The sequence below is a fragment of the Gorilla gorilla genome, chromosome 10 (genome assembly GCF_029281585.2).
Source record: "Gorilla gorilla gorilla isolate KB3781 chromosome 10, NHGRI_mGorGor1-v2.1_pri, whole genome shotgun sequence".
NCBI classification, from domain to species: domain Eukaryota; kingdom Metazoa; phylum Chordata; class Mammalia; order Primates; family Hominidae; genus Gorilla; species Gorilla gorilla.
This window is the reverse complement of record NC_073234.2, coordinates 51,167,145-51,306,580: the sequence shown is the minus strand read 5'-3', so window position 1 is coordinate 51,306,580 and position 139,436 is coordinate 51,167,145. Positions and strand designations below refer to the sequence as shown.

General features: G+C 49.3%; 5 protein-coding genes across 22 annotated transcripts; 4 read left to right on the top strand and 1 right to left on the bottom strand.

Moving 5' to 3' along the window:
- Positions 1–21,555: 21,555 nt before the first annotated feature.
- On the top strand, positions 21,556–47,610 carry ASIC1 (acid sensing ion channel subunit 1). 4 transcript variants are annotated; one of them, XM_055357263.2, is made up of 13 exons: positions 21,558–21,877; positions 22,716–23,093; positions 23,716–23,911; positions 40,967–41,059; positions 41,212–41,362; positions 41,998–42,125; positions 42,419–42,575; positions 42,922–42,978; positions 43,900–44,053; positions 44,496–44,587; positions 45,100–45,179; positions 45,258–45,362; positions 45,544–47,610. In XM_055357263.2, exons 2-13 carry the CDS (start codon positions 22,732–22,734, stop codon positions 45,646–45,648), a joined length of 1,680 nt encoding a protein of 559 aa, XP_055213238.1. In that variant the 5' UTR covers positions 21,558–21,877; positions 22,716–22,731; the 3' UTR covers positions 45,649–47,610. The 4 variants fall into 4 exon arrangements, with proteins under 4 accessions (XP_030856921.1, XP_055213237.1, XP_055213238.1 ...); XM_031001061.3 differs by lacking the exon at positions 40,967–41,059 and having other exon boundaries at positions 21,556–21,877; XM_055357262.2 differs by lacking the exon at positions 40,967–41,059 and having other exon boundaries at positions 21,556–21,877; positions 44,496–44,725.
- A 1,568-nt stretch (positions 47,611–49,178) lies between these two features.
- SMARCD1 (SWI/SNF related BAF chromatin remodeling complex subunit D1) lies at positions 49,179–64,631 on the top strand. Of its 7 annotated transcripts, XM_063694008.1 has the most exons (14): positions 49,188–49,541; positions 50,156–50,343; positions 50,619–50,661; positions 50,754–50,876; positions 51,361–51,483; positions 52,521–52,637; positions 53,885–53,986; positions 54,244–54,405; positions 54,496–54,593; positions 58,455–58,590; positions 60,860–60,982; positions 62,704–62,805; positions 62,937–63,556; positions 64,043–64,631. In XM_063694008.1, exons 1-13 carry the CDS (start codon positions 49,365–49,367, stop codon positions 62,988–62,990), a joined length of 1,548 nt encoding a protein of 515 aa, XP_063550078.1. In that variant the 5' UTR covers positions 49,188–49,364; the 3' UTR covers positions 62,991–63,556; positions 64,043–64,631. The 7 variants fall into 7 exon arrangements, with proteins under 7 accessions (XP_030856938.3, XP_063550078.1, XP_030856939.3 ...); XM_031001078.3 differs by having other exon boundaries at positions 49,179–49,541; positions 62,937–64,631; XM_063694009.1 differs by lacking the exon at positions 51,361–51,483 and having other exon boundaries at positions 49,231–49,541.
- A 3,036-nt stretch (positions 64,632–67,667) lies between these two features.
- On the top strand, positions 67,668–75,262 carry GPD1 (glycerol-3-phosphate dehydrogenase 1). Its single transcript, XM_004053106.5, has 8 exons — positions 67,668–68,007; positions 68,491–68,668; positions 69,465–69,605; positions 70,207–70,345; positions 70,724–70,836; positions 71,485–71,718; positions 71,942–72,048; positions 73,347–75,262. Exons 1-8 carry the CDS (start codon positions 67,967–67,969, stop codon positions 73,441–73,443), a joined length of 1,050 nt encoding a protein of 349 aa, XP_004053154.2. The 5' UTR covers positions 67,668–67,966; the 3' UTR covers positions 73,444–75,262.
- A 669-nt stretch (positions 75,263–75,931) lies between these two features.
- COX14 (cytochrome c oxidase assembly factor COX14) lies at positions 75,932–96,332 on the top strand. Of its 5 annotated transcripts, none has more exons than XR_010129335.1 (3): positions 75,932–76,211; positions 86,629–92,253; positions 96,143–96,332. XR_010129335.1 is itself a non-coding variant. In XM_055357260.2 (3 exons), the coding sequence occupies exon 3, from the start codon at positions 86,637–86,639 to the stop codon at positions 86,808–86,810; it is 174 nt and encodes a 57-aa protein (XP_055213235.1). In that variant the 5' UTR covers positions 76,039–76,211; positions 82,608–83,050; positions 86,629–86,636; the 3' UTR covers positions 86,811–87,056. The 5 variants fall into 5 exon arrangements, 4 of the variants coding, with proteins under 4 accessions (XP_055213235.1, XP_063550083.1, XP_063550082.1 ...); XM_055357260.2 differs by lacking the exon at positions 96,143–96,332 and adding an exon at positions 82,608–83,050 and having other exon boundaries at positions 76,039–76,211; positions 86,629–87,056; XM_063694013.1 differs by lacking the exon at positions 96,143–96,332 and adding an exon at positions 76,872–76,918 and having other exon boundaries at positions 76,039–76,211; positions 86,629–87,056.
- An 81-nt stretch (positions 96,333–96,413) lies between these two features.
- CERS5 (ceramide synthase 5) lies at positions 96,414–133,431 on the bottom strand. Of its 5 annotated transcripts, XM_055357258.2 has the most exons (12): positions 133,061–133,152; positions 111,297–111,497; positions 110,480–110,585; positions 109,599–109,729; positions 108,570–108,627; positions 105,087–105,137; positions 104,248–104,340; positions 102,458–102,586; positions 102,249–102,355; positions 101,159–101,315; positions 99,566–99,668; positions 96,414–97,313 (listed from the first exon to the last, which is right to left on the bottom strand). In XM_055357258.2, the coding sequence occupies exons 2-12, from the start codon at positions 111,317–111,319 to the stop codon at positions 97,300–97,302; spliced, it is 972 nt and encodes a 323-aa protein (XP_055213233.1). In that variant the 5' UTR covers positions 111,320–111,497; positions 133,061–133,152; the 3' UTR covers positions 96,414–97,299. The 5 variants fall into 5 exon arrangements, with proteins under 5 accessions (XP_055213233.1, XP_030856931.1, XP_055213232.1 ...); XM_031001071.3 differs by lacking the exon at positions 111,297–111,497 and having other exon boundaries at positions 133,061–133,425; XM_055357257.2 differs by lacking the exon at positions 99,566–99,668.
- Between the last annotated feature and the right edge of the window lie 6,005 nt (positions 133,432–139,436).

Here is a 139,436-nt window from a genome sequence, read left to right as displayed (position 1 = left end):
TTTCATTTCGAATGCATTCCTAGATGATGCTGATGTTGCAGATCTGGGAACCACATTTGGAACCACCGCTCTATAACAACATGTTGAATGGCTGTATCTGAGACGGTAAAGTAGCCTCACCGTCCCCTTCCCAAGCTCAGCTGGTCATCAGCATTGAAAATACAGGTCCAAAGCTGAGAATCATGAGGTGTAGGACTCAGAGATTTTCCAAAAATCATCTTCCCAGGTGATTCTTATGTGCAAATAGGTTTGGTATTCTACTGCCACGCACAGTCCTGTACTCTGCCCGCCTCAGCTAACTCCTGCCTCAAGCAAAGCCCACTGCCTGTCTGCACTTTATTCAGGGCACACCTTGCTGCTCTGGGTTCAAGATGCCTGGAACTATAGAGGAATGGGCTGCCAAGAGTAAGAGGAAAGTAGCTGGTTCTAAAAAGCAGACCAGAGATTTACGTAAATTGTAACAAGTGCCACTTCTACTAACTGTTAACTCTGAAAGACAAGCCAGGAGCTAGTTCTCCCTAGTCTGACCTGGAGTCAAATTCAGCTCTCTTCCTCCCTATTAAACTTCCCTCCGTTTCTGTTACACTCTGCTTCTTTTACCTCCAGTGTGAAATGAGAATAACATAACCTACTTCACAGGGTTGAGCTGAAGATTAAATAAGAGGTTATGGGGCCAGGCACAGTGGCTCACGCCTATAATCCCAGCACTTTGGGAGGCTGAGGCAGGCGGATCACCTGAGGTCGGGGGTTTGAGACCAGCCTGACCAACATGGAGAAATCCTGTCTCTACTAAAAATACAAAATTAGCCAGGCATGGTAGCGCATGCCTGTAATCCCAGCTACTCAGGAGGCTGAGGCAGGAGAATCGCTTGAACCCAGGAGGCAGAGGTTGCAGTGAGCTGAGATCACAGCACTGCACTCAGGAGAATTGCTTGAGCCCGGGAGGCAGAGGTTGCAGTGAGCTGAGATTGGGTGACAGAGCGAGACTCCATCTCAAAAATAAATAAATAAATAAATAAATAAATAAATAAATAAATAAATAAATAAATAAAAAATAGCAAAGTGACTGGGGAAAGGAACTTGGCATCCATAACCTTTTTTTTCTTTTCTTTTCTTTTTTTGAGACAGAGTCTCACTCTGTCGCCCAGGCTGGAGTGCGATCTCAGCTCACTGCAACCTCTGCCTCCTGGGTTCAAGCGATTCTCCTGCCTCAGCCTACCAAGTAGCTGGGATTACAGGCATGTACCACCATGCCCAGCTAATTTTTGTATTTTAGTAGAGACGGGGTTTCACCATGTTGGCCAGGCTGGTCTCAAACTCTTGACCTCGTGATTCACCTGCCTCGGCCTCCCAAAGTGCTAGGATTACAGGCGTGAAGCCACCACACCCAGCCATCGCTTTGCTATTTACCAAAACTTCCATACATATTTAATTGGGTTTTCACAACAGTCATGAGGAGTAAGAAAGACATTATGGTTCACTCTCATTTTACCATTGAGAAAGCTGAGTCTCAGAGAGGTTAAGTGACTTGCCTAGACAGGTGGGTCACCTGAGGTCCAGAGTTTGAGACCAGCCTGACCAACACGGTGAAACTCCGTCTCTATTAAAAATACAAAATTATCTGGGCATGAGGGCAGGTGCCTGTAATCCCAGCTACTCGGGAGGCTGAGGCAAGGGAATCGCTTGAACCTGGGAGGCGGAGGTTGCAGTGAGTCAAGGTCCTGCCACTGCACTCCAGACTGGGCAACAGAGCAAGACTCCGTCTCAAAGAAAAAAAAAAAAAGAGTCATTTAATCTCTAGGCAAGTAATTTTTTTTCTTTTTTTTTCTTTTTTTTTTTTGAGACAGAGTCTCACTCTGTCGCCCAGGCTGGAGTCCAGTGGCACAATCTCAGCTCACTGCAATCTCCGCCTCTTGGGTTCAAGCGATTCTCCTGCCTCAGCCTCCCGAGTAGCTGGGATTACAGGCGCCTGCCCTCATGCCCAGATAATTTTGTATTTTTAGTAGAGACGGGGTTTCACCATGTTGGCCAGGCTTGTCTCGAGCTCCTAACCTTATGATTCGCCCGCCTCGGCCTCCCAAAGTGCTGGGATTGCAGGTGTGAGCCACTGCCCCTAGCCGAGGTTAAATGACTCTTAACCTAGAGGTTAAAATGACCTGCACAGTCTGGGTATATAGGGGAAGGGGCTTTAAGCAGAGCTGGTTGCTCCTCTCCCCTCATCCCTGTATTTGTTCTTTTGACATCTCCTTCCCATAGGTCATTCTTTATGGGCATATCTTACCTGAATCTGAATGGTAAGGAAATAAGGTGGGGGTTCCCTGCCCCTGCTGGAGACAGCCCTGTTCTGCTGCCCCCTCCTCCGAGCCCCGTCTGCACCTTCCTCCCTATTTGAGCCCCTGTGGTCCCTTTGACAAGCATCTATCTTGAATTCAAATTCTGGCACAATTTCTCTAGCTGTGTGAATTTTATCAAGTTCCTTCCCCTTTCTAGGCGTCATCTGTTACATAAGAAGAATATAGATCTGTGGTTCCCAAACTGTAGAAACCTTGGAGTGATCATGAGAGACTCAGCCCCTGGCCTCCATAAAGACTGAGTAGCCCATCTGTGTGTAACTGACTGTGTAACTGTGTGATTGCTGGGAGACGAGATCCAAATGAGCTTTAATGATGCGATCCAGAACTCAATCATTATGTATCTTCTCAGTCAAAAGATAACAAAAGTACAGCTATTGCCATATGGTCATGGTCAGGGAAATTTTTTTGGAAATAGAAAGGTTATGCTGGGTTCTATAAGTTACCTAGAAGAGTTAAAAATAAAAAATAAATAAAAAATTTAAAAGGTTGGGCCAGGAATGGTGGCTCACGCCTGTAATCCCAATGCTTTCAGAGGCTGAGGCAGGAGGATCGCGTGAGGCCAGGTATTCCATCGCAGCATAGTGAGATCCCATCACTGCAAAAAAAATTTAACTATTATTATTGAGACAGAGTCTTGCTCTGTCGCCCAGGCTGGAGTGCAATGGCGGGATCTCGGCTCACTGCAACCCCTGCCTTCCGGGTTCAAGCGGTTCTCCTGCCTCAGCCTCTGCGTAGCTGGGATTACAGGCGAGTGCTATCATGCCCGGCGAATTTTGTGTTTTTAGTAGAGATGGGTTTCACCATGTTGGCCAGGCTGGTCTGGAACTCCTCAGCTCAAGCGATCCGCCCACCTCAGCCTCCCAAAGTGCTGGGATTACTGGGTGGGGTGAGTCACCGCTCCTGGTTTAAGTTAAAAAAATAAAAGAATAAAAAGGTTGGAAGCCCCTGGTGTAGATATCCTCTAAAGGCCTTATCAGCTGCCATCCTCCGCAGCCACCTGGGAGAAAGGACTTTGGGCCACCAGGGGGCGCTGCAGCCCTTGTGCAACGTGGAAGCTGAGGCCCATGGTGAACAGCCTCTAAACAGAGAGAGGGGTGAGGTCAAGCTTCTGGCCCAGGCTCTATAGACCACAGTTGAGACCTGTTAGACCTAAGTACTCTGTAAGGGAGATGTCTCTCCAGAGCTGGGGGAGGTAAGGGGCCCAGGATGGGGTGACCTGTCCCAGGTCCGCAGCACTGGACTCACACCTGCATGGGGGCTCCTGTGGCAGCCAGTAGTCATTCCTGTCTGGTTGGACCTTGGAGGCATAGAAACAGAGAATTTCTCAAATTCCACCTCAGCTATCCTCAGACAAGAGGGACTGAGAGGAGGAAATGTTCCTACAAGGCAGAATGGCTATCCCAAGTGAGTGGCTTCCCATGGACCTCGCAAGTGCAGGGAATGGATGGAGACCTATGGAGTCAGGGAAGCCATTCTGAAAGTGGGGCTGGGGACAATCAGAGGAGAGAAGGAAGATCATGCCAGGCAGGGGGGTCTGTCTAGAAAGGTAACAATTCTGAGATCTTTGCTGACATGCAGGGCCTGCCTTGCGCAGCAGTAGAAGGCAGCAGCTCACTGCCAGAAGGGAGGACTGGGAGGCCAGAACCCTCCTTCCACTCCCTTCCCTCCCCTGCTGAATCCTGGGCAGAGCTCCACCCAGCTCAGACACTCCAGCCAGGACTTTCTCCCTGGGAAGGGCCAGAGAGCCTCAAAGGGACAAGGCAGCTCACACCCGCCCCTACCCACCGCCAGAGGCTGAGGCCCTCTCCACTCATAAACCATCAGGACCCAGAAAACTTTCTGGCCCAACCCGAAGATACACTCAGACAAAGGGACGCCCACCATCATGGGGCACAGGGACTCTACCCTACCTTGGGAGAGACAGACAGACAGACAGACACACACACACACACACACACACACATGCACGCACACATGCTCAGGGCTGATTTTAGCAGAACAAATGAAGTAGAATCCAGGGCCTCTGGCCTCCCAGCTTCTCGGGCGGAGCACTGGACTCTGCCTGCCTCACTCGTGCTCTGGAGGTGCCACCCTTCCCCTTCCCAGCCAAGCCCCACTCATCTGCTCTTCCCTTCTCATGGACCCCAGCTGGCTCTGAGCTTCTAATTCTTTCCCACAACCCCTCTGCCCTATCTGCCCCTCCACCCCTTGCCTGGGCTCTGGGCACCATCCCTGTTCCCCAGGCCAAGTGCCTCCCAGGACTCTTCCTCCCACCCTCCCACACCTCTGATTCTCCCACAATGCCTGTCTGAGGTTTCCCAAGTGAGTGCTTCCCAGCAGAAAAGGCCAGAAGGAGAGGCAGGCAAAAGAGCAGGGCCATTCATGTTGGCAAGGCTTCCCTGGATGGCAGAGGACAGCGGGACAGGCAGGCAGGCCAGCCACTCTGGAGAGGGTGCACACGCACAACCTACCCCTCTTCTCAACAGGATAGTCTCCCAAGCTTGGAATTTTGGCTCCAGCATCCACCCCCACACACCCACACACACCCAGCCTGGTCTGTTTCTCTGGGGCCCCAGGGCCTGCTTCCTTACTGCCTACCAAGCTTTTCCCATCTGCTTTCCCAGGGAAACCCTCGGGGAACGCAGAGGAACTGACTTCCTCCAAATTCGAAGTATCTTCCAGCCTTCTAGAGACGAGGCCATATGAAACCTGGAATCGTTGTGGCTGCCCCATTTACAGCCCAACCCCTGTTCCTCCCTCCCATCTCATTCCTCCTGTTCCTCCGTGCCTCCCTCCTGCCTCTGTGAAGCCTTCAAGCCTGGGAGGGAGGTCAGAATGGAGCCCATCCTGGCAAAATGAGAAAAGATTAGAGCAATACATTTGCTGTCAATGGCAGTAAGCCTGCCTGAGCAGGGGAGGAGGAATATTTGATTTCAGACTCTCCGGGGGTCTTGATGGAAGAGCACTGGCAGCCTGCAGCCCCAGGCCTGACAGAGTGAGGAGGGCTGGTCCCAGGCCCTGCCACCTGGGGACCCTGGTGTCCCAACCCTCCCATCTCTATATCAACCCCATCCTCCGCAGTCACCAGCAGAGCCCAAGCTCCTTCCTCCTCCCCTCCCCTCCTTTCTCCCTCTCAACTGCCAAACTTGTTTCCCCGCAGCAGTTTTTCTACCCAGTGCAGGGTGATGGAACAGAAAGAACACTGCTCTGGGGGCTGGAGAGGAGGCCTGGGTTCTAACCCCGCTACCGCTTCCAAGTGCAGGGATTTCGTGCAAGTCACTGAGCCTCTCTAAGCCTTGGGGCAGTGTGGGTGAGGGAGAGAACAACGGCATTCGGCATCCCTAGACCCTAGCGGAGGCTCAGCCACTCGCTGCTTCACTGGTCTTGGGCAACATCATTTAACCTCTCTGAGCTCCGGTTTATTCATCTATAAAATGCGGGTGACACAAATATAAGGCCTGCGTCCTAAGGTGATAGTGAGTATCAACAAAGCCGGAGATATGAAAGTTGTAAACAATTGTGCCAATAGCATTGTCCTGTTACAAGACAATGGGATTCCTGGTGCGTTCCCTGACTGAAGGCTGGGCCTGGACATGGCTCCACAGGGTTCCTTCTTGTCTTAGGATCCCAGTTCTGGTCCCTGCCCTCCCGAAGTGGGGTGATGGCACAGTCTGTCTGGGAAAGGAGATAAGGCAGTTTCTTGGACAAACAATCCTGAACTGAGAGGAGTAGCTGTCAACTCTCCTCAGACCAATCCGGAAAGACATTCTGAAGAGGGAGGTTTGAGAGGCAGTTGGTCAATAGTGTCTCCTTCCTAACTCCTCCTACCCTTATGTCCTCCTGTGAATGGTGCGCCCCGGAGTGGGGCAGGGTGGCAGGCTTGCCTGAATACAGAACGAGACAACTTCCCCCCAGCCTCCAGTGAGTGGACAAGGTGATGGAGAGGAGACGGTGGAGGGAGGCTAGGGGATGGAGTTAATATTTATTACCAGGCTGCCACGTGCCAAGCACCATGCAGATATAGGAAGTGTTTTTCATATATCTGGCCCATACTACAGCCTGAGAGGTAGGTATAGTGGATGTGGCCGTTGAATAATTGCCCGTTGTTACCAGCTGGAAGGAACCGAGACTCAGGTTGGATGGATCTCATCACTCCACACTGCCTCCCATTGGAGCAGAGGGTTGGAGGCCTCAGCCCCAGGCCTGTCTCCCCATGCCTGAGCTAAAAACTGGACAGATCTGTAAATTGCTCTAAACCATAGTTTTCTCATCTGTTAAAGAGGATGGCACAGAGAATGCTCTGGGAAGTATAGAGTCATGCACAAACTTACAATGCATTATACCTTCATGTGCTTCTTTTCTGGTTCCAACCTCATCTCTCACTGCTCTCCTGCTTGGCCTTCCTTCTGGTTAGATCTCCTCACTTCATTTTTCACATGAACCATCAGGCTGACTCATGTCTTCCCCTTCCTCCTCTGCCTATCCAGATCTCTTTGATCCCCTGGATTTGAGGTCCCCTCCTCCATGAAGCCTTCCCTCCCACTCTGACCCACAGTGGCAATAAGCATAGGCTTTCTTGACTTACCATTCACTTTTTTTTTTTTTTTTTTTTGAGGAGGACTCTCGCTCTGTTGCCCAGGCTGGACTGCAGTGGCGTGATCTCGGCTCACTGCAGCCTCTGCCTCCCGGGTTCAAGCGATTTTCCTGTCTCAGCCTTCCAAGTAGCTGGGATTACAGGCACCTGCCACCATGCCTGGCTAATTGTTTTGTATTTTTAGTAGAGACGGGGTTTCATCACGTTGTCCAGGCTGGTCTCAAACTCCTGACCTTAAGTGATCTGCCTGCCTTTGCCTCCCAAAGTGCTGGGATCATAGGCATGAGCCACTTTTTATGAATGTGTTCTAATCTCTTAACTAGAGTCCCCAGCTGATTCTCTGAGGGCACAGACTATGTCTTTTGCCCCTTCATAACCTTAGGGCTTACATAAGGTCTGGGACATATTGGATACTAGGATGAATTTTGCAGCTACTGGTGATGATTATGGTCATGATGCTCATGATAGAATCCACATTTGAGTATAAAGTAGTGGTGGTGATGGCTATGATGGCAGTTTTGGTGGTGAGTTTGAGAGCATGGTAGTGTTGGGAGTGGTAATGGTGATACTGATGATGTGAATTTGAAGATGACTGTGGCGATGGTGGCTGTATTAGTTACCTATTGCTGCATAACAAATTACCCCCAAAACTTAGGAGCTCAAAACAGCATACATTTATTACCTCACAGTTTACACAGATTAGAAATTGGAGCATGGCTTAGGGCTGGGTGCCTCTGGCTCAGGGGCTCTCACAAAGCTGCTACCAAGGTGTCAGCAGGGGCTGCAGCCTCATCTGTTGTGTCGACTGGAAGCAACCTTCTTCCAAGTTCACACACATGATTGTTGGCAGGATTCATTTCGTTTTAGGCTCTTGGACCTTGATGAGTGTTGGCCTGGGGTCTTCCTCAGTTCCTTGCCATGTGGGCTTCTTCGTGGGGTAGCTGACAGCATGGCAGCTGGCTTTCCTCAGTGCAAGTGAGAGAGTAACCAAGACAGAAGCCACAGTGTTTTTGTAGCCTAATCGTGAAGTGACATCCCGTCACCTCTGCTGAAGTCTATTCACTAGAAGTGAGTCATTAAATAAAACCCACACTCAAAGGGATAGGATTGCATGAATGCCATGCAATGAAGGGCATGAATGCCAGGAGGCAGGGGTCACTGAGAGCCATCTTAGAGGCTGCCTACCACAATGGCGATGGTGGTGATGACGACAGTAGAGAAGTTGGAGAGTGGTGATTAGATCAGGGATGCTAGGGTATTTGAGAGTGAAAGCACTGGTGGCCTATTAGAATTGAAAAGTGGTTCCTTCACACTGGATCTGAGCAGGGGCATTCAGTTGGCCCGAGCCAGATATATGAGGCCCACTCTTCCCCACAATGTTCCAGCCCCATTCCAGGTCCAGGCCCACATCCATTCCCCTAGAGTCCTCGCTACTCATTGCTTTCTCTGCCAACCACTCTCACTCCAGGCTGCTCTTCCTCTTTAGACAATTAATGAGCTAAGTAATGGCCAAATGGAGAGCAATTACCTCCAGCAGTCCAAGGGGGATGGGGAAAGAGTGGTCAGAGGCCCAGGGGGGATGGAGAGGTGCTGCCAGTTTGGGGGCTGGACTGTGGATCCTTCAACTTGGATAAAGCCATCTACCCTATCCTATACTGAACCCCATGTCCTTGGTCTACCACACCGCTGTAGACACCGCCCACCCCACCATCACTTTATCTTCCCTCTCTCAGTCCTTCACATAGGGTTTAGATCAGAGCTTCACTGAGCCCATGGGAGCCCATCCACTCCAGCCCCGGCCTCCATCTCCTACCTCTAATCGCTCCCTACTTCTGATGATCTTCTATTTCTTGAAATTCCCCAACACCACTCCTGGTTTTTGTTGTTGTTGTTTGTTTGTTTTTTGAGACAGAGTCTCACTGTGTTGCCCAGGCTGGGGCTGGAGTGCAGCGGTGTGATCTTGGCTCACTGCAACCTTCGCCTCCTGGATTCAAGCAATTCTCCTGCCTCAGCCTCCCGAGTAGCTGGGATTACAAGTACCCACCACCATGCCCAGCTAATTTTTGTATTTTTGGTAGAGACAGGGTTTCACCATGTTGGCCAAGCTGGTCTCAAACTCCTGACCTCAAGCAATCTGCCCGCCTCAGTCTCCCAAAGTGCTGGGATTACAGGCATGAGCCATTGGGCCTGGCCCACCCCTGTTTTTGATAAGCACAGAAAGCGGTCATATTTTCTTTTCTTGTCCTTTTTTTTTTTTTTTTAAATGGAGTTTTGCTCTTCTTGCCCAGGCTGGAGTGCAGTGTTGCAATCTTGGCTTTCTGCAACCTCTGCCCCCAGGGTTCTAGCGATTCTCCTACCTCAGCCTCCTGAGTAGCTGGGATTACAGGCACCTGCCACCACGCCCGGCTACTTTTTTTGTATTTTTACTAGAGATAGGGTTTCGCCACATTGGCCAGGCTGGTCTCCAACTCCTGACCTCAGGTGATCTGCCCGCCTCGGCCTCCCAAAGTGCTGGGATTACAGGCATGAGCCACCACGCCCGGCCAGGACTCATCTTTTCTGAAGGTTTATCCCTGCGATGATCACCATGAGCCCCCTAATAAGACCCCAGTGCCAGGGCTTTTAGGCCTGGCAAGCCATAATAAGGACTAATTATATAGAAAAATCTCTTCAGGCAGCCAGGTGATAATGGGTAATGTGGGGGCCAAGTTCTCTTGCAGTAGGGTAACCAGGGGGAAAAGATATTAGACAAGGAGTCAAGATACCAGGATTCTAATCCCAGTTTTGTCACTAATCATGCCTGTGATGCTCTCTGGCCTCAGTGTCCTTGTCTGTTAAATGATAAACGTGAAAGATGGATTAGGCCATTTCTTTTTTTTTTTTTTTTGAGATGGAGTCTCGCTCTGTCAGCCAGGCTGGAGTGCAGTGGCGCGATCTCGGCTCACTGCAAGCTCCGCCTCCCAGGTTGATGCCATTCTCCTGCCTCAGCCTCCTGAGTAGCTGGGACTACAGGTGCCTGCCACCACTCCCGGCTAATTTTTTGTATTTTTAGTAGAGATGGGGTTTCATCATGTTAGCCAGGATGGTCTTGATCTCCTGACCTCGCGATCCGCCCACCTTGGCCTCCCAAAGTGCTGGGATTACAGGCGTGAACCACCGCGCCCGGCCTGGATTAGATCATTTCTAAAGACCCTGCCAGTTCCATAAACACATGCCTGTAATCCCAGCTACTCAGGAGGCTGAGGTGAGAGGATCCCTTGAGCCCAGGAGTTCAAGTCCAGCCTGGGCAACATAGAGAGACCCTGTCTCAAATACATGCATAAATAAGGGGAGGAAGGGAAAAAAGGTTAATACTTACATAGATAACCTTGCAATTTATACCAATTTTTTTTGTTTGTTTTGTTTTTGAGATGGAGTCTTGCTCTGTTGCCCAGGCTGGAGTGCCATACTGCGATCTTGACTCACTGCAACCTCCACCCCCCAGGTTCAAGTGACTCTCCTGCCTCAGCCTCCTGAGTAGCAGGAATTTACAGGCATGCACCACCACGCCCGGCTAATTTTTGTATTTTTAATAGAGATGGGGTTTCCCCATGTTGGTCAGGCTGGTCTCAAACTCCTGACCTCAAGTGATCCTCCTCCCTCGGCCTCCCAAAATGCTGGGATTACAGGCATGAGCCACTGCACCTGGTCAAAAATTTTAAGGTAAATATTATACTAGAAAAAAAATAGGTTGGGCATGACGGCTTACGCCTATAATCCCAACACTTTGTGAAGCCAAGGCAGGCAGATCACTTGAGCTCAGGAGTTCAAGACCAGCCTAGACAACATGGTGAAAGCCCATCTCTACAAAAAATACAAAAATTAACCGGGTGTGGTGGCATGTGCTTGTAGTTCCAGCTACTCAGGAGGCTGAGGTGGAAGGATCACCTGAGCCTGGCAGGTTGAGTCTGCAGTGAACCGTGATTGTGCTTCTGCACTCCAGCCTGTGTGTCAGTGTGAGATTCTATCTCACAAGAAAAAAAAAAAAAGGAAGAAAGAAAGAAAAAGAAAAAAAGAAACTTCTATAATTCTGCTTCCCAGGAAAAGGGTGGAGGTTGAGCAGAAGGTGCTAGCTGCACTAGAAAGCTGAGGGCCACATGGTTAAGACAGTAGTTTCTGTTTCCAAAGGAGAGTCAAGCCTAGTCACAATAGGGTACCTTTTTTCTGTGCATTGTAGGAACCTAGGGCCACCCCAACCCTCCTTTTCTGCACCTGGCCTGGCCCCAAGTACACGAACTTACAATTGCCAGCTTCCCCTCACACTCATCAGTGCGTCCAGTCAGCCACCATCTGCAATTCCCCCTAAGATATCCCTTTGTTTCATCAACCACTAAGACCTACAGTCCAGGTGTGTCCCAGGAGACATCCTAACACACCCAGATGGTTCCCACCTAGTTCAGGCCTTCACCACCTCCCTCCTGGGCCTCTGTAACACACTCCTGGGCCTCTGTAACTATTCCCTTGCCTCCCACCCTCTCAGCCTAAGGGACATTCCTCCTCTCCTGTTCTTCTCCCATGTCTTTGGCCAATCTTTCTCAGGTCCCTTTGTCTTTCAGCCTCTTATCTGCGTCCGCTTTCTGTTTACCCCTTAAATTTTGATGAAACCCCGAAGGTTTCCTCCTTGACCGCTTGTAATAGTAACATAACAAAAGCCAAAACAACTAGGACTTAATGGTGCTTATAAGGTACAAAGGACTTCACGTGTTTTCATTTGATTCTATGAGGTAAGCTATTATCCCCCATTTAATAGAAGTCAATTTTGCCTTCATGGAGTGTCTGAAAACTGTCATTTCCTTTTTATTTCCATTGCCACTGCCCTAATTCAAGCTCTTAATACCACGTCTTAGACCCTTGCTTCAGCACCCTAGCTGACAATATTGTAGGTCTTAGTGGTTGATGAGAAGGAAGGGATGTAGTTCCAGTTAACCAATTGACCAAGGGCTTTCGACTTAAGTGAACCAGACCAGGCTCCACTGAGAACAGTGGTTACGTGGTGGGCTGTGCTGTAAAGATAAGGTACTCAAAACTAGAATTATTTGGAGAAAAGATTAGGGTCACACGCACACAAAACTAGAACCTATGATTGGTCTGAGCATAAAGAGGACAATTTCTGATGAAATAGGTGAAGAGCTGCATAATGAACTCCCCGAAAATCTCCTTGGAAGCCCCACCCTGCCAGGATTTGTGTGCCCGGTCCCAAACCATCTCCAATCAACTCCTTCTGCAGCCTCAGCCTGTTGGAGAAGGTAAATCTCTACTCCCTAGTTTAAGTCACAAAAAATCCTATCTCTGAAAAGAAAAAAGAATAAAAATAAAGAACATAATATTAGAAATATTAAACAGAGAAATTTAAATTCATAATGGGTGGGTGGATTTTTTTTGCAATAATTGTATGTTTCGTCTGCTTTTAAAGGTGTTTAAACCTTATAAGCAAAACTGAGGCAGGAGGATTGAGGCCAGGATTTCGGGCAATATAGAAATACCTGTATTGCCTGATTGACCTGTACTGACTGACCTGTATTGGGCAATACAGCAAGACCAACTTGGGCAATACAGCAAGATCTGGTCTCTACAAAACATACAAAAATTAGGCAGGGCGCGGTGGCTCATGCCTGTAATCCCAGCACTTTGGGAGGCCAAGGCGGGCAGATCACAAGGTCAGGAGTTCGAGACCAGCCTGACCAACATGGTGAAGGTCCATCTCTACTAAAAATACAGAAATTAGCCAGGCGTAGTGGTGCACGCCTGTAATCCCAGCTACTCAGGAGGCCGAGGCAGGAGAATCGCATGAACCTGGGAGGCGTAAGTTGCAGTGAGCGGAGATTGCGCCACTGCACTCCAGCCTGGGTGACAGAGCTAGACTCCATCTCAAAAAAACAAAAACAAAAATTAGCCAAGAGTTGTGGCACATGTCTGTAATGCTAGCTACTTGGAAGGTTGAGGAGGGAGGATTGCTTGAGCCCAGGAGTTTGAGGCTGCAGTGAACTATGATTGTGCCACTGCACTCCAGACAGGGCAACAGAGTAAGGTACTGTCTCTGAAAAAAAAAAAAAAAGAAAGAAAAGAAAAACAGATTTATGAAGAGTTTGATATTTGATTTCATTTGCAATCAATGTTTAAATATTTGAGGAAACATAACCTGCTAAATTTCTGAGTTTTGATTTATTGGTTGTATAAATAGTATGGGAGTATTTGGGGAATATTACTTGAATAGAGATTAATAAATTGGACATCAAAGTACAAAAAATAACAAACATTTTTTTCCATACCCAAAAGCACCTGGGGTGTTAAAGAATTTATCCTAAGCTTCCTGTCTCTGATTTCTGGGTCTTCAATTGATCCTCATTCTATTGCTTGCATCTCTGTGACTCTATTTCCTCATCTATAAAATGGGATGATACTGCCTAAGAAGGTTGTGAGGATTTAATAACTCCTTTTGAAGCACTTACTACAATGCCCAGCACATACTTGCTAAATAAATGTTGGCTGTCTTTATCTTATCCCAGTACTACCTTGATTATGCCACCTCCTGCTCAAAACCATTTAATTGCTCTCCAGTAACCCCAGGGCAAATCCAATTTCCTTTATACTTATGTCCTCACCTCTTCCTACTTCTCAGCCTTGGCCCTCACTATTTATTCCCTGCCACCTCCAGCCAACCAGACAGATTAAATTCCTCCCTATGCTTCACCCTGGTCCCCCATCATCAACATTTCTTTCATATTATCCCTCCACCTGAAATGCCTTGCCTCCCTCCCATGCTATTATGGCCATTGCAAACTCCTATCATCCTTCAAAACCCATCTCAAATACCACTTCTTCCAATATGCTTTCATGGTCATCTCCAACTCTCTCCTGCCTCTGAACTCTTTAATAGTACCTCTTTCTTGGCAAGCATCGCATTCTTTCTTGCATCAGAGCCAAACACCTATGTGTCTGGTCATCCCTGCTGACCCATAAGCTCCTTGAAGGCAGGACCCACTTCTGATTGATCTTGGGAAACACAGGGCTGCCCAGCCCAAGGCCTGGCATGTAATAGGTGCTCAGCTAACAGACGGTGGATTCTACTAGCTCTGGGTAGTTGTGTCATCTAAGCAGAAGCAGCAGGAACCTGCAGGTTTCCCAGGCCACCCTCACTGACCTGTGTAGACCATGAGGGTACAGAAAACCAACGAAGCCAGCAGTCTGTACATGCAGGGTCCACCGAGCAGATGGCAAGAAGACGGCAGAGCCAGATTCCAGGAGCATGTGGAGCTGTGTGTGCTCAGCTCATCAACATTCTCTCAGACATTTAGCCCCTCAGTCAGTCAACATTTTTTTTTTTTTTTTTTGTCTATTCTGTGCCAGGCACTGCGTGAGGTGCAGCGGACACCAGCGTGGTGTCCGTTCCCAAAGAGTATGCCTATGTGCCCGGAGCTCCTGTGTGTGCACATACATGTGCCCACGTGCAAGCCCCACACGGCCTCGAATTCCAGCTCCCGACAAGCTGAGCCTCCTGTGAGCCGAGGCTGAGAGGGCCGCCTATTACCCTGTTTCCAAACAACTCCCCTTTCTGCGCCAGCGCCGCTGCCTCTCCCGTCTGTTTGCCCCTCGCCGCCTCCTCCCTCTGTTGGGGCTGCCGCTGATGATGAAATTTGGCTTGCAACAACCTCTTCCTCCCCTTCCTGCAGGCCTGGGAGAGGATTAAGCCGCTGGAGTCTGAAATCGGAAAGATCCCAGCTTCTGCTCCCCAGCACCTCCCCTCGCCCCCTCCCCCTCCCCGCCCATGCAAAACCAGAAAATTAATCTCCCCTTCTGCCTGTGATATGGCGGGCTGCATTACAAGCTGGGCGTCGAGATAAAGCGGGGAGCCGCGGGACGGCGGCCCAGCGCCGGGGCCCCGGGTGGGGCCGGCCAGGGAGATAAGGGCCTCCCAGCCCCATGAATTATTCACCCGCACTGCCTCCTCTGGCTGGGCGGCCGCCCTGGGCGCTGAGATTGCGTCTTCCAGAGGGGCCTGGGTAGGGTGGGACGGGGGTCGGTGGGGAAGGGCAGCAGGCTGTAGAGGGGTCTTCCTATGGGGGATGGGGAGAGGGGAGGACTGTACTTAGCTGGGGGACAGCTCAGAGACACAAGCGCCTTGAAAAGCCAACTGATGTAGGGGAAGAAGGTGTCCCCAGGCCCTGGGAAGCCCAGACCCAGCCAGAACCCCCGCAGGGGTGCTCCTTATTATACAACTCATTAAACGCTATTGAGAGGCTACATTTGCCAGACTCAGGCCAGGTCCCAGCACCCCAGAGCTAGAGAGCCAGTCCCGCCTGAGGGCGCCCTCAATACAATGCACCTACCGAATGCGGGCTGTGTTTGGACCTGGGCGCATTCCTCTCACCAGGCCTGTCTCAGCCACATTTCTCCCCCTCCGTCACCTCCTCTGGTAGTCAAGACAGCCGCTGCTCGCTCTGGGGGAGCACCCTGACTTGAGGGGGTGCAAGAGGAGGAGACAGGACAGATCTGCTCTCAGGCCAGCCAGAGGCCCCAAAACAGAGAAACCAGGGCAGGTGGTGTAGGGGGGAAGTGGGGGTCAGTGCTACCGTAGGGAGATAACCAGGGAAGTTTCCTGCGAGGGGAAATAACCCCAGGCACTATGTGAACCTTTTGTTTCTCTCCTTTCTTGCTTGTTCTCAAAGACCCAGAATTTGAAAGCAGGGAAGGACCTTAACAGTCTCTTCCCTATCTTGAAGTCTCTATCTTTCCATCTCTCCCTACCTTCTCTCTTCTCTTTCCTCTCCATCTGTCTCCACTCCTCCCTCTCACTCCATATTGTGTGTCCATCTGCCCTTTGAAGTTCTGCCTTGGCCCCGATTTCTCCACCTCTCTCTCTCTCTGTATATTCTCTCTCTCTCTCTCTCTCTCTTCGAGATGGAGCGTGGCTCTGTCTCCCAGGCTGGAGTGCAGTGGCACAATCTTGGCCCACTGCAAACCCTGCTTCCCGGGTTCAAGCAGTTCTCCCTGCCTCGGCCTCCTGAGTAGCTGGGATTACAGGCACCTACCACCATGCCCAGCTAATTTTTGTATTTTTAGTAGAGATGGGGTTTCGCCATGTTGGCCAACTCCTGCCCTCAAGTGATCCACCTGCCTCGGCCTCCCAAAGTGCTTTGGATGACAGGTGTGAGCCACCATGCCCAGCCTATTGTCTCTTTAATGATCCCTCCCTTCTGAAGTCTTGACTCCCACAAATGGCATGTTGACACACAAATTGTAATGTGCCATAGAAGGAAGGTGGCCATCTGCTGTCCCCCAACCCCCTAATTGGGGAGAAAAAAGAAGGGTTCAACATGGTCCTGGATGTGCAGACAAACTGCTGAGACCCAGACAGAGGCAGCAGTATGGGGAGAGAGACCCCCAGAGATGCACTGGCACAAGAAAGAGAGCCTGAGACACCGAGAGAGCCAGGAATGAGAGGTGCTGGGGAACGGTGAGGACCAGAGGTCACTCCTTCAGGATTGCAGAGGCAGACACCTGCCTGACAGGCAACCTGGAACCCATGGACTCCTGTAGCAGATACAGAGCCCCATGTTCATGAACCAGTGGACAGGCACATTTGTTGAGACCCATATTCAAGTTGGAGAGGGAAAGGTGATGAATAGGAGAGGGAGAAGAGATGGGGAGTGAAGAGGGGGCTAGATTAGAAGGAGGAAGTGGGGAGGAGGAAAGGGTGAGTCCTAGAAGGATGGAGAAGACAGAGACTTGAGTGGGAAAAGGGAGAAAAGCTGAGTGGAGGAGGAGAGAGGAGATTAGAGAGAGGAATGAGAGAAAAGAGACAGGATAGCATAAGGTGGGGGAGAAAGGGTGAGGATAGCAGATAAGTGTGGGAGTAGGGTAAGAGGAGTGTTTGGACTAGTAAAAAGAGAAAGCAGTGGAAAAGATGAGGGTTATGGGTTGGTAGGCGGTGGGGGGGGCAACGTTAAGTATGGAGGGTGGGGGAGGCTGTGTTGCTGGGTCCCATCAGCCTTAGGTCCCCAGCCCCTTCCCAATGTGTGCTAATTAACTCCTTAATTGTCTCTGCATTTGCTGAGCCGGCAGATGAAGTGGATGCAGACAGATTGGGGAGCGTGTGATTTCACGCACGGGGGAGCGGAGAAGAGCTGCCTGGAAATCCCAGGGGGTCTTGTCCCCCTCTTTACCCTCCCTCTTCACCCATCTCTGAGAGGCTGGAGGGTGCTTCTGCACCTAAAGCAGATGGGGCCATCTGCAAGGGAAGCATCCATGGGGAATTTGCCCCCATCAGCCTTTCAGGGATGATCATAATGCTTGCCACTATTGATGGAACACCCCCTACTGTTTGCTAGACACACATTGTTTCAACAGCATGGGCATTAGCTGGGTTTTATGGTTTCTGGAGAAAAGTGAGATTCAGGCTAGGTTACTTGCCCAGGGCCACACAGCACTGGTGTGACAGAGCTGAGATTTGAACCTAGGTGAGCACAAGGCCAAAGTCCTAAGTGGGCCCTGGCTAGATGCCTCCTGCCAGCAGAAGGAGAAATATCTTCAGGCCTGTTTCCCTCTCAGTCCGTGGTGGGGATAAAGGGTACTGAGGTCTAAGGACTGCAGGGGCCAGAGAAAACGAAGCATGGAGAAGAAGCTGGGAGGATGCTGAAGGAGCCAGTATCCTCTGTCCGACTTGGACAAGGGGTGGGTGGGCCAGAGAAGCAGAAAGAAGTAATGAGACACTAATCACAGCTCTTGGATCCCTCAAGTGTTATCTTACTAAGGCCCTGCCAACACCAACTTCCTCTTTTCCTCATCCTTGTCCCACAAACCCCTGTCAGAGTGACTGCCCCCCTGCCTCTCTCTGCTGGCAGCCCTGGCTCAGCCTTCTATTTCACTCCTGGCCCTTGCACTAGAGTCACAAGTCAACATGTTTGTCTCTCTTTCCACACTGGGATATTTTGAGGACAAGGACTCCGCCAATCCTCACCATGTCCACAGGGCCAATCTTGGGGCTTGATCCAGGAAAACCCTCGGTGAAGGTTTGCTGCGATGTACAGGGTAGGGATGAGGGGATGTGTGTGTGCAAGGACCCATCACTTCTCAAAGAAGAAACAACAGCATGAGGGATTTAGGTTGTATATAAGAAAGAACTTCCTAAGACTGGGGCCTGTGACACTATGAAACCATAATTCAGACCCATAGGTTCTGAAGAGCAAGGTTGCTCAAGATTGGCTATATGTTAAAGGCCTCAAAAAGTTGGGCGATTGTCTGGGCACAGTGGCTCATGCCTGTAATCCCAGCACTTTGGGAGGCCAAGGTGGGTGGATCACCTGAGGTCAGGAGTTCAAGCCTACATGGTGAAACCCCCAGCTCTACAAAAGATACAAAAATTTAGCCGGGCATCGTGGTGTGCGCCTGTAATCCCAGCTACTCGGGAGGCTGAGGCGGAAGAACCTCTTGAACCGGGGAGGCGGAGGTTGCAGTGAGCCGAGATTGTGCCATTGCACTCCAGCCTGGGCGACAGGGTGAGACCCCAACTTAAAAAAAAAAAAAAAGGCCGGGTGTGGTGGCTCACGCCTGTAATCCCAGCACTTTGGGAGGCTGAGACGGGTGGATCACAAGGTCAGGAGATTGAGACCATCCTGGCTCACACGGTGAAACCCCGTCTCTACTAAAAATACAAAAAACTTTGCCAGGCGTAGTGGCGGGTGCCTGTAGTCCCAGCTACTTGGGAGGCTGAGGCAGGAGAATGGCGTGAACCCAGGAGACTGAGCTTGCAGTGAGCCAAGATTGCGCCACAGCCCCAGAGATTCTGATTTAACTGGTCTAAAGTGGAGCCATGGCATTGCAGTTTTTTTTTTTTTTTCTGAGACAGAGTCTCGCTCTGTTGCCCAGGCTAGAGTGCAGTGGCACGATCTCCGATCACTGCAACCTCTGTCTCCCGGGTTCAAGCACCTCTGCCTCAGCCTCCTGAGTAGCTGGGATTACAGGTGCATGCTACCACGCCTGGCTAATTTTTGTATGTTCTGTGGAGGCTGGGTTTCACCATGTTGGCCAGGTTGGTCTCCTGACCTCAGGTGATCCACTCACCTCGGCCTCCCAAAGTGCTGGGATTGCAGGCGTGAGCCACCACGCCTGGCTGGCATTGCAGTTTTATCTTATTATTTTTATTTTTTGAAATGGAGTTTTGCTCTTGTCGCCCCGGCTAGAGTGCAATAGCACAATCTCGGCTCACTGCAACCTCCGCCTCCTGGGTTCAAATGATTCTCCTGCCTCAGCCTCTCGAGTAGCTGGGATTACAGGTGCCCGCCACCACGCCCAGCTACTTTTTGTATTTTTAGTAGAGATGGGTTTCACCATGTTGGCCGGGTTGGTCTCAAACTCCTGACCTCAGGTAATCCACCCTCCTCAGCCTCCCAAAGTGCTGGGATTACAGGAGTGAGCCACTGCGCCCAGCTGGCATTGCAGTTTTAAAAGCTCCCCAGGTGATTCGAATGTGCGGCCTGGGTTAAGAACCAGTGTCTTAGATTCTGCCCTGGTTTGGCTGCACTGGTGGTTTTACCACTAGATCCAAATGCTAATACTAATAATAGTTATTTACTTATTGGGATTTACTAGGTACATGCCAATGTACTAAGCACTTTCCATGCATTAGCTCACGTAATCCTCGAAAAATCCTGTGAAATAAATATTATCTCTGCCTTACAGATGAGGAAACAGAGGCCCAGAGAGGTCAAGGGGCCTGCCTATGCTAATGAATGGCAGGGCCAGGTCTGGAAACTGATTCTCCTGATTCATACCTTCTGTCTTCCCCCAGACTCCTCCTGAGGCTGCTCCTTGGCCTCAATCAGTCCTCGCCTGCCTCCACCTCACCTCATCACCTTCCCTCCACCCCCGCTGCTCCCTCAGTAACATCCCAGGTGACTGAAGCAATTGCAGCCATTTGAAGAGGCTCCACGTGTCAGTCAGCCTGCGAGCCGCGGGGAGGTGGGGAAATTACAGATGATCCAAGATAGTGTTCCCCTCCCCCTGAGGATATTTGGAATTCAGGAATCAGACTCTGCCTGATGCTTCCTCAGGTCTCTGGGACCCTCCCAGGTGATTTCCCACTCTCAAATGCCCCCCACGAGTTGATTCTAAGTATCTGGGAGAGGGCTGCCACCCAGTGGCTACCCGGGGGCATAGCAACCCTCCAGCACTGCCTGGTACCGCTGAACAGCTCCCCAACCCAAGACCTGAATGGAAGATCCTCCCTTCCTTTTGGCAGCTCCGTGTCCAGTCCCCTTGTAAATGGATCTCGACCTCCCTCCTCCACAGTCTTAAGTCCACTCTCCCACTAGGGACCTCCAGACCCCTTCTCTGGTTTCCTACATGTCCACTACTCCCAACTGCTCATCCAACTTCTTTCCAATGTGCCATCCCCTTCTCGTTACAGGTTTTCTTCTAACTTAAAGCCCGGCACCATGTCCTCGGAATACACCTCTCACCATCCTTCTCCCCGAGCCGCACCAGCCTGCAAGTAGAGCGAAGGAGCCACTAGAGACAGAATTCTGGTCCCCCGCACCCTCCTCCTCATCATCTGACACCATCAGACCTCAACAGCCTCTGTGCTAAGAGCCCCTAATGAGCATCAGCAAATTAACAACTTCCCCTTGATTGCTCCTTCTCTGTTAATTGGATAGGGAGGGCCCCCCTCCCCAAGGCCTCTCAGAGAAGAGGAGGGAGGCAGGGAAGGAGAAAGGTGAGAGCCACAGGAGCAGCCCCCAGGCCTGGGTTCTGTGCTGAGACTTCTGCTCCATCCCTGAGCATAGCTCCCCGTTCCAACCCTTCCTCACCCTGTCCCCTTCAATCCCTTTGCCCCCTTCCTTCTGTCCAAATTCCCTTGATCTCTGGCTATTTTTCCTTCCTTTTCTCTGCTCCTTCTTTGGAGATTTGGCAGTAAGGGGTTGCGACCATGCGCCCCACAAGCCCAAAGCTACAAGGATGGGATCTGAGTGGTCAAGGCTGCGTGTTGGCTCACATATGTGCACGTGTATATGTGTCACATGTAGGTGGGAGCAGGGATAAGAGCAGGTGAGTGCTTGCCATGTGGGTCAGGCCCCCGGGATACGTGGACATCTGTTGGGGGGTGGGGGTGTGGTTGTGAATGGTGTGGTGTGACTCTGGTCGGTATGTGTGTCTGTCTCCATATGGGCTAAGTGCTTGAATTAGTCAAGTGTGACTCGGAGCGTGTGTGTACGCGCGTGTGTGCCACCAGAGGAAGCAGCAGCAAGAGGCAGGAGCATCGATCCGAAGGAGACAGCGCGGGGAGGGGGACGCTAGGGGCAGACACCCTCCCTCCTGCGCGCACACACGCGCGCGCGCACACACACCACACACAGAGTCACACACACAAGCTATAGGGCCTCGCAGGCAGGGAGACGGCTCCGGGACTGGAGAGAGGCAGCGCCGCCGAAAGCGGCCGCGAGGAGGGGCGAGGAGGCGCGGGGAGCCCTGGGTCCCGCTCCCGGGTCCGGGGCCCCGCGCGCACACCGGCCCAGAGACAGCCTCGCAGACACTCGTAGGCGCGCACGCGCACCCTCTCCCCTCCCCCTCCCCTCCCCCTCCCCTCCCGCCGCCTCCCGGCCGGACGATGGATCCCTGCAGATCCCAGGGCTGAGAGCACCGCGCACCGCGCCGAGCCCGGGCAGACCGAGCCGAGGCGAGCGAGCCAGCGAGCCAGCGCGCGCGGGCGGGCGGACAGATCGGAGCCGAGCGGGGCCGGGCGGGCCGCTCCCTGCAGGGCTCTGCGCGGCGTGCCGCGGCGGCCGCGGGCTCCGGCCCCGGGCCATGAGCCCCTCCGCGACTCGGCGCTGAGCCCGCGACCGGTCCAGCGCCCCAGGACCCGCCGTCGGCTGCCGGCTTGCCGAAGCCCCCTCAGGTGGGTTTCCGATACCCCTGCCTTTGGCCGCGAGGCTCCTCGGTACCCCGAAGCCGGGACTCTCCTCCCTCTGGATTTCCCTTGCTGCTGGGGCGGCTCGGTGGCTGGGGAGGGGGGCGGGGGCCGAGCTGGGGATCTGACTGCGACGAGAAGCTGGACTGGGGGGGGGGGGCTGCGTCCGGGGCGGGGACAGCTCGCTGTCATAGGGAACCGCGCCCCCCCTCCATACATCCACCTCGGGCAGCCCGCCACCCCCCACTCCCAACATACACACAGCCTGCGCTTATATGAGAACTGGAGACACCCGCAGGTGAGGACTCAGGCTGGGCCCCTCCCTAGATGTAGCCGCCTCCCTGGGGGTTTTCTGGCCCCAGTTTAGCCCTTAGGACCACAGCCCCGTCCAGGGAATACCCATGACCAGGACAGGAGCTCCTTACTCCGGGGTCAGCCCATCTGGGTGAGTTTTCATCTCCAGGATGGGGTGGATATTCTTGTCCCAGAGTGACCCCACATCTGGAGGGAACTCCTGCGCCTGCCTATGGGTGCATCAGGACTTCCCCCTCAACCTCGGATGACTATATCTGGGGTCTCCCCGGGCCTGGGAAGCTTCTCTGGGGAGCATTCTCTTGGCCTGACCTGACCCCCTGTGCCTCTGTATTTGGAGGAACCCTGGATGTGTCCCTTGGTCAGCCACCTCTGGGCTTGCAAAGCAGGGAAGTCTTCTGCCCGAGGAGTGGTGACCTCTGGAGATGAGGATTCTGGATGGGCACATGTGGAGGGGCTCCATGTGTACTTTCATCCCAGGACAATGATAGACTGTCCCTCCCTCCTCCCCCAGGATCCCCTTGACAAGGATGGAACTGAAGGCCGAGGAGGAGGAGGTGGGTGGCGTCCAGCCGGTGAGCATCCAGGCCTTCGCCAGCAGCTCCACGCTGCACGGCCTGGCCCACATCTTCTCCTACGAGCGGCTGTCTCTGAAGCGGGCACTGTGGGCCCTGTGCTTCCTGGGCTCGCTGGCTGTGCTGCTGTGTGTGTGCACGGAGCGTGTGCAGTACTACTTCCACTACCACCATGTCACCAAGCTCGACGAGGTGGCTGCCTCTCAGCTTACCTTCCCTGCTGTCACGCTGTGCAACCTCAACGAGTTCCGCTTTAGCCAAGTCTCCAAGAATGACCTGTATCATGCTGGGGAGCTGCTGGCCCTGCTCAACAACAGGTGGGTGGCTCCCACCCTCCCTCAGCCCTGCTCCTGTTGCTTGAGTTCCAGTCAGGATGTCTGCCTCCCTGACCCACCATAGAGCCCAGCCAACCCTGCCCTTTAACCCACCCCCACCCCCAAACCTGCCACTCACAGCAGAGGAGTTAGGGTGCTGCTGAGCACCCAGTTAAGGGCACCCAGCCTCCGATCCCAGCATAGTCCAGAACAGCTCTACCCCCACCCAGCCTGAGGTATGAGACATTGTCACTCTCTCTGGAGTGAGCTTTACCCTCATTCTGGCCACTCTGTCTTGACCTTCTCATCAGTTGGGGGATGGGGACAGAACATCTTTAAAGGGTAGAAACTACAGTATAAAAGCCACAGCCCCTGCCTTGTCTCTCTGCCCACCTTATCCATGCTTCCTCTCACCCGTGTGCTGGGATGCCCTGCCCCTGGGCAGCCACTACAGTTCCTCCTGTCATTTCAGACCCATGTGGTAGAGCCTCTGCATGCCCAGCTCTCCTTCCTTGCCTACACCTGGGACTGATCCCCAGGGCTGGAGGCTGCCCCCGTCACCCAAGTTGGGTGCGGGACACTGATGGCTGTACTGACCCGTGTGTCACTCACCCCCGGACCCCAGGTATGAGATACCAGACACACAGATGGCAGATGAAAAGCAGCTGGAGATACTGCAGGACAAAGCCAACTTCCGCAGCTTCAAACCCAAACCCTTCAACATGCGTGAGTTCTACGACCGAGCTGGGCACGACATTCGAGACATGCTGCTCTCCTGCCACTTCCGGGGGGAGGTCTGCAGCGCTGAAGACTTCAAGGTGGTGAGTCCCCTCGTGTGGGGTGTGAGTCAGCCTGGCCCACAGAGGAGGAGGAGGAGACAAGGAGCAGGCTGGGCCTCTCCGGGTGCTTGCTACTCTGGGAGAGGAAGTTGTATGTCCTGGGGTTTGCTTCTAGTAGAAGGGGAGTTTGTTCAGCATAGGGGCACATTTGCACTCACTGCATGAGCACCTGAGCCTCAGCCTTGCAGCCATGATGGCAGGAAAGAGAGCCTACAGTGCACAACACACACATATATGCACACACGCGCGTGGTCTGGCATAGCCACAAACCCACCAAGCTTACCTTCTAGGCCACAGGTGTCAGAGCTGAGCAGACAGGTGGGTAAGCTACAGCCTTGTTACTTGTAGTGAGGTCCAGGACCATCAATTGGGAGCTTGAAAGAAATGCAGGACTTTGCCACCCCACTACCCAAACCTGCTGAACCAGAATCTCCATCTAATAAGATCCTCAGGTGACTGGAGTATACACTAAAGTTTGAGAAGCACCGTGAAGCACAAGTAAGGGAAACCTCTTAAATAGCCAGACAGTAACTCCCTGTGTGCCATCCGCACCCCATACATAGACACATACACTGTTTGGTTAGGTTCCCTGCTTGCCGGCAAGAGCCACAGAGCCAGGGTCTGAGGAAAGGAAGGCCATCGGGACACCCAGTCATGGCTGCCCTGGAGGCTTCCTTTGCATCTTAAAATGGAGATGCCCCACAGATGTGGCTGCCTCAGGCCAGCACCTCAGGGAGGGCATAGGGAAACTGATTTTGGCATCTGATGTGCTGGGCAACCCTGGGCAAGTCACACAGATTCCTGAGGGTTAAGACCTGGACCCGGATGGCAAAGAGACCAGAGGCTCCGGAGCCATGCAGGAACAATAACACCAAATGAATGGACAATGCTTGTAACTCTTTCAAATGCTTTCTAGGCTCCCCTCAATCCCCTTGATACATAATCACATTACCTCTATTTTACAAATGCACGAAACTGAGACACAGGCAGAATGATTTACCCAAGCTCACACAGTTAGTGACAGGTGACAGGTTCAGGATTAGAACTCATGTCTTGTTAAGCTGAAAATGTCCTTTACTCTTTTAATTAATATTGTGGACCCTGGGGTTATTGTGTCCACTTCAAATTCTTGCCAGTCTTTTCCAGGACCCTTTGCTCTCCATGCCTACTCAGCTCTTGGATTCTCTCCCTTCTTCCTGCCTATTTTCTCCCCGCTTGCTTGCTTCCTCCTGCAGTATGGGAATATGAACTGTATTTGTGCAGAAAGGATGGCGCCATAGTCATGCTTAGTGTTTCTTGCTGTGCAAGACTTCCCAATCTCCTTAAGCCTTGCTCTGCAGACCAGTTTCATTGGCCTTTGTCAATCCTGCTGGACAAAGTTCATATGACTGCACTCTTTGCTGAGCCAAGCTGATGGGGAGCTTAGCCGAGATGCAAGAACCACTTCCTTCCCTCTCTTACTGCTTCATAACAGGAGAGTCCTGGATTCCCCAGAGCTTGAGACCAGAGGGTTTGCAGTCTCACAAGTGATGCTCCCAAGAGTAATAGGACTGTAGGTGAAGGTGGAAGCAAAAGCCAGAGCCCCCTCCCTCCAACACACCCAACACACAAGCAGGAGGGACCCGTGAGAAAGATGGAGAAAACGTATTTGTTTGAGTGGTTTGTAGTGTTGGATGAGGGAGGGAAGTGCTTGGCTCAATCTGAGGAGGTGCTAAGATATAAATTTGGGCACAGTTAGTCCATAGAAAGTATTCAGTTGAGGCTCCATCTGTCCATCATGTCCAGAAAGATTCCAAGTGGTGATGCTAAGATAACATTTGGTTGATGGTAATGGAGACGCTGAGATGTGATTGGTCCATGCTGTCTGAGGGGACCATTCTAAGTAGTCAGATGGAGATGTGATTGGCTCACAAAGTTCTGGAGCAGTCTGAATTATTCCTCTTACTCAGGGGTAGAGACACACAGGCTAGCACCCTGCAGCCCCAGCTGTGCCCCTTCTTGCTTCTGGGTTGTCAGGGAAGACCAGGTTTTTGCTGTTTTGCAGCCCATGTCAAAGACCTGACCCTGAATTTTGCTGGACTCAAACCTCTCACTCCTCCCTCTGCTCTCTTCAGTTGATTTCATTGCCAGCCCCTCTCCATGTCAAGAGCTCTACCCATAGGGATGTTCCCACACAGATGGGCGTCTGGCTGGAGTCCATGTCTGACACCTCCCCGGTGGAGAAGGGCCTGGCAGGCTCTCTCCTCCAGCTCCCCAGTCCTAAGGGCTCCCACACTCCTTGCCTGATGCTCCATGCTCTCCCTTCTCTCCTCAGTCTCGTGATTAACATCCTTGCCATTCTCTGCTAGGCCCAGAGGTGTGTTGGGAGTGTGTCTCTAGCCCTGGGCAGATGTAGCACTGACAGGAAACACCTGTCTATAGGGTCGATCTAAGGGAGACCATCTTGGCATCTTCTGCAGCCTTCAGAGCAGAGGTTCTTCACTGAGGAAAGAAGGTAGTCAGGGAAGAGAGGCTTTGTGGTTAGGGCTTTGGTTGCTCTTTCAGTAGCTCAGGAAGAAGCTGCTGGGCCCCATCCAACAGGATTGCTGTGGGATACCACCCCCCACTGTCCAAGACCTTGCTCAATGCTTTTGCAAAGTATAGTGTGCGGGGGCACGTGTGGACTCTTCTGTAGATTTCTAGGGGCAACCCTCATCTCAACAATAAGAACCCTGTTTCTCAAGGCTGGTTGGGGGAGGCATAAGAAGACAATTCAGGGAGGCTACTCTGGTCACTCAAAGACCCCAGCTCCCCTGATGAGGATCTGCAGTAACAGGCATTTCTCCAGATGTGCTCCTGGATCTAGCTCAACCCCAGGGAATAGTTGGTGGTCACAAAGCATTTGGCCAGGGTCCATCCCCCAGGTGTGGCTGAGTCAGCTTGGGAGGGTGGGGGTGAATATGGGGAGCCTGAGCTGAATCTGGGAGAGACTGGTTTGGAAATCCTTCGGGACTGAAGAGGGAGAAGGGCAGGGCGGGGAGTATCCCCACAGCAACCTGGCTGGGAAGGTCTCAATAGCTGCCTCCTGAGCAACCACAGTGACCCAACCACAAGGCCCCCTCTTCCCGGCCACCTCCTTTTCTTCCTGGTAGGGTGTGTTGTTGCCAAGACAACAGGGTCCGTGGCTCCTCTCTCCTGTTCCACCTTGAGGCCAGCCAGGCCAAGGCAGGGCAGGGGTTCCATGGAGGGGGGCTGGAGTGCAGCTGTCTGCTGGGTCTGGGTGGGGGCCAGAGAAGTGAGCACAGTCGCAGCTGGTGCCAGCCTCCAGCTGTACCTTATCTGTCCCTGGCAGTGGGAGCAGCTGATGTGGCCAGAATGCTGAGCAGCAGCAAGGGGAGGGGGCTGGCAGATGGTCACCCAGTCTGCCCTATGCCACCCCCTCCTCTGCTGAGACCTAGACCCTTTGCCTAGCGGAGAGAGAAGCAGGAATTCATTTCTGGGGCCTGGAAGAGAAGGAAGAGGAGGGCAGAGTGGAAATGCTGGGGTGGGCATGTGGTGTGACTCATAATCTCTCTCAGGAGGGTGAAATTGGGGGACAGGAATCCCTGGGAGGGGTCCACAGGAGTCCTTCTCAGGACCCTGGATTGGAGACCAGAATCTCCCAGGGAAGAGGTGGAGTGAATGGGGATGAGCACAGAAGCCTCCCCTGCAATCCACTGCTAGGTTCTGAAGGGGCCCGGGCATCCCCTGGAGCACCTAGGGAAGTAAGATGCTGCAATGAGAGGTGGCTATGGGCGCCTGATCCTGGGACCCAAAGTGGGGAGAGAGAAGTCATCTTAAAGCAGGAGAGCCAGGGATGGCAGTGCCCAGCAAGAGCCAGGACTAGCATGGAGTTTATTCATCCCTAGGGCTCACCCCTCATCCCCACACCCCATGCTGCCCCATAGAAGCTCAGACCAGAAGTCGCTTGGGAGGGCCTGACCTTACTACTGGGGTCTGCACCCTCCAGCTAGGCAGGGAGTGGAGGGGCTGCTGAAGGGAAAGGCTGCCCAGACTGCCATGCAGAGAGGGGAAGGGGAATCTTGGGCAGCCCCACCCAGAGGCCTGGTGGTCTTCAGGGGTGGGAAGGGGGAACATGCACAGATTGCAGAGGGATAGAAGAGGCCGACCTGGAGACAGTAACTTTAGAGGAGGGGTTCATGGGGTTCATGAACTTTGGGGGGAAGGGTTCCTGCCCTAGGGGTTCATGGCTACCACCTCCTGCCTTATCCTTCTCATCTGTCCCTCTCTCCCAGGAAGTGCCTAAACTGAACACAGGTGGGTGGAGAGAGGAGACGGGAGCAGAGCCCATTGCAGTTGCAGGAATCCAGTGGGTGGTCCCTGGGTTGGGGTCTCAGATGTCTCCTTTTGCCTCTCTCTCAGACACAGATACACACAAACATCCTTCAGGTAGCCCAATTTCCTCTCTCACCTCTTCCCCTTCTCCCCAGACCCCAGCCATTTCTGACTCCATCCCTCTCTCAGACAGCTATCAGCTAAGAACTACTCTAAGCTAACTGACCTGGGGGCTGTTGGCTAAAGTAATAGGGAATTCAGTAACTAAGTGCCTCTGGGGGCCAAGCCTGGAAGTGGCGGGCTGGGGAGGAGCACCTCTAAGTCTTGGGACTTTGTCACTGCCCAGCTGGTGGAGAACTCCTGGATATGGCCACTGCATGCCCAGTGTGTCCTGGAGGCAGAAGGGTAGGCCCACAGAGAGGCTTGGAATGTTCTGCTGTGGATGGAGGTTGCTTCTGAGTGTGTTTCAGTTTTGTGGAAAGTAATTTCAATTCTCTGGGGATAGCGAGGGAGACAGAATATTCAGAATGAGAAGCTGGGATTAGGGGAGCGTTAAGCTCCACTGGATTCATTCCCATAGCAGACAGTGCCACTTCCATGTGCCAGGTCCTGCGCTGGGGCAGTTAAGTGCAGCACGGAAGGTTCAGGGCTGAGAGCCATGGGGGTGGTACTAAAGGGGGCCCAGTGGGGTGGGCTTCAGAACAAGGGGGAACATGCTGGGGATGAGCAGACTCTCAACATCCAGGGGGAGTCCTCCCAATCTCCCCAGCCAAACTCAGCCTCTCGGAAAATGCCAGGTTCATAGAATATGTTGGTGTCTCCCCAGCTAACTAAATCAACCAGCCAATTCTCTCTGGCCATTCTTCCGCCTTGGCCAACCCCTGCCCACCCCCACCCCCAAGCTCTCCCTCACTTGTATGTTTGGGGTGGCCAATGCAGAAGCCTCTACCTTCTGACCTATAACGTCCCAGTCAGGACCCTTAGGTGTGCATTCTGGGAGGCAAAGCTGGAAGGAGACAGCGAGAATGAGAAGGGGTGCCTAGCTGGGTGGAGGATAGGACTGGGCATTAGGGCTCCTGGTCTCTATTTTGGGCAAAGTTCCACCTGGCCCCACTTCTTAGCTTCTAAGCCCAATCTCCTGTAAGGAGGTTGTAAAATTATTCTTTATTGAGGGGCAGCCCTTCCTCTGGGACTCTTTGGCCAAGCCCATGCTGCCCCATGTGTAATGGATGTGCAGCGCCAACCTACCTGGACACAGGAATTGGACATCTTCCTCATAGAATATTTAAAAATGATCATGAAGCTGCTGTGTATTCACCTTAAAGGGAAGTTCCCTTAAGGAACTGTAAGGACAGACACTGCCACCCCAGGCTCTCCAAGGCCACTCTCCAGGGAGAGGGAGGGTCAATTGTGATCTTTCTGAGATCCCATGAGTTCTTGGATAGAAAATGCTTTCCCACCCTTCTGCATGCCCTCTGTGTGGCTGACAGTTCTGGGGGCCCAGGAGGTTGGGCTGTGCAGCTTAGTGCCATGTGTCTCTAGTTGGTGTCACACCAGCATGCCAGGCTGAGAACATCCCTGGGGGTGAGACTGCGGCAGTGGCCTTGGCCATGGACAGCAGCCATCTCAGACTTCCTCACAACACCCTCATCACATATGCGCCCCGAGCATGCAAGCACACATGTGCACCTCTGTGTGTGTCTGCGGGGGAGTGTGAATGTAGAGTGTGAAGTGGAAGCATGTGGAGGTGTATGGGGGCCCATGCAGCTTGGCGTGTGTGGCTGTGGGAGAAAGCTTCTGTGTAGGCAAACCTCTGGTTGCATGCAGAGCACATACTAGCAAAATTAATCATCTCTTTCAGTTGTGCTTTGCAATTTACAAATTCCCTTTACTTTAGCTCACGTGATCTTCATAATTCTTGTAGGAATGAAATTATTAACATCTTCATTGGAAAGATGGGAAAACTGAGGCTCAGAGGAGTTGTGTGACTTGCCTGAGGTCACACAGCTGGGAAATGACAGAGTGGGACCCTGACTTCAGATCTTCTAAGTCCGGATTCTTTGTGTGTGGCTGTAGGAGTGTGTATGGAGGAGGGTGCTCTGTTGAGAAGCAGTGTGGAGAGGCAGGAAGGGCAAGAAAGGGTATAGAGAAGAGACCCTAGGAATCCCGTTCCCAAGTTGAGTAGGCCTAGTTTTTTGATGCTTTTGTCTTTTCATTGCATCATCAGGCCAAGTGCCAATCTTAGGTGAACCCACCACTGGCTTTCCCCAGGGTCACACCAGGGCAGTCAGGACCTCCCTGAGGAAGTCACATACCAGGGCAGCTTAGTATCACATTGTGTTCATGCTCAACATCCTTAAATGGGCGTGCAGTGCTGCCTGGCAACCCCACTGTGTTTTCCTGGTCAACTTGCTCTCTCTGATGACTACTTCGAACTTCTCCACTCTTCTCAGTCACCCTTCCTAGCTCCTCTCTCACCCTCAGCGGATGACCTTGGCTACCACTTACTTCACTGAGAAAATAGAAGCCTCAGACAAGATCTTGTCCTTCTTCTGGGTACCAAGCCCTAGAAGGGAACATTCATCTTATCTAGGATAAAGTCTCAACCTAGAATTTTCATCTTATTCCCTCTGCCTTTTTAAGATCTTTCTCCTGCTAATTCTGTCTCTCCCTGCTCTACAGTTGGTCGCTCTTTCTCAAGTGAAACCCCATTGACAATGAAACATGCTGAAGATGCTCTTGTCTTAAAATACATAGCTGTAACGACAGCTAACATATATTGAGAACTTGCTATGTATCGGTCTTTGTGCTAAGATAAAAACTAAAACATATGTGTCTCTCAACTCCACAGCACCTGCCAGCTCCTATAGTATCTCTCTGCTTCCCTTTACAAAGTTCCTAAAAGTGATATGTTTATTTCACTGTTTCTATTTTCTCATCTCTAACTCACTTTCTGATCCACTCCAGGCTGCCTTCTTCCCCCATCATCACCATTCCTCCTAAATGGTTCTAGCTAAGGCCAGTGGTCACCTTCATGTTGCCGAATCCAGCAAATATTTTTTTTATTATTCTTGATCTCTCAATAGCATTTAAAATAGTTGCCCACCAACTCTTCTGTTGTTGTTTTTTTTTTTTTTTTTTTTTTTTGAGACGGAGTTTTGCTCTTGTTGCTCAGGCTGGAGTGCAGTGGCACCATCTCAGCTCACTGCAACCTCCGCCTCCTGGGTTCAAGCAATTCTCCTGCCTCAGCCTCCTGAGTAGCTGGATTACAGATGCGTGCCACCATGCGCAGCTATTTTTTTTTTTTTTTTTTTTTGTATTTTTCGTAGAGACGGGTTTTCTCCATGTTGGTCAGGCTGGTCTCGAGCTCCCGACCTCAGGTGATCCGCCTGTCTCAGCCTCCCAGAGTGCTGGGATTACAGGCGTGAGCCACTGCGCCCAGCCCCCACCACCTCTTTTTTGAACTATTCGCTTTCCTGACAATCATACTCTCTTTGTTTTCCTCCTATGTCTACCCACTCCTCTGTCTCTTTGCCAGTTCATTTTCTTCTACTTGGCCATTTAGTGTCATCACTACTCAAGGCTCAGTCTCAAGCTTTAATCTTCTTTTAACTCATAAGAGTACAATGCACCAGCTTGAAAAATTTTTACACTGGTATGTCTTACAGTGTAGTATTTTGCATATTACATTGGTATAAAACATTTCCAGTATCCCAGAAAGTTCCTTCAGGCTGTTTCCTAGTCAATGCTACCCCATAAGAGTTAACCACTATTCTATCAGTATAGATCAATTTCCCTCATTCTTGAACTTCTTGGAGTATATGTATCCTCCATACAGTGTATACTCTTTTGTGTCTGTTTGTTTTGTTTTGTTTTGCTTGTGATTATGTCTGTGAGATTTAGCCATGTTGTTGTGTGTGGGAGTGGTTAGTTCTTTTTTGATGCTGTGTAGTATCTCATTATATGAATATGCCACAATTGATCCATTCTACTGATGCTAGACATTTGGGTTGTTACTAGTTTTTGGCTCTTATCTATAAAGCTACTATGAACATTTTTGTTCATGTTTTTTGGTTGATATATGCACCCATTTCTCCTGGGCACATGACTAGCTATGGAGCTATGGTTAAGTCATAGGGTATGATTCTGTTTAGCTTTAGTGGATACTGCCAAATCAGACCTTTTTTTCTATCTTTTTTTTAAACTTTATATTCTATTCTTGGGCAGTCTCATCTTCACTCATCACTTCAATTACCATCTACACACTGACAACTGCCAAATTTATGTCTCAGCCCAGCTCTCTCCTCTTAGCATCAGCTCCAGTCGCCAATTTTCCCACTTAACGTCTCTACTTGGATGTCCCTAAGACTCCTCAAAACCTGCATGTGCAAAACCAAAGTCATCATCTTACCTCCCAAACTAGTTCTTTACCTGTGTGCCTGATCTAGTGAGCCACCCACTGTTCACCCCGTCATGCAAACCAGAAATCATCCCTGACACTCCATCTCCCTCACCTGCCTTGACAGGATCTGCCAATTTTGCCTCATAAACATCTCCACTCTACCCCCTGTTCCGGGCCATCCCACCACTGCATGTCTCTTTGGGCCATGGCAATGGCTCCTCGACAGGCCTTCCAGCAGCCCTTCTATATCCTTCACTCTGCAGCCAGAGTGGTCTTTTCAAATCAAAGCTCTGATCACTTGAACGCCTTCCATGGGGAGTCTTTCATTGTCCCTCAGCCAGAATCCTCACCGTGGCCTTTAAGGCCCTGAGTGACCTGGGTCCTCCCTGCCTTTACCCACCTCTCCAGCCACACTTGCCCCTTCTCATCTCTCTCCTTCCAGGCCTTTGCATACACTCTGTTCTCTCTCTGGAATATCCTCCCTCCTCCACAGGGGTAAGCGCTAGTGCACACGTGCACACACACAAATATATACACACACACACACCATTACCTAATTACTCCTCTTTATTTATTTTTTGTTTTATTTATTTATTTATTATTTTATTTATTTTTTTGAGACAGATTCTCATTCTATTGCTTGGGCTGGAGTGCAGTGGTGCAATCTTAGCTCACTGCAACTTCCACATCCTTGGTTCAAGCAAGTCTCATGCCTCAGCCTCCCAAGTAGCTGAGATTACAGTCATGTGTCACCATGCCTGGCTAATTTTTGTATTTTTAGTAGATAAGGGGTTTCACCATGGTGGCCAGGCTGGTCTTGAACTCCTGGCCTCAAGTGATCCGCCCACCTCAGCCTCCCAAAGTGCTGGGATTACAGGCATAAGCCACCGCGCCCAGCCTCCTCTTTATTCTTTAGACTGTAATTCAAACATCATTTCCTCAGAGAAAGCTTCCTTAATTCCCCAGTCTGGGGCAAGTCCCTCTGTCATTCACTCTGATAGAGCCATATTTTTTTTTCATAGCACTTATGGTTTGCAATTAGATATTTGTTTTTTTCATTTTTGAATTGAGGTCTGTCTTCCCTGTTCGACAGTAAGCTCCATGAGGGCAGGTCCATGATGTGTTCTCCACTGTGCCAATGAGTAAATGAAAGAATGAAGAAGCAAGGGATTTGGAGACAGATGACCTCATTCCAGGCTCCAGCCCACTTCTTGCTCTCCCTAAGACTTGAATAGGCTGGTGTGGCTCAGTTTTCTCACTTGTCAGATGGGAATGAAGTTACTCAAACCTGCTTATTTCACTGGGTTGTGTGAGGATCCCATGAGATAACAATTGAAAACCATGAAGCATTACACAGACATGAGGGGTGGCTGGAATGAAGAAAGGAATATAGAAAAAGTCAGAAACCACTCAGCACACACTGCTAAAGAGAAGGTCTGGGTAGGGGGTGCTGTATGCTTGGACAGAGGGTTCAGGACTGAGTGCAGCTCTGTGTGTGTGTGTGCTTGGGCACCTCTCCAGGGGCCCTCTGTGTATGCCCTTTGACACTTTCCTCATCCCCCAATTACTTGAACAAGATGAAGATGGGAAAGAATGTTAGAAGAATAAGCATTTGTTTGAACAAGCATACAGGCGATGGAGGAGAGAGGACGTGCAGTTGGGTGTGTGTGTGTGTGTGTGTGTTGGGGTGTGTGCGTGTTGGGGTGTGTGTGTGTTGGGGTGTGTGTGTGTGTGTTGGGGTGTGTGTGTCGCCCCACACCAGGGCTGCGTGTCTGTGTGGTAGTGTGCAAGTGTGCAGTGTGGTCTTGGTTGCTGTGGGGGAAGAGGTATTCAGTTGCACCCAACTTACTGTCCTTTGGCACTGTCAGTGCGTGCACACCCTTGCCTTTGCTGGGGCTCCCAAGCTGGAAGCTCCCGCTGCTTTAGCTGCTTCCTTCTGGAAATCAATCTACTTCCCCTTCCAAAACATCTGAAGGAGGGGGACAGTGCCCTCTAGTGGGAACGCATGGGCAGCTGCAGCTTCCTCTGCCCAAGCCTCAGCCCCACTCCACCCAAGTCTGGAAGTCCTCTCTGAAGCACTTCCTGGGGAATGCAAAGGAGGAGGCCCCTACCCTCTGAGAGCTCAAGATCTGGCAGGCAGGAAAAAGATACACACAGGACAGGACACACGGGTTCATTCAGGAGAAGCCTGAGGATAGCAGCTGAAGGTGGGGGAGTCTCTCCTCATTTCTGCAATGACTTATCTCTGGTTGCCCTGGGTGTTCCTGGCCTTCCTTGCTTCCTGTTCCTGCACATGATCTCTTGGTCCTGCTCTTTTGCTCTCGGTCATTACTCATAGCTGTAGGGCCTTGAGCAGAACTGGACCCTTTAGTCTATTCCCTGGGTGGGCACTAACAGCGCCCTGTGGAGTCGGGAGGATTCTTGGAGGAGGTAACATGTGAGTAGGGTCTTGAAAAATGAGTAGGAATTCTCCAGATGGAGTCCAGGGAAGGCACAGGACTGTGGATGAGCCTCGTGTGTCTGGGGACGGGTGGTGGTGGCTGGATGCTGGCCTGAGGTGGAGGGTACATTGCTTTCAGCTTTTTTTTTTTTTTTTTTTTTTTTGAGACGGAGTCTTGCTCTGTCCCCCAGGCTGGAGTGCAGTGGCTCAGTCTCAGCTCACTGCAAGCTCCGCCTCCTGGGTTCACACCATTCTCCTGCCTCAGCCTCCCGAGTAGCTGGGACCACAGGCACCTGCCACCACGCCCGGCTAAATTTTTTTGGGTTTTTTTTTTTTGTATTTTTAGTAGAGACAGGGTTTCACTGTGTTAGCCAGGATGGTCTCGATCTCCTGACCTCTTGATCTGCCCACCTCGACCTCCCAAAGTGCTGGGATTACAGGCGTGAGCCACCGCGCCCGGCTGATTTCAGCTTTGTGGGGCTACAAGAGAGGACTAAATTTTGCCAGGAGGCAGTGGGGAGTGAGAGAAGGTCTTTACTTTTTTGAGATGGAGCCTTGTTCTGTCGCCCAGGCTGGAGTGCAGTGGTGTGATCTCGGCTCACTGCAACCTCCACCTCCCGGGTTCAAGCGATTCTTCTGCCTCAACCTCCCAAGCAGCTGGAACTACAGGCGCGTGCCACCATGCCTGGCTAGAGAAGGTCTTTAAGCAGAAGAATGGTCAGAGTCACACAACTCGAACTAAAGGTGGGGAGAAACTGCAGGGAGGCAGGGAGACCAGTTGAGAGGCTGTTGTTTAGGCAAAAGAGGAGGGCAGTGGCAGAAAGAGGAGGACAGTGGCTGTTGTTTAGGCCAGTCTGAGGGCAGTGGCAGAAGGATGGAGAGGGGCGAGAGCTCAAGACTCTGCTTCTGAGGGCTCTTTGTCCCTGGCAGCAAAGCTGAGGCCAAAGGTTCCACATCACTCAGTTCTGCTAGAACCTGACACCCTGCCTCACATCCCCAACACACTCTAGGGTCTCTGCAAATGGAGAAGGGAAGATGGTGGGAGCAGGGAGGGAGAAGAGAGGAGGAGGAAGGGGAACATGGCCTGGGGCTAGGGGATGCTTAAGGAATGGGGAGGCCCAAGCAGACCCACCTAGCCCCGGTCTAGCCCCACTGCTCCTCCTCTGGCCCTGCAGAGAAAGCGTTAATCTGCTATACCTCCCTCCCCGCTTCCCCTCCTCCCCTCAGGTCACCTTCTTGGCCCTGGAGACTTGGCTGGTGGCTCAAGTTCCTCAACCAGTGGCCCTGAGTAATCAGAACACACAGAGGGGCCAGGGGCCTGGGGGCAGGGAATGGTAAATTAGCGGTAGGGGAGCCTCAGAGACTGAGGCCGGGAGTCTGCAAGGCTGAGGGTTTTGGTGGGAACCCCAAGTTGGTTCCCAATACTCTCTACCTGACCCACGTCCCCCTGCCCCACCCCCAGCACTGATCTCAATTTCTTCCACCCACCAGAGAATTCCTCGAACAAACTAAACTGTTCGGGGGGCGGGGGGCAAGCCAAAAGGGGTAGTGGTGATCTGCCAGGAAGCTTTCCCACTGCAGGAGACAGGGTCCCTCCCCCTAGTGCCGGGAACTGGTCAGAAATGAGTCTGTGGTCAGTGAGAGACTGCTGCTAATGGAACCTGGGCTGGCCCACAAGCCACAGGAGGGGTAGGGGAGAGGAAAGGAACCAAAATACATCTCAGCATAGGGGGGTAGGACGAGGGCTGGTAATGCTGTCCTGAAATAGAGCTGGGGCCAGGGAGGGAGGGGAAGAGAAACAGGGTCGGGGACTGGAATTGGAGGTCTGAGAGAGTACCTGGTGGTGGGGCACAGAGGGGCTCAGGTATCCCAGAGGAATAACTGGACGAGGGAGAATAAGGGAGAGGACCCAGAATTGGGATGGGGACACTCAGGGATATGCTGAGGAACAGATTGGAGGATGACAGAGAGCATGAGTGTGTGTTGTGTGTGTCCTGGGCGGGGTGGGGACTGTGGTCACTGTGATCATCATGGCAGTGGGCGCAAAGGATGGTGCTAGGTCCCGTCTCACCTGGGAGGGGTGGGTTCCAGGAATCCCAGCCCTAGGCTTTTCCAGGGTTTCCACTCTGTCCTAAACCCTCTCTGTGCTGCCGGAGCTGGTGACAGGAAAGGGGCTCCAGCCCCCTGTTCTCCATCAGCCTCCCTTTCCCACTGCCATCAATTATTCATCAGCCCAGACACCCGCCCTTCCTGGCAGGGCAGGCTGGTCCTCCTCCCATGCCCCGCCCCAGCCACACTGCCACAGAGGCCCTGGTGAGGAAGGACGGCCAGCCGTGCTGAGATACCTGGCTGACGGGCTGGGTGGCTGGCTCTGCCGGACTCTGCCTGGAGTCACATCGCCTTCCCCTCTGGCACTTTCCCCCTTCCTCCTGCAAACCCCTGGCACCAGGAAGCCCCTGGAGAAAATGCCCATCCAGATCTTCTGCTCCATGTCATTCTCCTCTGGAGAGGAAGCCCCAGGGCCCTTGGGAGATATTTGGGGTCCCCACCACCATCAGCAGCAGCAGGACATCTCAGAATCGGAAGAGGAGGAAGAAGAGAAGGAAAAGGAGGCAGTGAGGAAGGAGGCCAGTGAGGGGCATTCGCCCATGGACTTGGTGGCCTTTGCCAACAGCTGCACCCTCCATGGCACCAACCACATTTTTGTGGAGGGGGGTCCAGGGCCAAGGCAGGTGCTGTGGGCGGTGGCCTTTGTCCTGGCACTGGGTGCCTTCCTGTGCCAGGTAGGGGACCGCGTTGCTTATTACCTCAGCTACCCACACGTGACCCTTCTAAACGAAGTGGCCACCACGGAGCTGGCCTTCCCGGCAGTCACCCTCTGCAACACTAATGCTGTGCGGCTGTCCCAGCTCAGCTACCCTGACTTGCTTTATTTGGCCCCCATGCTGGGACTGGATGAAAGTGATGACCCCGGGGTGCCCCTCGCTCCACCGGGCCCTGAGGCCTTCTCTGGGGAGCCCTTTAACCTGCACCGCTTCTACAATCGCTCCTGCCACCGGCTGGAGGACATGCTGCTCTATTGCTCCTACCAAGGGGGACCCTGCGGCCCTCACAACTTCTCAGTGGTGAGTGGAGCCCCATGCCTGCCACAGTACCCCAAGAGTGTCTGCCATGGCTCTCCCTGACTGTCACCTCCTGGGGTTGGGGCTGGGGCTGGGGCTGATGACTGTGCTGCCCCTTACCTCATCTGGCTGACACAGGCCAGAGCTCACCCAGGAGTCCGGGGCCTGGAGCTGGGTTGGTATTCCCAGGTCCACACCAGTGCTGCTTTTCCTGTTAGAATCTTGAAACACGTCTGTCTTAGTTGGTATTTTGCTGCTGCCTCCCAACACGTCCTCCAACTTTACCTGCCCTTCTCAAGACTTCCTCATGGTCCAGCAGGGCCCGGGACCTTGCTCCATCTGTGAGGTCAACCTTTGATCTGTTGGTGGACGCCAGTGCCTGGCCAGTTGTTCACTGTTTTGACTAGCACCCATGGACTGAAGCTGGGGTGGGTGCTGCCTGGTCTCTGGTGGTACAAGAGAAGGGAGTGAAAGGGAGACAGTAGAGGGGTGGGGATATCCCCCAACCCCACCCCACCATGGCCCTTGTCAGCATCTCCTGCAGCAGGGACTTCAGTGCATCTTCACTTGGTCTTCCTGTGCCCTCCTATGGACGCCCCACCCCCACCAGCTCTGTGTGTGTGTGTGTGTGTGTGTGTGTGTGTGTGTGTGTGTGTGTGTGTGTGTGTGTGTGTCTGAGGGTAAATAACAGGTCTCTAAATCATATCCCTCTCCCCAGCTTTAAGTGGCCAGGGACCCTCTTCCTAGGGGAAGCTCTCACTGGGAACTGTCCTTCTGCTTGGCCCCCCACCCAGGGGTCCAGGGCTTTCCCTGCTGGGGGGCCACCTGGTACCCCACTGTCTCTCCTAAGTTCATCTTCCAGGTCTGTCTGGCCTGACTGCTCTCCTGCCCCACCAGCTCCCAGATGCCAGGCCTTCCCTGCCCCACACACCCATCCCTCAGTCCTCCACCCCCTCCCTAGCGTAGGGGCAGGGGGTGTCATCATACCCGTGCATCATGGGATGACTGCAGGCATACAGGGGCCTGGGGGTTTGGGCCACTGGGCCTCAGAGAGGCCAGGAGCCATAGGAATGTGTCTACCTCTGGGCCTGAGAGTAGAGCAGACAGTTCTCACCCAGGCCCACCAGGTGGCAGCAGCAATCCACTGTACAGCAGCCCAGTCCTCTGAACCGGCACAAGACAGGGCTGCTAGCCGGCCTCAGACACCTCTAATCCCATACAACTCCGGATGGAGTGTAGGCATGGGCATATGTCCGGCCTGGAGCCTGTGGCTGGGTGCCGCAAGACCTGGTCATGGGGCTGGGGACTAGGAGCCCTTGGAGTTCTCTCTTTGCCTCATCTCTGGACCTCACCCACAAAGTGGGGAGAGCAGTATGTCTCCTTTTCTGGAGGTCAATGGAGGAGGCTGTTCTACGAAGGGAGAAGGGGGCAAAGACCGTATTCCCTAGTAACCTACTGCCATTGCTGCTCCAGTCTGGCCTGAAACTCTTTTGTCTCTCACCTGCTCTGGGCTGTATTGACTCACCTTATGACCTGTTTTGTGGACTTTGTCACCATCCAGCAGTAGTAAAAGCACAGCCACCCCAACTTGGGGACATTCAAGGAGGCTGTGGGGAAAAGGCCAAGAATAACTGGTTTACTTTTCTCTTTGCAGCTTTTTAATTAGCACTGTGACCAGGGCTGCACGGGGGCATGGAGTGGGGAGAAGACTGGGGAGACAGCCCCTGGGGCTGAGATATCTTCTGAGGCCCTCCTAGTTTTGCAAAAGCATTAACGCACACACCATGCCCTGGGGGCTCAGTCCCAAGTGCTGGAAGAAGAGGTGCTGGTGCTTGGTTGAGTGTGGTCCTTGGCATGGCAACTGGGTCTACTTTCAGGTTCTGCTGATAATGGGATAATGGAATAATGATGGACCCAAGGGGCTAGGGGCTGAATGAAACCAAAAAACTGAGTTTGGCTGGGCACGGTGGCTCATGCCTGTAATCCCAACACTTTGGGAGGCTGAGGCAGGCGGATCACCTGAGGTCAGGAGTTTGAGACCAGCCTGGCCAACAGGGTGAAACCCTGTCTCTACTAAAAATACAAAAATTAGCCGGGTGTGATGTTGTGCACTTGTAATCCCAGCTACTTGGGAGGCTGAGGCAGGAGAATCACTTGAACCCAGGAGGCGGAAGTTGCGGTGAGCTGAGATCGCACCACTGCACTCCAGCCTGGGCAACAGTGCAAGACTCCATCTCAAAAAAAAAAACCAAACAGAAAAAAAAAAAAAACTGAGTTTGGGTCTTGGGGAAAGCAGAATTTCAGATTCCCAGAGTGAAATCTAGGAGAAGAGAATATATGTCTTGGAGGGCCTCACGAGCTTGGGCCTGAGGAAAGTGTCCCAAGGAGGGGCCGTGTTAGGATCCTGGTGATGAAAATGTATATGTCAGGGTCCTGGCGGGAAAAAGACAGCTACTTGATGATTTAATTGAAGACTTCAACAAAGGGACTGCTGACAGAGCTGGGGGCAGGGTTAAGGAAACCAATAAGGGGGACTGAGGCAGCGAGCAGTACTAGGAAATCGTTATCACTTCTAGGCTGAAGAAGCACAAAAGAAGACAGTGCTCTGTAGGGAGCCCTGGCAGGATCTGTAATCATGGAGGGCCTAAGCCACTACTAGAGCTACAGAGGGGCGAGGGCTGGGGAAGGATTCATACCCCAATCTTTCCTCCTGCCTTCTGAGCCATTACCAATACCTCCCAACTGTCAACCCCAACTAGAAGCCCATGCAGGTGGCAAAGGAGCTCAGGCGATGCACCCTACCAGGAACAGTTTTCCAGGGCACACAGAGGGCAAGAAAGGGCGAGAAACAGGTGGGAGAGGGGAGCAAATGGAGAATGGGCTGCACGGGAGGAACCATTCCCAAAGGGTGTTGAGATTCCAACAGCTGGGGTGGCTAGGAACAGCCCTTGGTGAGTAGAGGGTGCTGGCAGGACTCTTAGGCTCTCCACTCTGCCCTCGCCAGGTCTTCACACGCTATGGAAAGTGCTACACGTTCAACTCGGGCCGAGATGGGCGGCCGCGGCTGAAGACCATGAAGGGTGGGACGGGCAATGGGCTGGAAATCATGCTGGACATCCAGCAGGACGAGTACCTGCCTGTGTGGGGGGAGACTGGTACGTCACCCACTTCAGGGGCCCCTCTGCATGGCTCTAGGCCCCAGCCTCTGCCAGGGGATTCCTGGGCTTCACTGTGACACCTGGGCAGGGTCCGGGCTTTCCCCTCTCCCCCAGCATCTCACCATCTCTATCACTGACTCTACCTGACTTCCACACTCACATCTCTCTGGCTCCCACTTCCTGGTTCAGTTACTCTCCAAGGTAACCAGCCATCCTCTTCCATCAGCGCCGCCGCCACTCTATAAATAACTCCCTCTCTTCTCGGGCTGCCTGCCTGTCTGGTCTCGGGGGGCCTTGGGGCAGAGAGAGATGGGGGAAAAGGGAAAAAGGGAGTGGGAGAAATGGAGAGCATCTGAAACAGTGACACTCTGGGAGAAAGTATTTGAAACATCAAGATGCAGAGCAGAAGCCAGGTAAGAAAAGAAGTGTGTAGGATGCAGGGGTCATCGGAGCAGCTCAGAGCTGGTAAACCCAGAAGGAGGCTAGGGGGTGGGCTAGGACCCTATAGACTTCCCCCACCCCAGCCCCAATGCACCCTATGCTTATTTCCAGGAGAGGTAGGATGCCCCCAGGTCTAAGGGGTGTTAGGGAGTCAGGAGCCCTCTCAACCCACACACTCCTCATTCCCCTAGACGAGACGTCCTTCGAAGCAGGCATCAAAGTGCAGATCCATAGTCAGGATGAACCTCCTTTCATCGACCAGCTGGGCTTTGGCGTGGCCCCAGGCTTCCAGACCTTTGTGGCCTGCCAGGAGCAGCGGGTGAGAGGGCCATGGGAGGCTGGTCCTGGGGTGGGGTATTGAGGGGTCCAGATGGAGTGGTGGGCAATCAGTAATGGGAAGGACAGGTGAGCAAGGACCTGGGTGGTAATCTGGCTAGTCAGAAGCATGAGTGATCGAATGAACAAGAATGCTCTGTAAACTCTGAGACCTTTGGAGGCTGCAGAGGGAGAGGGGAGCAGAACTCCAGAGATCTGAATCTTGTCAGAGGAGTCCATCAGGCTGATTTGGGGAGAAGTCCCCGCACTCCCCCAGCTCCCCGGCTCTCCCAGCAGCTCATCTACCTGCCCCCGCCCTGGGGCACCTGCAAAGCTGTTACCATGGACTCGGATTTGGATTTCTTCGACTCCTACAGCATCACTGCCTGCCGCATCGACTGTGAGACGCGCTACCTGGTGGAGAACTGCAACTGCCGCATGGTGCACATGCCAGGTCAGGCCTGGGGCTCCGAGCATACTCCTGGGGTCCCTGGGCCTTTGCTGCCCTTCACTAGCTCCCCATCCATATCAATCTCCCAACCCCAGTTCCAGCCCACCCCATCCCACACCCACCTGGCTCATGTCTCTCTGACCTCAGTTCCCGCCTGCACCCCCAGGGATGGGTGGGAAGGGTCTAGAAGGTATGGACCTGGAGTGGGTCACTTCTGGGGCAGCATGGGGGCCTGCCAGTCCTCCCTTCCCATCTTCTCCCAGCTTACACCTTCTAGGCCTTTGGTACTACCACCATCACCAGACCCCTTGAATCCCCATCCTGCATCATTGTCTTTTCTCCTCTGTAGGGGATGCCCCATACTGTACTCCAGAGCAGTACAAGGAGTGTGCAGATCCTGCTCTGGGTGAGCGCCCCTGGCCTGGGGCAGTCTGGGGGAGGGAAAAGGTGCTGCCAGCCACGTGCGCAGGAGTTTCAGGTCACGCTCCCAGAAGCCTCACATAACTCCTGGACTGGGCTGCAACCTCTCTTGTGTCTGACATTAAAGCTGAGAATGGTCAGTCATGGTGGCTTACACCTGTAATCCCAGCACTTTGGGAGGCTGAGGTGGGCAAATTGCTTGAGCCCAGGAGTTCGAGACCAGCCTGGTTTCATGGTGAAACCCTGACTCTATGAAAAATTAAAAAAAAATTATGTGGGCATGGTGGCATGTGCCTCTAGTCCCAGCTACTCTGGAGGCTGAGGTGGGAGAATTCCTTGAACCGGGGAGGTGAGGTTGCAGTGAGCCGAGAGTGCACCACTGCACTCCAGCCTGGGTGACAGAGCAAGACCCTGTCTGAAAATAATAATAATAATCAATAAAGTTGAGAATAGCATCTTCAGAGGCCCCTATGAAAAATGAACAGAGGTCACCTGGGAATGGCCTTCATCTTCTTTCATCAGCCCCTCAGCTGGTTGACCCTGGAGGGTCCTGAGGAAGTGAGATATAAGAGTAAGAAATATCCATGGGGAGGCTTGGTGAGAATTAGCACACGGTGGACACAGCTGTGAGGGGGCAGCTGGGGTTCTCCTCACTCTCCTAGTTCTCTCCATCTACATCATTGGTTCAGTGGCCTGCAGGGTTCAGCAGGTAAAGTCCTCAAACATGCCTCAGGCTGGATGGTGAGGTAGGATGTTGGCAGAGTTTAGCATCCAGGCAGGGTGAAGGGCAGGTCACGGAAAGAGAAAGGGGCCCAGAGTTTCTCTGGGCAGAGCTAGGATGTGCATGTGGGAAGGTGCTGGCAGAAGGGCACCACTCAACTGGGACCTCTCACCTGGCTGAGTGCAGACTTCCTGGTGGAGAAGGACCAGGAGTACTGCGTGTGTGAAATGCCTTGCAACCTGACCCGCTATGGCAAGGAGCTGTCCATGGTCAAGATCCCCAGCAAAGCCTCAGCCAAGTACCTGGCCAAGAAGTTCAACAAATCTGAGCAATACATAGGGTAAGGGCTCTGGCTGGGTAGAGCAAGGCCCTTGGGTTGGGACTGTGGAATGGATGAGTGGGGTTTGATGGGGGCGGGGGCTGGCAGGCAGGGGGAAGTTGACATAACACGGGGAAGGTCCAAAAGGCAAGCAAAGAGTCTAGGGTGGGTATGCAGGGAAGATCAAGCCAGAATAAGCAGGGAAGCACCCCTTTCTCCTCCCTCTTCATCCTCATTGTTGTAACCGGAGTCACTTTATACTTGATGCATACTGCATGTGGTACAGAACATTTTTTCATATATGCCATCTCATTTAATCCTAAAAGGCAGGTATCTCCATCAGCATCTCATTTTATGGATATGGAAACTGAGATTCAGAGAGGCTGCCTTGCCAAGGTCACCTGGTTAGTAAGAGATAGAGATATGACTTGAACCTAGGTCTCCTCCCCCAATCCCTGTGCAGGGAGAACATCCTGGTGCTGGACATTTTCTTTGAAGTCCTCAACTATGAGACCATTGAACAGAAGAAGGCCTATGAGATTGCAGGGCTCCTGGGTGAGCTGCTGATGACAACTGTCCCCTTCTCATGCCATGGGCATGGCGTGGCTCCCTATCATCCAAAAGCAGGGTGCTCACTTCTGTCCCATGAGGGTCCTCCACCCCAGAGGCCCTTCCCCAAACCCTGTTGTCTTGGTAAGTGGTGAGGGAAGGGAACTGAGCCTTCTCTTAGGGCAAAGTGGAAAAGAGAAAAGACAGGCCCGTGGGCATGAGGGAGGGGTAGGCATGGAAGTGGAGACTATTTCATATGCCCCTAAACTAAGAGGATTGTGGTATTTTGTAAACGATTATTTTTCTTGAAAAACACCTGCTCGTTTTAGAAAGGTAGAAAAACGCAGAAAAGCATAGAGAAGAAAACAAAAATTCCACCTGAATCTGGCTTTGCGATCCTTCTGTGCGAAGGCTACCAATCCCTTTGATAATACAACTTGCCTGCCCCAGTCCCAGTAAACCCTGCTGCCCCCACGATGTCCTGACCCCACTGACCCCCCTGGCCCCTGCCCCCGCAGGTGACATCGGGGGCCAGATGGGGCTGTTCATCGGGGCCAGCATCCTCACGGTGCTGGAGCTCTTTGACTACGCCTACGAGGTAAGCGGGGGCGAGGCCCGGCGCGGGGCCACGTGGGGGCGGGGTCCAGCCCGCCCACCTGCCCCGTCCCCGTCCTAGGTCATTAAGCACAAGCTGTGCCGACGAGGAAAATGCCAGAAGGAGGCCAAAAGGAGCAGTGCGGACAAGGGCGTGGCCCTCAGCCTGGACGACGTCAAAAGACACGTGAGGGAGCGAGCGAGGGCGCCCTCCAGCCCGCCTGTGCCTCCACCGCCCCAGGAACCCCTGTCCACCCCCGCCCACCCGCCTCTGCCACCACCTTCTCTCCTTTGCCTCCCGAATGCCCCAGCACTACCTGAAGCCCTTCCGAGGGATAACCCGTCCCTGTCCTGTCCCCTTCCCCCAGAACCCGTGCGAGAGCCTCCGGGGCCACCCTGCCGGGATGACATACGCTGCCAACATCCTACCTCACCATCCGGCCCGAGGCACGTTCGAGGACTTTACCTGCTGAGCCCCGCAGGCCGCTGAACCAAAGGCCTAGATGGGGAGGACTAGGAGAGCGAGGGGGCCCCCAGCTGCCTCCTCACATCTGCCCTGGGGACTCCCCACACTCCGGGGCAGATCTTTCCTCTTGTCTGTGGTAAGGAAGGAGTCTTGACCATAGAGTCCTCTCTCTGCCTCTATCCCATTCTTTTTACATTTAACAAAACTAATCTAAAAAAGAACTAAAAAGGGAGAACGGGGCAAGGGACCTCAGGCTGCCCCTCTCTCCTCCATGCTGCCTCCCCTAGCTCCCAGCCTGAATTCTGTCTATCTAGCTGTCTGCCATCTGAGTGTCCATCTACATTCTGCTGCCACCAGTCACCAAAGGCCCTTCCCAGTGAGGGGTGGAAGGGATCTCTGGGGTCTGGAATTTGGCCCCAAACCAGAGAATGTACCTTAAGGGGGAGGGCTAGTGTGGGGGAGGGAGGCTTCCCCAGCCTTAAGAGACCCTCTCAGCCCAGTGACTGTCCCCAAACCCAAGTCTCCTGGCAGGAACTAAAACCTCAGCCCCACTCTCTCACACCATGTGGAATCTCGTGGGGGTCGGGGATCCCCTTAAGAAGTGGTAATGGGGACAAGATGCGGCCCTGGTGCTGTAGGCTACATCCTGATACCTATAAGTTCACCCCCACCCCACAGCTGCTGGAGAGAAATCCCAAGAGGCAGCCCTTCCTCACCATCCCATTAAAGACCTGGCTGGTTAGCGTCCAGCTCAGGGAGAAGGGCGCTAGTGCCTAACCTCACTGGTCCCTCTCCCAGAGGCCCTTGTAGAGGGCCACGTCCATAAATTTTCTTATGGAACTCTCCCACATTCTCTTCCCCAACTTCATTTGCTTCTCTCAACAACCTCATCTGCATTTTCTATTTCTATATGATACAGACTCTATATTGCTATATCTGTGTATATACTTTCCCAGCCCTATCTGTCTCCACCCCATCCCCTCTTGTCTCTGAGAACCATTCTCCCACCCCAAGTTCCACCTTCTATGTTTCTACTCCCTCCCTGGTCTCTGAATGCCTTCGCCTGTATAAAGAGTTGGACTCTCTCCCCTGGTGTCTGTACTGTGTACACACATCCCTCTGAGAAGCACAAGGAGACGACACGCGCATTGTAACCTTTGCACTGTCTCAGTGGCGACAAAGGAAGCTGTGAATCACAAGCTCTGCCTCTTTCTGGCCTCACCCTCTCCCCCAACCCGGGCACCCTCGGCCCTCCCTGCAGCCTTAACATTCTCTTCCCCTGCTCCTCCTATCCCATTGCCCTTTGCCCAGCTGACAGTGGCATCCCCAGGGAAGGGGTTGCTGTAGAGATAGCCCCCACCTAGGGGATGGAGGTCTACCCTGGACACTAAGCCAAGTGTGTCAGAGACAGAAGGGAGCTGGGGATTGGCGACTCCTGAAGTTGGGGCAGTGGGATGCTGACAGGCAGAAGCTGAGGTCCTCAGTCAGTGGCCTTTCCTCCTTCTGGGTGCCCAGCCCCCTTTCCTCACCTGATACCCAAGCCCACCACTTTTATTTTCTGGTGAGGTGGGTTTGGGAGGAAAGAGAGGCCTAGAGGAGGAGTTGAAAGCTCTGCTGTTGTCCCACCCTATCTTAATGAGAGACAAGTGAGGTGGAGGGCCTGCCGCCCCTCCCTCCACCAGACACTCCTTCCAGGCCTGAGCCCCAACCCCTCTTCAGGCCTTCCTTCCCTAGCTGTGTCTTGGTCTTCAATCCCAGAACAGGACCTGTGAGCAGCTGCATTGGCCTGGAGCTGGAGAGTAAGGCTATAGGATCTTTGGAATCTCTTGGTTCCTAAGAGTTTCCTCAGAGATCATACCTCCCCAGAGGGAAGCAGGAATGGGGCCAAAAAGTGTGCATTGGATAGGGGAACAGCAGGCAGGGCTCTGGGTGACGCATGCCTCTGGTCTAATAAACTGGGTTTCAACCATCTCCTCTTCAGTGTTGTTCTCTTATTTGAAAAAGTATTTAGATATTCTCACTAAGTGCCTAAAGCTGAGCTTGGTTTGGGGCCAATTAGGGGATGAGTAAGGAGAAGGTTTGAGTAGGGACACTGTGGTCCCCCTGGGATGGGACAGGCTGACCATTATATCAGGAATAGTTTGAACCACTGGGCAGGGAAAGAGGGAGAAGTCAAAGGCAACAGAGTTCCAAAACAGAATCCCCAATACAAAGGATGCTTTAGAGAGAGAGAGCAGAGTCAAAATTCAAGATAAACTGGAACTTATCATAAAATCTGGAAGCAGGCTGGCACGGTGGCTCATGCCCATAATCCCAACACTTTGGGAAGCTGAGACAGGTGGATCACTTGAGGCCAGGAGTTTGAGACCAGCCTATGCAACATAGTGAAACCCCCATCCCTATTTTTTTTTCTTTTTTGAGATGGAGTCTCGCTCTGTCGCCCAGGCTGGAGTGCAGTGGCGCGATCTCGGCTCACTGCAAGCTCCGCCTCCCGGGTTCACACCATTCCCCTGCCTCAGCCTCCCGAGTAGCTGGGACTACAGGCGCCTGCCACCACGCCTGGCTAATTTTTTTGTGTTTTTAGTAGAGACGGGGTTTCACCGTGTTAGCCAGGATGGTCTCGATCTCCTGACCTCATGATCCACCCGCCTGGGCCTCCCAAGTGCTGGGATTACAGGCATGAGCCACCGTGCCCAGCCCCCCATCCCTATTTTTTAATATTAAAAAAAAAAATCTGAGGCCAGGCACAATGGCTCACACCTGTAATCCCAGCATTTTGGGAGGCTGAGGAGCACAGATCACTTGAGCTCAGGAGTTCGAGACCAACCTGGGCAACATGGCGAAACCCCATCCCTACCAAAAATACAAAACAGCCTGGCATGGTGGTGCATGCCTGTGGTCCCAGCTACTTGGGAGGCTGAGGTGGGAGGATCACTTGAGCCTGGGAGGCGGAGGTTGCAGTGAGCTGAGATGGTGCCACTGCACTCCAGCTTGGGCGAGAGAGAGACAGACCTCATCTCAAAAAAAATAAAAAATAAAAAATAATAATCCGGAAGCAGGTTAGGTCAGAGAGAAAGTTAGGATGAAGTTCCCACGTGAGGTACTTATTGAGGCACTTTATCTGTGGAATGAGTCCCGGGCTATGAGCAAGGGTATCTGGAATCTTGGCTTCGGCTTTATGGCTAACTTGCTGGTTGACCTTTGCCAAGTCATTCACCTGTGAGTTCAGCTTTCCCGTTTGTAAAATGGAATAAACTGTGTTTCCCTCCTCAGCCCCTGATAGTTATAGCAGTAAGAAAATGAAACGAAAAGCAGTCAAAGTGTTTTGGAAAGTTAACGGCATGCGCCAAGATGAAGCTATTACTCCAAGCCCCTCTTCATCAGAGGGCTCGAGTTGGGGTTGAGACTGGGGCTGTGGCTGTGGTCCGTCCCCCTTTCCAGGTCCTTGTCTTCCTCCCGTCGGCCTGGGGGCGCCCGCTCACGGGGCCTCTCTATTGCAGAGCTCTTCTCTATGGTTTTCCCTCCCGGACCGTGAAGGCGGGAGGGCGTGGCCAGCACGCCTTTTCCGCTAGTCGCCCCGCTCTAGCCCATAGTCTCGCTGCCCTGAGCCTCCCGTGCCGGCCGGCCGGCCGGGGGAACAGGCGGGCGCTCGGGGGGCGCTCGGGGGGCGGGGGGAGTTCCGGTTCCGGTTCTTTGTGCGGCTGCATCGGCGGCTCCGGGAAGATGGCGGCCCGGGCGGGTTTCCAGTCTGTGGCTCCGAGCGGCGGCGCCGGAGCCTCAGGAGGGGCGGGCGCGGCTGCTGCCTTGGGCCCGGGCGGCACTCCGGGGCCTCCTGTGCGAATGGGCCCGGCTCCGGGTCAAGGGCTGTACCGCTCCCCGATGCCCGGAGCGGCCTATCCGGTGAGTGGGGCAGGAGGAGGGGCGCGCGGGCCGGGGGCGGGGCCGAGCGGGGACATGGGAGTGACAGGGGTGGGGGGAGAAGTAGGAGGGACTCCCTTGGGAGGGGTTCGGGCTCTGGGTGGGGGTTGGGGGAGGCAGTGCGCAGAAAGAGAGGGGGAGGCAGTTACACACCTGCTCCTAGGGGCATTGTTTCCGTGGGGAGTCGGTAGAGAACCTGGGTGGGTGAAGTGGGTCCGGGGATACCTATATGAGGGCCGGAGTGCAAAGGGGCTTGAGTAGCTCCAGTGATCAGAGGAACACAGAACGTGTAGCTGACAAATTGAGGTCAGCTTCTAAAGAGATAGTAGCTAGCAGAGTAAATGTGGAACTGCCGATGTCCGATGTGTCCCATCCAAAATAGACTGAGAATTTGAGTATAATCTGGCTCTCGCTTAGCTTTTGGACTCTATTTTTCTATGGAGTCACTACTGGAGCAAAGGGTTCTCCTCTCATTGTTCTCCATTCCATCCCTAAACCTTACTTCATTCAAAGATCTCAGGCGTTCCCTGCTTTTCTTTCTTGATGGGGTTTAGCAGGTGAAACCATGACATTTCTGGGTCCTCTCCCCTCTGTAGAGACCAGGTATGTTGCCAGGCAGCCGAATGACACCTCAGGGACCTTCCATGGGACCCCCTGGCTATGGGGGGAACCCTTCAGTACGACCTGGCCTGGCCCAGTCAGGGATGGATCAGTCCCGCAAGAGACCTGCCCCTCAGCAGATCCAGCAGGTCCAGCAGCAGGCGGTCCAAAATCGAAACCACAAGTAAGATGATCCTGGGGCAGAGGGAGGGAGGGAGGGAGCCTGGGAGGACACAGGTGGTGGGAGTACCTGAACCAAGAAGTGGTGGTGCTGTGTCAGCAGATGGTGCTACAGAACTCATCCTTGAGAATGCTTGGTGGTGGTGGTGGTGGTGGTGGTAGTTCTTTGAGAGAAGCTTTGCAATCCCTTCACATTACTATAAATGGACGTGCTGACAGCTTATTTTCACGTTCTGACTAGTTCTGTCCCAACCTGATAATAGTATTTATTCCCAACAGTGCAAAGAAAAAGAAGATGGCTGACAAAATTCTACCTCAAAGGGTGAGTCCAGGCTATATGTCTTCTGGAAAGTGTGGTGAGTTTGAGTATAGAGATGATCATCCTAGATTTCAATTAATTTTTCTGTTCCTAAGATTCGTGAACTGGTACCAGAATCCCAGGCCTATATGGATCTCTTGGCTTTTGAAAGGAAACTGGACCAGACTATCATGAGGAAACGGCTAGATATCCAAGAGGCCTTGAAACGTCCCATCAAGGTAACACAGGAAAGTACTAGGCAGAGAGCCAAAGGAGAGGACCCAGGAACCTTCAGCAGAATTAGGATGAGAAATCAAAGGCACAGCACAACTCTCCTTGGCATTTAAATTGCATCTCTCCCTTCCGCCTACAAACTGAGAATTACATTAGGAGGATAAGAACAGAATGGCAAAGGGGGAGGGGCTCTTGATGTCTCTTGCACTACAAGTATACCCTTGTCCATGTTTTCGCTGTAACTGCTCTGCTACCTTGGGAACCTGGCACCTTGCATGACTTTGTCCACCTGGCATCCCACTATATGCACTTGTACTTAGGCTGATGGCCAGTACTCCTCTTCTAAATGGAATCTTCATCCACCCACCCAAGGGACTGGGTAGACAGTAAGCCAGTCTGTTAGGAGTAATTTTGGGGTTTGGGGAGACCGTTGTCTTCAACATCAGACCACTGAAGCCCCACGATCAATCCTGTTTCTGCCTTCCTCAGCAAAAACGGAAGCTGCGAATTTTCATTTCTAACACTTTCAATCCGGCTAAGTCAGATGCCGAGGATGGGGAAGGGACGGTGGCTTCCTGGGAGCTTCGGGTAGAAGGACGGCTCCTGGAGGATGTGAGTTCAAGGTCCACAATGGTTGGCATCTAGGGTGGGAGCTGCTGGGAATGAACAGTGTTGTCTGGTCAGCAGGAAGCCTAACTGGTGCTCACAGCTCCTTTTGGGAGCAGTCAGGAGAGGGACACTGTTCCCTGCACTGAAAGACAGTGGTCCTTTGTGTTTTCCCCCACACCTTTGGCCCTCACTGGTATCATATGGAGAACCTTATTGTCCTGGGATCTGATTTGTGGTTTACCTTCCTCTTGGTGCTGCTGGCCATTGGATTTAGCCATATCTGTAGATTATTTAGTTTTTTTTTTTTTTAATCGAGTTGGCACTTAATTTGAGGCTGTGTTTCCTCTCTGAGTCCTTGTGGTATCTCCGTCTTCTCAACTTTCATTGGAGGCACCCCACAGTTTAAGTAGGATAGATTTCTCTTGACAGGCTCTTTGTTGCTTCCTGGGGAGCATCAGCTGACAGGTGATAGTCCCCAAACTTCCCACCCCAGAAGCTCCTCGGGGAAGCTCACCTTTCTCTCATTCCCTTACATTCTCTGGCTCTTATTTTTAGCTGCTCTCAGGCAAGCTAATTGGAATGCACTTTTGCAGGAGAACCAGGGCTCAGTGTCAGAGCCTCCTTCTCTATATAGGTCCGGTCCATCTGCTGGTGGTGTCATTCTATCCAAATAAAGCTGTTTTTGTTCTGGCTGCTTATTGCCTGTGATTCATTTCCCCTCTAGAGTCAGACTTTTCTCTGTTCAAACTCGCTTAGTTATGTGCAATGGTTTGCTTAACTTGCCTCATTTCCCTTGGGCAAATGAGATGGGTAAAACAGTGACCCTCTATGTGTTCTAGGCTGCTTCTTCGGGGTTCTGTTGCTACCATGATTGGTTTAATACCTGCAGATGCCTACTTTGCCTATCTCTCTTAAGAGATATTCAGAAGATATTTTTTGAGTTTTTTCCTATTGTTGTTGGGGTTCCTTTTTCATAGGATTTTGTCTTGGGAAGTTTCTTCTGGCCTTTCCTAATGTGATTTTTATTTTCTCTCCTCTAGTCAGCCTTGTCCAAATATGATGCCACTAAACAAAAGAGGAAGTTCTCTTCCTTTTTTAAGTCCTTGGTGATTGAACTGGACAAAGACCTGTATGGGCCAGACAACCATCTGGTAGAAGTGAGTAGTTCTGCCTTCTAGGCTTTGACTCTGATTGGAGGATGATGGACTTGGGAGCCGTATTTTAATGTCTAAGGAGAGGGGGAGGTATAAAGTAGTCACTCTAGGTGTACACAGTACCGCTCCAGGTGTACAGTTTGCACATTGACCTCTAGGTGGCACTAGCATGTTTAGTTAGGAGCAAGGGCTCTTGTAACCTAACTTGTCCCATCTTTTTAATGTTACTATCCTGGTCACTGCCACCTCTTTCAAGGGAAAGTCTACTGGTGGTCTCTTGTATGTGCCAGGCCATCTCTGTATCTTGCTTGTTAATAATGGTGAGATGTAGTTATCCATTTTTCCTGGCAGCAGTTGCTGTAATTAGAGTGATTGACTGATAGGGTACTAGTACTTGCCAAGGTTACCATTATAGATCTGGGACTTCCTCTTGGTCTCTGCTCTGTTTACATTTACATTCCAATTCACCAAAAATCCTTTATTATGATGCCTGATTGCACAACGTTTTGAAGCCCATGTTAGCAACAGTATTCTTTGGGAAACAGGCAAAACCAGAATGACAGTCCAGCCAGCACTCCAAGTGAACTTAACTTGCTCCTTTCTTTGCCAGTGTAGCTGCAGCCCCTTAACCTCAACCACTAAGAGACATGGGAAGGTCTTTACCATCTAATAAGGGAAGTAAGTCATAGAATCAATAGAAACTTGTAAATATATTTAATTTTATAGCAGTAGAGTACAGTGGCTAAGAATGTGGACTGTAGAATCAGACACATCAGAGCTCAAATGGTGGCTCCGCCACTTATTGGCTGTTTGACCTAGGCAAGTTACTTTATTATGCTGAGCATTAGTTTTCTCATCTGTAAAATAAGTATAATTGTGCCTATCTTGTATAGATGTTCGGGAAGTGAGATAATCCAGGTAAATGTCTTAGAATACTCTCACACATAGTAAGTACTCAGTAAATGATAGCTATGTTACTGTTCACATGTGTATTATCCATTTTGTGGATGAAATTATCACTGGACATTCAGGCTTATTTAAATGCAACCACAAACAATTAAAAGGTTAATCTACTTATACACAGACAGTAATCCCAAAGCCATATGCAGTTTTTTAAAATGACTCATGCTATTACTCTTCTCCAGTAGCCTCAGTAATCAAAGTTGAATATTCAGTCATTACAGAAGCTCTTCCCTCCCACCCCAGCTCTTCCTCTGGGAGAGCACCCCCTGACATCTTCCTCTCTGTAGTGGCACAGGACCGCCACTACCCAGGAGACCGATGGCTTTCAGGTGAAGCGGCCGGGAGACGTGAATGTACGGTGTACTGTCCTACTGATGCTGGATTACCAGGTATTCTGTGGTGGTGTGAGGGGCTCCAGCTTTCACAGCCACATCCCGTCAGCAGTCTCACTTTAAAGAGTTTATGTCTAGTTGTGAATAATTTGCCACTTTGGCACAGAGATAGAGTCTTAGTCATCTCTGAGTTCTTCCTAGAATTTTTCTGTCCCAGAAAAAGCACTACATTATTTGTTGAATAGCTTGAATGTATTGCTGCATATAGACGCAGCTAACTAGCTTCATCCCCTGTACCCTTTGGTTCCCTGCAGCCTCCCCAGTTTAAATTAGACCCCCGCCTAGCTCGACTCCTGGGCATCCATACCCAGACTCGTCCAGTGATCATCCAAGCACTGTGGCAATATATTAAGACACATAAGCTCCAGGACCCTCACGAGCGGGAGTTTGTCATCTGTGACAAGTACCTGCAGCAGGTAAGTAGTGGACCCATTCTTTTGCTAGAATCCATTAGAACACTAGTTATGCTCAAACTGCTAACCTCGTGCTTCTCCCCTTTGCTACAGATCTTTGAGTCTCAACGTATGAAGTTTTCAGAGATCCCTCAGCGGCTCCATGCCTTGCTTATGCCACCAGAACCTATCATCATTAATCATGTCATCAGGTAGGCCTGTGTGTGGGAGGCAGTGCTGTGCCGGAGCTGCCTTGTACTGATGTGCACAAGCCAGTTGTCAAATTTTCAGGAATTTTGCAAACAGGTTGTTAAACACAACTGTTACTTACAATTAAATTACATAAACTTATAATTAAATATATTAGACTAAAAGTGGGTAACATATACTCAAAATGTATAACTTCCTAATTATTACATTTTATTGTATTTGTGCTTTTTTTTTTTTTTTTTTTTTTTTTTTTTGAGACAGAGTCTCACTCTGTCGCCCAGGCTGGAGTCCAGTGGCGCGATCTCGGCTCACTGCAAGCTCCGCCTCCTGGGTTCATGCCATTCTCCTGCCTCAGCCTCCCGAGTAGCCGGGACTACAGGCACCCGTCACCACACCTGGCTAATTTTTTGTATTTTTAGTAGAGATGGGGTTTCACCATGTTAGCCAGGATGGTCTCAATCTGACCTCGTGATCTGCCCGCTGAGCCTCGTGATCTGCCCGCCTCGGCCTCCCAAAGTGCTCGGATTACAGGCATGAGCCACCGTGCCCAGCCTGTATTTGTGCTCTTGAGGTTATTTTTGCCTGTTGTATCCATCTGGCGGAAATATGATATAATGATGTGCTTATGTGTTACTGTGCATCTCTTCCCATGAACAGTAATGTAATATTGGTAGCTTGAAATCAGAATTTTTTTTTTTTTTTTGGGATGGAGTTTCACTCTTGTTACCCAGGCTGGAGTGCAGTGGCACAATCTTGGCTCACCGTAACCTCTGCCTACTGGGTTCAAGTGATTCTCCTGCCGTAGCCGGGATTACAGGCATGTGCCACCACGCCTGGCTAATTTTGTATTTTTAGTAAAGACGAGGTTTCTCCATGTTGGTCAGGCTGGTCTTGAACTCCTGACCTCAGGTGATCCGCCCGCCTTGGCCTCCCAAAGTGCTGGGACTACAGGCGTGAGCCACCGCGCCCGGCCTTTTGTTTTGTTTTGTTTTGAGATGTAGTTTCGCTCTTGTTGCCCAGGCTGGTGTGCAATGGCATGATCTCAGCTCACTGAAACCTCCGCCTCCTGAGTTCAAGCAATTCTCCCTCCCCAGCCTCCCACGTCGCTGTGATTACAGGCACCTGCTACCATGCCCAGCTAATTTTTTTATATTTTTAGTAGAGACGGGGCTTCACCATGTTTGCCAGGCTGATCTCAAACTCCTGACCTCAGGTGATCCGCCCACCTGGCCTCCCAAAGTGCTGGGATTACAGGTGTGAGCCACCGTGCCCGGCTGAAATCAGAATATTTAAAGCCCAGAGATCAGCAAATGCCACACATCTGGGCACTTCCTCCCACTCTCCTTTGGAAGATCAGTTGTTAAACATATACCAGCTCTTCACTCATGGAAGGGCTCAGCAGCCATCTTTTCTCTGGATGGTACAGCATTCTATTCCGAGCCTCCCAATTCCATTACCTCCATTCACTTTTTTGTTTAGAAGCTGGAGAGCAAGGCATCTCTAGATAGGGAGTGAAGAAAATTTCCTTCTCAAAGCAGCGTGTCTCTGTAGTTGGATATAGTCTCTTTGTCTTCCTTCCTTTATTCCATATTAATTCCGGTAAGGGCTTTCTTTTCTTTTCTTTCTTTCTTTCTTTCTTTCTTTTTTTTTTTTTTTGAGACAGAATCTCACTCTGTTGCCAGGCTGGAGTGCAGTGGCACAATCTCGGCTCACTGCAACCTCTGCCTCCTGGGTTCAAGCGATTCTCCTGCCTCAGCCTCCCAAGTAGTTGGGATTACAGGCGCATGCCACCACGCCCAGCTAATTTTTTGTATTTTAGTAGAGACGGGGTTTTACCATGTTGGCCAGGATGGTCTCGATCTCTTGATCACGTGATCCACCCGCCTCAGCCTCCCAAAGTGCTGGGATTACAGGTGTGAGCCACCACACCCGGTGGGCTTTTTTTTTTTTTTTTTTTTTTTTTTTACTTTTGACCCTGAACCTACAAGATGACAGAGAGGGAGGGGAAAAAAAGAAAAAAGATAAGACCCTGAACCTTCACTTACACAGTAGTAACTCCTCAACCTATAAATTAGGTCAGTAGAAGTTGGTCTGTCCTATATTCCTATGCTTAAAGTTAGACCACTTTTAATTTTGTGTTTGACTTTATTTTTGGGGTCAATTTTAGTTTAAAAGGGAGAAAGCCAGGCACGGTGGCACATTCCTGTAGACCCAGCTACTCCAGAGGCTGAGGTGGGTAGATCACTTGAGTCCTGGAGTTCGAGTCCAGCCTGGGCAACATAGTAAAATCCTGTCTCTGAAACAATGAAAAAAGATTTGTTTGGCTGGGCACAGTGGCTCACATCTGTAATCCCAGCACTTTGGGAGGCCAAGGTGGGTGGATCACAAGGTCAGGAGTTCAAGACCAGTCTGGCTAATATGGTGAAACCCCATCTCTACTAAAAATACAAAAATTAGCTGGGCGTGGTGGTGGGCGCCTGTAGTCCCAGCTACTTGGGAGGCTGAGGCAGGAGAATCACTTGAACCTGGGAGGCAGAGGTTGCAGTAAGCCAAAATTGCGCCACTGCACTCCAGCATAGACAACAGAGCAAGACTCCATCTAAAAAAAAAAAAAAAGGCTTCATTTGTTTAAACATACAGAGTCTTGCTCTGTCATCCAGGCTGGAGTGCAGTGGCATGATCTTCGCTCTCTGCAACCGCTGCCTCCCAGGTTCAAGCAATTCTCGTGCCTCAGCCTCCCAAGTAGTTGTAATTACAGGCGTGCACCACTTTTTGTATTGGGGTTTCGCCATGTTGGCCACACTAGTGTTGAATTCCTGGCCTTGAGTGATCTGCCCGTGTTGGCTTCCCAGAGTGCTGGGATTACAGGTGTGAGCCACCGCACCTGGCCAAAAAAGTTTTAAAAATTATTATTATTATTTCTTTTTTGAGACAGAGTCTCTCTCTGTTGCCCAGGCTGGAGTGCAGTGGTGTAATCATGGCTCACTGCATCCTCGACCTCCTGGGCTCAAGTGATCCTCCCACCTCGCCTCCTGAGCAGCTGGGACCACAGATGTGTGCCACCACACCCAGGAATTGTTTTGAATTTTTTTGTAGAAACTGGGGTCTGTGTGGTGTAGGCTGGTCTCAAACTCATGGGCTCAAGCAGTCCTCTTACCTGAGCCTCCCAAAGTGTTAGGATTACAGGCATGAGCCACCATGGCTCGCCAAATTTTTTTTATTTTTAGGGATCGTCTAACTCTGTCACCCAGGCTGAAGTATAGTGGCATGAACTTGGCTCACTATAACCTCTGCCTCCCGGGTTCAAGAGATTCCCCTGCCTCAGCTTCCCCAGTAGCTGGGATTACAGGCGTGAGCTACCACGTCCGGCTAATTTTTAGTAGAAATGGGGTTTCACCATGTTCCTGACCTCAGGTGATTGCCCACCTTGGCCTCCCAAAGTGCTGGGATTACAGGCATAAGCCACCACGCCTGGCTGCCAAATATTTTTTTTAAAGGGAGAAAGATATATAGGAGACTGTAGCAGTGATTTCCTCTGGAGAGGAAGGAACTACTTTTCACAGGATACCTTTTGTACTGCTTGAATTTTTACCATTGACTTTTTAAATAAATCAACTTCATTGAAGTATAATTTATATATAACAAATTATACCAATTGAAAGTGTAGTTTGAAGATTTTTGCCAGATCTGTACACCATGTAGCTGCCACAATAAAGTGCAGAACATTTCTGTCACACCCGAAAGTTCTTGGGCCCTTTTACAGTTAGCCCCTTTTCTCTTCATCCTGGGTCATCTTTTTGACCCTGTGTAATTAGGTCTTAGGGGACAAGCTCTTTACCAGGCCCCTTTGGTTTCCTGTCCAGTGTTGACCCGAATGATCAGAAAAAGACAGCTTGTTATGACATTGATGTTGAAGTGGATGACACCTTGAAGACCCAGATGAATTCTTTTCTGCTGTCCACTGCCAGCCAACAGGAGATTGCTACTCTAGACAACAAGGTAGGGGTCTGTGCCCTGGATAGTTGGGTACCACCAGCCCCTATCACAGCTTCAAGGCCTCCTTTTGATTCTTAGTGTTCATTCAAAATACGGTGACACCCAGTATATGTCAGGTACTGTGCTTGGTGCTGGTTTGAGCCAGACTCAAATGAATTCTGATTGTGGGGATACTCTCAACAGCACTGAGCCTCGGTTTCTGATTTGTGGAATAGAGACCATAGTACCTTGTTTTTCCTTTTTTCTTTTCAGGAGTCTCGCTCTCTCGCCCAGGCTGGAGTGCAGTGGTGCAATCCCGCCTCACAGCAACCTCCACTTCCTGGGTTCAAGCGATTCTCCTGCCTCAGCCTCCCAAGTAGCTGGGATTACAGTCACCCACCATCACGCCCGGCTGATTTTTGTATTTTTAGTAGAGACGGGGTTTCACCATGTTGGCCAGGCTGGTCTCCAACTCCTGACCTCAAGTGATCTGCCCGCCTCAGCCTCCCAAAGTACTGGGATTACAGGCGTGAGCCACCACGTCCAGCCCATAGTATCTATTTTAATCAGGTTGCTATGACGATTAAATGAGGGAGTGTGTGTAAAGAGTTGAGACTGTATCTGGCACATAAAAACAACAAATGGTAACTTCTGCTACTATTATTGTTATCTGGGTTGTTATTATTAGACACAGTCCTTGCAAATAAAGCCAAAAGTGCTTTGGGAACATGAAGGAGAAAGGGAGGCTTTGCTGGAAGAGTTGATGCCCCAACTAAATCTTTTGTTTTTTTTTTTGAGATGGAGTCTTGCTCTGTCGCTCAGGCTGGAGTGCAATGGCATGATCTTGGCTCACTACAACCTCCGCCTCCTGGGTTCAAGCAATTCTCCTGTCTCAGCCTCCTGAGTAGTTGGGACTACAGGCACCTGCCACTACGCCCGGCTAATTTTTGTATTTTTAGTAGAGACGGGGTTTCACCATATTGGTCAGGCTGGTCTTGAACTCCTGACCTCAGGTGATCCACCCGCTTCGGCCTCCCAAAGTGCTGGGATCACAGGCGTGAGCCACTGCGCCCGGCCCCAACTAAATCTTGAAGGACAAAGTGGGTGTTAATGAAAGGGCAAAAAGGATAGTAGTGCTGGGGGCATAGGAGGCAGAAGATGTTCCAGAAAGAGGGAATAGGGCATGTAAAGGTCCAGAGAAGAGAGAGAGAGCCTGGTGTCTTAAAGAAGTACGAGCCATTTAGTATGCAGCATAGAGTGCTGAGGATGGGATGTTATGGGAAGGAAAGCTAGATAGGGAGCCAGATGCCTAATCATGAAGAACCTTTGATTCAGGGAAAACTGGTTTATGTTTCATCCTGAAGACTGTGTAAGACAGCTGGTTGAGAGATCATTACCAGTGGAGGGACTGATGCTATTTGTATATAGAATGATCACTTGCAGGAAGGTGGATGGAGAATAATTTGTCAAGAGGGCAGGGCTGGAGGCAGGAAGCCCAGTTAGGAGGCTGGTGCAGTAATCCATGTGAGACGTGTTGAGGCCCTAAATTTACAGTCCCGACAGTGAGGGTGGAGATAAGTAGATAGATTTGAGAGGTGTCAAGGTGGAATTGAAGGAATTTGGCCACTGTTTGGATTATTAGAGTGAGGGATGAATGAGAAGGAAATGTTATGATGCCTCCCAGGTCTCTAGCTTGGGTGGACAGTAGTATTTACTATGACTGGGAAGAGGGGAGGAGGAGGAGCAGGTATTGGAGAAAGGGTAGTGAATTTAATGTCAAGTTTAAGCAGTTGGATTGGTTGGAGTATAGAAGATAGACTCTGGGCTGCAGACTGGGGACTCATTACCCTGTCAGTGGTAATGGAAGACATACAAGTCAAAGAAATTGCCGGGAGGAGTATGCAGAATGAGAAGAGAGTTGAGAACAAAACCCAGAGATGAGAGCTTATGAGACAGCCCCATATGCCAGTCCTTTTCTTCCTGAGAACACTTTTGGACCCATTTGTGCTGTGGAGTAAGTATTCATCATGTAGCTTTGCCCATAGTGGGCACTGGGGAGACCAAAAGGAAAGCTTTCCTCACATGGGGTATACAGAGAGACAGAAACAAGGGCAAATTACCTGCTGAAAGAATGCCAAGGGTCGGAGCAGTTGGAGCTCTATATGATGGTGCCAGCTGTGGGCAGCATGGTGACTAGGTTGGAAGTGGCATGTGGAGTTGTCAGGCACCACCTGCCATTTAACTTCTCATTTTTCTAGTTTGAAAATGGTATGAGCTTCGTTCTTCCTTTCAGATCCATGAGACAATAGAAACCATCAACCAGCTGAAGACTCAGCGGGAGTTCATGCTGAGCTTTGCCAGAGACCCTCAGGGTTTCATCAATGACTGGCTTCAGTCCCAGTGCAGGGACCTCAAGGTAAAGAACCTAGGAGAGGTCTGAAGGGACTTAGGTCAGTGAGGCGCACAGCTGCTTTATTCATATAGCAGCTGGTAGGAGACCCAGAGGAAGGAGTGAGGGGCCAGATTTTTCTTTAGCATGTTCCAGGGTCCATTTTGCAATTAAGCAGGGAAATGGGGGCAGAGCCATCAAGTGTTGATTTAGTGCTTACTTTGTCTGTCACTGTGCTTCATCTTGTCAAGGATACAGAGTGGAAGACCTGATCTCTGCTTTCAAAGCAGCCTACATTCTGTCTGAAGAAACTAGGCTAGTATAGCCGGGCACGGTGGCTCACACCTGTAATCCCAGCACTTCGGGAGGCCGAGGCCGACGGATCGCTTGAGGTCAGGAGTTTGAGACCAGCCTGGCCAACATGGCGAAACCCCGTCTCCACTAAAAATACAAAAACTTAGCCGGGCGTGGTGATGCGCGCCTGTAATCCCAGCTACTTGGGAGGCTAAGGCAGGAGAATTGCTTGAACCCAGGAAGCAGAGGTTGCAGTGAGCCAAGATCGTGCCGCTGCACTCCAGCCTGGGTGACAGAGCGAAACTCTGTCTCAAAAAAAAGAAACTAGGCTAGTATGATACAAAGTAGTAAATATAAGACATTATCAGGCCAGGTGCGGTGGCTCACGCCTGTAATCCCAGCACTTTGGGAGGCTGAGGAGGGCAGATCACCTGAGGTCAGGAGTTTGAGACTAGCCTGGCCAACATGGTGAAACCCTATCTCTACTAAAATAAAAAAATCAGCCAGGCGTGGTGGTGGGTGCTTGTAATCCCAGCTACCCGAGAGGCTGAGGCAGGAGAATCGCTTGAACCTGGGAGGTAGAGGCTGCAGTGAGCCGAGATTGCGCCACTGCACTCCAGCCTGGCTGACAGAGTGAGACTCCATCTCAAAAAAAAAAAAAGACATTATTAGACTGACCAGGACCAATAAGATGATTCAGATAAGGGAGATCAGTGAGATTAGAATCTCTGGGGAAGGCTTCATGGAAAATTTGGGATTTGAAGACGTTCCCAGAAAGGGGAGCACAGTAAGCTCAGGCAAGAAGATAGGAATGGGCACAGAGTATGAACTCATCCGTTGTCACCCCTCGTGTGCTGACTGTGACGAGTTAGGCTGAGCAGAGGAGCAAGGGAAAAGGGATGCCAGCAAAGATCCCTGAACAAGGCAACGACTTGTTGATTGCAGAGGTGACTGGGTGTTGTATCAGTTTGCTGAGGCTGCTGTAGCAAACTACCACAAACTGGGCAGTTTCAAACAACAGGCTTGTCTCACAGTTGTGGAGGCTGGAAGTCCAAAATCAGTGTGGGCAGCACTGCTTCCTTCGACGAGCTGGGAGGGAGACTCTGTTCTGTGCATCTCTCAGCTTCTGGTACTTCAGGCGTTCCTTGGCTTGTAGGTAGTGGTCTCTGTGTGACTTCACGTTGTCTTCCTTCTGTATGTGTCTGTCTCCATGTCTAAATTTCCCCTCTTTATAAGGGAACCTACCGGTCATATTAGGGGGTACTCTAATGACCTCATCTTAACTTGAGCATCTGCAGAGACCCTATTTCCAAATAAGGTCACATTCACAGGTACTAGGGGTTAGACTTCAACATTTTGGGGAAGGATACAATTTACCCAATAATGGGTGTGAAGGAAGGAAACAAGCCTTTTCTCCTCTCTCTTCCTCCACCCTGCATCTCCATTTCCCTCAGACAATGACTGATGTGGTGGGTAACCCAGAGGAGGAGCGCCGAGCTGAGTTCTACTTCCAGCCCTGGGCTCAGGAGGCTGTGTGCCGATACTTCTACTCCAAGGTAAGTACATGGGGTGCACGGGGGAAATTGACAAAAGGCACGGGGTTTTCACCCCTGATAGGGGTCAGTGGTGTTAGATACCAACTTCTGGTTTGTCTCATCTTCCACTCCCTTCACTGTTTTCTCCTTAGGTGCAGCAGAGACGACAAGAATTAGAGCAAGCCCTGGGAATCCGGAATACATAGGGCCTCTCCCACAGCCCTGATTCGACTGCACCAATTCTTGATTTGGGCCCTGTGCTGCCTGCCTCATAGTATCTGCCTTGGTCTTGCTTGGGGCATTCCAGGGGATGCTGTTGGTTCAAGGACAACACCAGAATGAAGAGGGTCTCACAAGACACCTGTTATCCTCTTCTTTCACCCTATCCCTTCCCACCCCCAGCTTCCCTTTGTCCCACGAAGTTCCCATGTGCCTGTACCCTCCCCTGGTCTACATAGGACCTCTAGATAGTGTTAGAGAGAGAACATGTAGTGGTAATGAGTGCTTGGAATGGATTGGGCCTAAGGCCAGGTGGTCTTCAAGGGGACCGGCTACACTGATCCTGCCCTTCAGAGACCCAGGAGTTGGGAGCTTTAGCTCCTTCTCCAAGACTCAGGCCTGTGGGCACTCTATAAGCTAGTTGATCTTGGCTCTCCTGATAACAGAATCCAATTTCCTTCCTTCCCTCCACAGGTTTGGAACAAACTCTCCCTTCACTTGTTGCCCTGTAGCACTACAGAAACCCTGGTTCTTGGGCTCCACTGAGCCCCAGGTCAGTCCCCAGCCCTCTGGGTTGGCCTGCTGTCAGTGCTTCTCTCACTCCTTAGTTGGGGTCCACATCAGTATTGGAGTTTGTTCTTTATTGCTCCCTCCCAGACACTCCTGTGGCTGCCCTTTGTGATTCCCTCAGATCTGCCCTAGTCCCAGGCATTTGGGTGGGGGAATCTTGCCTTTCCCTTTCAGAGCCCCAGGGATCTCATCTGGGGAACTGTCATTGCCAGCAGAGGCTGTTCCTTCCTGCTGTTTGGAGATGTGACTCATTCATTCACTCACTCCACCCTGCCTCTGCATCCCTTAATGGAGAAACAGGCCTAAAACCAAACGGGTAAAAAGCCCTGGGCCATCCCTGTCTTCCTGTCCCTTGTCTGCCCAGTTGACACCTACTGGTGACTTCTAGGGCACTGAGGAGTGAAAGCGCCTAGGGCTGGAGAATAGCGCTGAGTTGGGTTTGTGACTCTTCCCTCTCCCTGCCTCACAGGATTGTGACTCCCCAGCCCCTGCCCTCAAAGCTTCAGACCCCTCAGGTAGCAGCAGGACCTTGTGATCTTGGCCCCTTGGATCTGAGATGGTTTTTGCATCTTTCCAGGAGAGCCTCACATTCTTCTTCCAGGTTGTATCACCCCCGAGTTAGCATATCCCAGGCTCGCAGACTCAACACAGCAAGGGTGGGAGACAGCTGGGCACAAAGGGGGAATTCCGTTCAGCATGGGCTCTAAACCCACAGAACTGACAAAGCCCCTGCTTCCCCACCCCCTCCTCAGGCTCCTGCGAGCACACCCCCACCCCCAAATCCCTCCCTGTTCTACACTGGGGACAGCAGAATTTTCTCCCCGTCTTCCCCTTTCTGCCATTTTCCCTCCCTTGAAAGGTTGACACTGGACAACCTTGGGGCAGCTGAGCCCTGGCCGCCTCCTGGCTGGAACCATGAGAAGGAAGCTCAGTACTTCCCACAGTGTCCCTGTTGATAACTGTTTTTATTAACTGAATTGTTTTTTTCATGGACCAAAATTTTTTTTGTACTGTCCCCTTATTGATGTTACCCAGTTTTAATAAAAGAATCTTCTGAAGGATGGGTCCTCCTACCTACTGTGAGAGAGCTCTTCCCTGAGCTCTTCTTCCTTCAATACCATTAGCCACGCTTGTAGTGTTTGTTCATTTTATTTGACAAGTATTTATTGAGCACCTGCTATGTGCTAGTTGTGATGTTAGACACGGGAGATAAAGTGGAAAATGAGATTTCTACTTTTGTGGACCTCAGGGTCTTACCTTAAGAGCCCTTTCCCAACTTGCTAGGCAGGTACTAACAGGTTGGTGGCAGTCATTTTCCCCCTTGTCCATCTGAGCTCCCCAGAGCACTTGTTGGCTGGAGTGAGCCATAGATGCCCATGATCCCTTAGGTTTGACGAACCTGAGCCGCCTTTGGAGGAGTTTCACTTCTTCCCCAGGGCTTCTGTTTAGATGTGGGCAGGATCTGGATGACCAAAGACTTTTTTGCTTTTTGTGCCTGCTACTCTTTTTTTTTTTTTTTTGAGACGGAGTCTCACTGTTGCCCAGGCTGGAGTGCAGTAGCGCGATCTTGGCTCACTGCAAGCTCCGCCTCCTGGGTTCACGCCATTCTCCTGCCTCAGCCTCCCGAGTAGCTGGGACTACAGGCGCCCGCCACCACGCCCGGCTAATTTTTTGTATTTTTTAGTAGAGACAGGGTTTCACCGTGTTAGCCAGGATGGTCTCGATCTCCTGACCTCGTGATCCGCCCGCCTCGGTCTCCCAAAGTGCTGGGATTACAGGTGTGAGCCACCGTGCCCGGCCTGTGCCTGCTACTGTAAGGTTCCGCTTTCATGGTTCAAGTAAGAGTTCAGTTTTTGTTTGCCTGTTTTGAGATGGAGTTGTGTTCTTGTTCCCCAGGCTGGAGTGCAATGGCGCGTTCTCAGCTCACTGCAACCTCCGCCTCCCAGGTTCAAGTGATTTTCCTGCCTCAGCCTCCTGAGTAGCTGGTTCTTAAGAGCACCATGGAAGTTCTGTGTTGTCATCCTCATACTGTAGACAACTAGCCCCTCCTTGGCAGAGTTTGGAAGACAGCTCAGGAGGGATTCCCATTAGCAATCACTTGAAACTCGCCTGCAGTTCTGCCTGCTTCCCACTTGGGGGCTCATGACTTTTTTCCTTTGTCATTATGCAAGAATGGGGTTTGGAATATAGGATCAGAGTACAACCACTTTCCAAAGTTGTAGTTTAAAAATTATCCTTTGCCTGTTTGGATGGGAACATTCTAGTATTGCCTGTTCAGTATATGTAATCAAACCCACCAAAAAATCCAACCACTGTTCCTACTCCGGAACTTGGGGTTTATCAGACTTGAGAAGGGAAAGCAGAGAGGAGTGGTTGGGCCGATAACTAGGAGTGGAGAAAATTGATGTCAAGGACATTGAAATGGCATCTGTTTTTACCCAGGCTAATTACATGTGTAATGAATGGCTGATGAACCATTATTAATTTCAAGCAAATCTACAGTTTGCTCTTGGGAAAAGAGCTCTAGTGATACAGATAACTTCCTGTGATGAGCCAATTCTGAATCTCTGCACCCTCTTTATTCCCATGTAAATGAGCACATTCTTAGTCTCCACACTACCTAAAATGATTGTAGGGGCAAAATGAGAGAGGGAAGCATTTAGGCAAAAACAAGGGGGTTATTTTATGCATAAACATCCATTCTTTGGGGCTCCCATCATTTGTGCCAGGGACAGAAGCATCCTTTCTCTTCCATCACCCGTAATCAGTGCTCCCAGCTGGCAGCCTGGCACTGGAGCCTTCATCTCAGTGCCAGTGCAATAAAGGAGTGGTCTGTGGGAGGCTGTTTCTGTATTAGGTATAACATTGTGCTAAGAAAAACAGCCAACTACTGATTTCATGTCCGTTTCCCTATGGGAAATTACTGGCCATGGAAGGAGAATATGGTTGGTTTTTCCTGGGCAGTCCCTGGAACTTAGAAAGCCATTTCTCCCCAGTCTTGACCTCCTGCCTGCTTACTCCTACCCATGGGTTGCACACAGACTCCCCTGTAGCCCAGTGCTTGTTACCAGTTGCTGGCCAGCAACAGCCCAGGGGGATGGCAACACCCACCTAGCCGTCTGCCAAGCCAGGAGGTCAGCACATGAGCACACGGTGGTGTCTGCCCTCTAGGCCAAGGTGCACAGTGTTAGGAGCCTCTTGCTCCACTCTCCAGATCAGCCAGGAAACCAGAGCTTCCCTCGTCTTAGACAAACAGATGGCCGTGGGCGATGCAGAGCCCTGAACTGCTGAGTGTGCTCCTTCCATTCTCGCCCTTCCCCAAAAAACATACACCAAACTTACCCCCAATCACAGCATCTGAGACCACAAAGCCCCACGGACACAGCTGCCCCGGGTACTGCCTGCCTTCCCCTTTTCTGGCCTCTGCAAACTAGCCATTCACCTGATGAAGCCCCTGGGGCAGTACCTTGGAAACCCCTGAGAGGAGGAGTTGAAGGAGGCTCAAAGCCTTTCAAGGACAGTGTGCACTCTGCCTGCCTCCTATTCTCTCCTGTCCTCTTAAGCCCAGAGTCTACAACAAAATTGTGTACCGCAATTCTCAGAGCTCTCTAACTTTAACCTTTCCCACCTTCCCTAGAACACATTTTTGGGTGGGGATCATCTGAGAGGCCCATGGATGAGTCCCCAAGATGACCTCTGTGGGTGACCAAGACAATCTTGTCTTTTGAGGCACCTGGAGTCTCTTATCCTTTTTTGAGCTGGGCTGTCCTCAAAGCAGGCCCTTACCTCTTATGTGGCCTCATCTTTAGAGGCGGGAAGTGGGCCCACATCCCCCACCCCAGCCCTGCAGTGGAGCTAGCGTGGGCCTGCTAGAGGACAGAACTGTGGAACAGGGTCCTGCGAGGGTATGTGGCAGGGTGGGGAATAGGGGGTCATGGAGGAGCCTACCTCTGAAAAGCATTCCCCTAGCTGCTACTGAAGCTAAATACAATTTATTTCATGCTGGGGGGCAGAAGGGAGCAAGGGAGAGCAGTCACCTGCTCCTTATCTGGGCTATTTTCTTAGCAGACCTCAAAATGAGACCATGGTGGGGAGGGGGTGGGAAGCTGGGCTGGGGCCAAGGGAAGAAGCTTGCCAGCACTGTCAGCCGATGAGCCCAGGAGAAAAAGCTGGGCCTAGTCTCTGCCCCATTCCTGTTCCCCACCTGTCTGTACCCCTGTCTCTCCTTTCCCTGGCTCTGCCAGACTCTCTATCTCCCTGGGCGCCAGCCTCCCCACCCACCCCTGGAGGGCGGGGCTTGGCTGCACCCACGTGTGGTGGAGTTAAATGCTCCTAGCCGGCAGAGGAGCTAGGGAGTGTGGCACTGAGCCGGCTCAGGCAGAGAAGCGGCACCATGGCTAGCAAGAAAGTCTGCATTGTAGGCTCCGGGAACTGGTAAGCAGCTCTGTCAAGTGATATGGGGGAAGGGTAGGCCCCCCAAGACAGAGGTGGATAGGAGGCAGAATGGGTGGGAAAGGCCCTCAGGTTCCTGTTCAGCCCCTGCTGCTATCTTCTATCATAGCAGCACAGGACAGATGGTGCCCGGCCCTCTCCTGACCCCCGCCCGCCTGGGCAGCTGCACCTGTTCACCATGGGAAGGCGTCTCCAGAGCTCTCTATGTGAAGAGCCGCTTGAGTTTGGGGGTGGGAAGATGAGAAGGGGGGCTCCCTTCTCTAGTAGCAAAGGGTGAGGAGACTGAGTCTCCTTTCTACTGCCAGGTCACTGGGGACTATTTGTCATGGGAGTGGAGGTGATAAGGAAGGTAGGTAGGAGTGAACAGCCTGGGGGGGCTGCTGTGAGATCCTGAGGTGGGGCACTGCCCCAACTCCTGCCACTGTTCCCTCCTCCTGTACTTTCCTGTGCTCCCCCTCCCACCAGGGGCTCAGCCATCGCCAAGATTGTGGGTGGCAATGCAGCCCAGCTGGCACAGTTTGACCCACGGGTGACCATGTGGGTATTTGAGGAAGACATTGGAGGCAAAAAGCTGACTGAGATCATCAACACGCAGCATGAGAATGTCAAATACCTGCCAGGGCACAAGTTGCCCCCAAATGTGGTGAGCCCCAACACCCTGCGAAGAACAGGGAGAGGAAGGGAGGGCCAGGAGTCAGAGCCGACCTTACTCAACAGGTGCCTCCTGCTGAGAGGGCCGCTTCAGGTGCAGCAGGACTTGGGAAGGTCTCAGGAGGGCTGCTCTGGGCCCTTTCCTGAGGACTGAGGAGAACCTATGCTTTCCCCTCACAGGCTCCCAGGTGGGTGGGTGGGGAAGGGATGGGAGAACAAGTTGGTCTCCATGGCAGCCAAAGACTGGGCTCCCAGACTTGGGGGCCAGTAGTGCCTGCCTCCGGCACTAATCCTGTTACTCATTCACTGAGTGAGTAGCCGACTTGGAGGCTGCTCCTTGGACTTACGGTCTTTGGTCAAATCCACGTGGCTCTCCCCACCTGGAAAGGGGAAGCAGGGAAGAGAGCAGAAAGGCTGGGGCTCCCCCTTCCCAGCTGGGGTTCCTGAGGAGCTGGGTGATGAAATCTTATTTGAGCTCTTTCTTTTGCCAAGCCCAGGCTGCTTTTGGCCTCCCGCACTGTCCCACAGCCAAGGGATAGGAGAGTGCTGGGATGAGGTTTCCAGGAGTCCTCAAGAGCCCAGGACAGCTGGAGGGAGACAGAGTGGTAGCTGGGGGGAGGGAGTAGAGTGTTTTATTCCTCCAAGTTCAGTCCTTCTAGATTCAGTCCCAAACAAGCCTTCCTGCTCCCCTACCAGCCTCACGCTTTGGCTCCCAGATCTCCTGAATAGGGTTCCACAGGGGCTAGGGGAGGTCTGCCAGGCCCGCGAGCGCTTGGTCACCCCCACAGGTGGCTGTCCCAGATGTGGTCCAGGCTGCAGAGGATGCTGACATCCTGGTCTTTGTGGTGCCCCATCAGTTCATCGGCAAGATCTGTGACCAGCTCAAGGGCCATCTGAAGGCAAACGCCACTGGCATATCTCTTATTAAGGTGCCAGGGACACCTTCATGTGGATGGGGGAGGGTGCGGCTCACTGTTGTGGGGTTCAGGGTGGGTGAAGCAAGGAGAACAGAAAATGGCAGACGCAGGCCAAGAGTTTGCTGGAGAAAAGAGAGGCAGTTGGCTCTGGAGAGGCTTAGGAAAGCAGTGAGGTGCTGGGGGTCACTGGAAGGGAGGCTGAAGGGAGGAGACAAGAGATTGGTTTGGAGGTCCTCTCGGGGAGTTTCGGAGGTATAAAGGAATGCCTGGGAGATATGAGAAGCGGGCTGGTTTGAGACGTGTGAAGAGTAGCTGGTTTGGAGCAGTGACTGGTCACTGAATGGCAGTTTGTTGGGGCAGTCAGGCGGGGTTGCCTAGGGATGTGGAGGGGACCCGTTGCCTTGGAGAGGTAGACTGGTTGAGGGTATGTGGCAGGACAGTTGGTCACATGCTGTCTGGCCTCCTCACAGCAAACTTGAGCTGGGTTGGAATGGGGCAGGACCTGTCGGGAGGGACACAGATGAGCAATGGATTTGGAAGGGACAGAATTTCTGGGCGGAAGCCCGCAGGTGGGCCCAAAGGGCACCTGACCTGAGCTCCATCCTGTGCTCAGGGGGTAGACGAGGGCCCCAATGGGCTGAAGCTCATCTCGGAAGTGATTGGGGAGCGCCTCGGCATCCCCATGAGTGTGCTGATGGGGGCCAACATTGCCAGCGAGGTGGCTGATGAGAAGTTCTGTGAGACAACCATTGGTGAGAGCCCCCTGCCACCTGCATACACAGTGCATCTAGTTGCATCCCCTCCCCAAACTGCCCCAACCCCACTTAGCCATCTCTTTCCCATAAGGCAGAGAAAGGAAAGTACAAGCATCAGAGGTGAAGGAGGCTGGGACACCCCCAGGGAAGGGGCTTCAGGGCCTGCTTAGGGAAACACAGTGATGAGCCCTCCCTCAGAGTTGGTATAGTGGCACACCTGTGGTCCCAGCTACTTAAGAGGCTGAGGCGGGAGGATCGCTTAAGCCCAGGAGTTTGAGTCCAGCGTGGGCAACAGAGAGAGACTCCCATCTCTATAAAATAAATATTTTTTAAAAAGAGTCCTTCCCTCAAAGCCTTGCCCCCTCCTCACTTTAGGCTGCAAGGACCCGGCCCAGGGACAACTCCTGAAAGAGCTGATGCAGACACCAAACTTCCGTATCACAGTGGTGCAAGAGGTGGACACAGTAGAGATCTGTGGAGCCTTAAAGGTGAGAGGGGCACAGAGGCAGCTATGGGGTGAGGAGAAGGCCCCAAAGGAGGTCTGGCTGAGCTCTGCAAGGCTGCAGGTACTCCAGGCTCTCACTATTGAGCAGTGGTTCCCCTTTCCTACCATGTCCCATGCATATAGCAGGAGCTGCAGAAGCAAGGCCAGGGCCATTCAGGCTGGCTGATTATTCATCATCAGACCGTGGACCCCCTTGCTCCTTTCCCACTTTAGCCCTGTGTGGGACTCCCTACCCTCTGGCTCCAGGAGGTGGTCCAGGGGGACAAGGAGATGCCCAGGCTAATGGGAGACAAAACATCCATGACACCCAGACAGACTAATGGCCAGAACTATGGATCCTGGACAGCTGTTGACTTGAGGGCTGTATAATGGAATGGTCATAGATGGGAAGGTCAACTAGAGAGAAGAGTGGTTTTCAGAAAATGTCCTCGAGGAGGGAGTATGGGGCAGGGCTTAAGAAAGGGGGTGCAGCAAGGGGGAAACCAAGAGGCGGAAGTAGGCTTCTAAAAGGCCACACACTATACCTCTCTTCTGCAGTGGGTGTCACGGCTGATGAAATAAGTATGAGGGGGCTCCACATGAGGCCTATAGGAGGGGGTCTTTTCTCACCTATGACCTCCACTCCTTCAAGAATGTGGTGGCCGTGGGGGCTGGCTTCTGTGATGGCCTGGGCTTTGGCGACAACACCAAGGCGGCAGTGATCCGGCTGGGACTCATGGAGATGATAGCCTTCGCCAAGGTCTTCTGCAGTGGTCCTGTGTCCTCTGCCACCTTCTTGGAGAGCTGTGGTGTTGCTGACCTGATCACTACCTGCTATGGAGGGCGGAACCGGAAAGTGGCTGAGGCCTTTGCGCGTACAGGAAAGGTGGGCCCCGGGAGAAGGGAGAACAGAGGGGCGGCTCTGTAGGCATCCAGGTAGAGGTGCTTGGCGGGAGGCATCTCTGGAGCACAAACATTAAGACTGTTGTGCACATCCCCATCCCTCTTTTCCTCCCAAGACCCCACTCCCATCTGAGCTCCAGTCTCTCCACCCCCTACTGACAACCCTTCTCTCCCATTTCCATCCACTCATCCTGTTTTCTGCACAGTCCATTGAGCAGCTGGAGAAAGAGTTGCTGAATGGGCAGAAACTGCAGGGGCCCGAGACAGCCCGGGAGCTACACAGCATCCTCCAGCACAAGGGCCTGGTAGACAAGTAAGTATTGGCCACAGCCCCACTGATTAAGGGAGCCATGGCCAGAAGTGCTCGCCCTGTTCATCATCTTCCTAAACCTGCCACAAATCTGTGAAGTGGACAGAAAGGGGAGTATTACCTTACATTTCAGACAGAGTCCAGAGCTTGCAGAGTCTGGCATGCCCATTGTCCGCCAGCTAGTTCATGGTCTTTGAACTCCTTCCAGTCTAGTGCTCTTCACACTACATTACCTGGATCCCTTTGTGCCCCTCCTTCCTTGTCCTCTGCTCTGGGGTTGGAGCTCTGGGGCAGCAGGAATAAGCTCATCCCACTTCTGTCCATCACCCCTAGTTTGAGTCTCTTCCCCAAGGCCAACCCATCTGTTCCCTGAATCCTGTTCTGGGTGCTGAGGTGTAAGGAGAAGGATGGGCTGTGCTTCAAGGTGCTCGTTTTCAGAAAGACAGCGGGGGTGATTGGGTTGATCAGAGCAGAGCTGTGCTGGTCTGAGAAAGACTCCTAGAAGAAGAGAGTATGAAACAGGTTTAGAAGATCCACTCATGACTGTTCAGGGTAAAGCTTGGAAAAGGGAGCAGCTGGGCAAAAGGACAGTAAGAAGGAAATGAGTATTTATTAAGCACTTTCACATCATACCTAATTACATCTTCACATACACAATCATTCCTTTGTTATAGTGGCCCCATTTTACAGTTGGTGACACTGAGGCTCAGAGAGGTTAAGTGGGTTGCTCAAGGCTGGGTGTGGTGTCTCACACCTGTAATCCCAGCACTTTGGGAGGCCAAGGTGGGTGGATCACAAGGTCAGGAGTTTGAGCTCAGCCTGACCAACATGGTGAAACCCCATCTCTACTAAAAATACAAAAATTAGTCAGGCATGGTGGTGTGTGCCTGTAATCCCAGCTACTCAGGAGGCTGAGGCAGGAGAATCGCTTGAACCTGGGAGGCGGAGGTTGCAGTGAGCCAAGATTGCACCACTGCGCTCCAGCCTGGGCGACAGAGCGAGAGTCTGTCTCAAAAAAAAAAAAAAAAAAAAAAAAAGTGGGTTGCCCAGTTGGCACAGAAAATCCAAGCCAGAGAATCATGCAGGCCAGTTCAACATGGTAGGGAGCAGGGCAATTAGCAATCTGACCTTAAACCTAGGGCTAGGGAGTTCACATTCTCAGAAGGTAGAAACTCACAGCCATCCTTCCTGAGCTCCAAGGTGGGAGGGCAAGGGACAGGAGGGTTAGACAGTGAGTGGGGGTGGGGGTAGAGTGGACCAGGAGTGGGAGGCTAAGCTGAGCCTTTCCCTCTCCAATCTAGGTTTCCCTTGTTCATGGCTGTGTACAAGGTGTGCTACGAGGGCCAGCCAGTGGGTGAATTCATCCACTGCCTGCAGAATCATCCAGAACATATGTGAGTGGGGCCAGGGCCCAGGCCAGGCCGCTTTTTTACCCCAGTGGAGACCAGCAGAAGCCTGGGGTACCTAGTCACCAGGATCTCCAGGACTCCCAGGGAGCAGAGTCTTCTCATCTTTTCACTGGAGGACAGGAGGCTATGGGGCCCAGCTACGCACCTGGAGTCCTGAACTGTCAAGCCACTCGCAGCCTCTTGCCACCACATTTGCCAGAAATGCAGTTGCCCTGTCCCTCTCCAGATGTGGGGCTTTCTCCATGTCCTCTGGGAGGGGTGGAATCAAGCCCCAGTGCTGCCTGCTTGGTGGCGGGGGTGATGTATGTGGAGAAGGGTTGGGGGAGAGGCCGGTAGGGCAGGGGCTGCTAGTGGCTGTCTCACATACACCAGGAATCCTGTTAAAGGGCTGAAGAAGTATCTTAGCCACAGGAGCGATGAGGCAAGGATTGTCAGGGAGGGGTCTGGGCTTCTGAGCTGATGCAGGCCCCAAGGACCCCTTTGCTGACCTCTGCCAGGACCCACACAGCTTCGATGGATCTCAGCGTTTGTTAACAAAATACAAAGATCTCAAACAAACCCCTTTTAGCTTCTCCTAGCAACATCTGTGTCCTCAGAAACCTCTGGTTCTCCCCCTTCCCCCTTGCCCAGGCTGCCCTGGCACCCAAATTGCTGCCATGCTGGCATCTGTAGCTCCGCGGCTTGACATTCTCCCCAGGGACTTCCCGGTTCCTAGTTCCTTGCCAGCTCCTCCCCACTCTGTGCGACCTTTCCAAGCCTTCCCTCACCCTCCCCGCCAGCACCCTCTTTGGGGAGCAGGAACTTAATCTGCTGACAGAGCTACACCTTTCATAACAGGCTCAGATCACTCAGCTCCCTGTGACCTTTGTATTCACCCAGGCTTCCTTCTCAGTAGCTCTAGCTGGGGGAGGTGTCAGCTGGGCCCCTCCTGTGCTATCTCCCCAGAGGACATCCCTGACTCCACCCCTTTCTTCCTCCCAAACTCTGCACCTCTTCCTCAGCTGCTCCAGGCCGGCCAGGGTAACCAGCTAACCATGCCTGGCATCTGGAAGCCAGCAGGCCAGAGGGTGGCCCAAAGGCTGATGAACGGTAGGGAAGGGTGAGCAGATTCCTATGTTGGTGGGCACCAATATTCCAAGGGCAGCTCTCTTTGCTGAATGAGGGCCTTCTCGTGAGGTATTGACAACACCAGCAACTCGGGAGCTGGGAAACTCAAGGAGGAGGAAGAAAATCAAAACCACCCTACTCCCTGGGGTGAGGAAAGAACAGGAGCGGAGGAGGAGGAGTGTGCTCTGCACTTGCCTTGCTCCAGGATGGGGTGGCAGCAGAGGAATGTCACAGGTCAGCAGCCTAGGCCTCCAGCTATAAATAGTCCGGAGGGCCCGAGAGGCTCCTGCCCGTCCAGCAGGGCTGTCAGCTTCCTGTGTGGCAGCACCTGGCACACTGGCTCTGGCCAGCATTATGCTAAAACCCTGTTACTCTCCAACGAACCAGGGAGGCGGGATCCTCTCTGCGCCTATCCCTTGAGAATTCTGTCTTACCAGTGAAGGGTGGGGCTGCCCAGATCAGGCAGCAGGAGTGAGGGGCACAGTCACCCCAGGCCTTGCTGAGCCCAGGTCTGGGTACTGAGTGTCCAGAGCTGCCTCCCCAGGAGGTTAAGGTGGGGGCAAAGGGGAAGCTTCAAGCACTTTGCCTACTTTTGTTCACTCCCCAGTGCACTGTGACTCAGGCCTTCCCATAAGGCCTATTTGTCTACCCAATAAAGTGTGTTTTTTCCAGAAACAAGAAGAGTTGGGAGAGGGAGCTTCAGTGCATGTGGCAGTGCGTGTGCTGGCGTGTATCATTGCACGTATGTTTTCCCTCTTACCGTAGGAAAAATGAAAAAAGAAATCCCTCCTCCATAATCGCAGCTACTCCAGGGGTCAGCGGCGGTGCCCACCACTCAGTCCCCATCCCTCTCTCTCCCCTCCCGCCCTCGCCGCAAGCTGGCCCCGGCCTTGCCGGCCCTTCTTAGGGGCTTTATCATGCCTCCTGCAAGAATAGAGATCACACACGGGACGGAAACGTTAGACTCTCATCTCTTGTGCCCATTCCTTGGTCACGGGCCAAGCTGCCGCATCCTTGGCGGTCCAGGCATCGCGGTGCCCCTCGGGTCCCTACCTGGACTAGGCCCACAGCCAGGCTCTAGGGGGCGCACGATCCAACTCCAGAAGGCCGGCTGCGAAAACCTACCCAGCTACTGGAGACGTCACCGCACCGTAGGCTGACGATTGGCTGACTCTGATTTAGCATCCTAAAACTTCCGGTTCCAGAGCTTGGCTCGCCAAAGACCCTCCCTCGAGGAAGCAAAACCACAGCCCCCAGAATTCAGCGGGCCTCTCCGAGAGCACGGCGCGTCTGAGGATGCGTAGTAAGGATAACGGGCCCGGAAGCCGGAAGTTCAAAGCCGGCCTCCAGCCAGAGTGACTGCCTGCGCGGACTCCCGCCTTAGTGGGCGGAGTTGTGCCGCGTCTGATGCGCAGTTCCCTTTATAGCGAGGCAAGCCGAATCCTAGAGGCTAACCCGGCAGGTGGGAGGGAGAAAGTTGCTTTCTGCACCAATAGCTGAGGCGTTCAGGGTTGTCCAGGGACGCTACCCTCACGTGTCTGGTTCTGAGTGCTGCGTTCGGCTGTGCTGGGAAGTTGCGTAGACAGTGGCCTCGAGACCCTGCCTGCCTGAGGAGGCCTCGGTTGGACGCGAAGGAGCTGCAGCATCCAGGTACGCTGCCGGCTAGGGCCGAGCAGGGGCTGCCAGTCCCGCTGCCTGCGCGCCCACCTGGGTCAGTCTCCGCTTGCCGCGTCCTCCCATCCCCTAGTCTGCAGGCCTGGTGCCCTTGAATTCACCTGCGTCTGTTGCGTTGCGGACCGCGAGCTGCACTGCTTCCTGCCCAAGCCCAAGCTCCTCGCAGCAGTAGGTCAGCCTTGCTAGAGCTCAGCGCTAATCCTGTCAAACCTCGACTCCTGCCTGGCGTCTCGACCCTCCACGCTCCAACTCTAAATGCCTCTTCCTTGCTTTATAGACCTCTGCGTCCTGATAAGTGGCTCTCCGGGGCACCCTTCGTGCATATCGGCTATCCAGCTCCACCTCTTGATCGCTTTCACTTCCTGGAATGCTCTCACTGCTCCTCTTCTCCAGCCCACCCTTCTAAAAAGACAGTTCCACTCCCACCCCGAGTCCCACCCCTACACCTTTCTGCTAAGTTTTCTCAAGCCCCCACCCTGTCTTTGAGCTGTTGTCTCTGAACTCTCACAGTGCCTCTCCATGAGACCATAAGCTCCTGTATGACAGAAGCCATGTTCTTTTTAGCGGCCTCCGTAGCATGATGTACTTTATTTTATTTTATGTTATGTTATGTTATTTTATTTTATTTTGAGACAGGGTCTTGCTTTGTCGCTCAGGCTGCAGGTGTGCGCCACCACGCCCGGGTAATTTAAAAAAAAAGGTTTTTTTTTTTTTGTTGTTGTTTTATTTATTTATTTATTTATTTATTATTTATTTTTTATTGATCATTCTTAGGTGTTTCTTGCAGAGGGGGATTTGGCAGGGTCACAGGACAATAGTGGAGGGAAGGTCAGCAGATAAACAAGTGAACAAAGTTCTCTGGTTTTCCTAGGCAGAGGACCTTACGGCCTTCCGCAGTGTTTGTGTCCCTGGGTACTTGAGATTAGGGAGTGGTGATGACTCTTAACGAGCATGCTGCCTTTAAGCATCTGGTTAACAAAGCACATCTTGCACCGCCCTTAATCCATTCAACCCTGAGTGGATACAGCACATGTTTCAGAGAGCACAGGGTTGGGGGTAAGGTCACAGATCAACAGGATCCCAAGGCAGAAGAATTTTTCTTTGTACAGAACAAAATGAAGTCTCCCATGTCTACCTCTTTCTACACAGACACGGCAACCATCCGATTTCCCAATCTTTTCCCCACCTTTCTCCCCTTTCTATTCCACAAAACTGCCATTGTCTTCATGGCCCGTTCTCAATGAGCTGTTGGGTACACCTCCCAGACGGGGTGGTGGCCGAGCAGAGGGGCTCCTCCCTTCCCAGTAGGGGCGGCCGGGCAGAGGCGCCCCTCACCTCCCGGACGGGGTGGCTGGCCGGGCGGGGGGCTGACCCCCCCCACCTCCCTCCTGGACGGGTTGGCTGGCCGGGCTGGGGGCTGACCCCCCCACCTCCCTCCCGGACAGGGCGGCTGGCCGGGCGGGAGGGCTGACCCCCCCACCTCCCACCCAGACGGGGCGGCTGGCCGGGCGGGGGGCTGACCCCCCACCTCCCTCCCGGACGGGGCGGCTGGCCGGGCAGAGGGGCTCCTCACTTCCCAGTAGGGGTGGCCGGGCAGAGGCGCCCCTCACCTCCCGAACGGGGGCGGCTGGCCAGGCGGGGGGCTGACCCCCCACCTCCCTCCCGGACGGGGCGGCTGGCCGGGCAGAGGGGCTCCTCACTTCCCAGTAGGGGTGGCCGGGCAGAGGCGCCCCTCACCTCCCGGACGGGGCGGCTGGCCAGGCGGGGGGCTAACCCCCCCACCTCCCTCCCAGATGGGGCAGCTGGCCGGGCGGAGGGCTGACCCCCCCACCTCCCACCCAGACGGGGCGGCTGGCCGGGCGGGGGGCTGACCCCCCACCTCCCTCCCGGACGGGGCGGCTGGCTGGGCAGAGGGGCTCCTCACTTCCCAGTAGGGGTGGCCGGGCAGAGGCGCCCCTCACCTCCAGAATGGGGGCGGCTGGCCAGGCGGGGGGCTGACCCCCCCACCTCCCTCCCGGACGGGGCAGCTGGCCGGGCAGAGGGGCTCCTCACTTCCCAGTAGGGGCGGCCGGGCAGAGGCGCCCCTCACCTCCCGGACGGGGCGGCTGGCCAGGCGGGGGGCTAACCCCCCCACCTCCCTCCCAGATGGGGCAGCTGGCCGGGCGGGGGGCTGACACCCCCACCTCCCTCCCGGACGGGGCGGCTGGCCGGGTGGGGGGCTGACCCCGCCACCTCCCTCCCGGACGGGGCGGCTGGCCGGGCAGAGTGGCTCCTCACTTCCCAGTAGGGGCGGCCAGGCAGAGGCGCCCCTCACCTCCCGAACGGGGGCGGCTGGCCAGGCGGGGGGGTAACCCCCCCACCTCCCTCCCGGACGGGGCGGCTGGCCGGGCAGGGGGCTGACCCCCCCACCTCCCTCCCGGACGGAGCGGCTGGCCGGGCAGAGGGGCTCCTCACTTCCCAGTAGGGGTGGCCGGGCAGAGGCGCCCCTCACCTCCCGGACAGGGCGGCTGGCCAGGCGGGGGGCTGATCCCCCCACCTCCCTCCCGGACGGGGTGGCTGCCGGGCGGAGACGCTCCTCACTTCCCAGACGGGGTGGCTGCTGGGCGGAGGGGCTCCTCACTTCTCAGACGGGGCGGCTGCGGGGCGGAGGGGCTGCTCACTTCTCAGACGGGGCGGTTGCCAGGCAGAGGGTCTCCTCACTTCTCAGACGGGGCGGCCGGGCAGAGACGCTCCTCACATCTCAGACGATGGGCGGCCGGGCAGAGACGTTCCTCACTTCCTAGATGGGATGGCGGCCGGGAAGAGGCACTCCTCACTTTCCAGATGGGATGGCGGCCGGGCAGAGACGCTCCTCACTTTCCAGACTGGGCAGCCAGGCAGAGGGGCTCCTCACATCCCAGAAAATGGGCGGCCAGGCGGAGACGCTCCACGCTTCCCAGACGGGGGGTCGGCCGGGCAGAGGCTGCAATCTCGGCTCTTTGGGAGGCCAAGGCAGGCGGCTGGGAGGTGGTTGCAGCGAGCCGAGATCACGCCACTGCACTCCAGCATGGGCGCCATTGAGCACCGAGTTAATGAGACTCCGTCTGCAATCCCGGCACCTCGGGAGGCCGAGGCTGGCAGATCACTCGTGGTTAGGAGCTGGAGACCAGCCCGGCCGACACAGCGAAGCCCCGTCTCCACCAAAAAAATACGAAAACCAGTCAGGCGTGGCGGCGCGCGCCTGCAATCGCAGGCACTCCGCGGGCTGAGGCAGGAGAATCAGGCAGGGAGGTTGCAGTGAGCTGAGATGGCAGCAGTACCGTCCAGCTTCGGCTAGGCATCAGAGGGAGACCGTGGAAAGAGAGGGAGAGGGAGACCGTGGGGAGAGGGAGAGGGAGAGGGAGAGGGAGAGCTGTTGTTGTTTTTAAATAGAGAAAAGGTCTCCCTATGTTGCCCAACCTGGTCTCCAACTCCTGAGCTCAAGCCATCCTCCTGCCTCGGCCTCCCAAAGTGTTGGGATTACCGGCGTGAGCCACCGTACCCGGCCGATGTACTACTCTCTAAGTGCCAAATAAAAACTAGATAAAAGATGATGGATACCTTAAAAGCCCTGAATTGACCACTATGCAGTGTATGCATGTAACAAAATCGCACTTCTACCCATACGTTTACGCAAATTTTTTTTTTTTTTTTTTGAGACGGAGTCTTGCTTTGTCGCCCAGGCTGGAGTCCCGTGGCGGGATCTCGGCTCACTACAAGCTCCGCCTTCCGAGTTCATGCCATTCTCCTGCCTCAGCCTCCCAAGTAGCTGGGACTACAGGTGCCCGCCACCACGCCCGGCTAATTTTTTGTATTTTTAGTAGAGATGGGGTTTCACTGTGTTAGCCAGGATGGTCTCGATATCCTGGCCTCGTGATCCACCCGCCTCGGCCTCCCAAAGTGCTGGGATTACAGGCGTGAGCCACTGTACCCGGCCGTTATTTTATTTATTTATTTATTTGTTTATTTATTTTATTTATTTTTTTGAGATGGAGTCTCGCCCTGTCGCCCAGGCTGGAGTACAGTGGCGCGATCTCGGCTCACTGCAACCTCCGCCTCCCGGGTTCAAATGATTCTCCTGTCTCAGCCTCCTGAGTAGCTGGGATTACAGGCATGTGCCACCATGCCTGGCTAATTTTTGTATTTTTAGTCAAGACAGGGTTTTATCATATTGGCCAGGCTGGTCTCGAACTCCTGACCTCAGGTTATCTGCCCACTTCTGCCTCCCAAAGTACTGAGATTACAGGTGGCTCACGCCCAGCCTTTTTTTTTTCCTTTATTATCATTATTATTATTTTTAGAGACACAGTCTTGCTCTGCAAGTGCAGGGCCGTGATTACAGCTCACTGCAGCCCCAAACTCGTTGGCTCAGGCAAGCCTTCCACCCAAACCTCCCTAGTAGCTGGGACTGCAGGTGCATGTCACCACACCCAGCTATGGTTCTCAATTTTTATTCTAGCCTAACACACTGGAAAGATACAGTACACCTCCATCAGTGGCAGTGACTTGATACAGCAGTGGTTTTCAACCAGGAAGGGGGATGTAGTTAAATGAAAAAAAAAAACAGGTGTTTCTGGAATTTTTTTTTTTTTGAGGGGTGGAGTTTCACTCGTTGCCCAGGCTGGAGTGCAGTGGCGCGATCTGAGCTCACCACAACCTCCGCCTCCTGGATTCAAGCGATTCTCCTGCCTCAGCCTCCTGAGTAGCTGGGATTACAGGCATGTGCCACCCCACGCCTGGCTAATTTTTGTAATTTTAGTAGAGATGGGGTTTTTCCGTGTTGGTCAGGCTGGTCTCGAGCTCCCAACCTCAGGTGACCCGCCCTCCTCGGCTTCCCAAAGTGCTGGGACTACAGGAGTGAGCCACTGCGCCGGGCCTTGGAATTTCCTACCTGCCTTTTCTCCTTAATTGTTGCCTTCTTTGAACTGTTGCTCCCTTGGCCTCTCTCTTTCTGGTCTTATCCTCTCCTTTGGTTTTGCTTATTACCTCCATATGTATCTGAAACATAGCTTCCCTTCTAAGCTGTATCTATCTAAATTTGTATTTCCATCTGCCTGATAGACATCATCACATGAATGTTGTGTTGAGTATCTTAATTTTTTTTTTTTTTTTTTTTTGAGATGGAGTCTCACTCTGTCGCCAGGCTGGAGTACAGTGGCTGCAACTTCCGCCTCCTGGGTTCAAGCAATTCTCCTGCGTCAGCCTCCGGAGTACAGTTCCGACTACAGGCGGGCGCCACCATGCCCAGCTAATTTTTGTAGTTTTAGTAGAGATGGGGTTTCACCATGTTGGCCAGGATGGTCTCAATCTCTGGACCTTGTGATCTGCCCACCTTGACCTCCCAAAGTGCTGGGATTACAGGCGTGAGCCACCGTGCCCGGCCGGTTTTTTTTTTTTTTTTTAAATAGAGATGGGGTCTCGCTGTGTTGCCTAGGCGTAGTCTTGAACTCCTGGGCTCAAGCGATTCTCCTGCCTCAGCCTCCCAAAGTGCTGGGATTACCAGTGTGAGCCACCATGCCTGGCTGAGCATCTTAATTTTTTTTTTTTTTGAGACGGAGTCTGGCTTTGTCGCCCAGGATGGAGTGCAGTGGTGCGATCTCTGCTCACTGCGAGCTCCGCCTCCCGGGTTCATGCCATTCTCCTGCCTCAGCCTCCTGAGTAGCTGGGACTACAGGCACCCGCCACCATGCCCGGCTAATTTTTTTGTATTTTTACTAGAGACGGGGTTTCACCGTGTTAGCCAGGATGGTCTCGATCTCCTGACCTCGTGATCCGCCCGCCTTGGCCTCCCAAAGTGCTGGGATTACAGGCTTGAGCCACCGCGCCCGGCCAAGCATCTTAATTTTAACGTGTTCAGGCCCAGCTCATGATCCTCCTTTTTTTTTTTTTTTTTTTTTTTGAGACAGGGTCTCCCTGTCACCCAGGCTGCAGTGTAATGGCATGATCTCGGCCCACTGCACCTCTACCTCCTGGGCTCAAGCGATCCTCCAACCTCAGCCTCCTGAGTAGCTGGGACTACAGGTGCATGCCACTACGCCCCACTAATTTTTGTATTTTTTGTAGAGACAGGGTTTCACCATGTTGCCCAGGCTGGTCTCAAACTCGTGGGCTCAACGATCCGTCTGCCTTTGCCTCCCAAAGTGCTGGCATTACAGGTGTGAGCCACTGCACTGGCCACATGATCTTCTTGATGGACACTGTCACCACCCTGTATATACAGTGATACATACCTCTTCTCTTGTTTCTTATTTCTGTTAACAGTATCCCAGTCTACAAAGTTTCCTAACTTGGAGGTATTAATATTTTCAGCTTTGCCCTAATTCGCTCCATTGATAAATCCTTTTCTACTTCCAGAGTATCTTCTGCATCTGTTCTTTCCATTTCTACTGCTACCACTGCTTTAGCTCAGAATCTGAAGAGTTGTTTTTTTTTTTTTTTTTTTTGGAGACAGAGTCTTGCTCTGTCCCCCATGCTGGAGTGCCGTGGCGCTCTCTTGGCTCACTGCATCACTGCAACCTCTGCCTCCCAGGTTCAAGTGATTCTCTTGCCTCAGCCTCCTGAGTAGCTGGGGCTACAAGCATCCGCCACCATGCCCGGCTAATTTTTGTATTTTTAGTAGAGAGGGTTTTGCCATGTTGGCCAGGCTGGTCTCGAACTCCTGACCTCAGGTGATCTGCCCGCCTCAGCCTCCCAAACTGTTGGGATTATAGGCGTGAGCCACTGCGCCCGGCCTGAAGAGTTTTTGCTAATTGGATATTAGGGAAAACCACAGGATGGATTAAGACAAGAGAGGGAAGGTAAGGTTCTAGACAGCAGGATTATGTCTGTTAGTTGGTTTTATGTCACTTTTCTAGCCAAGCTGTACCATCCTGTTTTTGTTGGTTGGTGAATGCTTCCAGCTCTTTTCCTCCAGCCCTTGGAAGAGGTGGTCCTATAATTGTTAAGCATCTAGCTAGGGTGATGAGTAGGAATAGGAATAAGTGACGGGGAAGTTGAAGGCTGCAGGGCTCTTTGCAGGGGGCTTAGCGTTCAGCTCCATGGGTGTGTGTTTTGTTCACTATCGCATGCACAGCTTGGGGCCATTTCAAACCTCAGATTTCAAACCTGAACACAATCCTTTCTCATCTTGAACTTGTGTCACTTAGTATTCTTCCTCTGACCTTACTTAATATCACTTTCCATAGTGGGATTATATTTCAAAGAAGCTGTGTCTCAGCTCAGCTTGGGGTCCACACTCAAGACCTGCCTCAAAGGCAATGTTCAGCCCTTAGGGTTTACTCTGAGAAGTATTTACATGTCTGTACCCATGTCTGACCCCTCTAAACCAGCGAATCCTGAGCTTTACTTTCAATTTTTTTTTTATTTTTTGAGACAGGGTCTCACTCTGTCACCCAGGCTGTAGTGCAGTGGTACGATCTCAGCTCACTGTAGCCTCAACCTCCTGGGCTCAAGCAATCCTCCCACCTCAGCCTCCTGAGTAGCTGGGACTACAGCCATATGCCACCATGCGTGGCTAATTTAAAAAAAAATTTTTTTTGTGGGGACGGGGTCTCACTATGTTGCCCAGGCTGGTCTCAAACTCCTGGCCTCAAGTGATCCTCCAGACTCGGCCTCCCAAAGCATGGGATTACAAGTGTGAGCCACCATGCCCTGCCTAGGTTCTTGACTTTGTTGTTTGTGTGTATGCTTTGGTGTGTGTGTGTGCGTGGCCGTGGTAAGGGGCGGGATTTTAAGTGTCTCTGCCTACAGTGCTGAGAGCCATTAAGTGGAGAGCAAGCTGCCAAAAACTAAAAATAGGGCCCTCTTAGGCCTCACTGGCAGGCTGATTGGGCCCAGTTCTCTCGAGGCTCCTCAGGACTGGGTCCAAAGGTCCTTGAGACATTCCCCTCTTGGCTTCCACCCTGGCACTCTTTTTCTGTCTCTCTTTTTTTTTTTTTTTTTGAGACGGTGTCTCACTCTGTTGCCCAGGCTGGAGTGCAATGATGCGATCTCGGCTCAACTGCAACCTCTGCCTCCGGGATTTAAGCAATTCTCCTGTCTCAGCCTCCGAGTAGCAGGGACGCAGGCATGCACCACCACGCTGGGCTAATTTTTTTTTTTTTTTTTTTTTTTTGAGATGGAGTCTTGCTCTGTCACCAGGCTGGAGTGCAGTGGCACGATCTCAGCTCACTGCAGCCTCCGCCTCCGGGTTCAAGTGATTCTCCTGCCTCAGCCTCCTGAGTAGCTGGGACTACAGGCACGCATTGCCACGCCCAGCTAATTTTTTGTATTTTTAGTAGAGACAGGGTTTCACCATGTTGGCCAGGATGGTCTCGATCTCTTGACCTCGTGATCCACCTGCCTCAGCCTCCCAGAGTGCTGGGATTACAGGCGTGAGCCACCATACCTGGCACCCCCCCTTTTTTTTTTTTGAGATGGAGTCTCACTGCGTCATCCAGGCTGGAATGCACTGGCGCAATCTCACCTCGCTGCAACCTCCGCCTCCCAGGTTCAAGCAGTTCTCCTGCCTTAGCCTCTCGAGTAGCTGGGATTACAGGCATGTGCCGCCACGCCCAGCTACTTTTTGTATTTTTAGTAGAGACAGGGTTTCACCATGTTTGCCAGGCTGGTCTCGAACTCCTGACCTCAGGTGATCCACCCTCCTCGGCCTTCCAAAGTGCTGAGATTACAGGCGTGAGCCACTGCGTCCGGTCCCACCTTGGCATTCTGAACACAGTCTTGCCTTTCACTGCAGTTTCTGTCAGTCTTCGTGCAGCTTGCACATACCCCTACCCCGTCCTTGATGGACATCATGCTCTGGTTGTTGTTTCTTTAAAAATAAATATGTATTTTTGGCCAGGCACGGTGGCTCACGCCGTAATCCCAGCACTTTGGGAGGCCAAGGCGGGTGGATCACAAGGTGAGGAGATCAAAACCATCCTGGCTAACACGGTGAAACCCCATCTCTACTAAAAATACAAAAAATTAGCTGGGTGTGGTGGCGGGCGCCTGTAGTCCCAGCTACTTGGGAGGCTGAGGCAGGAGAATGGCATGAACCTGGGAGGTGGAGGTTGCAGTGAGCTGAGATCGCACCACTGCACTCCAGCCTGGGGGACAGAGTGAGACTCCATCTCAAAAAATATATCTATATATCTATATATGTATTTTTTATTTTATTGGGGTAGTCTTCCTGACTTTTAAGAAACCTATCTCACTAATTTCAGTCAGTCTTAATTTCAATTCCCTCAACAGAGTAGCACCTAGGAACACATTCATAGTCCCAAATTGAGGGACATTTTGTTCCAGATGAGGGATTCTCTACTAAACTTTCTCTTGTTTCCTAGCTTGGAATATCCAGGGAACAGTTAAATTAGAAGTAATTTATCTCATGCAAATATGAGTTAACAATTTGCTGGGGACCCAGTAAGTTTCTTTTTAGCCTGTGGGATAGGTTTTTAATGTTGGGTTTAGAACGTAGAATTAATACTGTAGAAGGTTAAGTATAATTGAAATAACATAAAAGTACTTTTGACACTATTTCAGTTATATTATGGCTTAAACAAGCTTTAGTGTTGACTTGGAAACCTAACCACCATGAATAAGATCGTTTTTATGGGGAAACAAATTGGATATTGCCTGAAAGGTTCCCATTTGGTCTTCCTAGAGAGAATAATTCACTGCAAATGTTTCATTTCTGCTACCTCCATTAGTTCCCTCCTAGCTAGAAAAACTGATGCTTGCTTAATGTTACCAGTTAGAGCAGCCCTGGCTGGTGCAGTGGCTCATGCCTGTACACAATCCCAGCACTTTGGGAGGCCAAGGTGGGAGGATCACTTGAGCCCAGGAGTTCAAGAGCAGCCCTGGCAACATACATAGCAAGACCCTGTCTCTACAAAAATAGAAAAACTGGGCGGTGTGGTGGTACACATCTGTAGCTTCAGCTACTTGGGAGGCTGAGGTGGGAGGGTGGACTTCAGCCCAGGAGGTTGAAGCTGCAATGAGTCATACTCACACCACTGCACTCCAGCCTGGGCAACAGAGTGAGAACCTGTCTCAAAACAAAACAAACCCCAGCAGTCCAGGCCGGTCCATGCTAGTCACTTCTGTCCACAGGCATGGAAGGCCAAATGTTGGCTTTCATGACATTCAGAGACACCTGGTTCCAGGCTTGTTTCTGTATCTTGTAGGCAGATTTTATTTGCCCTTTTGAATCATAGAGTTCCTAAATGATATCTTCCAGTATCCCTATGAGACTTTACCTAGATATAGAGGCCATTCAGTATAGAGTGCAGACAGACCAAGCAGGATGCAGAAGTTATGGAATGGCGTTAAACAGGGAGATGGGCTGGGCAGATGGGGCCTTATCCTCAGGTCTAAATTCAATCTGTCTTTGTAGGGGACAAGATGCCAACTGGCAAGCAGCTAGCTGACATTGGCTATAAGACCTTCTCTACCTCCATGATGCTTCTCACTGTGTATGGGGGGTACCTCTGCAGTGTCCGAGTCTACCACTATTTCCAGTGGCGCAGGGCCCAGCGCCAGGCCGCAGAAGAACAGAAGACCTCAGGAATCATGTAGAACTGGGGGGCTTTTTCTCCTGAGCAGAGAGGCCCAAGGCATGCTGTGGAGAGACTTCACCTGCCACCATTTCCAGGTCAACAGGACTAGAGCGTTGATGGTTTTCAAACCCTGTTGGAAGAAAGTGCCGATGGTTTCTCTGGTTCTGCCAGTCTATGCCAGTTTGACAGTTTATGGAGGCTTTTGAATCGTAATAGCAATGTGAGGGTGAGGTACACCTACAGACATTAAATAATTTGCTGTGTCTGTGTCTTGGTGTTTTTTGTTTACCCAAATAGCATATGGACCACAAAAGGGGAGCCTTGACTACCAGTTTTCTGGGTATAGACTGGATTACCATATCTTGAGCTGTTAGCACCCATGAAGTGGGTGATATACAGCTCCAGGAGTAGTATCTGCCCTCATGATCTTAGAGGAAAGGTTGTCCCAGGATTTATATAAATCCCCTGAAAGAATTCTGTAAGGAGCTTTTCTCTGGGTAGAGCCCATTCCTGAGCTGATTACTGGATCTAGGTATCTGGTTACTCTGGCCAGCATGGCCACATGTGCAGCTCTGCATCAAGGAGGGTAGAGGCCCTTGTTTGACAGCCGTAATCAAACTGCATGCAGCAGAGGAGGATAGTTCCCAAGAGGAAGGGCTGTTGGGCAGCGTGTGGTAAAGCAGTTCACCTCCTTAAGCTCAGTGGGTGTAGTAGAGCATAAGGATAGATTCACTGTGCTACTGCACAGGAAACCTACCTGGAGGTTTTATTGCAGAGATGTGAAGAGGATTTGAAAGAAAACAAAGTGCTTTCAAGACCTCATTAGGAAGTGAGAGATCCTTGCCACCATTCCATTTTGAGCTTTGAGGCTCAGCTGGTTCACCTCATTCTTGGTGATTGCCCAGAATATCAGCCTCTCTGGACGCCTGTCCTCTCCCATACACTTATGTGCAGACTGCGCTGACCTTTGCCCCTGCTCATAAACCTCTTCCATGATTTTAAAACACCAACTTTCGGCTGGGCACAGTGGCTCACACCTATAATCCCAGCACTTTGGGAGGCTCAAGCAGGAGGATCCCATGAGCCCAGGAGTTTGAGACCAGCCTGGGCAACATGGTTGAAACCCTGTCTCTACAAAAAAATTTGAAAAGTTATCCAGGCATGGTGGTGCCTACCTGTAGTCCGGCTAGAGGATCACTTGAGCCCAGGAGGCTGAGGCTGCAGTGAGCTCTGATTGTGCCACTGCAGTCTAGCCTGGGTGACAGAGACCCTGCCAGCCAAAATCCATCCATCCATATATACATACCAACTTTCCTATATCCTCAACCCCTGTACTCCCATCTTTGTGTCAGCCTAGGCATTTCTGCCTGCTCTGCTTTCCCACAGTAGGGTCATAATTCTCCCAGATCCTCAGTGCCACTTTCGAATATTACTTTCTCTACCCAAGCATCAGATTAGTCCTTTTTGACAAACTTTCTTATATTCTCATTTCTACTGTTCTAGACCTTGGAGACTTCAGGTCTCTTGATTCCATTTTTCCCCAATCTGTCAGCCCCCTTTGCCTGCACTGCTTCCTTGTCCAGCATATGCCCATAGATGATCCCCTGAACAACTCACCAGCACCTGCAGTCTCTGCCTTCATCTGTCTTGTTACCGAGCCTGGACCTTGCTCCTTTAATTACCCTTTCTAACTCACCCTCTTCTTTCGAGTATGTAAACTTGCTTAAGGCCCTCTATCCCACACCAAAACAGCTATTCAAGGTTTGTTTGTTGTTGTTGTTGTTTTTTGTTTGTTTAGATGGAGTCTCGCTCTTTCGCCTAGGTTGGAGTGCAGTGGTGTGATCTCGGCTCACTGCAGCCTCCACCTCCCAGGTTCAAGCAATCCTCCCACTTCAGCCTCATGAGTAGCTGGGACTACAGGCGCATGCCACTGTGCCTGGCTAATTTTTGTATTTTTAGTAGTGACAGGGTTTCACCATGTTGTCCAGGCTGGTCTTGAACTCCTGACTTCAAGTGGTTCTCCTGCTTCGGCCTCCCAAAATGATGGGATTACAGGCGTGAGCCACTGTACCTGGTCCCTGGGGTAGTCTTGTACAACAAATTGTCCTAAGTCCTGCATAACTATCAGATGTGCTAGATATTTGGTAGGTGAAAAAAGTTTATATAATAATTAGCTGAGCATATAACCTAACTCCCTTTTACATAAAAACAAAGTATTTTTTGTACAGTTCTGCAGGCATGCAACTAAATGGAGGCAAGACTGTACAGTAGTTTGTTCACCATTTCAGAAAATCGTGCCATTAATGGCTGAGCTGGCTCCTGGTGTTTGAGTCTCTGATACAACAGAATATATATCAGTCTGCACAGGATAGTAGAGTGTTTTAAGGCCAGGCACAGTGGCTTACGCCTGTAATCCCAACACTTTGGAAGGATGAGGTGGAGGATTGCCTGAGCCTAGGAGTTAGAGGTTACTGTGAGCCATGATTGCACGACTGCACTCCAGCCTGGCAACAGAGTGAGACCCTGTCTTTTTTTTTTTTTTTGAGACAGTCTTCCTCTGTTACCTAGGTTGCAGTGCAGTGGCGCGGTCTCGGCTCACTGCACCCTTCTGCCTCCCGGGTTCAAGCGGTTCTCCTGCCTCAGCCTCCCAAGTAGCTGGGACTATGTGTGTGCGCCACCACACCTGGCTAATTTTTGTATTTTTAGTAGAGATGGGGTTTTGCCATGTTGGCCAGGCTGGTTAACTCGAACTCCTGGCCTCAAGTGATTCACCCGCCTTGGCTTCCCAAAGTGCTGGGATTATAGATGTGAGCCACGGCACCTGGCCAAGACCCTGTCTCAATTAAAAAAAAAAAAAAAAAGGTAGAGGGTGTGTTGTAAATATAGAAAGTAGCCCAAAGGCTGGGTACCATGGCACATGACTGTAATCCCAGCTACTTGAGAGTCTGAGATGGGATAATCACTTGATCCCACCCAGGAGTGTGAATCAGGCCTGGGCATCATAATGAGACTATTTAGTCTCCAAAAAAGAAAAACAAAAACCCAAAAAACTCAAAAGGTATTGGGCTGTATAGATGAGAACCACTGGCTACAGGGTCAAGGTCAGTGCAGTGTCTTGGTTTGGGTGGCTAAAGCAAATTACCATAGATGGTAATAGCAATTTATTTCTCATAGTTCTAGAGGCTGGGAAATCCAGGATCAAGTTGCCAGCAGATCCAGTGCATCATGAGGACACACCTCCTGGTTTGCAGATGGTTGTCTTGCTGTGTCCTCACATGGCAGAAAGAGGAAGCAAGCTCTCCTTGTTTGTTTTATAAGGGCACTAATCCCATCACGAGAGGTCCATCCTCAGAACCTAATGACCCCCTAAAGAGCCCACCTAATGCTGTCCCACTGGGGGTTAGGGTTTTGACGTTGGAATTTTGAGGAGGACACAAACATGCAGTCCATAACACATTCCCTCTCATGGTATGCAAGACCTCTTTTTTTTTTTTTTTGAGGTAGGGTCTCCTCTCCGTTGCCCAGGCGGGAGGGCAGTGGCATGATCATAGCTCACTGCAGCCTCAACCTCCTGGGCTCAAGTGATCCTGCCGCCTCACCCTCCTGAGTAGCTGGGCTACAGGCACATACCACCACACCTGGCTACTTTTATTATTTTTGTAGAGATGGAGTCTCACTGTTGCCCAGGCTGGTCTCAAACTCTTTGCCTCAAGCAATCCTCCCACCTTGGCCTCTTAAAATGCTGGGATTACAGGCATGAGCCACCACACCTGGCTATGATGGTTAATTTTATATGTCAACCTGACTGGGTCATAGGGTACCCACATATTTGGTCTTACTCTGGGTGTATCTATCAGGATATTTCTGGGCCTCATTCAATCCATTGAAGGCCTGTACAGAACAGGAAGTCTGATTAAGAGGGAATCTCTGTCTTTGAGGTGGAAGATCAGTCTTCTGCCTTGTGACGTGGACTCAGACTGGAACTCATACCGTCAGCTCTCTTGGTTTTCAGGCCTTTGGAATTGGCCTGGAACTATACCATTGGCTCTTCTGGGTCCTCAGCTTATCACCTGCAGATCTTGGGACTTCTCAGCCTCCAGAACCATAGAAGCCAATTCCATATAGTAAAGCTCTGTCTCTCATCTATATATCTTATCGGTTCTGTTTCTCTGGAGAACAGACTAATGCATCCATATTGACAGGAAAATAGTTCATTCATTGTAATTGCTGTATAATATGCCACTGAATGAGCATATCAATTTGTTCCATTACCCTAGTGAAGCGTTATTGGGTTGTTCCCACTTTTCCCCTCTTATAAATCAATAGCAATGCAGTGAGTATTTCGTATGTTTACTTGGGCCTATGTGTTAGTTTCTCCAAAGGAGGAAATATCACTGGTATTTAGCTTTACCAGTTGTTAAGTTGCTTTTCCGAAGTGGTTATGTGAATTTCACTCTCACCAGCATTTCCCTATTCTGTTGGTGTTGAGTGGTTCTATTAATTTTAATTTACATATCATTGATATCTGATAAGGTTGAGGACTTTTTTTTATTGATTTATTGGCCATTAGTATGTTTACCCTCTGGGATTTTCCTATTTATATCCTTCCCTCACCCCCACTTTTTTTTTGGAGATGGAGTCTTGCTCTGTCGCCCATGCTGTGGTGCAGTGGTGCGATCTCGGCTCACTGCAACCTCTACCTCCCGGGTTCAAGCAATTCTCTCTCAGCCTCCCGAGTAGCTGGGACTACAGGCACATGCCACCATGCCAGGCTAATTTTTGTATTTTTAGTAGAGACAGGGTTTCACCATGTTGGTCAGGCTGGTCTCGAACTCCTGACCTGAGGTGATCCACCCACCTCAGCTTCCCAAAGTGCTGGGATTACAGGCATGAGCCACTGTGCCTGGCCCCACTTCTCTTTCTATTGAGTTGTCTTCTTTGAAAAAACAGTTTGTAGGCAGTACTTTATATATTCTGGATAATAGTATTTTATTAGTTACATGGGTTGCAGGTTTGACTGAAATCATCTTTTGGAGTTTTTATAGGGTGAGGGTGGCTGTAGAGTTCCATGTTGCCTGCATCATATGTCTCTCCAGAGCAAACCTGTGGACAGTGGATCTGAGACCACTTTTTAGAACCTTCTTGGCTGGGGATTTGGTGGGATTGGTGGTTTTCCAGACCATACAGGAAGAGCACTCATTATTCACATGAGAAAGGTTCTAAAATTGACATAAGGGGCAGGCCCAGGATTCAGAATTTTCAACAATCTCCTGATCTCACAAGCCTAGGCATTCAGACTTCCTTGCTTCTTCCTTTCACCACCTGGGTGGGGTTTTTTAATGGTTTCCCCTCTTTCACTAAGGCTGTTGCTCTTTCAGGGTCCCAGCTTTAACTGGGGGTTTCAGTTTCCTGCCTGGAGCCAGTCTTGTCTTTAGTTGTCAGTATTAAAACAAGTCCTTAAGGTACGTTTCCCTTATCCCCTCAGTAATTGCATCGGCTATTTTCCTGTCTGCTCCAGTTTTCAGTTCCTTTGTCTTTAGTCTTTCTTGGAAGCTCTGCTATGCATTTTTAAAAAACAGCTTAGAAAATACTTCATCTACCATTTCTAGATGTTTGTCTCAGTTTATTTTAGTCTGCATTAAGCTAGAACTGATACCTTTCATATACTCTCATGTCTCTTCTAAACATAATATCCTTCCCTTCCATTGCTTTTTTGCCTGGCAAAACTCCACCTAACTCTAATGGCCCAGCTTTACTCTCAAGTTTTCCTCCACCTTGCCAAGAATAATTTAGAATAGTTCTTATCACATTGCATTTTATTTCCCCCTTACTGGAGTATGAGCACTTTGAGGATAGAAACCAGATCTTGTCCATCTTTGTGTCTATAGCTCCTGCTGTAGTGCCTATCATAAAGTAGGTACTTAATGACTATGTTACTGAACTGAAAATATTTTCCTGCATGAATACTGGATTTTTTTTTTTTTTTTTTTTTTGGAATGGAGTCTCGCTCTTGCTCTGTTGCCCAGGCTGGAGTGCAATGGCGTGATCTCAGCTTACTGCAACCTCCGTCTCCCAGCTCCAAGCAATTCTCCTGCCTCAGCCTCTTGAGTAGCTGGGATTACAGGCGCGCACCACCACACCCAGCTAATTTTTGTATTTTTAGTAGAAACGGGGTTTCATCATATTGGTTAGTCTGGTCTCGAACTCCTGACCTCATGACCTACCTGCCTTAGCCTCCCAAAGTGCTGGGATTACAGGCATGAGCCACTGCGCCCGGCTTTTTTTTTTTTTTTTTTTTTTTGAGACGGTCTCACTCTGTCACTCAGGCTGGAGTTCAGTGGTGTGATCTTGGCTCACTGCAACCTCCATCTCCTGGGTTCAAGCGATTCTCCTGCCTCATCCTCCCTGGTAGCTGGGATTTCAGGTGGCAACCACCGCGCCTGGCTAATTTTTGTATTTTTAGTAGAGATGGGGTTTTGCCATGTTGGCCAAGCTGGTCTCGAACTCTAGACCTCAGGTGATCTGCCTGCCTCTGCCTCCCAAAGTGCTGAGATTACAGGTGTGAGCCACTGTGCCTGGCCATGAATACTGGATTTAAAGTCTGAAGAACTTCATTTATCACCCACCAACTAAACTTACGTAATTATTTTTAGGATTAGGATGGACAATCTGGTTTTTTGTTTTTGTTTTGTTTGAGACAAACAAAACAGTGTGTCCACTCTGTCATACAGGCTGGAGTACAGTGGCGTAATCACGGCTCACTGCAGTCTTGACCTCCAGGCTCAAAAGATCCTCCCACTTCAGCCTCCTGAGTAGCTGGACCATAGGTGCATGACACCACTTGTGGCTAATTAAAAAAATTATTTGTAGAGATGGGGTCTCCCTTTGTTGCTCAGGCTGGTCTTGAATTCCTGGCCTCAAGCAGTCCTCCTCCCTCAGCCTCCCAAAGTGCTGGGATTACAGGTGGTAAGCCACCACACCTGGCCTTTTTAAACAACTTCTGAGACTAGGTTTCCTCATTGTGGCATATTGAATCTTTCATAGATGGCTGCAGCAATGTCTCCCATTCCACTGGTCTTCAGTGACCTTGCCACTTCTTCATCAAGAGGTAGAGTCTCTTACCACCCTGCCTTGCATCTGGGCAGTCCCTGTGATTACTTTGATCAGTAGCATACAGTGGAAGTGATGGGTGCCACTACTAGACAACACTGTTTTTTTGAGACAGGATCTCATTCTGTCGCCCAGGCTGCAGTGCAGTGGTGCAGTCATTGCTCACTGTAACTTCAAACTCCTGAGCTCAAGTCATCCTCCCACCTGATTCTCCAGAGTAGCTGGGACTACAGGTGTACACCATAACACTTGGCTAATTTTTTAATTTTTTGTAGAGATGGGGTCTCACCTTGTGCCCACACTGGTCCCAAACTCTTGGCCTCAAGCAATCCTTCTGCCTTGGCCTCCTCAAGTGTTGGGATTACAGGCGGGAGCCACCATGCCCAGCCTAGACAACACTCTTAAGTGTCCTAGCAGCTTCTGCTTCCTGCCTCTTGGAACCTAGCCACCTGTGCAAAGCCCAAGATAATGGAGAGGCATGTACAGGCACTTCAGTTGACAGCCCTGACTGAGCTCCTAGGGAAAAATCCAGCATCGACTGATAGCCAGGCAAAACTAGGTAAGTAAATCATCTTGGACGTCCATTGCAGCTGCATCTTCATTCAAATAAATAACTCCATTCCCAGCTGCAATCTGACTGCAACCACATGAGATACCGCCAACTGAGCTCAACCAAACAACCACATCATGAGCAATAATAATATTCTGTTAAACCACTATGTTTTAGGGTGGTTTGTTACATATTAATAGATAATCACAACACTCATTTATGGAATGGGGATAATCCTACTTCTACAGCAGTGTTTTTTTTTTTTTTTTAACATACTTGGCTCAGCCAGTGTTTTTTCTTTCTTTTTCTTTTCTTTTTTTCTTTTTTCTTTTTTTTAACAGAAGTGTTTCGAACCTTTTAGTTATTGTTGTATGTGAAATCACTTTTGCCAGGCGTGGTGGCTCACACCTATAATCCCAAAATTTTGGGAGGTCAGCATGGGTGGATCACTTGAGGTTAGGAGTTCAAGACCAGCCTGACCAACATGGGAAAACCCCATCTCTACTAAAAACATAAAAATTAGCCAGGTATGGTGGCACGCACCTGTGGTCCCAGCTAGTCAGGAGGCTGAGGCAGGAAAATCACTTGAACATGAACCGAGATTGTGCCACTGTACTCCAGCCTGGCGACAGAGCAAGACTCTGTCTCAAAAAAAAAAAAAAAAAAAAAAAAAAATCACTTTCTAAGCAGTAAAGCACTATACAAACATAAGTCGTTTTTCAGTTAATAATAAAGCTACTTGGGAGGCAGGAGGATCGTTTGAGCCCAGGAGATCGAGGCTGCAGTGAGCTATGATCAAGCCACTGCATTCCAGCCTGGGTGACAGAGTGAGACCCTATCTCTAATAAAAGAATAATAATAAAGTTAAAACCCTTTTATAGCCAATAGATGAGAGGTAACGCCTTATTTCTTTTAAAAATACTCCTGGTTCTCTGGTATAGATGATGTTAGTCTGTATCTAACCTACTCCACTAATTTGGGTCCCTCCAGGCCATCTACAAAACTGGTTTTATGACAGTCTTGCAGCACCAATAACGGTTATCTTCTAGCTCTGTATTCAAACTCTCTAGAACCCTACCTGTCACCCCCACCCCAACCATATGCACACAGTTCCTTCTCAGAACAAGATTCTGTTCCGATAGTTGGCCCTCATCTTAATTCATTTATCCAGTGCAAACTAATATAATCAGTCTGTGCCTTTGGCTGAATGTTTCTGCAACATCTAATCTTCCTCATGAAATCTTGGGAAGTGCTGGTAGACACTGCAGAGTGGTTAATTAGATTATGGTATAGATAGTACAGTGGTTAGGAATAGAGAGGGATAGTAAATAAGATAGGAATAGTAAGGGTTTGACTCCTTACTAGCTGCTTGACCTTAGCAAGTTAACCTCTTTTTGCCTCCTATTGTTATATGTGTTTAATACAGTGCCTAGCATGTAATGAGTCATGTGTTAGTTATTATTTTTATTATTGTTTTATCCAATTGCATCTTTTGTCAGATTAGCTACACCAACCAATCCAGTTTGTATTAACAAGGCAATTGTTCAAATTTCAGAAGGCAAAATACATTTCTCATCTGACTGACTTTCAAAAGCATATTCATTCATATTTCACAACAATTAGTCTATTCAATATAGCAAGTTGAGGAACTAAAAGTATGACCTAATTTTTTTTTTTTTTTTTTTTTTTAGACAGAGTCTCGGTCTGTCGCCCAGGCTGGAGTGCAGTGGCACGATCTTGGCTCGCTGCAACCTCTGCCTCCCAGGTTCAAGTGATTCTTCTTTTTCTTAAAAAACATAAAGCTCTAAAATGTAAGCACCCTGGCTGACTCTTCCTACCATGCACAGAAAGGAAAAATTTGGTGTCCAGGGCCTTCTGAATCAGACCTGGAAAAGCTCTTAATTAGCTTATGGATTCAGGAAACTGCGGATAGAGTCACTGAAGAGGTTGAGACAGTAGAGGTGGGTTGAAGCACTTTTAATCACAAACAATAGTATAAGACCGTGAACAGCTCACCCAGTGGCTGTTGCCCTCCCCCAGCCCTCAGCTCACCCTCTTCCCATGCTCCCTCCCTGGGTACCATTGAGTAAAGAGCAGGGTATTGGCAGCTGTCCCTGTTGCTATCAGGTGATTGATTGATAGGAAGGGGATCTAGCTAGGGACCACGGCAATCCTGGCCATCCATCCATGGTTCTGTTTCTATACAAAACTTAATCATGTGACATATTCCAGCTGTGAAAGAGGAACAGTACAGAAATCTGGGACTGAACTTGGCTGCTCCATTCAGATGGTCCAGGGGTTTAGAGTGTCAAGAGCCAAGGGCAAAAAAGGAGGAGACAGTCTGGAGTCGGCATAATTCAAGATGCAGCCAAATGTGGAACTAAGGTGGGTTCAATGGGGACCAGGGAAGGCCTCATGGCCCCAGTCCACAATTGTGCCCCAACCCCGGCAATGAAACTCACACATATGCACAAACGCATATCAACAAACACACAAAAACACACAGAGCAAATAACATTACTGAAAGAACCTGGAGGCTATTAAATACAAAATGGCAGTTTTCTTTCAAAGTGAAAATATTTGCTTCTTTGATACTCCTCAGTGCCTTGCAGTCTCCCAATCACAGAAGAGTAGATATGGGAAGGGCCAAGAGGAGTATGTTGCCAGTGGCCCTACAAGTCCATGTGTGCTGAAGTCCCCATAGCAACCACCTTACTCTTCAGCCCAGTAGCTGCCTCCCATGTGACCATTCACCCGATTGGCACCATTGCTGGAGCTACTGTCACAGGGACTTTTTGTGCAGGTGGTCACATCTTCTTCCTCTGAGCTGCTCTCCACATCACTGCGATCATCCTTCGATACCTGGGTGGGATGAGACCAAAGACAGAAGAGTGAGGAAAGAACTGTAAGACACCTAAGCTCAGAGACCCAGGTGTGGGCACTGTGTTCCCAGTCTGGTCTGCTTTCTGATGACATCTAACTCAAAGAAGTATTGTCTGGACTATGGCTACTGTTGTGACTATGCTTTGCCTGCTTTCTAGTTTTCTCCCTTGTCACCTCCAATTCTGTTCTCTGTGGAATTGAAGCTACTTTGGTAGAGGAGTGTGTCTTTCAGGACCAGCCTAAGAGAACTGACATCATTCACTGAGACCTGGTTTAGGTTTCAGACACCCTTTCTCTTCTTCCACTTCAAAGAACAGGGAAGGCCAACACGAACAATACGTATGACTGTCAGCAATGCTTCTATCTTCTGGTGGTTGTGGACAATGCATTTATTCATATTGGTTATGCTGTTTTGCTTTATCCCCAAAGCTGATCCATAACAGGCCTTTTTTAGTAGTTTCCCACTCCTGGGCTCAACTACCACTATCCTATGACACTGTTTTCCAATCTTCTTCCCTTTCTCAATAGCAAGATCACTTTTCTTATGAAACTTCAGCATCCCTGGCTGGGCGTGGTGGCTCACACCTGTAATCCCAGCACTTTGGGAGGCCGAGGCAGGCGGATCACAAGGTCAGGAGTTCGAGACCAGCCTGAGCAACATGGAGAAACCCTGTCTCTACTAAAAATACAAAAATTAGCCGGGTGTGGTGGCGCGCACCTGTAATCCCAGCTACTCAGGAGGCTGAGGCAGGAGAATCTCTTGAACCCCGGAGGTGGAGGGTGCAGTGAGCTGAGATCGCACCACTGCACTCCAGCGTGGGCGACAGAGTGAGACTCCATCTCAAAAAAAAAAAAAAAAAAAAGAAACTTCAGCATCCCCAAGATACACAGTATAGTGAAAACACAAATGGATTGGCAGTCAATGAGAAAAGAATCCCAGTTCTAATCATGCTACCATCTGTGAATGCTTATTAACCTGGGTTTTTTTGTTTTGTATTATTTTCAAATGAAGCATCTGGATTACAGCAGCATTTCCTAATCTAAACTATCCTGCATATCAAGCAAAGTATTTCAATTTCTCCACCATGAGCCAGGCACAGTGGCTTACACCTATAATCCTAGCACTTTGGGAGGCCGAGGGAGGAGGACAGCTTGAGCCCAAGAGTTTGAGACCAGCCTGGGCAACATGGAGAGAGCCCTGTCTCTACAAAAAATAAAAAATGACAAAATCAGTTGGGCATGGTGACATGCACCTGTAGTCCTAGCTACTTGGGAGGCTGAGGCAGGAGCATCTCTTGAGCCCAGGAGGTCGAGGCTGCAGTGAGCCATGATTGCGCCACTGTACTCCAGCCTGGGCAATGGAGCAAAACCTTGTCTCTAAAAAAAAAAGGGCCGAGCATGGTGGCTTACGCCTGTAATCCCAGCACTTTGGGAGGCTGAAGTGGGCACATCACCTGAGGTCGGGAGTTCGAGACCAGCCAGACCAACATGAAGAAACCCCGTCTCTACTAAAAATACAAAAAAATTAGCCAGGCGTGGTGGCGTATGCCTGTAATCCCAGCTACTCAGGAGGCTGAGGCAGGAGACTCGCTTGAACTGGGCAGGCAGAGGTTGCGGTGAGCCAAGATCACGCCATTGCACTCCAGCCTGGGCAACAAGAGCTAAACTCTGTCTCAAAAATAAATAAATAAAAATTAAAAAAAAAATTACCCTGGACTCTAATAGTAAAGAACAGAAATCCAGTGAGACCTGTGTCGGACTTCTGACCTCCAGAACTGAAGGATAATAAATGTGGTTTAAGTAAAGGAGAGAAGGAAGTGAAAAGGAACACAGCTGTAACAACAACTGTTGCCAAGGAGGTGGGCATTTGCTTTGGATCAGCTCCTTGAATTTGTGTTGGATGGGTCTTCTACAGTTGATTATAGCTGTTGACCTCTGAACTCAGATGACTGATTACCTGACCTTTAGGAAATTTCCACTAGAGGGCAGAGTGTCTCTAGATTTGAGGTAAACAGAGACTCAAGAAAAACAAAAAAAAGTAGACTCAATTCTTGCCTCAGTTTAGGAAAAAATCTGGCAACTGCAGCTCTAGTCAATAATGGCCCCAAAAAGTCAGGAGAGAGGGCATGCTCTGAGACAAACACAAGGGAACAGAAAGGAGAGCAGGAGGAAAGAGAACCACATTCAGATGGACATGCCTCACTGAATACTAGAAGCACAGATACACTTACATGCAAGAGATGAAACTGTCCAGCTCCCGCCAGGCATAGAAAAAAGGAAGGAAGTGAGGAAAGAGTGGAGAGTACAGGGTCTAATCCTTCCTGGACAGGTCACCTAGTCAGGAAAGAAAAGCAGGAGAGAACAGAGATGTCCAGTAGCTACAGCAAGATGCACAGGCACACTGAGCAAGTTCTGAGCCAATGGCAGCTATAAGGAATAATGATGCAGGAGATCATCAATATCTAGGCCACATTCCATCACTTGGTCCTAGTATCAGTACCTGCTCAAGCAGAGCCCCTCCCACTTGGGATTCTGTATTCCTTTAGGCTGAAATCCCTAGCCCTTTGACTACAGTCTGACTGCTTCAAAACTTGCAAAGTTCAATTATGAGTTTATCATTAAGTGGCACCTTTCTTTCGCTCTTGGCATAAGATGGGTATTTGAAACACTACATACCCATTCACTTAGGACACTTGCCTCATACACTAGTGGGGTGAGGTGGGTATTTAGTTCCTTATATAAACCATATCTTGAATATCACAGCATGGTCACCTTGTGGTGGCTTGTGAACTACCACACACCACTTCTAGGCAACTTAACAATCTGCTTTTATACAGTTTATATGGTTCTGCATATGATTTCCTTTGAAAAGGGCCCCATGTCAAAAAGAAAAATATGAAATCCACTGAAGCAGGTAGGTAAGGGATAGGAAATGGTTGAGGCCATCTCTTAAAAAACTCTTAACCCTATCATCCTTTAACAAAAGCCATTCCTAAGGGACAGGAAGAAGGCAGAACTTTCCTCTTGCGTCTAAGTCACATCTTAAAAGGTAAAACAGGCAGGCCAGGTGCGGTGGCTCACGCCTGTAATCCCAGCACTTCGGGAGGCCGAGGTGGGCAGATCACAAGGTCAGGAGTTAGAGACCAGCCTGGCCAACATAGCGAAACCCCGTTTCTACTAAGAATACAAAAATTAGCCAGGCATGGTGGCATGCGCCTGTAATCCCAGCTACTAGGGAGGCTGAGGCAGGAGAATCGCTTGAACCCAGGAGGTGGAGGTTGTGGTGAGCCAAGATCGTGCCATTGCACTCCAGCCTGGGTAACAGAGCGAGATTCCATCTGAAAAAAAAAAAAAAAAAAAAAAAAGGTAAAACAGGCTTGGTGTGGTGGCTCACACCTGTAATTCCATCGCTTTGGGAAGCCGTGGTGGGAGGACTGCTTGAGGCCAGTAGTTGGACATTGGCCTGGGTAACATAGTGACACCCTATCTACAAAAAATAAGAAAATTAGCCAGGCGTGGTGGTGCACACCTATAGTCCCAGCTACTTGGGAGGCTGCAGTGGGAGAATCCCTTAAGCCCAGGTGTGAGGCTGCAGTAAGCCATGATCATGCCACTGAACTCCAGCCTGGGTGACAGAGCAAGACCTTGTCTCTAAAATAAAAAAGGCAAAACACTTACCGAAGAGGCGAAGACTTTGGAGCCCTAGGCTTTTTGCTTGGCCTGCTTGAGTAGATGGGGCTCACCAGGTTTGATGGAGAGAGAACGTCTGTTGAGTAATCCCTATCTTCCATACCCAAAAGAAAGAAGCCATCTTTCATCCTCACCTTTCCCCTGATCAAGGCTTTCAAAGCAATCCGTGCGATTAGGTAGGACCAGATGACATGCAGAACCTGTAGGGTCAGCAGCAGGCCATTGAGGAGCCACCATGAAGCATAAGGCCCGATTATCTCCCAGCTCTCAAAGAGGGTCGTGTTCAGAATCCTACAAGAGGGAGGCCAATAGTCAGATTCTAGAGTCAAAGCTCAGCAGACAGGGATGAAGCTGAGTCCTGGGGATGCAGAGCCCTGTGTGTTTTCCTACCAGCCCTTTTATCAGCTGAAGTTCCAGGGACCGTCATCCACAGTAAGAAAATAAAGAAAGGGAGGAGCCTGTTGTGTTTTCTATCCTTACGGACAGAGAAAGATATATAAATCTTAGGAACTGATGGATTAAGTCACATTATTAATCACTTCAAATATCCAGAGTTTCACGAAATTAGGACAGCAGTGGGACTCTAATCCTAGGAATGACTGAGCTCCTCAGGCACATATAGGATAGGACAGTAGGTAGCTGATTCCCATAGAGCAGTGAATGTAGAAGTGAAAGGAGACAGGGAGAGAGAGGAGAGGGAGGGAGGGAGAGAGAGGAGAGGGAGGGAGAGAGAGAGGAGGGAGGGAGAGAGAGGAGAGGGAGGGAGAGAGGAGAGGGAGGAAGAGAGAGAGAGAGGAGTGTGTGTGTGTGTGGAAGAGAGAGGAGTGTGTGTGTGTGTGTGTGTCAGTCAGGGTTGGGACCAGAGCAGGAACACAAGCAAGAAGGGCCTGAGAATTGTACCAACAGTGCAAAAGAAGTCGAAGGAATTACTTAGGCGTAAAATGAGGACTGTTCCTCAGAGATGAGTCAGTCCTGAGAAGCCAACCAAGCCGGGTACTCTGAGTCTGGATCCGACCTTGCTAGAAATACGGTCTGAGGCAGCAGAGGTCCTATGAGAGTCCACAGAAGGTCAGCACAGGCTAAGGTAAAAGCAGGGCAATAGGGTTCTTGTGTTCTATTGGCGAAAGTAGAATAGAACAGAAAAACTGAATGGGCAAAATGAGAATTGGCAAAAAGGTATCATTAGGCTCATACCTACCACAACTCTACAGCCCTACCACTTACCAGAATGGATAGATTCCTAGTCGTGTAACCATAAAAACAGCACTGAAGATCACAAAAAGGGTGTCACAGAGCCGCTGATACTTGGCATAATTGGCCAGTTTGGCTGCCTGGAGAAAGGAAGAAAGAATTGAGCTGGGGAGAAAGTCAGTCCTCACATAGGAAGAAAAGAAGAGAAGAAGAAGATGGAGAAAGAGAGATTGGGTTTTTACCTCCAGCAAGAAGTCTGAGACATCATGTAGACACATGATCAGAGTTCCCACTCGAACCATATTGTTGATGTAGGAGAAGGAGATAAGCCCAATGGTGACCAAGTGATGCACAAACATGATCAGGAAGTCCTAGGAAGGAATGGAAATAGAAGAGGGAGGTAAAAGCTGGGCCGTAGAAACACCAGCCAACCCAACGTCCTGCTTTATTCTCTGAGAATCTTACCCCACCCCATATAGAATAGTTTCCATTGGCCGGACGAGGTGGCTCACGCCTGTAATCCCGGCACTTTGGGAGGGCAAGGTGGTCGGATCACCTGAGGTCAGGAGTTCGAGACCAGCCTGGCCAACATGGGGAAGCCCCGTCTCTACTAAAAATACAAAAATAAGCCGGGCTTGGTGGCACGTGCCTATAATCCCAGCTACTCAGGAGGCTGAGGCAGGAGAATTGCTCAAACCTGGGAGGTAGAGGTTGCAGTGAGCTGAGATCGCGCCACTGCACTCCAGCCTGGGCGACAGACTGAGATTCCATCTCAAAAAAAAAAAAAAAAAAGTTTTCATTCTGCTTAGACTCTCCCTTGGCTACTTAGCATTTAACTGAACACTCCCTACATCAGTGACTGACCCATACTCTATGTTAATGCAGCTCAGAGGCCAGAAAGTAAAAATTTCCTTTGGTAACTGCAGAATATGTATAGCATGGATGCTAAGCTGACACTTGGGGATAACATCCCAGTAAGACATACAAGCCTTAGAGTTCCCTGAGATTCTATGACTCCTCTGCTTTAATGAGAGAAACGTCAACCACAAGGACCTAATGGAAGGGAGAGGTTTGTGGCTCTAATTTCCTCTTGGGTTCAAATGTCAAGTTAGACCTGGGGAAGTCTCTAAATACTTGAGTTATCAGACACATCTATTAAATACTTCTCAGTTTATTATTTTTAAAACTTAAATATGTATTTCAAACTTTCTTATATGTATCACAATTAAAATAAAATTTTAATAAAGTGACCTGTGTCTTCTGACCATAGGAGAGTAAAAGGCATAAAAATTGAGTATCAAGTTTCTATGTTAGATAACACTAACAACCTGGGTAAGTTTTAATTCATTCCCATAAATGCTAACCCTGGTTTTCTTCATCAAAGATAACCCTGAGTTAGTGACAGATTAGGGTTAGAGCTGCTAGAACCACATTATTTCAGGTAGACACTAATAAAAAGGTAAAGATTCTGCCTTTAAATGACTTAAGTTGTATAAAACTTAAGTCATTTCCAACTCTGTCACTATCTGGGCAAGTCAGCTCACTTCTCTCAATCTTTGCTTCCTAAACAATAGCAGGAAGAGAGCAAAACCCCTTCCAATTGACTTTCTTTGAGTAAGTGGGGTAACCAGAAAGGGAGAACAGAGAGAGCAAGGGTCCCTAATGCCATGTGAAAGCCATATCCAGCTTTTCTGGAATCAGACATTTTTTCTGAATAAGGCATTGCTATCCCCCAATTCTGACTAGTTTCCTGAGCTTTAGATATGTAAGAAGCTTAAAGAAGAATATGGAAAAAAGTATGCTTCTTAGCTGGTTAATTGTTCTCATCCTGGGGCTTCCCTGAATGTCTTAAATATACTTCATCATTAATTCAGTCTCATTTCTGGGAACATTACGACAAGCTAAGAGTCCATCAAACCCAGTTTCTCCTTTTGCAGTCTCAGGGAAGATAATACATCGTAATGGCAATCATGGAAGCTGCTAGAAAGGAGGATGTAATAAGTTGGGGAATTGAGGGAGCCAACGTCCTTACCTTTCTTTTAATGTCTGTAAACTGAGAAAACATAAGGGACCAATAGAAGGCCAATTCCATGATATAATAGTAATAAAGCCCACTTGAAAGAGGCTGGAAGAGAGAAAGAAGTAGTTAGATTACCAGCTAGTCAAAGGTGCATTCCATCTCTCCAACTTTCTCTGCCTTGGAGGACCAATACCCCAAATTATTAGACATCTCTCCTCCCCATTATCTGCCAAGATATGCAATAGCTAACAGACTTTGGATTGGTGTAGAGACTTAAGCCTCTTCCCTTGCTCCTCTGCACACACATCTTCAGCTCTCATCTTGCAGAGATGAGATACAGTTAACACATACTGTAACACAATCAAATCAGTATGTCTAGGATTCTGGGCAATTAGTGCTTTTCACAGGATTAAATACACATAGGCCTTCTCTTCCACCCCTTTAGCAGTTCCTAGACATATTTCCAGTATAGGTTACAACCAAGATGCTCTTACTGGGATTCCAAGTTACCCCTGATACAAAAAAGACACCTGAACCAGAAAGTACCTCATTAAATACCAGAAACCTGCTTTTCTTTTAGCCCAATTAGGGGGAATTAAATGGGGAAAATCAGAACAAAAAACTCATTGGATTTCATTGCTATGGGGGCCTCAGGAATAGATACCTCATATGACTCTTAGCAGTGGGGGGGAAAAAAAATAGATACCCTGAATATGACTTAAAGGGACTCAGTCCCTAATCCCTCAATCCCAAGGAAACGCACCATCTGTCCTGGGGACTGGCAAAGGACCCTCACTCACTCCACCTTATACACATTCAAGACCCCTATCCTGAAACGACTCAGATCCTACCTGAAATGGATAGTTATGCCAGCACTGTCGGATGTCCCAGAACCAAGGTGACTAAGAGAAAACAGATAATCCATGTCAGTCCTCAAGATTCTCACCTGGCTTCAAGATCTACCTCATATAATCCCCTTCTCTCTAGGCTGGGGCAAAAGAGGACAGGAAAGCCCCCAAACAGATTTTAGGGCTCCCTAAAGATCAATAAATAGCTAGACTGTTCTTCTACAACAGAATGTTATAAATAGAAAAACAATGCTTTGAGGTAAATAAGAACAGTGAGAGCTTTAGGGTAGTTTTAGGAAATATCACTAACAGGAATATATATACAGGAAGACAATGATTCATTTGATAACCAAGAAAGATATCTCCATGCCATGTTCAGAAGTCAAAAGTAATCATCTCTAATGGAATAATGATTATGTCCTTTAAGGAGTTTGTCTACATCATCTTTGCTGCTGGATTTCTTATCATTAAATTGTTCATAATACTGTCTTATTATCCTTTCAATGACTATAGGATCTGTAGTGATGACCCTTTCCATATTGATAATTCATATTTCCTTTTTTTGTTGGAGTTGGTCAATTTTAATCAAACCTTTCAAAGGACGAACTTTTGGCTTTATTAATTTTATCCATGGCCAGGCACAGTAGCTCATACCTGTTAATCCTAGCACTTTGGGAGGGTGAGGTGGGTGGATTGCTTGAGCCCAGGAGTTCAAGACCAACTTGGGCAACAGAGTGAAACCCCGTCTCTACAAAAAATACAAAAATTAGCCCGGTGTGGTTGTGCACATGCCTGTAGTCCCAAGTTTCCTGGGAGGCTGAGGTGGTAGCATTGCCTGAGCTTGGGAAGTTGAGGCTGCAGTGAGCTGTGATCACGCAACTGCACTTCAGCCTGGGTGACAGAGTAAGACCCTGTCTTTAAAAAACAAAACAAAACAGGCCAGGCATGGTGGCTCACGCCTGTAATCCCAGCACTTTGGGAGGTCGAGGTGGGAGGATCACCTGAGGTTAGGAGTTCAAGATTAGCCCGGCAACATGATGAAAATCTGTCTCTATCAAAAATACAAAAATTAGCTGGGCCTGGTGGCGTACTCCTGTAGTCCCAGCTACTAGGAAGGCTGAGGCAGGACAATCACTTGAACCCAGGAGGCAGAGGTTGCAGTGAGCTGAGATTGTACCACTGCACTCCAGCCTGGGAGACAGAGTGAGACTCTGTCTCAGACAAACAAACAAAAACCCCACAAATGTATCCATTGTTTTTCTAATGCCTATTTCATTAATTTCCACTTACTTACTTTATTATCATTTTTTAGAAATGGGGTCTCACTATAGAGACTGGATCTCGCCATCTTGCCCAAGCTGATCTCGAACTCCTGGGCTTAAGTGATCCTCCCACCTTAGCCTCCCAAAGTGAGGGGAGTACAGGGGTGAGCCACCACGCCTGGCCAATTTCTGCTTATTTTTTATTATTTCCTTACTTTAACCTATTTTGCTTATCTTTTTCAAGAACCTAAAGCAGAAATTTAGATCAACTTTAAACCTTTTGTAATATAAACATTTAAAGCTATAAATTTCCCTCTAAGTATGTTTTATCTGTATCCCAGAAATTTTGATATGATTTTTAGCATGATTCAATTAAAAATATTTTCTTTATTTCTCTTGTAATTTTTTATTTGATCCACAGGTTATTGAGAAGAGTTGTTTAACTTCCAAATTTTTTTTTTTTTTTTTTTTTTTTTTTTGAGACAGACAGAGACCCAGGCTGGAGTGAAGTGGCATGATTTTGGCTCATTGCAACCTCTGCCTCCCAGGTTCAAGCGATTCTCGTGCCTCAGCCTCCCCAGCAGTTGGGATTACAGGCACGTGCCACCATGCCCGGCTAATTTTTTGTATTTTTAGTAGAGATAGAGTTTTGCCCTGTTGCCCAGGCTGGTCTTGAACTCCTGAACTCAGGCAACCTGCCTGCCTCAGCCTCCCAGAGTGCTAGGATTACAGGTGTGAGCAACCTCATGCAGGCGAATTCCAAATGTTTTCCATGTCTCTCACTACAATTGACTTGTAATTTAATTCCGTTATGGTCAGAGAACACATTCTTTTAAGATTTCAATATTTTGAAATTTACTGAGACTTATGTTATGGCCCAGCATTAATTTATCTTTCTACATGCACTTGAAAATTATATGTATTCTTCAGCTGTTGGTGTAGTGTTTTATAAATGTCAATAAGGTAAAACTGGTTGATCATGTCATTCATATCTTTTACACCCTTAGTGATTTTTTTTTTTTTTTTTTTTTTTTGCCTAGGGTTTAGGTCAATTACTGAGAGAAAAGTATTAAAATCTTCAAATACAACTGTATATTTGTCTATTCTCTTCCTTTAGTTCTGCCAGTTTTTTGTCTATAATATTTTGAAAACACAATGATATCATTTAGAGAGAAACAGTATGGTATGGGGAAAAAAACATGAACTAAAGAATCAAAAAGCCTGAAATTCTTCTTCCTTCTTTTTCTGAGGCAGAGTCTTGCTCTGTCACCCAGGCTGGAATGTAGCGGCTCCATCACGGCTCACTGCAACCTTGACCTCCTGGGCTCAAGCGATTCTCCTACCTTAGCCTCTTGAGTAGCTGGGACTACAGGTGCACGCCACCACACCAGGCTAATTTTTGTAGCTTTTTGTAGAGACGGGGTTTCACCATGTTGCCCAGGTTGGTCTTGAACTCCTGGGTTCAAATGATCTGCCCATCTTGGCCTCCCAAAGTGTTAAAATTACAGGTGTGAGCCACTGTGCCTGGCCCCCTGAAATTCTTCTTTGATTCTGACAATTAACTAAAAAGTAGGAATAATACCTGTTTCACCCACTTTAAAGGGTTTATTCCATTTCTCCTCCTTCAATTTTTGTCAAGTGCTTTGTAAACCATTAAGTACTATGCTGATTTAGTTATTACTAGTATTATTAGTATCTTCTAGGGGAGAAGCAGTAAAGTTATAAAGTTACTGAAGTCAGGCCCCAGACAGAAGACAATCTATTAGGATATAAACCTGGGCTGTGGGCATCACAGAGGAAAAGTTGGGGGAAATATAAAGATCTAAAGGTATTTAGGCCAGGCTCAGTGGCTCATGCCTGAAATCCCGGCACTTTGGGAGGCCAAGGCAGGTGGATCACCTGAGGTCAGGAGTTCAAGACCAGCCTGGCCAACATGGTGAAACCCCGTCTCTACTAAAAGTACAAAAATTAGCCAGGTATGGTGATGTGCACCTGTAGTCCCAGCTACTCGGGAGCCTGAGGCAAAAGAATCTCTTGAACCCAAGAGGCAGAGTTTGCAAGTGAGCTGAGATTCCACAACTGCACTCCAGCTTGGTTGACAGAGCGAGACTCCGTCTCAAAAAAAAAAAAAAAAAAAAAAAAATCTAAAGCTATTTAACTCTTACTTCTAGAGATCTAGGCATGATTAGAACCCAACAGAGGACTAGAGAAAGTTAAGACTCACCGACCGGAGAAATCTAATTCCATAGCAGAATATACATAAATAAAATGTGAATCTCCACCTGGGTGGGCAAAGAGTAGAGGTTAGACAAATGTCCACTCAAACCAAAGCCTCTGAGGCTACGGGAGTCAAGATAGCAAATTTGGGGATAAGAGTTACTGGTGAGAAAGAGGATCAATTCCTAGAATAGGCAACTACTGTCATTTAAAAAGCCAAAGACAGGGGCCAGGAGTGGTGGCTCACACCTGTAATCCCAGCACTTTGGGAGGCCGAGGCAGGTGCATCACCAGGTCAAGAGATCGAGACCATCCTAGCCAACATAGTGAAACCTTGTCTCTAAGAATACAAAAATTAGCTGGGCATGGTGGCGCGCACCTGTAGTCCCAGCTACTCAGGAGGCTGAGGCAGGAGAATCGCTTGGACATGGGAGGCGGAGGTTGCAGTGAGCAGAGACTGTGCCACTACACTCCAGTCTGGCGACAGAGCAAGACTCCGTCTCAAAAAAAAAAAAAAAAAAAAAAAAAAGCCAAAGCAGCATCATCTTCCATTAGGAAAATATTAGGCTGTATCATCAGACTCCCTAGCATTTTTCTTTACATGACAATTACTAATACAGTGCTCACAGACAGGATAATGAGAAAAAGCTCAATAAAAGGAAAAATAGTATTTCCCAGAAAAGGAATGCTTCCTAAAAATTGTCAACTTATAGCAAGCAAGCTAGTACTCCCTCTATTAAGGTATACATGTGTTAGTACATCTACTTACATAAGTACAGTTATAAGGATTTACTCCCAATCTGTTTAGGAAAAGGGAACAAAATAGAACCACACCTAGCTTAGTGGCAACATGCCCAAGAAACTTAAGGGAATCAGTGTTCCAGTTCCCTTCTTTCCTACCTATAATAGGCTGAGTTAGTTCTCTATATCCATTAACTGTTGTCCTAACAACAGAAGTGATGTTCAAAACAGAAACTTCAGTCCAGTTGTATCCCACCGTCTTCCTTATTCCCTCCCTCCCTCCTTGCGTACTTACATGCTTTCACAGAATTTAGTAAGCGTTGGGGGCTTGTCCTGATTCCTCCGATGGCGAAACCAGCATTGGATTTTTCGGACATTCCAATCCAGCTGCTTTGACAGGCCCTCCAGCCTTTTCTTATCAGGATACTGTGAATGTATAACCAGAGTCAGAACACCCGTCTCCTCATACCCCTCCTTCAATCCCATTGACTAGCTGAGGGACAAGGTATGATAGCCATAAGTGGCTCAAGTGATGTTTATCTTTCCAAGTTTTATCCCAAAGTCATTTTTAGTAAGAAATTTTATCTTACATATCAAGGACCTGTACTGCTCGCCTATACATATCCTTGTTTTGTCTCTTCCTCCAGCCCAAGCTGAGTAAAAAAGGATATTAAAAACCCAAACTGCAGGCCAGGCATGGTGGCTCATGCCTGTAATCCTGGGATTTTTGAAGGCTGAGGGCCGAAGGATGGCTTGAGCCCAGGAGTCCGAGACCAGCCTGGGCAACATGGCAAAACCTTGTCTCTCCAAAAAACAAGAAGCCCAAACTGCAAAGGCTATCAGTACTGTCTCCATCTCGATTACACAACTAGGCAGTGACAGAAACTGGAACAAGGAAAAACAAAAACCAGATATGGTATGTGTCTGCGGAAAGAGGGGTAAGGGTGGCTGCTGGGCCTAAAACTCAAACATACTACATATGTAAACTTGACATACGTAGGGCCCAAAGGTTTTCCCTGAGGGGATAAAGCTCTCCACATAGCTACATGGACTACTCAAATATGAAAGATCATCCCATCCTATCCTTACCCTTAGAGGTACGTGCTCTCTATCCTCCCCTGCCCCATGGAGCAACGCCTTATGTGAATATTCCTCTCTGTTTCTTTGCCCACTTACCTTGGTAATAGATATGAACACCTTTTCAAGGATGGCATTGGGTTGGGCCTGATAAGGACCACTGTCCTCGATGCCAATACGGAGTGCACAGGGTTTGGCAATAAATCTGTAATGGAGAAAACCCACGGGCCAATTCTTTTAAAAAAAATTTTATTTATAATTGACACATAATAATTGTACATATTTATGGGGTACAGTGTGATGTTTCAATGCATGTATACATAGTATAATGATGAAACTGGGGTAATTACCATATCCATCACTTTCAACATTTATCACTTCTTTAGGGTGACAATGTTCACCAGCCTCAGTCTCCCAAAATGCTGGGATTACAGGCGTGGGCCACTGCGCTGGCTGGAAGATTTTTAGAGATGCATAATCTTGAGCCCATCTCAGACTTGCAAAATCAGAATCTGCATTTTAACAAGATCCCCAGGTGATTCACATGTCCATTAAAATGTGAGAACCACTAATCTACTTCATAAGAATCTTGTAAGTAATTCAGTGAGATAATGTATATGAAAGACCCTGGCACAAAGGAGGTGATTAATAAATGGCAGTTTCCTTACATCAAAAGACCAAGATCTTAATTGGAGGGAAAAGTAGAACTGAGACTAAGCTCTTCCTGCATATAGATATCCTGGATCTTGGATACCTTCCTGCCTAACCAAGAGATTATGGAAATACTTAGATCTTTCAGAAGTCGAGAAGAAAGAAATCAGGAAGCTAGGAAAGGTGAGAAGGAAATCACCTATGAGCACTCTATCGTAGTCTCAGATCTACTAATAAGGCATATAAACTTGGTAAAATCACTTACCTCTTGGGTCTTGGTTTCATCATCTAAAAGAAGAGGTTATATCAAGCAGAGTCCCAAGGATTTAAATTTTTAAAAAGAATAAAAAAGCCGGGCATGGTGGCTCATGCCTGTAATCCCAGCACTTTGGGAGGCTGAGGCAGGAGGATCACAAGGTCAGGAGTTGGAGACCAGCCTGGTCAACATAGTGAAACCCCGTCTCTACTAAAAATACAAAAAAAAAATTATCTGGGCGTGGTGGTGGGCGCCTGTAATCCCAGCTACTTGGGAGGCTGAGGCAGGAGAATCGCTTGAACCCTGGAGGCGGAGGTTGCAGTGAGCCGAGATTGTGCCACTGCACTCCAGCCCAGGCGACAGTGTGAGAATCCGTCTCAAAAAAAAAAAAAAAAAACCAAAAAGAATAAAAAATAAAAAGAGGTTATATGAGATGATTTCTAAGATTTTTTTTCTATATCTAAGATTCTATGATTTTATCATTGATTGATTATAATTAATTTCCAACTTTTGAATCTTTGAAAATTGAGGAACTATTCCTTGGTTCTTCAAGAAAGATCTCACTCTCCCCCGTAATCAGAGATTTTTAAGAACATCAGCACTAGGAAAACTCTATATTGCCACTTTCAGGATAAGTCAAAACCAGTTTTAGCCCTTAGCATCTCAAGGAGTCCCATAATGAAAATATGACTGGGAGGTGTAAAATGGAGTGCCGTTAACCTATTTTCTTGAGCTGCATTTGAACCTAGAATATATTATCTCTAAAGGAGGGATTGAGAATAAGAAACTTTATCTCCCTCTATGAAAACTTTTTACCTGATCACCAAAGTTCCTGAGCCATAGAGTAATATTTATTCAGAGCATAAAGTTAGCCACATCTGTAACACATTCTCTTTTACACCAGTGGTTAAAAAAAAAAAAGAAGTTCCATTCAAAGGCCAATGCCAGTGGATACCTTAATTTACATTCACTGGTATACTATTCTGTATACCAATAATATTTAAACCCCAACTCATGTTTAAACTCCTTGTAAACACAAATAGACTGCTTTTATATTTACCAAGATACTGTGCTCAGCAGTTGCTCAGTAACTGACAAGCAACATGTTTTAGTGAAACCCACTCTTGTATTGGAGGTCAATTCTGACCCAAAATTAGTCAGCATTCAGAAGAGTAAATGAGGCCGTCATTCTTTGTTGTTGAGTTGATGCCATATCAGAGATAAAAATCATCTAAAAACCCTGTCTCCTCCTTTCTCCTATCGACATAATTGCATGAAAATCCAAAGGCAGAAAACAGCCTTTCCAATTCCTACTCTTACCCCTAACCCAGGCTTCTTTAATCCAGAGGCAGTCAGGTGATTAAAACTCACATCTGCAGTTAGACAGATTTTACCAGCTGAAAGACCTTGTGACTGTTACATACCCATAGAATGGAGATAATATCTACCTCACAGGGTTATTTTAAAGATAAAATGAAACAATGTATGCCTAAACTAATACCTGACACTTAGCAAACATTCATTAAAGAGTAACTATTATTATTTCACTAGAAACATATTTCAGTCTGGGTACTCTGTGGTACCTCCAGCAGAAAGTGAGAAGCAAGAAATACTCTTTGATATAACAGGTCTATATTCTGCTCACCTCGGTGAAGCCAATTTTAAAATTACTATTATTTGGATCATGGAGTGGACTTAACAATCTAGAATTGTCATTAGCTCACATCCTGCCCTCGTTAGTTCAGAGTTCGGTGAAAAGCATAAAGCTACTCATATCCAGTCAGTTCCAGCTATATGGAGCCTAAGAACATTTGACAGCCGGGCGCGGTGGCTCACACCTGTAATCCCAGCACTTTGGGAGGCCGAGGTGGGCGGATCACGAGGTCAGGAAATCGAGACCGTGGTGAAACCCCGTCTCTACTAAAAATACAAAAAATTAGCCGGGCGTGGTGGCGGGCGCCTGTAATCCCAGCTACTCGGGAGGCTGAGGCAGGAGAATGGCATGAACCCGGGAGGCGGAGCTTGCAGTGAGCCAAGATCGAGCCACTGCACTCCAGCCTGGGCGACAAAGTGAGACTCCGTCTCAAAAAAAAAAAGAACATTTGACAAATACTTGTTGAGTGTTTATTTTGTGCTACAGAATGAAGCTTTATTATATTTTCCAGATGTGATTGGAAAATAATCTTTTCTAATTTGTGATAAAAATTAAATATATAGATTTAGTTATACACAGTTAATGAATTACCTTACTGAAGAAAGTGAAATTATTTGAAATTATAGCTTTTGAGAAAGTATTAATTCTACATCATACAAAAGGCTGGCATTTGGTATAACTTATAAAATAGGTATCTAGGCCAGGCGCGGTGGCTCATGCCTGTAATCCCAGCACTTTGGGAGGCTGAGGCGGGCGGATCACGAGGTCAGGAGTTCGAGACCAGCCTATCCAACATGGTGAAACCCCATCTCTACTAAAAATACAAAAAGTTAGCCAGGCGTGGTGGTGTGTGCCTGTAACCCCAGCTACTCAGGAGGCTGAAGCAGGAGAATTGCTTTTACCCAGGAGGCGGAAATTACAATGAGCTGAGATCACGCCATTGCACTCTCTCTGGCCTGGGTAACAAAGCGAGACTCCATCTCCAAAAAAAAAAAAAAAAAAAAAATAGGTACCTAGGGTGGTCAATTTCCAGAGCCTGGCATTCATCATTTCTGCTACATCAGCATTTCTCAAAGTGTGGTTTAGAGACCCCTGGGGGATCCAGAGACTCTTTCAGTAGGTCTACAAGGTCAAAACTATCTTCATAATAATTCTATAATTTCATAAAAATCTATTATCTCTCATGAGAGTACAGTGGAACTTTCCATAAGTTACATGACATATAACAACAGACTGAATGCAGACACTGACATGAGACTACAGCTGCCAGATACTTTAAAAAATGTTAAAATGCTACTCTTCTCACAGTTTTTTGTTTTGGAAAATAGTTATTTTTCATAAAATATAATGAGTTCATTGTTATTTATTTATATTGAGACAGGGTCTCACTCTGCCACCCAGGCTGGAGTGCAGTGGTGTGATCACTGCTCACTGCAGCCTTGACTTCCTAAGCTCAAGCGATCCTCCCACCTCAGCCTCTCAAGTAGCTGGGACTACAGGTGTTGGCCATGCCCAGCTAATTAAAAAAATTTTTTTTGTAGAGACAGGGTTTCACCATGTTTCTTTCCCAGGCCATTGCTATTTTTAAATGAATAAATATGGGCTAGGCACGGTGGCTAATGCCTGTTATCCTAGCACTTTGGGAGACTGAGACAGGTGGATCACTTGAGCCCAGGAGTTCGAGACCAGCCTGGGAAACGTGGTGAAACCCTGTCTCTCCCCAAAACACAAAAGTTAGACAGGTGTGGTAGCTCATGCCTGTGGTCCCAGCAACTTGGGAGGTTGAGGTGGGAGGATCACTTGAGCCTGGGAGGTCGAGGCTGCAGTGGGCTGTGATTGTGCCACTGCACTTCAGACTGTGTGACAGAGCCAGATCCTGTCTCAAAAATAAATAGGCTGTATGCGGTGGCTCATGCCTGTAATCCCAGCACTTCGGGAGTCTGATGTGGGCAGACTGCTTGAGCTCAGGAGTTCAAGACCAGGCTGGCCAACATGGTGAAACCCCATCTCTACCAAAAAATACAAAAATTAGCCAGGCATGGCGGCACATACCTGTAGTCCCAGCTGCTCAGGAGGCTGAGGTGAGAGGATCTCTTGAATTCGGGAGACAGAGGTTGCAGTGAGCTGAGATCTCACCACTGCACTCCAGTCTGGGCGACAAAGCAGACTCTGTCTCAATAATAAATAAATAAACAGGCCGGGCGTGGTGACTCAGACTTGTAATACCAGCACTTTGGGAGGCTGAGGCAGGCTGATCACTTGAGGTCAGGAGTTTGAAACCAGCCTGGCCAACATGGCGAAATGCCATCTTCTACTAAAAATACAACAACAAAAAATTAGCCGGGCATGGTCGTGCACACCTGTATTCCCAACTACTCAGGTGGCTAAGGCAGGAGAATTGCTTGAACCCGGGAAGCGAAGGTTGCAGTGAGCCGAGATTGCGCTACTGCACTCCAGTTGGGGTGACGGAGCGAGACTCCATCTCAAAAAAAAAAAAAAAAAAAAATATATATATATATATATATATGTGTGTGTGTGTGTGTGTGTGTGTGTGTAGACATTTTATACATGTATAAATACATGTAGAAAACATGTACATTTTCCCCATTTTTTTCTAAAACAGTAGACATTGATAGGTACTATCCACATAAACAAAAACTCTTTGGGATCCTTGAAAATTTTTTAAGATTGTAAAGGACTCCTGAGATCATAGTTTGAAAACTGCTGTGCTAGATGATACTGAGAAATTATACTTTTAGTGTGGCTTTCTGTCTTCTCCAGGATCAATCCACATTTTAAAATAATGTCAGACAAGATTTTTCCTTTCCTGGCAGATTTTAGTAAGTAGGCATTTAGTGGTCTATACAAAGAAGCTACTACTTTCCACCTGTAACTCCAGGAACATGAGTCTAGTGACCCATCCTGACAGTATTAGATTTGTCCTGCTTTGTAGAGATCATTTCACTCTGCCCTTTTCCTGCTCTCCAGATACATGGCAGCAGTTGACCTAAGCCTGGGTTAATTAGGATGAAATTACCTAGTGCTTTTGCTTTTTCCTATCAAAGACAGGATGTATATTCACAATGCTACTTTTGTGATTCATTACACCACTGATGAATATGAATTATACACAAATAAAACCAAAGTCTAGATTAAGCTTCTCAACTATTGTGGCAAGTAACACAAATGGGCTATACTTATGCTGAGATATCGATCTTAGCTCTCAGGGTGATCCATGGGGCCTTCGGGTAGCCAGAAACCTTTAGTCTGTAGTCTCTGGCCTCATATACCTTACTGTATAATGCAAATGTTATTTATGTATTTATTTAGAGACAGAGTCTCGCTCTGATGCCTAGGCTGAAGTGAAGTGTGGTGGCGTGATCTGGGCTCACTGCAACCTCTGCCTCCCGGGTTCAAGTAATTCTTGTGCCTCAGCCTCCCAAGTAGTAGCTGGGACTACAGGCGTGCACCACCATGCCCAGCTAATTTTTGTATTTTTAGTAGAGACGGGGTTTCACCACATTGGCCAGGCTGGTCTTGAGCTCCTGACCTCAAGTGATCTGCCTGCCTCGCCTCCCAAAGTGCTGGGATTACAGGTGTGAGCCAGCACACTCAGCCACAAATGTTATTTTTTATGTGTGCAGCAATATTTCCAGATTGAGAAGTACCAGCTTAGATCAATTTCTGGAAAAATATAAAGTGCCAAAGTAGACATATAAAAAGAACAGGAGTTTAAGACCAGTCTGGGCAACATGGTGAGACCCCGTCTCTACAAAAAATTTTAAAAATTAGCTGGGTGTGGTGGCATGTGCCCATGGTCCCAGCTACTGGGGAGGCTGAGGCAGGAGGACTGCTTGAGCCCAGGAGGTGGAGGCTGCAGTGAGCCCTCACTGTGCCACTACACTCCAGCCTGGGTGACAGAGTGAGACGCCATCTCCAAAACATAAAATAATGAAATAAAAAAAAGTTTGGGAGTGAAAGATGAGTTGAGTTTTGTGTATGCTGAATCTGAAGTACCCATGGGACACTGAAATGGAACTGTCTAGGATGCAAACACACTTGGAAAAGGGGCTTGGGTATGATATATATATAGAGAGAGAAAGAACAGAATATACGAATACAAATGAATGAGAATATAAGTGGTAGCTAAATTTGTGGGGGTGGCTGTGATTACATATGAAAGGAATATAAACTTAAAAGAGAACTGAGGTCAGAACCCTGGACAACATCAGCATAAAAGGTGAATTTAGGGGACAGGAAGGTCAGAGGTGGAGTTGTATCAAATAAGGGAAAGACCAAGACAAGGACTTCCATATCTACTAGATTTGGCAATTTTTGGAGATCTGTAGTAACCTTCACCAAAGAAATTCCAGTAAAATAAAGACTCTAAAACACAGCAGTGAGTTAAAGCAGTTAAAGATATAGGAGGAAAGAAGTAGAAATAGCCAAACCCTCAAGCATTTAGGCTAAGAAGAAAATGGAATGTCCTCAACTTTGGCATCAGAATCACTCAATCTAAACTAATCACATCTAAAACCAATCTCCTTGTGCTTTAGACCCACTCTTTACTGATCAGAAATTTCATTCTGCTTATCCCTCCTTCTTTCTATTATCTTCAGCCTCACTCTCAACTTTTTTCTTCTCATCAGATCTTAAACATGCTCAAGTTTTTCACATCTTAAAACAGCCCTCCCGGTCCCTAGCACCCTCTGGCCTTCCCCGACCTCATAACTAAACTCCCACTCATTCCTCAACTCTCCTTTCTCTCCCCTCTGGCTTCTGTCCCTACACTCCACTGAAGCTGTTCTTGCCAAAGTTGTCAATGATCTCCATATTGTGAAAACAAATGGATGCTTTTCAGTCCTTTATCTTACTTGACCTTTCAGCAGCATTTTATTAGGTTGGTGCAAAAGTAATTGCCATTACTTTTAATGGCAAAAACCACAATTACTTTTGCACCAACCAAATACATTAATGACTAATCTCCTTCTTGAAATGCCCTCTTCTCTTCCTTACTGCCACTCTTCCTAGTCTTCTTCCTCTACCTCTTTGGCAGTGGAACTAGACTGCCTGGTAAGCACTGCTAGTTGAGTCACCTTGGACAAGTTCCTCTGTGCTTCAGTTCTCTCATCTGTAAAATGAGGATAACAGTAATGCCTACCTACCTCATAAACTTACTAAAGAGGATTCAAGCTTAGCACTTAGAACAATGCCTAGGACAAAGTAAACACTTATTAAACACCCACTTTGAGATGGAGTCTCCCTCTGTCACCTGGGCTGGAGTGCAATGGCACAATCTTGGCTCACTGCAACCTCCACCTCCCAGGTTCAATTCTGCCTCAGCCTCCCGAGTAGCTGGGATTACAAGTGCCCGCCACCACACCTGGCTAACTTTTGTATTTTTAGTAGACACGGGTTTCACCATGCTGGCCAGGCTGGTCCTGAACTCGTGGCCTCAAGTGGATTCACCCACCTCGGCCTCCCAAAGTGTTGGGATTACAGGCGTGAGTCACCGTGCACGGCCTATACCAACTACTAATATTATCAAATAACGTATGGCTGTCATTCCTCTATCTCCTTTGCAGTTTATTTTTCCTCTGCCTTTTCCTGAAACATGGTGTTTCCTCAGGGTTCACTTAGAGGTTCTTTTCGTACTCTACACGCTCACCCTCAGTAACCTCATTCAGTACGGTAGAGGGTCTCAAAGTATGGACTGCAGATCCCTGAGGGTTCCTGAGGCACTCTCAGGGGCTCTACAAACTATTTTCATAACAATATTATTATTTGCTTTTTTCACTGTGTTGACATTTGCAGTGATTGTGCAAATCAATGGTAGGTAAAACATTATGGTACTTTTGACCAAATCAAGGTAGTGACACCAAACCATACTAGTAGTTACTATACTGTAGAGCTATGTCTTCTCAATTTTTAAAACATGCCAGTTTTGCTTAAGAATGTCCTTGATGAAGCACTACAAATTACTACTTTTATTAAATCTTGACCCTTGAATATATTTTTTAAAAGTATTCTGTGATTGGGCACGGTGGCTTATGCCTGTAATCCCAGCACTTTAGGAGGCTGAGGCAAGCGGATCACTTGAGGTCAGGAGTTCGAGACCACCCTGGCCAACATGGTGAAACCCAGTCTCCACTTATTCTGTGATAAAATGGATGTACCCAAAAAGCAAAAGCACTTCTGATGCATACCAAAGTATATGGCTCTCAAGGAAAACCATTTGTATGACTATTGCAAGCTGAATAAACTAAGTCGCTTTTTCCATAGAATACCACTTTTACCTGAAAGGACTGACAAACTAACGTTATTCAGCTCTGAGTATTTAGCAAACACTTTCTCAAAAATAAATGAGGCCAGATGCAGTGGCTCATGCCTGTAATCCCAGCACTTTGGGAGGCGGAGGCGGGCGGATCACCTGAGGTCAGGAGTTTGAGACCAGCCTGGCCAACATAGTAAAACCCCATCTCTACTAAAAATATAAATATTACCCGGGCGTGGTGGTGGCTGCCTGTAATCCCAGCTACTCCGGAGGCTGAGGCAGGAGAATTGCTTGAACCCAGAAGGCGGAGGTTGTAGTGAGCTGAGATCCTGCCACTGCACTCCAGCCTGGGCGACAGAGCAAGACTTTGTCTCAAAATAATAATAATAATAGTAATAATTATAGTAAGTGAGCCCGTCATTTCAAGAAAAGCATTGTTGCCAATGATAAAATTCAAGCTTTCAAGTGAAACTTAGAATGTTTAGAAAACTTTTACCTGCCTTTCAGCCTGACAACTTCTCAATACTTAAGACTTTTCTGATGAGATTGGTTACAATGAGATAAACTAATATGATTTTTTTTTTTTTTTTTTTCTGAGACGGAGTCTCACTCTGTTGCCAGGCTGGAGTGCCGTGGCATGATCTTGGCTCACTGCAACCTCTGCCTCCTGGGTTCAAGCGATTCTCCTGCCTCAGCCTCCCGAGTAGCTGGGACTAGAGGCATGCACCACCACGTCCAGCTAATTTTTGTATTTTTAGTAGAGACGGGGTTTCACCATGTTGGCCGGGATGGTCTCAATCTCTTGACCTCGTGATGCGCCCACCTCGGCCTCCCAAAGTGCTGGGATTACAGGCAAGATTTTTAAATATTGTATAATGTCACATATTGACATGTGGGACATTTGCATAACTGAATGAACCAGTATTTTCCAAATGATGGATACATGATGTCCATTCAAACTGTAATATAGGCCAGGCATGGTGGCTCACGCCTATAATCCCAGCACTTTGGGAGGCTGAGGCAGGCGGATCACCTGAGGTCAGGAGTTTGAGACTAGCCTGGCCAATATGGTGAAACCCCATCTCCACTAAAAATACAAAATTAACTGGGCGTGATGGCGCATACCCATAATCCCAGCTACTTGGAAGGCTAAGGCAGGAGAATCATTTGAACCTGGGAGGCAGAGGTTGCAGTGAGCTGTGACTGCACCATTGGACTCCAGCCTGGGCGACAAGAGCGAAACACCACCTCAAAACAACAACAACAAAACACAATGAACATAGAACAATGGATTTTAACATAATAAAATGAAAAGCTCATTAATATGGCTTCAGATTCTACCTAGCAATCAACGTTTAAGAAACTGCTACTTGTGGCTGGGCGTGGCACGCCTGTAATCCCAGCACTTTGGGAGGCCGAGGCAGGCAGATCACGAGGTCAAGAGATCTAGCCCATCCTGGCCAACATGGTGAAACCCCATCTCTACTAAAAATGCAAAACTTAGCTGGGTGCGGTGGCACATGCCTATAATCCTAGCTACTCGGGAGGCTGAGGCAGGAGAATCGCTTGAACCAGGGAGTCGAAGGTTGCAGTGAGATCGCGCCACTACACTCCAGCCTGGGAACAGAGCAAGACTCCGTCACAAAACAAGACAAAAGAAAACAAAAAACTGCTACTTGTGTTTTGGTGTAGTACCAAAGATAAATATCAAATTATTTGAAAGGGCTATTAAAATAGTTCCTGCTTTTCAATGACAAAGCTGTGTGAGGCCATCTTTTCTTCATATACTTCAATCAAAACAATGTATCACAAGAGATTGAATGCAGAAGCTGCTAGATAATCCAGCTGTCTTCTATTAAGCCAGATATTAAAGAGATTTGCAAAAATGTAAAATCAATGCTGTTCTTCTATTTTTTCTTTTGGAAAATAATATTTTTCAAAAAGCTTATTTATGTTAACATGTAAATCAATTTATTATTTTTTTTGTCTATTTTCTCCCTTTTTGTGGAGAATGAGGTCTTGCTGTTACCCACACAGATCTTGAGCTCCTGAACTCAAGCTATCCTCCTGTCTCTGCCTCCCTAAGTGCTGGGATTACAAGTGTGAACCCCTGCACCTGGCCTGTTGTTATTTTTAATGAATTAATAAGCATTTCTTAAATTTCTTTTTGAGACAGAGTTTCGCTCCGTCACCCAGGCTGGAGTGCAGTGGCGCTATCTTGGCTCACTACAACCTCTGCTCTCAGGTTCAAGTGATTCTCCTGCCTCAGCTGCCCAAGTAGCTGGGACTATAGGCGTGCACCACCATGCCTGGTTAATTTTTGCATCTTTAGTAGAGACGGGGTTTCACCGTGTTGGCCAGGCTGGTCTTGAACTCCTGACCTCAGGTGATCCACCCACCTAGGCCTCCCAAAGTGCTGGGATTATAGGGGTGAGCCATCGTGCCCGGTCAGCATTTCTTAAATTTCTCAATTTTAATTTAAAATATGGTAAAGTTGATGGGTATATGTAACTCACATAAACAAAAGCTCCTTGGAGTCCTCAGTAATTTTTAAAAGTGAAAAACAATCCCTGAGAACAAAAAGTTACAATGTATTCTTCTGAGTAAATTCTTAAAAGAAGAGGATTCCTTGTATACAAGGTATTGCACTTTTCAAGATACCTATACCAACAAACCCAACATTTCTTGCATGGTCTGTGCTCAAGTGATCTTTGCAGTTTCCTTTGAGGGCCATTAAAAAAAAAAAAATTGCCAGGCACGGTGACTCAGGCCTGTAATCCCAGCACTTTGGGAGGCCAAGGCAGGTGGATCACGAGGTCAGGAGATCGAGACCATCCTGGCTAACAGGGTGAAACCCCATTTCTACTAAAAATACAAAATATTAGCCAGGCGTGGTGGCAGGCACCTGTAGTCACAGCTACTCGGGAGGCTGAGGCAGGAGAATGGCATGAACCCGGGAGGCAGAGCTTGCAGTGAGCCGAGATTGCGCCCACTGCACTCCACCTGGGCGACAGAGCGAGACTCCATCTCAAAAAAAAAAAAAAAAATTGGCCCAGCCTGGGCAACATGGTGAAATCTTGTCTCTACAAAAAATATAACAATTAGTGGCCAGGCATGGTGGCTCACGCCTGTAATCCCCAGCACTTTGGGAGGCCAAGGCGGGTGGATCGCCTGTGGTCAGGAGTTTGAGACCAGCCTGACCAATATGGTGAAACCCCGTCTCTACTAAAAATACAAAAATTAGCTGGGTGTGGTGGCACACCTGCAGTCCCAGCTACTCGGAAGCTGAGGCAGGAGAACTGCTTAAACCTGGGAAGCAGAGGTTGCAGTGAGCTGAGATCGCGCCACTGCACTCCAGCCTGGGCGACAGAGCGACATTCTGTCTCAAAAAAAAAAAAAAAAAGGCCAGCCGTGGTGGCTTACGCCTGTAATCCCAGCACTTTGGGAGGCTGAGGCGGGTGGATCACAAGGTCAGGAGATCGAGACCATCCTGACTAACACGGTAAAACCCCGTCTCTACTAAAAATACAAAAAAAAATTAGCTGGGTGTGGCAGCGTGCGCCTGTAGTCCCAGCTGCTGGGGAGGCCAAGGCAGGAGAATGGTGTGAACCTGGGAGGCAGAGCTTGCAGTGAGCCAACATCACGCCACTGCACTCCAGCCTGGGTGACAGAGCAAGACTCCGTCTCACAACAAACAAACAAACAAAAAAACTATATATATATATAAAACAATTAGTAGCCAGGTGTGGTGGCATGCACCTCTGGTCCCAGCTACTGGGAGGCTGAGGTGGGAGGATTGTTTGAGCCAGGAGGTGGAGGCTGTAGTGAGTCATGATCATGCTATTGCATTCCAGTGTGGCTGACAGAGTGAGGCTTAATACATACTTAAAAAATTTATCAGTATTAATTTTTAATAGAGAAAATATTGATAGATATATAAACAAAAGCTATTTGGGGTGTTCAATAATTTTTTAAAATATAAAGGAGTCCTGAGAGCAAAAGATTTGAGAACCCACTGCTGTACAGCATAGGAATCTCAGGAGTCAAAAAGGAAATTATGTAGCTGTGCCTGTAGTTCCAGCTACCATGGAGGCTGAGGCAGGTGGACTGATTGAGGCCAGGAGGTCAAGGCTGTAGTGACATCAGCCCTGTGAATGGCCACTGAATTCCAGCCTGGGTAATTGTGATGGTTAATACTGAGTATCAACTTAATTGGATTGAAGAATGCAAAACACTCATCCTGCACATGTCTGTGAGGGTGTTGCCAAAGGAGATTAACATTTGAGTCAGTGGGCTGGGAAAGGCAGAGCCACCCTTAATCTGGGTGGGCACCATCTAATCAGCTGCCAGCATGGCAAGCAGGCAGAAAAACGTGAAAAGACTAGACTGGCCTAGCCTCCCAGCCTACATCTTTCTCTCGTGCTGGACTCTTCCTCCCCTCAAACATCGGACTCCAAGCTCTTCAGTTTTGGGACTTGGACTGGCTTTCCTTGCTCCTCAGTGTGCAGATGGCCTATTGTGGGACCTTGTGATAGTGTGAGTTAATACTTAATAAACTCCCCTTCATATATATATCCATCCTATTAGTTCTGTCCCTCTAGAGAACCCTGACTGATACAGTAATATAGCAAGATTCCGTCTCTTAGGAAGGAAAATTAAAAAAAAAAAGTAATTACTGTACTAGAGTCGCAACATCTCAAGCAGAAGTAGGTTTCAGAGTGATTCATTCAATAAACACTTACTGAATAGCTAATATGAATGTACAAAGCACTGCATTAGATACCTACAGTTTCATGGGGGAGACAAGTCCATAAACAGAGCCCAATCTGAAGGTCATTCCCCAAAAATAAGGCAGTTCATTCAAGATCTCTGAAATGGTTCTCTTCAAATTCTAGCTGTGACCTGACAAACGTTTCTGACATTATTCACTTTACCTAGATCCTTGACTTCATTAAAGGCATACAACGGAGAATATTAGATGAGGAAAAAAGAAATTGTCCAAAAAAAAAAAAAGATCAAACCTGAAACAATAATTGACACTATCTAGACAGAAGCAAAATAATCTACTGTAGGCCAGGCATGGTGATTCATGCCAGTAATCTCAGCACTTTGGAAGGCCGAGGTGGAAGCATCACTTGAGCTCAGGAGTTCAAGACCAGCCATGGCAAAACCTCATCCCTACAAAAAATACAAAAATTAGCCAGGCACAGTGGCACAAGCCTGTAGTCCCAGCTTCTTGGGAGGCTGAGGTGGCACCAGATGGCTTGAGCCAGGGAGGTGGAAGTTGCAGTGATACCAGATTGTGCCACTGCACTCCAGCTTAGGTGACAGAGCGAGACCATGACCAAAAAAAAAAAAAAAAAAAAATCTGTAATAGATGTTTTTCTCAAGGAATGCATGTAGATTGTATATTTTTGTAAATCCAATCATTCTAATGTACTAGAAGAATTCTACTGAGAGGACACTAAAGTGAATTCAGGCCAAAGTGGTAGGATAAACCCACTTGTTCCTTTCATTAAACATATTTACCTTTTTTCAATGGATAATTATACAACTTAATGCATTTGCTTAAAATAGAAACACAAACACACATAAGGGATAACCACTGATTTTGTTGCTTTCTCCAGGGTAGAAATCATGGTTTATTCACCTTTTAATCCTTGGCACATAGTTTGATACCTTTTTATTTATTTATTTTTACATTTATCTTGTCCAACTTCTAAAACCATCACATATAGTTTGATATGACATATCCTAAGCTTTCAATAAATAGATGTTGAAGAATGAACAGATGAACAAATGGGTGAAAACTTAATTCTCAACTAAGAGGCAAAGTGTTTCATGGAAGTGTGCCACTTGTAAGGATGAAATTAAAACTCAGCCTTATCCTCCTGGGACATCAGATAACCTACCAGCTTGGTGTTTATCAAGTGTAGGAGATGACTGATTTCTGGGGAATCAGTAGATATTCAAGTTAACCGATTTCAGTCTATAACTGGAGATTGCCCTAAACACAACCACAACAATCTGATTTAGTTTGAGACACTTTATGCCTGTAATTGCGACTGCTTACTAATGCTGACAATACCCAAAAACTAAAAACTACAAGGAATATCCTTACAAGAAATCTTTTATTTTACAGAAGAGATATAGTAAGAGTGTGATTATTCTCAATGCCTTATCAGAGCTATGCAGTTCTGCATGGACATTTACCTACTTGACAAACTTTCTTATAGATCATTAACACCGAGAAGATAGATGTAAAAAGGCAAAATTATAGAGCAATGCTTGGCTAGAAGCAACTGTCAATCAAAGATTACTCAAGCGGCCGGGCGCGGTGGCTCACACCTGTAATCCCAGCACTTTGAGAGGCCGAGGCGGGCGAATCATGAGGTCAGGAGATCGAGACCATCCTGGCTAACACAGTGAAACCCCATCTCTATTAAAAATACAAAAAATTAGCCGGGTGTGGTGGCGGGCGCCTGTAATCCCAGCTACTCGGGAGGCTGAGGCAGGAGAATGGTGTGAACCCGGGACGCAGAGCTTGCAGTGAGCCAAGATCCCGCCACTGCACTCCAGCCTGGACGACGCAGGGTGAGACTGTCTCAAAAAAACAAAAAATTACTCAAAATAGAATATGACCAGTCATTTGAATTTTTCAGAAAATAATTTACACTTAAAAATCTTATTTTTACTAAAATGTCTTAGATTCATTATTTAAAGGAACATCTAATACCTTTGCATCATCTTTTGATCCTAAAAAGTATATCAAATGTGAATTTACATTCAAATTATTTTCTCAATTATTATTAATATTGTCTGAATTACTGTCATCACCATCCAACAGAAATATAATATGAGTCACATATGTAATTTAAAATTTTCTTTTTTTTTTTTTGAGACAGGGTCTCACTCTGTTGCCCAGGCTGGAGTGCAATGGTGCGATCTTGGCTCGCTGCAACCTCCACCTCACATGTTCAAGCGATTCTCCTGCCTCAGCCTCCTGAGTAGCTGGGATTACAGGTGCCTACCACCACACCCAGCTAATTTTTGTATTTTTAGTGATGGGGTTTCACCATGTTGGTCAGGCTGGTCTCGAACTCCTGACCTCAGGTCATCTGCCCACCTCAGCCTCCCAAAGTGTTGGGATTATAGGCATTAGCCACCGTGCCCAGCCTGTAATTTAAAATTTTCTAATATCCACATTTTAAAAAGTGAAAAAGAAACAAGTGAAATTAATGTTGACAATGTATTTTGTTTAACTTGATATGTCAAAAGTACTGTCAATATGTAATCAATTAAAAATTGAGACCGGGTGTGGTGGCTCACACCTGTAATCCCAGCACTTTGGGAGGCCGAGGTGGGTAGATCACCTGAGGTCAGGAGTTCGAGACCAGTCTGGCCAACATGGCAAAACCCCATCTCTACTAAAAATACAAAAATTAGCTGGGCGTGGTGGTACACACCTGTAGTCCTAGCTACTCAGGAGGCTGAGGCAGGAGAATCGCTTGAACCCAGGAGGCGGAGGTTGCAGTGAGCTGAGATTGTGCCACTGCACTCTAGCCTGGGCAACAGAGCGAGACCCTGTCTCAAAAAAAAAAAAAAAAGAAAAAAAAAGAAAAGAAAAAAGGAAATAAATGGAAACATGCACAAGAAAATGAATCACTACTCTTGTTGTCAGTTACATGACAGGCCAGCGAATGAGTCTGTTCAATCCCCACTGAGAGAATGGCATTGAGAAGGCTCTTTAGACACCCCAGTGAGGTTGCCTTGAAGTAATAAGAGAGAAGAGGAGATTGGAATAATGAATAAGCAGTGGTGAAAGCTCTCAGCTATCTCCTGTATAATTCGCAAAATTACTTTCTTCTGGCAACATAAAGCTCCTATTATAGTACCGTATTTAAAATAAATGAACCTATATAGATCTGATGGTATCAATATTGTCTCAAACTCCTACTTGATCCCAGGGAAAATATGCTCCAGGGACAAAATACTAAGTTTCAAACAATTTTATCTTTAAGATTCAGTTTAAGTCAGATCCAAGAGGCCTACTTGGACTTGGACCAAGTAGACCTGGACTTGGACCACACCTTGGACTATTCTTTCCCTAATCAGCACACAATATTCAAAGAAGCAACAAGTGGAAGACTTTCTTATCTCTCTTTTGATAGGTAACAGTGGGTAGCCTGAGTGTGTGTAAGAGGAAAGGGGAGAAAGAGAAGCTGTAGAAAAGTGTACAACATGCAAACATAGTATGGTGAAATTTAACAACAGAAACAAAGAAATTATAATTTCACCTCTCTTAAGCCAAATATCTATTTCAGATTGAAGAATTAGATTCTGGGTTACTCCTCAGGGCACCTGAGTGGACAAGAATAGACCCTTCTCAATCATTCTGTAAATACTCACATGCTGCACTGAGGCACTGTGCAAGAGTACAGTCCACAGCAATGAACCAGTCAACAGAGGCCCACAAAGGCAAGCCTCTGTGCTTTGGTGGGTAATAATCACCTTTCTGCAGTTCTTTAACAAAATAGCTAAATATGCTTAACATATGGTCAGATGGCTTTCCAAGTCATCCCCATCAGGTGAGGCTACAGTTCTCTATAGGGAATATGGAAACTTAAAAAATATTTAATAAATGCTCAGTGTGGTTGATGAGAAGGAAGAGAAAGTAAGACCAAATTGTACCCTCTATATTTATTCTTTGGGAGATTCCTGAAACACAAATAGAGACTATGTATCTAGGCACATAGAGTAAGATGCATTTAAATATGCAATAATGATATGAAACAAACAAACAAAGCAAAGTTGGCCAGATGCGGTGGCTCACGCCTGTAATCCTAGCACTTTGGGAGGCCGAGGCAGGTGGATCACTTGAGGCCGGGAGTTCAAGACCGGCCTGGCCAACATGGCAAAACCCTGTCTCTACTAAAAATATGAAAATTAGCTGGCTGTGGTAGTGTGTGCCTGTACTCCTAGCTACTTGAGAGGCTGAGGCATGAGAACTGCTTGAACCTGGGAAGCAGAGGCTGCAATGAGCTGAGATCAAGTCACTGCATTCCAGCCTGGGTGAGAGAGTGAGACTGTGTCTCAAAAAAAGAAAAAAAAAAAAAAAAAAAAAAAGCAAAGTTCAAGTTAAAAGGATAATGTTAAATAACTAAGAACAGGATGAATACAGATTTGTTCTTTTTCTTCTTCTTTTTTTTTTTTTTTTTTGAGACAGAGTCTCACTCTGTTGCCCAAGCTGGAGTGCAGTGGCATGATCTCAGCTCACCGCAACCTCCACCTCCTAGGTTCAAGCGATTCTCCTGCCTCAGCCTCCCGAGTAGCTGGGACTTAAGGCGCATGCCACCACACCCAGCTAATTTCTTGTATTTTTAGTAAAGACAGGGTTTCACCATGTTGGCCAGACTGGTCTCGAACTCCTGACCTCAGTTAATCCACCTGCCTTGGCCTCCCAAAGTGCTGGGATTACAGGCGTGAGCCACCATGCCTGGCTGATTTGTTCTTTTTTTTTTTTTTTTAAATGTATATGAAGTGTGTAACAGGAAATAAATTTGTTCTTCAAATACTAGAATACTAGAACAAGAGGTTAAATCTTAACACTTGAAAGGGGGTTTAAGGAATAGGAAAAGATGAACGGCCCTATCAGTGAAAGAGAACTGGGCTGGGGAAAAAGACCAGTTGTATGTTGCAACCTCTGAAAAGCTGAAGGATGTTTCTAAGCCTTAGTAACTGTCTGTAAAAGGAGGTCGGAGTTCTAGCTTTTAGCAGTCTATGATTACTACATAAATCATTTCTACAAACTAAATAGGTAGGATTTTAGAATGAGAAAAGGTATGCAAGGATTCTGGGCTCTGAAAAAAAGAGAAAATGTAGGAAAGATGACTAATTGTCCCAATATACCTCTTTATTTCTCTCTCTCTCTCTCCTTTTTTTTTTTTTTTTTTTTTGTGATAGAGTCTCGCTCTATTGCCTAAGCTGGAGTGCAGTGGTGTGATCTTGGCTCACTGCAACCTCCACCTCCCGGGTTCAAGAGATTCTCCTGCCTCAGCCTCCCAAGTAGCTGGGATTATAGGCACATGCCATCACGCCCAGCTAATTTTTGTATTTTTAGTAGAGATGAGATTTCATGTTGTTGGCCAGGCTGGTCTCAAACTCCTGACCTCAAGTGATCTGCCTGCCTCGGCCTCCCAAAGTGCTGGGATTACAGGTGTGAGCCAGCATGCAAGGCCATGCCCCGATATTTTTGATATGCCTTCTATTGCATTCTACAAGTGGCTCTAGGCCAGGGGCAGTGGCTCATGCCAGTAATCCCAAAACTTTGGGAAGCTGAGGCAGGAGGATCGCTTGAGGCCAGGAGCTCAGGCCTCTACAAAAATTTATTTTATTTATTTTTCTGAGACAGGGTCTCACTCTGTCACCCAGGCTGAAGTACAGTGGTTTGATCACGGCTCACTGCAGTCTCAACCTCCCGGGTTCAAGCAATCCTCCTGCCTCAGGCTCCCAAGTAGATGAGACTAGAGACTATAGGCATGCACCATCACACCCAGCTAATTTTTAAATTTTTTTGTAGAGACAAGGTTTCACCGTGTTGCCAAGGCTGGTCTCAAACTCCTAGGCTCAAGTGATCTGCCCTCCTCGGCCTCCCAAAGTGCTGGGATTACAGGCATGAGCCACCATGCCCAGCCTCTACAATTTTTTTTTTTTTTTTTTTTGAGACAGAGTTTTCCTCTGCTGCCCAGGCTGGAGTGCAACAGTGTGATCTTGGCTCACTGCAACCTCTGCCTCTCCAACTCAAGCAATTCTCATGCCTCAGCCTCCTGAGTAGCTGGGATTACAGGCATGTACCACTATGCCCAGCTAATTTTTATATTTTTAGTAGAGATGGGGTTTCACCATGTTGGCCAGGCTGGTCTCGAACTCCTGGCCTCAAGTGATCTCCCTGCCTCGGCCTCCCAAAGTGCTGGGATTACAGGTGTGAGCCACCATGCCCCGCTCCCCCAATTTTTTTTTTTTTTTTTAATTAGCTGGGCATAGTGATGTGCACCTATGGTCCTGGCTACTTGGGAGGCTGAGGTGGGAGGATTGCTTGAGCCAAAGAGGTCGAGGCTGGAGTGAGCTTCGTGCCACTGCAGTCCAGCCTGGGTGAGACTGAGACCCTGTCTCAAAAACAACAATAAGAGTGGAGTGGTCTATTTTCTTTATGGAAGACCAGAACGGTAAAAGAGGAATTGGCAATTCAGCAGTGAATTATATTACTGAGGTAATGGGTCTTAAAAGAAACAAAATAGCAAGAGTGCTTCTAGGGTTAAACTTTCCTAAGAGCAAACATGAGACAAACAAGGTGCCTGTCCTTACTAGCCAAGAATTATCATACTAGAATGCTTTCAGCTCAGTATTCCCATCCACCTGTACTCCTCTGACACTGAAGCACCATAGAAACACTCAGATAGAATTCCCACAGGTAAAGGATCCCTTCCAGCAGCTCTGCCAGGGGATATATGTCTTCAGCCACCTGAGGGAACACTTTGGAATCTCAAGAGATACGTAAGTTTATATAAAATGGGTGTTTATAAGCAACAAACTATTTCCTCTTACCACTAACATGGGGAAATTTCCATATTGGCACATATTTATATGAAAAGCAGAGATGTTTTTCTATGAAAATCACCTTTTAAAAAAAAATTTGTCCTGACTTGTGTATTTTCCTTTGTAGTGATTATTTTCCTTTGTAGTGATTACATTGCCTTCCTCCTTTTTTTTTTTTTTTTTTGGCCCTCATATACAGAGACTATGGAAGAGAGTACCTGGATCTAGTTTATTCCAAAGACAGACAAGCAGTTTGTGCCTCCACTCCAGGATGACTAAATACAATGATTACACGTAAAAAGACAAAACAAGGCCGAGCGCGGCGGTTCACGCTTGTAATCCGAGCACTTTGGGAGGCCGAGGCGGGCGTATTACGAGGTCAGGAGATCGAGACCATCCTGGCTAAGACGGTGAATCCCCGTCTCTACTAAAAATACAAAAAATTAGCCGGACATGGTGGCGGGCGCCTGTAGTTTCAGCTACTCGGGAGGCTGAGGCAGGAGAATGGCGTGAACCCGGGAGGCGGAGCTTGCAGTGAGCTGAGATCGCGCCACTGCACTCCAGCCTGGGCGACAGAGCGAGACTCCGTCTCAAAAAAAAAAAAAAGAAAAGAAAAAAAAAAAAACCTTGCTACACCAAGTTCCTGAGGGCCAAGGAAAGCCATTTAGATCTTTGGGTTTCATTTGCTTCACTTAAGCATCTTTATTTTTGCACTTGAACGTCTGGCAGAGCATTTTGATGATGATGCACAAATACTACGAATAAATGGATGCGTGACTAGCTAAATAGAACACAAGATATTGAAAGACTTGAGTCAAAAACAGTAGGCAAATCAAAGAAGCAATCCCAAACAGATGCTATCTTTCAGAAATTAACAGATTATTTCACCTGCAACATATTCCCATCCTAGAAAGGGCATTCCTGCATTACAATCATTTATGCTTGGATAAAGGCAAAACGAACAGATGTCCAAGAACCACCCTCATTACCTGAGGCCTATGGCAGAAACATGTCTCCTTTCTTGGAGTCTGAGTAGACTTGATCAAAATCACCCACAGGTATAAATTCACATTATAATATCACACACCAAAGCCTCAGTGAATATCTTTATCTTGGACAAACATATGATCCATTCACTTAAAGGTGAAATCACGTGGTTGAACAAAGTATATTGCAATTCTGCTAAACTCATTTAGAAGCTGGCTCAAGGCCGGGGGCGGTGGCTCACGCCTGTAATCCCAGCACTTTGGGAGGCAGAGGCGGGCGGATCACTTGAGGTCAGGAGTTACAGACCAGCCTGGCCAACATGGCGAAACCCCGTCTCTACTAAAAATACAAAAAGTAGCCGGGAGTGGTGGCGCGTGCCTGTAATTCCAGCTACTCGGGAGGCTGAGGCAGGAGAATCGCTTCAACAGGGGAGGCGGAGGTCGCGGTAAGCCGAGATCGTGCCATTGCACGCCAGCCTGGGCAACAAGAGCGAAACTCTGTCTCAAAAAAAAAAAAAAAAAGAATCTGGCTCAATATAGCTGTCCTCTGATAAAGCCCTGTGGCTCTCCTCCATCCCTTCGAACACTCCTCCTTCCATTTCAGGCCCCAAGGCCTGTTCTGCAACTAATCTGACATCTTTCCATTACTTTGGAAGCCTAGGGCTGCACCACACCCTATCCCAACCAGATTTCTACCCTCCTACCAACAAACGTGCATGAGTTGACATACCAAACCAACTCTTAGGGCCAAACTAATCCTGTTCCCCCCAATTCTCGGAAACTCAAGCGTCCTAACAAATCTTAAGAGTCTGATGAGTCCATTCCTTTCCCTTGGAACGTCTGGCCCTTGCGTTGACCCCTCGGCTTCCATGGTCACAACTAGCTCTGGTTCTCCTGGCCCCTTCCTATCCCTCTCTTCGGGGCCTCTGCCAGAGCTCACACTGAACCTGTTTCCTCATCTGTAGGACCCTTGGAGGTTGGGAGGAGGCCTATATGACCCCCCAGTCCAACTCCGGATCTAACATTGAAGGGGCCCAGCATTCCCCTAGACCCTCACTCTTTCTCTTGCCCACGCCCCAAACTCCTTCTCCATCTAGGCTACCACCTCGCCCACGCGCCTAGCATCACCCGCCGCGGCCCAAGCTCCCCCAGCCCCTGCTTCCGGGCTTTCCTTGCAGTTCTGCTTCCGGCCCTCGGCCCTTCCCACAGCGGGGCGCCCCCGGCCCGCGCCCGGCCCCCGAGCCGCTCGCTCCCGGGCTCTCACCGCTCGAAGAGCAGCCTCACGAAGAAGATGCCCGCCGCCAGCGGGAACACCGAGAGGATGTGCCGGCCGCGGGGGTAACCGTAGCCGTCGGCCGGCCCCTCCAGATCAGCCCAGCTCACGTTCTCGGGTAGCCAGAAGCGCTCGCTCCACAGCCAGCCCCACAGCAAGCTTAGGGGTCCCTGCGCTGCTGTCGCCATCTTACGCCCACCCCGAAGCCACCGCCGCCACAAGCGTCAGCTGCCGCCACAGCCAACGGAACCCGCGGGGAGGCGGCCCCAGGGCGGGGCCCGGCCGGCGGCCACCCCCTTCCGGCCCCTTCTGGTCACTGCCACGGATCCGCCCGCCTCCCTGGCAGGGCCGGGCCTCTTCACCGCCCATCTCTCCTCCCGGCCCACTTCCCTCACTGCAACCCGGGGACCGCCTCCAGGGATCCACGCCCCTTCCCGAGCCTCTGACTCGCCCAGCCCGGCCCTGGGCCCGCCCTCTTTTGCTGCTGGTCTAGACCACGCTTCTACTCCTCCCTCACTCTTCCATCCAGCCACGGCCACACCCCTTATTTCAGGCCTAGCTCCTTTACGGGGACATTCTCCTTTCTCAGCCTGTTGGAATCGAATCCGTTCCGGCTCCCACCCAGGCGGTACCTCTGTCTCCACTCCCGGAGGCCAGATCGATCTCTCAGGTCAGGGCTTCTCTTGGATGTCAGCTGGTCCTGCCCACTACTGTCCGCCACTAGAGTTCTTTTCGCTCCCAACCTTTTCTTCCCTTCGTGACCTCAGCCTACTTTCACTGCTTTATCCCTTAAAAATTAGTCACTTTTCCTCAGAAAAAATGGACTTAACAGTTTACAAAAGGCCGGGCGCGGTGGCTCACGCCTGTAATCCCAGCACTTTCAGAGGCCGAGGCTGGCGGATCACCTGAGGTCAGGTGTTCGAGACCAGCCTGGCCAACATGGCAAAACCCCGTCTCTACTAAAAATACAAAAATTAGCTGGGCCTGGTGGCGCTGTGCCTGTAATCCCAGCTACTCGGAAAGCTGGGACAGGAGAATCGCTTGAACCTGGGAGGCGGAGGTCGCAGTGAGCCGAGATAGCGCCATTGCACTCCAGCCTGGGCGACAGACCAAAGACTCCGTCCCAAAATAAAAATAAAAAAAGTTTACAAAAATCCTTTTATTCTTCTCTTGGGGAAAAGGAAATGGAAGAAAAACAAAGTGAAAACAGAAGCACTCAAAAAGTATACGTAAAGGCAGGCCGGGTGTGGTGGCTCACGCCTGTAATCCCAGCACGTTGGAAGGCCAAGGCGGAAGAATCACCTGAGGTCAGGGGTTCGAGACCAGGCTGGCCATGGTGAAACCCCGTCCCTACTAAAAATACAAAAATTACCCGGGTGTGGTGGTGCATGCCTGTAATCCTAGCTACTCGGGAAGCTGAGGCAGGAGAATTGCTTGAGGCGGAGATCACAGTGAGCCGAAACTGCGCCATTGCCCTCCAGCCTAGGCAACAGAGCGTCTCAAAACAAAAACAAACAAAAAAAGGCCGGGCGCGGCTCACGCCTGTAATCCCAACACTTTGGGAGGCCGAGGCGGGCGGATCATGAGGTCAGGAGATCGAGACCATCCTGGCTAACACGGTGAAACCCCATCTCTATTAAAATACAAAAAATTAGCCAGGCATGGTGGCGGGCACCTGTAGTCTCAGCTACTTGGGAGGCTCCGGCAGGAGAATGGCGTGAACCCGGGAGGCGGAGCTTGCAGTGAGCCCAGATTGCACCACTACACTCCAGCCTGGGCGACAAAGTGAGACTCGTCTCAAAAAAAAAAAAAAAAAAAAAAAAAAAAAAAAAAGTATATCTAAAGGACCTAAAGGCAAAACAAAATAAATAGCCAATGTTTAATGAGGTTTCCTGTGTGCCAGGCACTGCATGGAACATTTTACACAGGTTATTTCACTCCTTCACCCTATAAAGTTGATCTTGTTATCCCCACTGGATAAGTAAACTGAGGTCCAGTGAGGCCAAACAACTTGCCGAAAGTTATGTAGGTAAGAAGTGGTAGCTAGTGTTAAGTCAAGTTTAATCTAAAGCTGCCTCCTTACATATTTAAGTTTGGCCTAAAGGTTTTCTGTACATTGTGAACTGTAACAAGTGGAGGTGTAAATCGAACGTAGACCACACCGGTGCCAATCACTGAATTTTGGCCAATCAAATGTAGCCAACTGTTCCAACCACGTTCAAATGAGACAAACGCTGATCTGTAACCAATCTGGTTGTTTCTGTACCTCACTTTCATTTTGCTGTCCATAAATCTTCCACCATGTGAATATGCTGGGTCTCTGTGGATATGCTGGGTCTCTCTGAATCTGCTGTGATTCAGGGGCTGCCCAATTTGAGAATCATACATTGCTCAAACTCCTTTAGGCTGGGCACGGTGGCTCACGCCTGTAATCCTAGCACTTTGGGAGGCCGAGGCGGGCGGATCACAGGTCAGGAGATCAAGACCATCCTGGCTAACATGGTGAAACTCCGTCTCTACTAAAAATACAAAAATTAGCTGGGCATGGTGGTGCGTGTCTGTAGTCCCAGTTACTTGGGAAGCTGAGGCAAGAGAATCGCTTGAACCCAGGAGGCGGAGGTTGCAGTGAGCCGAGATAACGCCACTGCACTCTATCCTGGGCAACGGAGTGAGACTTCGTCTTGGAAAGAAAAAACAAAACAAACAAACAAAAAACTCCTTTAAATTTGGCTGTTTTGTTTGTTTGCATTTTTTTTGTGAGAAGGAGTCTCACACCCAGGCTGGAGCGCAGTGGTGCCATTTCTGCTCACTGCAACCTCCACCTCTGGGTTCAAGAGATCCTCCCTTCTCAGCCTCCCGAGTAGCTGGGACTACAGACACGTGCCACCACACCCGACTAATTTTTGTATTTTTTGATAGAGCCTGGGGTTTCACCATGTTGGCCAGGCTGGTCTCGAACTCCTGACTTCAAGTGATCTGCCTGTCTGAGTATCCCTGTTGGGAATGAAGTTTTTGGTGTTGCAAAAAGAAAAGAAAAGAAAACAAAACAAAAACAAAAAAAACACGGGAACAAATGATCTCTCAGCAAGGAGAGCTTTACTTTCTGCAGAAAGGGTGCTGCTACTCAAAAACTGTCTAGCCATGAGAGCACACCGAACAAAGGAGACAGAGTTATTTATAATCTGAGGCGTCTACCCTACTGCTGTGTCCATTTTCCATTGGCTGGAATAGGACCTCACATTTTACACTTTACCTGATTGGCTGTTAGTTTAAAACTTTTAAAATTGGTTAAGGGGAACAGAACAAAGAAAGAAAAGGAAGTTGCCCAGGGATCATTAAGGAAGCATCACCAAATAAGGAATGGCATGCACTGTGGGCTGGGGCTTGTCTAGTTCTGTCCAGGCACGCAGGAGCAATCTAGGACAGCTGATTTGGAATATATACATATATATATATATATACACACACACACACACAAACATACACACACACACACATAGTGGATAGCAATCTTATAGTAAGAAATTGTGACTTTTTATAATCTTTGAAGAACTTTCTGATTTCTCACACTCCCAAAGTGCTGGGACTACAGGCGTGAGGCCACTCTGCCCAGCCTAAATTTTTTTTTTTTTTTTTTTTTTTTGAAATGGAGTCTCGGTCTGTAGCCCAGGCTGGAGTGCACTGGCGGGATCTCGGCTCACTTCAGCCTCCGTCTCCTGGGTTCAAGCTATTCTCTCCCCTCAGCCTCCCGAGTAGCTAGGATAACAGGCAGGCTCCACCATGCCCTGCTAATTTTTGTATTTTTAGTAGAGATAGTGTTTCGCTATGTTGGCCATGGAACTCCTGACCCAAGTGATCCACCCGCCTGGGCCTCGCAAATGGCTGGGATTACAGGCTTGAGCCACCACACCGGGCCGAATTTTTTTTTTTTTTTGAGACGGAGTCTAGCTCTGTCGCCCAGGCTGGAGAGCAGTGGCGCGATCTCGGCTCACTGCAAGCTCCGCCTCCCAGGTTCACGCCATTCTCCTGCCTCAGCCTCCCTAGTAGCTGGGACTACAGGCGCCCGCCACCACACCCGGCTAATTTTTTTGTATTTTTAGTAGAGACGGGGTTTCACTGTATTAGCCAGGATGGTCTCAATCTCCTGACTTCGTAATCCGCCCACCTTGGCCTCCCAAAGTGCTGGGATTACAGGCGCGAGCCACTGCACCCGGCCTAATTTTTGTACTTTTATGAGACGAGGTTTCACCATGTTGGCCAGGCTGGTCTTAAACTCCTGACCTCAGGTGATCCGCCTGCCTCGGCCTCCCAAAGTGCTGGGATTACAGGTGTGAGCCACCGAGCCCAGCTGGTTAGCTTCATTTTAGTTCAGTGCCTCTCAAACTTTAGCATCAGCTCAGATATCAGCTTGTCCCATCTCGCACAAAGAGAGTTTCTTTAAGTTCCTGGACCCCATCCAGAGAGATTCTGCTTTCGTGAGTTTGGGGGTAGGATCTATGAATTTGCATTTCCCATTTCTAACAAACTCATAGGTGATGCCACTGCTGCTGTTCTGTGAACCACTGCCTGAAGCCACTTCCATCCAAACCCAGGAATAGCTTCATGGTAACTACACTATATTAAGATACAGTTTTAAAGGGCTGGGCACGGTGGCTCGCGCCTGTAATCCCAGCACTTTGGGAGGCTGAGGCAGGCGGATCACCTGAGGTCAGGAGTTCAAGACCAGCCTGGCCAACATGGCAAAAATCCACCTGTACAAAAATATAAAAATTAGCTGGGCATGGTGGCAGGTGCCTGTAGTTCCAGCTACTCGGGAGGCTAAGGCAGGAGAATCGCTTGAACCCGGGAGACGGAGGTTGCAGTGACCTGAGATTGTGCCACTGCACTCCAGCCTGGGCAACAAATGGAGACTCCATCTCAAAAAAAAAAAAAAAAGAAAAAAAAAAAAGAAAAGATCTATTTTAAAAGGAAGTAATAAACCCAGCCCCATGGGATTTTCAATCAGCATCTCAAGGAACAGAGGACATACTAACTTAGCATACAGGAACCACCAGTACACAATGATCTTGGTCTGAGACCCTATTCATGATTTTCTTTTTTTTTTTTTTTTTTTTTTGAGATGGAGTCTTGCTCTGTCACCCAGGCTGGAGTGCAGTGGCGCCATCTCAGCTCACTGCAACCTCCGCCTCCCGGGTTCAACCAATTCTCCTGCCTCAGCCTCCCAAGTAGCTGGGATTACAGGTGCACGCCACTACATCTGGCTAATTTTTGTATTTTTAGTAGAGACGGGGTTTTGCCGTGTTGGCCAGGCTGGTCTCCAACTCCTGACCTCAGGTGATCTGCCCACCTTGGCCTCCCAAAGTGCTGGGATTACAGGCATGAGCTATTGCGCCTGGCCCCTGTTCATGATTCTATCCCCAGAAAAATGAGCATGTACCAATTCCCAGTCTCTTGGCTGTTGGGAAACATTGCTAATGAAATACGTAATGCAAAGCAAATTTACTTTCACCTTGCCCAAGAGTGATCCAGCAAGTCACTGGAACCAAGCTGGCCTTTAGCAGTCATGAGCAGAGCCTCCTTAACCATCATAAGTCCCAAGCTGGCCCCTTTTTCTGCTTTACCAACAGAAAAGCTCTCTTCACCCTATAGTCACCAGTGATATACCAGGTCCAAACAAGGTAGCCTTCATTTAGAGAGCTAAAAGAACAAATGATTAATGCTTTTTCTGTTTGGCTGCTTTTGTTTTCTAAGAATGTTCGGTGTTATCTGGTCATTCTTTTGGCTAGGACATCCTTTCTTTATATTGACTCTGGAGCTATTCCTTGTTCCTACTCTGTGTACCCATAATATGTCTATATCTTAGCCCTTGAAAGGCATAGAAAAGAGTTTTTTTGTTTGTTTGTTTGTTTGTTTTGTATGGAGTCTCACTCTGTTGCCTAGGCTGGAGTGCAGTGGTGCAATCTCGGGTCACTGCAGCCTCCACATCCTGGGTTCAAGTGATTCTCCTGCCTCAGCCTCCTGAGTAGCTGGGACTATAGGCACGTACCACCATGCCCAGCTAATTTTTGTATTTTTAGTAGAGATGGGGTTTCACCATGCTGGCCAGGCTGGCCTTGAACTCCTGAGCTTGTGATCCACCTACCTCAGCCTCCCAAAGTGCTGGGATTACAGGCGTGAGCCACCGCACCCAGTCAAAAAGAGTTCTTCTGAGGGTAATCTCAGTCCCCAAGTGGTGGCCCACTCAACTGATATCCACAGGTACTTAAACTTTTTTGTATAAAGTCAGTGCATAATGTGAGTACCATGTGGATGGATTATAGTAAAACGCAAGTCACAGAAGTTCAAGCCAGGATTGGATATTTTATAT

Excerpts from the sequence above, each read along its gene's own strand:
- ASIC1 (XM_055357262.2), top strand. The coding sequence starts at position 22,732 with ATGGAACTGAAGGCCGAGGAGGAGGAGGTGGGTGGCGTCCAGCCGGTG. Across the intron at positions 42,126-42,418 it reads TGGCCTGCCAGGAGCAGCGG|CTCATCTACCTGCCCCCGCC; the intron begins GTGAGAGGGCCA and ends CTCTCCCAGCAG. Across the intron at positions 42,979-43,899 it reads GTGTGCAGATCCTGCTCTGG|ACTTCCTGGTGGAGAAGGAC; the intron begins GTGAGCGCCCCT and ends GGCTGAGTGCAG.
- SMARCD1 (XM_031001078.3), top strand. The coding sequence starts at position 49,365 with ATGGCGGCCCGGGCGGGTTTCCAGTCTGTGGCTCCGAGCGGCGGCGCC. Across the intron at positions 54,594-58,454 it reads ATCATTAATCATGTCATCAG|TGTTGACCCGAATGATCAGA; the intron begins GTAGGCCTGTGT and ends TTTCCTGTCCAG. Across the intron at positions 58,591-60,859 it reads TTGCTACTCTAGACAACAAG|ATCCATGAGACAATAGAAAC; the intron begins GTAGGGGTCTGT and ends TCTTCCTTTCAG.
- GPD1 (XM_004053106.5), top strand. The coding sequence starts at position 67,967 with ATGGCTAGCAAGAAAGTCTGCATTGTAGGCTCCGGGAACTG. Across the intron at positions 68,008-68,490 it reads ATTGTAGGCTCCGGGAACTG|GGGCTCAGCCATCGCCAAGA; the intron begins GTAAGCAGCTCT and ends CCCTCCCACCAG. Across the intron at positions 70,346-70,723 it reads GTTCTGTGAGACAACCATTG|GCTGCAAGGACCCGGCCCAG; the intron begins GTGAGAGCCCCC and ends TCCTCACTTTAG.
- COX14 (XM_055357260.2), top strand. The coding sequence starts at position 86,637 with ATGCCAACTGGCAAGCAGCTAGCTGACATTGGCTATAAGACCTTCTCT.
- CERS5 (XM_055357259.2), bottom strand. The coding sequence starts at position 133,257 with ATGGCGACAGCAGCGCAGGGACCCCTAAGCTTGCTGTGGGGCTGGCTG. Across the intron at positions 104,341-105,086 it reads GGCATAACTATCCATTTCAG|CCTCTTTCAAGTGGGCTTTA; the intron begins GTAGGATCTGAG and ends TCTCTCTTCCAG. Across the intron at positions 101,316-102,248 it reads CTAGGAATCTATCCATTCTG|GATTCTGAACACGACCCTCT; the intron begins GTAAGTGGTAGG and ends TCCCTCTTGTAG.